General features: G+C 47.2%; 2 protein-coding genes and 1 long non-coding RNA gene across 3 annotated transcripts; 2 read left to right on the forward strand and 1 right to left on the reverse strand.

Moving 5' to 3' along the window:
• The first annotated feature begins 35,536 nt into the window (after positions 1-35,536).
• On the forward strand, positions 35,537-86,764 carry MMP20 (matrix metallopeptidase 20). Its single transcript, XM_060607770.3, has 10 exons — positions 35,537-35,763; positions 43,841-44,088; positions 48,103-48,251; positions 49,668-49,793; positions 50,560-50,721; positions 53,139-53,280; positions 64,338-64,474; positions 65,693-65,849; positions 85,038-85,141; positions 86,050-86,764. Exons 1-10 carry the CDS (start codon positions 35,638-35,640, stop codon positions 86,148-86,150), a joined length of 1,452 nt encoding a protein of 483 aa, XP_060463753.1. The 5' UTR covers positions 35,537-35,637; the 3' UTR covers positions 86,151-86,764.
• Positions 86,765-117,250: 30,486 nt separating this feature from the next.
• MMP7 (matrix metallopeptidase 7) lies at positions 117,251-125,842 on the forward strand. The gene is made up of 6 exons (XM_060604558.3): positions 117,251-117,358; positions 119,577-119,803; positions 119,890-120,038; positions 121,846-121,974; positions 124,009-124,170; positions 125,731-125,842. The coding sequence occupies exons 1-6, from the start codon at positions 117,251-117,253 to the stop codon at positions 125,757-125,759; spliced, it is 804 nt and encodes a 267-aa protein (XP_060460541.3). The 3' UTR covers positions 125,760-125,842.
• A 7,433-nt stretch (positions 125,843-133,275) lies between these two features.
• On the reverse strand, positions 133,276-135,791 carry LOC132660771 (uncharacterized). The gene is made up of 3 exons (XR_009601876.3): positions 135,713-135,791; positions 135,114-135,199; positions 133,276-134,864 (listed from the first exon to the last, which is right to left on the reverse strand). It is a non-coding gene; the product is annotated as an uncharacterized LOC132660771 (long non-coding RNA).
• Positions 135,792-139,331: the final 3,540 nt, after the last annotated feature.

The following is a 139,331-nucleotide window of genomic DNA, read 5'->3' on the forward strand; positions in this document are numbered from 1 at the left end:
AAAAAAATTTTTGTGGCCTTAGATTAGGCAGAGATTTTTGGATAGGGCACCAAAGGCATGAGCCATAAAAGAAAACATTGATGAATTAAATTTCATCAATATTTAAAACATTTGCTCTTCCAAAAAATATTAAAAGAATGAAAATTCAAGCCACACACTGGGAGAAAATATTTTCAAAACATGTTTCTGATAAAATACTTGTATCCTGAATATTGAAAGAATTCTTGTAATTCAAAAAGAAGAAGACAAACAGTTCAGTTTTTTAAATGAGCAACATATTTGCTTTATGAGTGGCAAATAAACACATAAAAAGATGTTCAGTATCTTAATCATTTAGGAAATACTAATTCAAACCACAGTGAGACATCACTACATACCCAACAGAATGGTTCAAATGAAAAAGGCTGAAAATACCAAGTTCTGACAAGAGATAGAGTGACTGGAACTCTCTTGGAGTTAGAATAAAAAGTTGTATAGCCACTTTGGAAACTAGCTGGGCTAATCCTTATAAAGTTAAACATTCACTTACCATGTGACCTAGAGACCCCACTCCTAAATATTTACCCAAGAAAAATGAAAACACAGTCATATAAATGGAAGTACATGAAGTTCATGATTGCTTTATTTATGAGAGCTAATACTGGAAACAACTCAAGTGTCTATCAATCGGTAAACGGGTAAAGAGTGGTACATCCAGAGAGTGTAAAACTCACATGCAACAACGTGGATGAATCTCAACAGCATTTGGAAAATGAAAGAACCCAGACACAAAAGATTACATATCATATGATTCCTTTTATATGAAAAATTACAAAAGGCAAAACTGAAATGATAGAAGCTGATTGCTGCCTGCAGAGGCTGGAAGTAGGGGAAGGGACTGAACACAAAGGACCATAAGTGACAGAGATGTTCCATGTCATGAATATGGTGATGGTGACACTATGGAGCATATTTTTAGACACTCGGCATAAAATTAGTGAATTTTATTATATGTTAATTCTGCTTCAGTATCACTGATTTAAAAGAGTGGTGCAGGGGCGAGGGGGCTGGCGCCTGGGTGGCTCAGTTGGTTAAGCTTGGTTAAGCATCCGACTTCAGCGCAGGTCATGATCTCATGGTTCACGAGTTCGAGGCCTGCATCAGGTTCTGTGCTGACAGCTGAAAGCCTGGAGACTGTTTCGAATTCTCCCTCTCTCTCTCTCTCTCCCTCTCTCTCTCTCTGCCTCTACCCCACTCATGCTCTATCTCTTCCTTTCTGAAAAATAAATAAAAGTTAAAAAAATTTAAGAATGGTGTGGCATACTGCTTAGTGGAATCTCAGATGTTGGTCAAGCTTGTTTTGTGTCCTTGCACCTATTCTCAGATCAGTGATATATTATTTGTTATATTATATGTGTTATATATGTTATATTATATATGTTATATATATGTTATATATAGTATAATATTATATATTATATATTAAATTATAGATCCCATGATATTATAATTTGGGAATCATCAGATTTGCCTGTAGGCAGTTACTTTCTCCTTGATTTTCAAGAAAAATATTGGTCCACAGGTGAGAACAAGACACAACTATAAAAATAATCCTGTTTTAAACCCAACGGAATATCTAAAAGTAGTTTTCCAAGGAATATATATGACTATTAGAATTATATTAAACATTTATAAGAATAACCCAGAGGTCAGATGATATCACTCAGTCTTTGAAATTGAAATAAACTTGACTTCCAAACTCCTATGGGGATTCTAAGACCATCCACCAAGCAACTGGGGAGAAACCATTCTAATTCTTACTGTCCCTTGGCCAAGCCACTTCTGGGCACCCAGCCCCTGCTCCTCTGCCTGACCCCTGCCCTGTTGTGCTCTATGAGGAACCCACAATTCTATTATTTTTTTCTTTTAAGATGTAAAGCAGTGAAGCTGTAACTTTGTTTTATTATCTCTTAAAGGTGCCATTAGGGGCTCCCCTTTCTTGGCAAAGCAATTTATCAAGGTATGTTTCTCTCCTAGAGAAGAGAACCAGAATACATGTTCACTTTACTCCATAAAGAAAGCATGTTAATTTCCCTTTGCTAGATTGGAGGCTGGACAAGATTCTGGGCTCTGGAGCCAGAGTGCTTAGGCTCGCGGCTAAGTTCCTCCACTTACCAGCTGTGGAACTTGGGGCCAGTTACTGAGCCCTCTGTTCCTCAGTCTCTCCATCTGTGAGATGAAGATAGTAAGAGATCCAGGCTCAGAGTTGTCAAGAGTGTCCACAATTGGTACAGCATGCGGCATCAGGAGTTGAGGCGAATCAAGAGCTTGGTCAGATACTCAGTGATTTGTTTTCCCACTGACTCGTGACTAATACTTTGAGTGAGCCATGGCACATGTGGGGTGTTTGGGAACAAACTGCCCAGAGCCCTTCGTGAACACCTGAGCCCGAAATCTGAAGGAGCTCAGTAAGCAAACCATGTCTCTGGAAAACAACGCTCCAGGAAGAATGGTTCAGTGCAAAGGCCCTGAGGCTGAGTTGAATAGTGAAGGGGCTCCTGTGACCCGGGAGAACCTGGGGTCAGAGAAGGAGATTGAGGGAAGGAGACGAAGTTGTAGAAGCAGCAGGGAGACAGATCTTATAAGGTCTCATAGCTCACTATAGACTTTTAGAGTCTACAGAGATTTAAGAGGAGAAGCAACATTACTATTATTTGACCTGCATTGGCTGCCCTGTTACAGTAAACTGTAGGAGCCAAAGAGGAGAAGCAGGAGGCAGACTAGGAAGCTCCTGCCTCAGTCGAGGAGCTTGGTGGCCGCGAGACATAAGCTGAGGGTGTGTGATTGGAGGGAGGTGATTGCATGGGAGGCGACTGGATGTGTGCTGTGCTATCAACACAGGAGTCACGTATAACCCAACTTTTATTTCCGAACATCTGGAAGAACGGAACGTCCCCTCACTGGGGCCACGAAACCCTTGACGAGAAAATCCAGATGTGCCGTCGGCAATCAGATGCTCGGTCTGAAGTTCGGAGGCAAATCAAATCCTGTCTCTGTGTGCAGGCACCGGGTTGGATTAGGTCCCCCGGGCAATGACCCACAGAGAGATGAGAAGAAATTGCAAACTGACCCCTGGTCATTAACAGATTAAAGAGAAATGGTGTGGGACATCCCAACCCCCATGGCAATTGCACTTAGCACGTGGGCACATCGGTCCTGCTGGGGGCTCATTCTCCAGGCGGTGTGCCCAGAGCCTGCCTCTCATCCTGCGTGACATACCACGGCTCTCGAGCCCACTGGTGGACTGTCCACGTTAGCATGGGGGCACGTCTGTAGAACAGGGATGAGGACCAGGGCAACACCAGCCCCCAGCTTCCCAGATTTAAACAAAGCAGAACTCTCCAAAGTACACGAAGTCATTTATGTCAACCACGTACATCTTGGTTTTATTTAGTAAATTTATGAAAAGATAAATACATTTTTCATTAATCTGGAAAAATCTGCAAAACGATCAAGCTTCCCTCGTGCCGTGTTGAGGAGAGAACTCTTGTCCGTGCAGTGCAGGACCTCTGTCCCGTGCGTCCTTGGTAAACGGTCTGAGAGCCCAAATTCTGGCCCTGGGAGATGACTGAGACTTTAATAACTATTGTAAACTTGACTGACACTTTTTCTTTTTCTGTAAGAATGGAATTTTTTTTAAGAAACAGCAAAAAGAATCAATTCAAGACTTTACAATTAGAGGCAACGTTTCTTGAAAAACAAGAAAGCAAAATGAACCTGACTCCGCCATTTTCCACCCCAGTCTCTGCATTCGAGATAGAGAAACCGCTGGTCTCAGACCCCTGTCCCGAACGGCAAGAACAGTGGGTTATGGGAGTCACACACCTGCCGTGCCTGGTCACTCACTCACTGACCACTATCTCTAGCCAGTTCTACAAAGACTAAGTGATCACAATAGTGACCGTTGACCAAACACAACATGCTATTTGCTTTATGGCGTCTCGCTCGTCCTCACAGTCCCGTGAGAGCAGATGTTGTTGTTGTGTTCTACAAATGAAGACAGAAGGCTGGGAGGGGTCACCTTTCCCACCCAAGGCCACATGATAAGCATCAGGGTCCAAATCCTGCCCCATCTACTGGCCATCTTCTCCCAGAGTATGAGTGTCCCGGCACCAGGCCTGCCCCGTTCCCCGAAACAACAGAGTCCCTTACGCACGCTCACCCGCGTCCCCTTCAGAACGGGAGTGTCCTCTTCGGCCCGCACTTAGCACAGCTCTCGCAATGGGTTTCCGGGCTTTTCTGCAACACGTTTCACCAAAGTCTGATTTCACGGTTGCTGTGGTTTCTTTTCTCAACGCGTGCAAAGGAAACAGAAGGGGGCACAGGACGTTCCCCATTGAGCAACCCACCAACACACAGGCGAGAAGCGCTAGAAAACTGGGCTCGGCCGCACGGGCCCCGAAGACCCGCCTCAGACTGTCAGGGACCGTGGGGACCCCGTCCGTGTCTCAGCCGGCCCGCCTCTCAGCCTGGGCCCCCTTCACAGCAATACAAGGATCTAACTATACTGGTTTGCAAGCTGTTTGCCTAGAACTCCGTAAGCAAAGGATGACCACAGCGACAATCACAAGTTTGTACTTCACTGCCCGCTGTCACGTCCGTGATCTTGTCTGGTTCTCTGGACAACCCCGAGAGGTCAGGGGGAGAGTAGGTCCCTTGTGTGAAGAAGGAAGCTGAGACACCATCGTGTGCTTTGAGGCTTCGCAGGTGGAGTCCCCGTCCAGACACCTGGCTGGCACTCCCGTGTTCTTCTCCCTGGAACCTTCTTCCTGGCCTTCGGCGCCAGGAGGAGGCCCCCCGCCCCCTGAGGTGCAGCCCCCCGGGGCTGGGCTGGAGGTGAATTCAGAAGGCTTGGCTCCCTTTCACTCCCCGTGTTGGTGTTCCGTTCCCGGTTAGCAGCTCCAGTCCCTTGAGGGCACCTGAAGTGCCAGTGGCTGATGGCACCGCGCACAACACCTGGCCACATCCCCGGGACCCACCCTCCCCACAGAGAGACGTGGCACCAGTCTGCCGAGGAACATCACCTATGCCTCTGACATCTGCGAGGAGGGCACCACCTCCCCTCCTGGAAAACACAGAATGCACTTCCCGATTTCCGGCTTCGACGGTAATTCCCAACCTTAGACGCTCGCCCCGCTAACGACGACGCTTGACGGACGGGGCGCGTGATCGGCAAACGTGGATGGTTCCCGGTTGTGGGGGCTGGGCGACCAGGGGCCCGCACGGCCGTGTCCCGCTGACAGTTCTCTTCCTGGTCCTGCCTTCGTGTGAGCTTTCGGTTTCTCCAAGGGCAGTAACCCCATCGTCAGGGCTCCTCCCCCATGACTGGTCTCATCCTAATTACCCCCCAAAGGCCCCACCTCCCAGTACTGTCACACGGGGGTTAGGAGTTCAACACACCAATTGGGGGTGAGGGACACACACATTCAGCCCATAGCAATGCACAACTAGAACCGCCCTGGGAGCTTTGAAAATCGCCAACCGCGAGGCCCCTTTATGCCAGACCGATCTGGAATCTCGGCCAAGGCGGCCTGCGATTCTGCGTTTCCAGCGAGCTCCCGGGTGACGCTGATCCAGACTGGTTGAGTAGCACTGACTCCCTGACTCAGCGGTTCTCGATGTCACTGCTATGGGAATTACCTGGAGGCTGCGTCACAGCACAGGTTGTGGGGTCCCCACCTCCGGACCTGCTGATGCAGCCTGTCCTGCACCGGCCCGACTTCATCATTTCTAACAAGTTCCCAGGCATTGGATGCACCTGGACACCACACTCTGGAAACCACTAGAGTGTGCGTAGGTGGCCCACCCACCCACCACCCCTCCCACGGCCTCCTGGGCCCTCCCTCCTGTGCTGTCCTGCTAACCCCATGCTGACCACGGCCCTGCCGCCTGACAGCAGAAAGCACAACCATGGGAGGCAGGCAGAGGACCCCCCAGGAGCGCTGGCTACCCGGGGGTCCGTTTTGGGCCTCCACCCTGCTTTTGCCCTGCAGTGACCTCGCAGGCCGGAGGTCAGCATAGGCCCCGACCGGGTGTGGGGAGGCCTGTCGTGATCATCCCTAAAGGGTGCACAGCTGGCCCCACTTTACATAACTCGTTGGCTGGCCCTTCACCTAACTGTCTGTGACCTCATCACCATGCTCCTCGCCCTATAAAAGCCAGGAAGTAGGAAACTGATTCGGCAGAGGAGAGGGCTGGGGGGTGTCGCGTTGGACTGCTCTCGTCCGGTCGTGTCATTTTTGGGTTTCGAAGGGCCTTCTCCATGTGGACAGTACTTTTCTGTTCCTCCTCCGCGTCCCAGCAGCTCCTCCCCTTGGTCTGTTCCTGAGTCTGGCTCCATCAGTGCCTCCTCGGGATGAGGGATGAAGGTCCGGGCAGACAGGGATCCTTTGTGCCCCCATGGTCCCTCTGTGGGTGCCCCCAAACAGGAGCCAGATTCGCATATACTGGCGCTTCCTAAAGAGACAGCGTTCTGGCCGGCCCTGGGTTTGGGACAAGGGAGCGAGGGAGGAAAGGTGGTTGTGAAGCGTCTTTCCGAGAAAGGACCAACACCCACCTGAACGCTGAGGGCTCAGAAATCTGTTTGGAGCGTCAGGACCCTCGTTCAGTCAATTTGACAACCTTCTTGGAAAGGAAACTTGCTCACAAAAATCGTCTGAGGATAGAGGCAGAACGTTCCTTTCCGACTGGGGCGGGGCAGGGGGGTGATTCCTGATTGATTCTCCTGGCCCAGGGAGCCTGCCAGCGGTCACCCCCTCTGATTTTGCACAGACACATCCCCCCCACCCCCCGCCTGGCTCTGAGTGACAGGGGGAGGGTTCCAGCCCAGCCCAGGGTAACCAGCCAGCAGCCGCTGGCCCTGGCTCGGACTGGGCCCGTGCTAGCGAGGGTGATCTTCTCACGTCTCTAGAGCTCGGCTGCAGCCGTCGGGTTCTCCTCCTGTCCACGGGGTCATCGGGAAGAAAAGAGCAGGTGCAGTCAGTGAGGGGAGAAAGCCAGGTGATGGGAACGGGCATCCTGGGACCACTCCTGGGAAGCACAGACCTGCTAGCTCTCTCTGGACCTCGCTCTACCCTCCCCGCTGAGTAACCAGCCCATCACCTTCTGCATTCAAATCTTTGAACCTTCAGCATTATTTGCAAATCCCCATGTGCCACCTAGTGAGAACTTCCGTGAGCTGAAAATGTGCTCTTTCCTCTACCCCCAGGGTTGGGCGCCGGCTGAGTTAAGGGAGAAATGCAAACATGTGTTTCTCCTATTTCAATCTTCGTGGGAACTACAAGGGGAATTTGATAAAATGTGGATTCTGCTGCAAGATGGCCAAGTGTGGGGCCTGCGATTCCTGGAAGAACGCTGCGTGAAAAGGGTCTGTTCTCCAGAACTGGTGTCGTGTGTGACCCTCACAAAGCACCAAGAGCGAACATGGGAGAAGTTTTAGAAACATTTTTTCCTCTCTACACAAGACACAAGCCCAGAAATCAAAACGGAAAATCTGAAAATGTGATGAAATACAAATTTAAATTTCTCCAGGGCAACAGGACTATAAACAGGAGACAACAGAAAAAAATTGCATATGTGAAGGGATTGTTTCCTTTATTTAATTCTGAAAGCTCTCTTAACATAAGTAAGACAAAGACCTCAAGGGGAAAATGGTCCCACGACCCCCCCCCCCCAATCCTTTCTGGCCAGTGGAAGGAGGGCTTATGTATGAGCCTTAGCTCAATCTCACTCATAATTAACGAAATAAGAAAAAAAGAGAAAAGCACTGACATACTTTTTTTTCTACCTCTCAGTCGAAATCCTTTGTTTGCTTGTAATACCTTAACATATAATGTTGACAAGAGTATGGGATAAAAGCTGTTCTCATGTCCTGCTAGTACAGATGTAAGCTGTCACAATGTGCTTGATGGGCAATTAAAATAACACATTTTTCTTGGGGTGCCTGGGTGGCTCCGTTGGTTAAGCATCCAACTTCGGCTCAGGTCATGAGTTCGAGCCCCGTTTGGCTCTGTGCTGACAGCTCAGAGCCTGGAGCCTGCTTCAAATTCTCTCTCTCCCTCTGTCTCTCTGCCCCTCCCCCACTCGTGCTCGCTCTCTCTCTCTCTCTCTCTCTCAAAAATAAATGATAAACATTAAAATTTTTAAAAAAATCTTTTCCTAAGTGTTGGTCAAGAAACTAATACCAGAGCTACCTCTGGGCAGGGGAGTTTGGGGGAAATCCAAGAGACAGACACTTTCAAACCAAAAAGAAGGCTCCAGGGACCGCAGGGGCAGAACTGGACAATCAGAGCTCGTGGTCACTAATAGCAAGGACTCAGTAAACGTCGGCTATTGCTGTTTTTTCCTCTTTATTTTTTTATCTTTGTGTGCAAAAAAAAAATGTTTATGGTAATGGGGGACTAAGTTATTTGTATTGGCCTTCATACTGGAAATGAATGGATAAACTAGTTTTAAAATGTTGTCAGCCCTTGGGGCGCCTGGGTGGCTCAGTCCATTAAGCATCCAACTACAGCTCAGGTCATGATCTCAGGGTTTGTGAGTTCGGGCCCCGTGTTGGGTTCTGTGCTGACAGTTCAGACCCTGGAGTCTGCTTCAGATTCTGTGTCCCCCTTTCTCTCTGCCCCTCCCTCCCCATGTGCATGCTCTCTCTCTCTCTCTCTCTCTCTCAAAACTAAACATTAAAGAAAAAAAATTTTTTAAATGTTGTTAGCCTGTCAAATACATGATAGGACATCTCTTAAAACACCTGTAAATTACTCCGTGGCCAACAAACCAAATGCTACAAGGCCAGGCAGGTAAGGTAGACATGTGGGTGGGGGCATGTGTATTATTTGGGACATGGGTGACATTGTGAGAAATTGGAAAGAATCCCGGACGAGGCAAACATTTACGAGACACAGCATGGGCTCCCAAAGGTAAACTTCGTTCTCCCTTCACAAAGGGATCGAGGTGTTGGCCACTTCTCCTAATTCATATTAAATTAAATAGAGAATTCTAAGTGCTCAGAGCTACCAGGCAGGCGACGTAGCTCAAGTTTGTCCTCAGACAAATGAGGGCTCCATGCAAACTCCCAGGTACAAGCTCCCAGACCTTGGAAAAGTGATTCAGTCTTTACGTGTCTTCATATTCACGGTGAAGATCATAAAAACACCCCGTCTGCTGAGCTGCTGCGAAGGTCAATGGTAGAAACCTGTGAAATGGGGCGCCTGGGTGGCGCAGTCGGTTGAGCGTCCGACTTCAGCCAGGTCACGATCTCGCGGTCCGTGAGTTCGAGCCCCGCGTCAGGCTCTGGGCTGATGGCTCGGAGCCTGGAGCCTGCTTCCGATTCTGTGTCTCCCTCTCTCTCTGCCCCTCCCCCGTTCATGCTCTGCCTCTCTCTGTCCCAAAAATAAATAAAAAACGTTGAAAAAAAAAAATTAAAAAAAAAAAAAAAAAAAAAGAAACCTGTGAAATGCCAATATATGGCAAAGAAATGGTATCTTCTGTCAGAAAACAATGGTAATAGAAGTTATTTGGGGCTACTTTTCATCGTCCTTCCATTTTTGTGACAGTGGAAAATGGGCAAGTCTTCAGAAGGAATTTTGTACCCCAGGAGCCAAGGTGTCGCCACCTGGCTTTCCATCCACCAGCTGTGTTTCCTCGCTTTGCCACCAGATGGCAGTGGCCTCCCAGAACGTTTGAGCTGGAAGGACGTGAAGTGGTGACTCTGGTGTTACAAATCCAGCCTAGAACCATGCCACATTAACAGGGTGGCACATCCAAGAGAAATCGTTGCCTTACTAGTTAAGAAATTCAGGGCCGCTTCCTGAAATTCAAGGCCTGAGGGGATGATGTCCAGAGCAGTTCATGACTTTTTCCATAGAAGTGCTCACTCAAGTGAAGTGAGCTTGCTCCTACCACAGGGCCTTTGCCCTTACAGTCTGTGTTCCCAGATCCTCTCACCCCAGGCGCCGGTGCAGGTATTCACTAACGGAAGTCCCAGGGGAGAGGGGTTGGCTCTGTCCCTACCACTTCCCCAACCCCAAGAGCTTTGCCTCTTATACAAGAAACGTCTCGATAAATCACCTTCAGATGAAAGTTACACAAATACCTGAGTTCTCAAAAGTTGCTCATCCCCCAGCTGAAAACACTTCTGCTTTTCCTCCAGAGAGCAAATCCAAGTGAAGAGAGACTGTCCACCAGCCTGGGGGGGGGGGGGGGGAGGGGTTGCTGCAATTGCTCCCCACCCCTTACCTGTGCGAACCACATCTCGCCTCCTACCATCCCTTGAGCCCCCAGTGACGATTGCAAGGCTAAACTAACGGGAGATAATGGGGTGAAGTCGGGACCCCTTTTTCTCCTTATCAGTAACATGGCCTTTAATGGACTCATCTTGGAGAGAAAGTGGTCACCGAAACCAGATGTCTCCTTCGTGGGGTCTTTTATCTACATCTGGATATCTTCCAGATGCTTCCAGCGCAGCTGACTTCACTGTCTTCTTCCAGAAACCGTGCCTGCCTTCAGCACCCCCATGACAGTCCCTCAGGTCACCTCCCTCTTGGGATCTGCTCACTCAGAGTCACCGCCCACCTCAAGCATGTGTCTGTCCTTGTCTCCGCTCTTACCGCCATCACACAGCCTCCTGGCCCCACCGTGTTTCATGTAGACTTCTCCCACAATGTCCAGTCCTCACCACAGTGAATTCTGAGCCAGCTCCAAGGACCAGAAGGTCCTTGAGGGCCGTACATATCTTACTCCTTTGTAGGGATCTTTTTTATGCCTGGCCCTGAAAAATGGATCTGGAGCATTTTGATGCCATAATTGGTCCCCATTACCTACCAACCAAGTAAATCCCAAGCCGACTTCCCTGTCCTCAAGGTCACCAGCATGTCCCTTAATTACTTGCCTACATGTCCCATCCACTCCCAGCCTGGCTGAACACCCTGGGTGTCTACCTCATGCCCCTGGAGAAAGGCCCTTGAATGATTAATGCATGAGGGTAGATTGTACTTAAAATGTTAGAGTATTAGTTAACAGGAAGGTTCTAGAGCCAGACTGCCTGGGTTCATATCTCCCTCCCTCCACTCTCTCCAAGGCTGTGTGACTTGGGAAAGCATTATTTTACCCTCTCTGTGCCTCAGTTTCCTCACTGGCAAAAAGACGCTAATAATGGCACCTTTCTCTTAGGTTTTCATTTATTTTTGGAGAATTAGGTTAACATGTTAAAGCTCTGGAACAGTCCTGACACACAGTAAGCGTTCAGTTGATTTCTAAGTATTACTGAGTGTGTGCTGTGTGTCAGCGTTGATGCTAGGAATGACGGGTGGTGCATCTCATCCTACAACACCGCGGGAGGGAAGCAGGCCACGTGTTCCCACCTCCCCATGGTCGGGAAGCACGGAGCACGGACTGGAGTCCAGGGCTGGCCCTTTCCGTGACGCTCCCACTTTCCAAACCGGTCCACGGCCACGCGTGAACCACCATCCTATAATTTGGCCCTTTTACCTTTAAGTAATAGCCACATAAATGTAAACCTCATTTGCCTGCCACAAATGAGATCGAAAAGTTGGCCAAGTCTCCTACTTTGTATTAAACTAAATAGAGAATTCTTAAACATTTGTTATCTACCCTCTAAAAATTCTGACCATTACACAGGACTTGGCAAGCAGTATGTGCCACACTGCTTAGCCTGTTTTTTCTTTTAATTTTTTTCAATGTTTATTTATTTTTGAGAGAGAGAGAGAATATGAGCAGGGGAGGGGCAGAGAGAGAGGGAGGCACAGAATCCGAAGCAGGCTCCAGGCTCCGAGCTGTCGGCACAGAGCCCGACGTGGGGCTCGAACCCGCGAACAGTGAGATCATGACCTGAGCCGAAGTCGGACGCTCAACCGACTGAGCCATCCAGGCGCCCTGGCCTGTTTTTATCCGTATGAGCTTGACCAGAGTAAAGTCGTTGGTCTGCTGTGTAACGACAGCGCTATAACAATGGCACGGTAGTTAACAATACTGGACACTTAAAAAGTGGTTACGAAGGTGGCTTTCATGTGATGAGATCTTTGCCACACCTAAAACAAGAGTGGCAAAGCAAAATGAAAAAGAATAAAAAGTGCAAAACAGTAAAAGTGGGGCAGGGGAGGAGGGCGCCAGAACGGTGTGGGTAGGGAACACGGGACTCGGCGCGTAGCACCTGCCTTCTAGGCTTCTGTAGCTTTGCGGATTCACCGAAATCCCTCACCTACGAATAAAGCCACGTGTTCCTCCTCTTCTCCCTCCACACTGGAGGAAGAATAAAATTATCAACTGTGGAGATAAATTGTGAGAAATGGACTCTACACATCAACACTTTAATTACTGTTTGAGGAAATTAATCCTAACTTGCATTCCTACCGGAATCTAATGGTAACAACGCCGGACCCCTCCGAGAAGGTCTGTTGTTCAATTCCAACCCGCTCACTCCTGCCCAGGGACACCGTGCTTCCTCGTAAAACTGCAATTTCCTGGACGGAGTTATTCTCCAGAGAGGCACAGGGTTCCTCGTTTGGTGGGCACATACTTCGGTGCAGAAGCAGTCCGGAAACTCTTCTAGGAATGAAAGGTCGAACGCTTCCTCCTGTGCAGACTAGAAACGAGGGGGGCTTGAGGGAAGGCCAGGCCTCCCCTTGCGGCTTGCAAAGTCCCACATGCTGAGAGTTTTGGGGTGTTCCCAGGGGTCAGCCTGGTCCCACACAAAAACAGGCGCTTGTGAGGTGCACGTTGACCGAGACTTCATGCGGGATCAGCGAACGGCCTGCACACAAATACAATCCAGGACCGCAGGCAACGGTTACGTCCGCTGTGAACTCAGGCATTGACCCACATCCGTGGCGTCTCCTTGCCGAGGAAGGGCGTTCGGCACCACTTCTGTCCAGCAAGCTCTGCTTCCCGCTTTGGGTAGCCAAGGTGATCTGGGATGTTTGCGGTGCAAATACCAGGAGGGTTTACAATCTCTGTCCACCTAAGGGAAAGTCAAGCACAGAATACGTTGTATGTTTTCTTTGGTCTCCACGTATTTCTCTGTCTCTTTGGTCGCTTCATGGACACTTTCGTTGTTTGGTATCATGCTGTTTAGACTCCACGTGTTTGTGTTTTTTCCAGTTCTTTTCTTGTGATTTATTTCTAGTTTCATACACTTGTGGCCAGAAGAGAGTCAAGACTCTGGAAAGGCCATTTGCTTCCAGGAAGAAGCCGGGGGAGCCAGGGTGGTCGTCTGGAATGCCCCTGCGGCAGGCCCAAGACAGGAGGCCGTGATGCTCTCTGCCAAGGGCGCAGGAGGCCGGGCCGGGGGACCGGTCACCTGTCTGCCAACCCTCTCAGCTCCTCGGAGCTCATTCCCTGCTAACTCGTCCTTCTCACCACCCTGGCTCCCTTCCGGGAGAACCCGGGCAGCCAGGCTGTCCCCAAGGAACAGAGGACAGAAAATGGAGCAATGGTACCGCAGGAGACACACAGGGGACCAGAGCCATTGGGAAGGCAGCTCGAAGGGCTGCGAGACGCTGTGCGTGTGGGGCGTTCAGGTGCAGAGAGAAAGGACCATCTTTTCTCTTTTTCAGAAAGTGCGTAAAGGACCTGCCGGGAGAGCATTAACATGGCAGCCTTAGAAAGCTGTGCAGCATGGCTGGCCGTCGGCTGGCTGGCTTCTAGAAACTTACATTTTGGAAGGATTCCCTCCATTAATGGATAAGAAAGCCCTCCGGGCTGGAACCGTGCGAACAGCCTGGCTTACGCGGAACACCCGCTTTCCTTCTGGGATTTGAAAGCACGCCTGGCAGAGGCAGGCAGAGGGGGCTCGTCACCCACTCTTCCAGGAGCTTCCCGGGTCGACAACACGGCACGCGTATTGCGAGGAGATTCCAGAGGGTATTATGGGACTCCACCGGGAAGTACCCTTGCAAACGTGCACCTGGCTCCCCCTGGACGTGGCCTTTCCACCTTCCCCTGTGCTGACTTTTCTCTGGAACAAATCACAGCCATGAGTACGACTCCGAGCAGAGCCCCGTCCCTTCCCTGCGACTCGTGGAGCCTGGGGGTGGACACGGGGGTCCTCCGACCGCCTTGCTGTGCTCTAGACACGCAGGGAGGTGCTCATGGCCGTAAAACCAAGTAGATCCGAGCTACGAATCTGCAGCTCAGGTAGAAGGCTTGGACTCCACACATCAGCCAGACAGTTCATCTATGTCCCGGGCATGTGAGGAAACAGGAGGAACGTTTGTAGCAATTGGAGAAGGGGTGTTTTGCCCTTGAAAAGCACCATGTAGTGTATGATCCAGTCTTAGCCTCAAGCAAAGAAAGTTGCTGCATAAGTTAAATGCTAGTTACCAGAAATGATTTTCCCGGAGGTAGAATCAAAACTAGAAATATAAGGTTCCTCCTTGCTTTTTCTTTTTCTTTTCTTTTTTTTTTTTTTTTTTTTTTTTTTTTTTTTAGTCCCTGCCTGCCTGTTAAAAGGCATTTAGTAAAACTTGGAGTTAAAAGGGTTCTCAGGGGCCATTAATCTCCTATCCCTATAGTAATACTCTAGAACATTCCTCCCTTACACTCAGGGCTTCTCACATTTTCCCTCAAAGCTCCCTAAGGAAATATTTCTAATTGACAAAGAAGTAGTTACAGATGTCGTACAAATGAGATTTGCGAATATAGATACCTCCAAACAGGCCTGGTTTTGCTTAAAAATTCCTCTGAGTTTGGCTTTTGATTGCATCGTGTGTCTGTTTTTCCTTAACGTAAAAACATTATAGATTCAGGCCTAACCTGGCGCATGTGTGTTGCTGTGGGGGTATTAATAAGCACAGTCTGAAGTAAGATACATTCTTGTAACATTTTTCCTAATTAAAAACTACATCAAAGTACAAAGGAAAAGGAAACAGTCCCACATAAACTCTCCCAGCTCTCGTGGTAACCGCATCTAATATCTAGGTGCCTGTCCTGGAAATTCTTTAAAGAAAAAAAAAAAACAATTATAATATATAGTGATACATTAGGGGCGCCTGGGTGGCTCAGTCGGTAAAGCGTCTGACTTCGCTCAGGTCGTGATCTCATGGTTTGTGAGCTCGAGCCCCACATGGGGCTCTGTGCTGACACCTCAGAGCTTGGAGCCTGCTTTGGATTCTGTGTCTCCCTCTCTCTCTGCCCCTCCCCTGCTCATTCTCTCAATCTCTCTCTCTCTCTCTCTCTCTCTCAATAATAAATAAATGTTAAAAAAAGTTTTAAATATATAGTGATACATTCTAGTTGTGAAAGAAAGAAAAAGAAAGAGAGGGAGGGAGGAAGGAAGGAGAATTACAATTTCGATGGAAGGAAGGACCTGGAAATCTAACTTTGGAAGACCTCAAGATGGGATAGACAGAAGATTAGATATAATAACCACGTTTCCATTGTAAAACACACCTTTCCAGTAAGGATCCCAGTTCTTTAGCTACAGCATGACAGAGTCTAGAACACTAAGAAGGGATGTCTGCACAGTTATCACCTCGATGCCTTGTTAATGTCAGGTTAGGCGTCCGTATGCTCTTTAGTTAGCCTTACTCAGCGGCTGTCAGCAGTCATCGCACAGGTGAAGAACACATTTGGAAATTTATTTTCCACTTCTACAAGCAGGTCTTTCCAAGGGACTCGTAAGAAAATAATTGTGCCTGTGAGACTATTCAACTCTGTGGTTGGCCACATAGAAGACCCTGGAGGGTTTCAAGGGCCAGAAAGAAGTGAGGGTTACACACGCACACACACGTGCACATGTGCGTGCATGCACACAGCGAGTAGAACCATGGGGAGGGCGAAAATCCTACTGGACAACAACCTTCCACCAGACATCTGGCTTATGGGCCAGAATTTACTCCAATGCTGGATGCCTGCAGGTAGCAACAGTGCTCAAAAGACACGGAATGTTTGCCACGGAGAGGTCCAAGCTGTACTCATGGTTCTGGTATTCAGCAACGGGTGAGCGTTTGCAAGCCACCGCTCTAAGCCTGCTTTCCTATCAGGAAACTAGGTATAACAATGCTCACCTAGAAAGACTAAAGTTATATTTTAAAATGCCTGGAACATAATAAATACTTAATATACGATCGCTCAGAGGGTTGTTATGCTGGTAAATAAAACAGTACACGTGAAAGCACTTTGTGATCTGCGTAGTTATCTGAGGCTGGGAAGAAGCCAAATCTTGCCAGAATGCTAATGTTTAGAACTAAGAATTACATTGGATAAGGTCCTCACTGACTCAGGAAGGCAAACAGATTTCTCCTGGACGAACAACTCCAGTCACTGAGGGGCTGTTTCCTGGAGTGCTGCCTTGTGGAAAAAAATCCTGAAGTCATGTCCAGACACACAAAGAAAGGGTTTTGTGAGAAATCAGTTATGTCTTCCAACAACACAGAAGGGAAGAGACTTACAGCATTCGCGTCCGGCCCTGCAGTGTCAGACCGTCTCGAGGAACATGTTGGACCTGAAGCCTACCGCTGGCGCCCACGGAAAGGCACCCGCCTGCACCCTGGCCCCTGATCTGCAGCTGCTCCACTTTGTGATGCAGAGAAAGTTTTCATGAACAGAAAATGGCAACCATAAACATCAGACCTGCAAGGTGCATATGCTGCACGAGAAACCCACGATATTGCAACCCTTTCAGGTTTTTCCAAGTGTGTAATCTCCACCCCTTCTTTTCACTCCCTCTCTACTCAGATCCTAATTTTTTTCATTAAATCAACAGTTTACATTTTTTATTATGTAATGATCATCTACTTCCAAGTCAAAATAGTTTAATGTGAGTAACTTTCCATTTACATACAACTTTTGTTCCTAAAAAGGTTTTTTTCTAAAAGTTAGTTGTTGCTTTACTTTTCATTGCTTAGTTTTCTATGTGCCCATTCCAAGTTTTTTCAAATGTGCCAGCCGATTCGATGTGTGCCTATTGACAATTATCCAACTCAAATCTTATCTAACCCTTTAATTTAGCTCTACTTTTCTTCCCTGAGGTTGAAACTGCCCATACTGACCTTAATGGTAGGTCTCTAGCCTTAATGCTCAGCTATTTTTCCCTTCATTTCTCTTCTGAGTTGGCTCCTCTACCTCACAGATACCATTTCTTTCTCTTCCTTTACTCTATCAATTCACTGAACCATATTCTCCTGTAACTTCCTGAGACAGGGAACTCCCTCCCTCTACCATCCTGTCCCTTTACCAGGCCTTCTCCTTCACGTGCTTTAGGGCACCAGACAGCCCCTCCTCCGGGAAGTTTCTTGATTCCCACAGCTAGGGTTTCCCCCCACGTTCCACTCCCTTGGCACAGTGACTGGTACTTGTATCATCACATTTATCAAAAGTCTTTCTCAAGACAGGAGGCCAGGAAGTCCACAACCAAGTGATCAGAGTTGGCACAATCTGTGTGCCTTGAGGTGACAACCAGCTCATACATGATGTTGACCTTCAGCATCCTTTGGCCTTGAAGAGTAGACAAAAAGGAACAGCCCTCCTCCACTGTGTCTGAGAAGAGGACAAAATGAGTAAGCATGAAAACCTAGAAACCAGGTGGGAAACAACAGAGCCTTAAAGACAAGAATGATCTGGCAGAGTTTGCAAATGGTGGTGTTGGGCAAATCCCAGGAACCGAGTCACCAGCCCTTCCAACCGCCCATGAACGCTACCATTGGGCCTTTTCTCATGCCCTGTCATCAGATCTGGGTCTACATCCAGATGGGGGATACTGACCTGAGCAGAGGACCAACCAGAGAGGAAACATGAGCATGTCATGGTTCTGGGAAGGAAGCACTATGTCGAAAGAGTGAAGGAGCAGATTCGTTTATATAGAAGAGTGCATGAAAAAGTAATGAGATGAAGAAAAACCTCGGTCGCCAAAATCCCTGTTAGGGAAAGCACTACATTCGTCCTGGAACAAACATCTTCAGCACAGCTGAGACTCACCCTCAACCTGTGGGCACACGTTCCAGAAACAAGAACTGATTGCTTGGTTGCTGTGTATGTAGAGAAGCTAGAGGTTTAAAGTTCCCTTCCAGGCACATGGGTGACTCGGTTAAACGTCCAACTTCAGCTCAGGTCATGATCTCACGGTGCGTGAGTTCGAGCCCCGCATTGGGCTCTGTGCCGGCAGCTCAGAGCCTGGAGCCTGCTTCGGATTCTGTGTCTCCCTCTCTCTCTGCCCCTCCCCTGCTCACGCTCTGTCTCTCTCTCAAAAAAATAAACATTAGAAAAATTTTTTTAAAAAGTCTCCTTCAAAAAAAGATTCAGAGAACTCCCAAAAGGGGCCAGAAAAGGAAGAACTGAGGAGAATCGTATATCAGAGGGTTACACCATAACCAAAAAAGACTTTGATAAAATACTATTTATTCACAACATTATAACTAGACATCTGTACCTCTTAATCCCAGACAGCATAGGGAATATAACCAATAATATTGTACTGATGCTGTTTGGTGACAGATGGGGATGACATTCGTCGCGATGAGCCCTGAGCAATGTATAGAATTGTTGGGTCCCTGTGCTGTGCACCCAAAACGAATATAGCATTATATGTTCATTGTACTTGAATTTTTAGAAAGGTGAAAGAAGTGGACCTCTATGTGTCCTCCCTTTTCCTGGGTATTTTAGAAGAAAACTGTAGGGTAAGCAGTTGTTTGCCAAAGTTTAAACTCCTGTCTCCTTAGAGACGTTCTGAGACCTTCTGAGTCCTGTGATCCTCGGCCTTTCGTGGGACCAGGCGCGTGATTACACCTCAAGAACTATAATAACAACAAGCGCGAGACATAATTATAAACCCAAAAGTGGCGGCTTCGTCTCTGCTGCTGGGGCTTATATTCTTCGCCCAAATTGCTTCAAACTGCAAGTTAGCGTTTTAAAAAAGATCCTGGGTTCTCCAGGGGGAAAAAGCAAATATTTCTGGGTTCAGAACACGATTCTGGTTCTAAGGCAATCTTTTGGCTGCTATAGTTGGATAGAATGAGTATTTGCTAAACTGCTCTCTGCATTCATCTTACAGGGGTGGGACAGCAAAGGTGAGTGAAACGTGATTTCTGCTTTCAGAGAACTCATAATCTAGTTTGGGGCTCAGAAATACAATCAATAACCCAAGCAGAATGGAGATAAACGTACTGAAACAGAGTTTTGTGGAAAGGCTACCTGATAAGACACATTTGGAAAGACACGTTCACTGCAAATCTGAAGCCTGTCTCCTGGGTGCTAGTCTATCCTGTTTTCTTCCTATCAAAACACGAGGACCATATCAGCAGGCTTGTGGAGAGAAACAACCTTGACAACAGATGATGACTCCCCAGAGAGGAAGAATAAGGCCGGGACTAAGAGGAGGAGTAGGACTCCATAGAGGCGACCAGCCTGGAGGTCAGATGAATTTGCAGTGGAAGCCAAAGTGTGGCCTCACCCCTGGAGAGGTCACAGGGGGTCGGAAGACACAGCAGACCCCAGAAAGTGTCCCTAAGGAGGCATCTCTCGCCCCCGCCGCCAACATTTCATGCGGGTGAAATCAGGTTCAGATGAACATCAGGGAAGAGAAAGATGTCATCAAGGGCAATTTGCCTCTTTCTCGGGCTGTGCGTTGGTGTGATGATGATGGTCCTGGGGACCAACCCGGCAGGGCGCTGTAAACGCAGCCTCCGAGGCCGGAGGTGAGGCGCACACGCCAACAACTTCTTTCCGTCCCCGAGGGCTCCAATTTCTCAGGAATGCACAGCTTCAACAGAGCCAAGGTTCTATTCTTGGTACTAGAAACACAACAATAGGTCAGTACAGGAAACGTCAAGAAACGAAACCCTCCATGTTTATCCCTCACCTCCAAGGTCAAGTTCAAGCGCTGCCTGGTGTGCTCAAGACTCCCGCCATCAGGCTGCTGGCCTCTTCTGCCTTGCGTCCCACTGCTCTGCTTGCCCTGTGGCCTCGTGAATTCTGGGTTGTCACGTTCTTGCACCACCTCATTCTGTCCTCTCCTTAGCCTGGTTCCTGCTGCCCATCCCAACACGCCCAGGAAGGCTTCCCTGACCTCTGCGACGATCCCACGACAATAACAGCCCGCATCCACCCTTGACTCCGGTTTCAATCGCCCTTTTGCAGGACCACCTGTTGGCCCAGCTCTTGAGCTGCTCCCCTGCAGAGCCAGGTCCTGTTTACCACCTGTGACTGGTGCAAGGCAGGTGGTAGTTAAGTGAATGAGCAACTGGGGTATTTGTAAACTTCAATCAAATATTCTCTCACCCTTCGTTTTGGCTGGCATGAACATCCCGAGCACCAGGGACTGTAGGGACACCCAAGAGAAAAGAAAAAAGAAAAAGTGAGCCCATATCCTCAAAGAGGATGCTTCTTAATTGTGCCGTGTGGGTGGGTGGAGGCAGGAGAGAGAAATTTAGAGTATGTTTGGGTTTTTTTTAATGTTTATCTTTATTTTTGAGACAGAGAGAGACAGAGCATGAGCGGAGGAGAGGCAGAGAGAGAGGGAGACACAGAATCTGAAGCAGGCTCCAGGCTGTGAGCTGTCCACAAGGAGTCTGACGCGGGGCTCGAACCCGTCAACTGTGAGATCATGACCTGAGCCGAAGCCGGACGCTCAACCGACCGAGCCACCCAGGTGCCAGAAATTTAGGGTATGTTTAAAAGACTGGGAAGGAAAAATGAAGGGGATAAGAGCAGAAAAACAGGGAGTATTCTTGTAAGCACTCATTACGCCCTGCTCGCGTCCTTAGCGGTTCTGAGCATGTGTGAAGGACCCCAGTCAAAAGGGGTGAAATTGGAAGACTTGTGCAGATAAATTAGATCTTATGATTATAGTAATTAGCATCTGTGATATTGAATTATAATTGTACCTTGTAGATGAACATAATGTGCAATGGTGCATAATATGTCCTATATAGTATATGTATCGCTGTGTAATGACAGCAAGCCCCACCCAGAGCTCTCTGCACACCGTCTACACACCCCGTCTCGTTCCGTTTGTACAACGTGGAGTGGACTCCAATATCCTCAGTCCGTGGTGAAGAAAGTAACGCTCAGAAAGACTAGCTTTCCCCAAACCAGACAGCTGTGGCACCTGCCTGTCTTGTGTGCATCCAAATAGCCAGAGAAATCAATACCTTCATTAACTGAAACGTGCCATCACTGTGCCTAAACGCACTTGCCCAAGAAGTAGGTGTTCTGGAAAGAGCTTGCGAGGACTACTGTTTTCTTACAAACACGTCGCCCGTGTCTCAGACCAACTAGTCCTTCCCAAAATGGAATGTTGCCCTCAGTTAGAACCTGGTTAATTGTAAGGGAATCAAAACTACTGAAGTGTTTCCTTTGAACCTGTCCCAGATTATTAGGGAAAGGGCTTATAAAACAAAATGAAGACTTTATGTAACCATTCTCTGGGTCTTGAGAAACCATTTACTGACAGAAGCACTCTGGGATTACCGAATGGAGAGAGTTAGGGATCTGTCCTCACAGAGAGTAAAATAAAATTATTTGAGAAGCTGGATGAACACAAAATACATTTGCAATTGCTGTGAACACTGCTCAGGAAAGTCTGAGGTCAGGAATCACTAAGATTATGCGGTTTAGGACAACGAGGCTTTATTTCCATGCACCTCCTTTAAATCACCACCACCCACATTGTGCCTTCTTCACCATTTCCCTTCTTTAAAAATGCAAACCTTCACATTCAGCTACTTGAATCCTATCTCTGGAGATTTTTAAATGACTGCATTTGTAGAATTTCGATATCTGATTTTGTCTATTCTTTGGGCAGAAGCACTAAGCATCATAAAGGCCCCTGGGAGCAGGAAGGGTGGGAGTTGAGGTATTTGGAGTCATTATTAGCAGATTCGGTTCACGCTGGGCCCACAGCGTGAGTTCCAGGGACTCTGGCCTCTGTCTGCATCCGACGACCCAGCTCTCCTTCTCCTCCCTGCAGGGCTCACTCAGAGGAGGAATTTTCCACCTGGCCCACAGCTCCCAGCCCGGTGCCTTCGTAGCAGGAAGGGGGGTTCTGTTCTGGCTCCCACGCTGAGGTCGGTGGGGGGCTGGGTGTGTGCCCCTGGCTGGCGGTCCTCCTGCACATACTCCTGCTGCGTCCACGGGAGCCTGGGGGTCATGACCACCCCACCCGCACCCCATACACTTGGTACTCATGGGGTCCAGACTCCCCAGATTGCAGAACTCATAGATGCAGCGCCCACGGGGGCATCTGGATGTCCCTCTGGGGATGTACTGATGTCCCCAGCTGTCATGGGTCCTACGGCAGATGGCCCTCAACGTGGGCTCTGATAGGAAGAGCTGTCCCCTTCCAGCCACCCAAGACTGGCCCGTGGGGAGGGCAGATATCGAGGCTCAATGACCACACCCCAACGCGGGTCAGCCCAGAGCTGCCCCCCGGTGCCACCGTGGTGAGACTGCATCACCCCAGCCTCTCTCTCCGCCCAGTCCTGTTCCTTCCCTGCCCTACCCCAGGCGGTGGTCCCACACAACCCCCGGTAACTTCTTGTCCCCTACTGCCCACCGTGGGGTCTACTCCCAGGGGAGCCTGGTCTGTGACAAGGGACAAATCACTCTGACGAGGGCACCACAAAAATCAAATACTTCGATTCAAACCTGATTATGTTTGAACACTTTCTCGAATCTCTAGAAACAATTATGCGATATTCTTCTTACAAACCAAGTCTTCCTGTTTCCCGTTGTCCCCAGTGATTCTGTTCATTCATTCACCAAATGTGTTTTGTTAATTTATTAGACGTCTGGCCATCAACAAACGTATTTCTGGGTGTCAGCCTTCTAAGGAGCAGAGCAGGGTGGAGGGGGACAGCCACCGACCCAGCAGCGTCAGTACTGTTGCAGACACACAGACAGGGGGGCATCCCTGGGCCGCATTAGAGCCCGTGACACAATTCAGGGGCCACACGGGGTTCGTCACGGGTGCAGCAAAGGCCACAGGGAGAGAGAACGGAAAGGCGGCTGGTGAGGCCAGGCAGGGCAGGAATGTCCCACAAACCACGGTGGGTGTTTTCTGAAAGGTCAGTGGAGCCCTTGGAACCTTTACGTACAGGGTGATGTGATTCTACCTTATTTTTTAAATGTTACCTTGGTAACAGGACAGAGTTTGAGTCAGAAAGTTGCAAGACTAATAATGCAGGGGGACGGGTCAGGAGGGTGTGTTAGTGACCCGAGGGCAAAACAATGACAGCCAGAAGCAGACCCCGGGAACATTGCAAACACTGGCTTCCAGGTTCTGGTACACCATTTAGAAATGAGGTTTGGGGGTGCCCGGGGGGGCTCAGTCAGTTCAGCATCCAACTTCGGCTCAGGTCATGATCTCACAGTTTCATGAGTTTGAGCCCGAATTTCCCTCTATCTCTCCCCCTGCTCGCTCTCTCTCTCTCTCTCTCTCTCTCTCTCTCTCTGTCTCTCTCTCATGCTGGCTTCTGCTTCATTTTCTCCTACAGCCCCCTGGCATTTCCACCCATGGGTGACATGGCCACCAGTGACCCCACAATCTCACATCTCCATTCCCAGAAAGAGCTCAGTCTCTAATCCCAAATCTAGTCATCCTGGAAAACCAGTCTAATCCTGGGAAATGGGTCCCCGATGGCACATTCCTGGACCAATTCGAGGTAACCAGGAAAATGAGAGCCTGTCCTCAGCCCAGCACAGCTCTATGGCTCACGAGGTTGCCTAAAGACCATGCACAGATGAGAATACGTAGGAGTGAACACTCACACAAGATGATTAAAGATGAACCCTGGAGTAAACGAACCAGCATTTCAAGGCCTGAACACAGGAAGGGCGATAGATTAAGGAGACTAAGAAGCAGCCCAGGGACTGGGTTCCACATGTGCACATGGTTAATAGGTTGGGGGTGAGGCCTCAGTAAGCCACCTGGTAAAGGTTCATCTCTGTACAAATGTGCTCATAATTTCTTGTTTTCACTATGCAACTTGATACAATTTTTGAGATACTTAGAGATTCAGAAAATAAAGAAATCCGTTATTAATAGGATGACTTCTTCCATGTACATTTCCAACCATTGTAATTTTTCCTGGGCATCTGCGAGATCGTATAAATCTCCTTCCCCAGTCAAGGCAAGACCAGGGCTATACTAATATTTATCCTGGTGACTTGAGATCCTTTCAAATCCATAATTGTTGAGTACTTCTCCAATTCTTATTAAAAGGAGATCAGAAGAAATGTTTTCTATGAATAAAGATCATATCTTTCATGTATAAAATGAGATTTATCACAGCACTTAAGGAATCACAAAATTCTAACTTATTTGGACATATTTGTAGGTTTTTCCCTTACATAATCAAGCTCAGCTGGAGTATGGTTTTACCGATTGTTTATAATTTTTAACAAGATTTTTTTGGCTCGAGGGTTGTCAAAGCAGCTCCCACTTTCCTTCTCTTTGGTTGATACAACAGTTGAAATTTATAAATAACTTTCTGACTGTCCAGTTAGCTCCTCAGAGCCGCCCTGTGAGGTATGCCCCACTGTGTGCGTCCGAGTTCTATTTTTCCAGCATAGGAAACTGAGTCTGAACTATTTAGATGACCGTTTTTTATGATTTTTGAAAAATATTTAATTTTCGAGCAGATTCAAACTTAGAGAGGTGGCACGAATAGTAGAAAGACACTCGTCCAAGACCTCATCCAAATTCTGTCACTTGTGCCTGTGACGTCCTTTCCAGCAAAGGATTCGTGTGGCACCAGGTTGTCCCGTTCCCTCTGTTTTCTCCAACCTGGGACAGCGCTCGGTCTTTCCTTCACTTTCAGGACCTTGACCTTTTAGTTAAATTACTGCAGTTATTTTACAGAAAGTCTCTCGGTTTGGGTTTGCCTGCTGTATTCTCATGAACGGGCTCAGGTTACGTATTTCTGGCCAGAGTGCTACAGAAACTCTGTTCTTTTCTTTGCAACCTATTGGGCGGCGCGTCATGTCCGTTTATGTCCTTATAGGTGACGGTAGCTTTCCCCCTTCGTAACTGACGCACGTTTTGTGGGACGACGCCTTGGAACTAGGTGAAAACCCCTTGCCTCACCCACTTTTACCCACTGCTCTTAGACTCCCTTGCTGTTTCTGGCTTCGATCGATCATCACTAAGATGGCTTCCAAATGATTATTTTTCTCAACCGTCATTCCCTTTGCATTTATTTATTAGTGGGCTTTCTACCAGAGGGAAGAGCTTTCTCTTCCCTCCACAGTTTGTTTGTGTGTTTATATCGGTATCGATCACGGGTTCCGATTTCACCCAATGGGCTGCAACCCAGTACTATCATCATGTATTTTGGTGCTGAGTGTCCCAGATTCGGCCAGAGGAGGCTCCAAGAAGCCGCCTTGGGTCCTTCTGACCCACCTCCACCACTGCCTGGGCACCTCCTTACTACCGGCACCACAACATGCTCCAGGCCCGTCCCTTCCTTTCCTTCCCTTCGCTCTAGACTCTTGCATTTCCCAGAAGCCCTGCTTCCTTTCTGTGGAGGTGGCTTTGGAAACAAAATCTGGGTGCAAGGTGTGCACGTCGTTACTGCTGTGTCCCTGCTCCCTTTCCATGGACACTGATGGGAGATGTACACGGGGGGGAGGGGTGTGTGCACCTGCGCCCTTGCACACTTAGCTCCACCTTCATTTCTATGTTGTCTGAGTTTACAAGAACACCTGCATTCCCACCCTCTCTGGCTTCATTGAAGTTTCCCTGCGTATCTGCGCCTCTCTTTTCTGACAGTGAGAAACCTGCCTCCTATTATCTTAGTCCTCCCTGTGAGGCCAGTCTTGACCCGGCCAGGCTGTGGCCTCTCACTGTCCCCCTTACGTGTGCCCTGACCCCCGCTCAGGCCTGTCTTTCCCAGCTTACCATCTCCATTTGGCCTTGCTTAATGGCTTTTGGGGAAGGAAGGAAGGAAGGAAGGAAGGAGGGAGGGAGGGAGGGAGGGAGGGAGGGAGGGAAGGAAGGAAGGAAGGAAGGAAGGAAGGAAGGAAGGAAGGGAGGGAAGGAAAGGAGGGAGGAAGGAGGGAGAGAGGAGGAAAGAAGAAGCCCAATAATTTTTTTAAGGCAGGGGAAGGGAAGCTCAAGATCCTTCTAGAAAGAGGCGAGTGGATGTCTTGTTTAATGTCAGGGTCAAGGCTGCCTTCCCTCCCTTCTCTGCCTGCTCCCCCCACAAGTGAACTCATCGACGGTTGTGGCTCTGACATCACCTACACCTCATGCCTCCCTCGTTCACGTCTCCAGCCTCGACCTCCCCAACTCTGGGTGTGCGTCCTGCTGTCCACCTGCACTTAGGCGGAGCCCCCAGCACGGAGCCCCCCGCCCCCGGCTCCCAGCCTCACGCCGTCTGCGTCACAGCCACGGTCAGTGCCCCACTCCTCCCCCTCAGCCTGCGTCGGAGGCTGCCTGGATTGGAGGTGGCAGGCAGTCCCCATGTCTTCCTGAGGGCAGTGCACACCTGGCAGGTATGTGACACAGTCACGTGTGACACGGTCCACATGCTCCGGAAGATGAATGTCTCAAGAGCAGCCTCGGGGGCCAATGGCTAAACAGCCCAGCTCGCTCGTCCTTCCCGGCACAGTTCTGAAGGACGCTGCATGCAGGGTCCCTGGGTCCTCGGTGGGGCTGAGTCCCAGATGCCCTCAGCGGTAACCTTGTCGTTCACGTACCCCTTTTCCCTGGGAAATGACACAGGAAGTCCCCCCCTCATGCTTGCAGGGTCACTGCACCCAGATTGAGGTCTTGGGGACACTGGGCCCGGTTCTGGGTGATGGAGTTAGAGTCTGCACCCAGGCCGATGCCCCAAACAGATGCAAAATCGCCGTGATTTACTGCATTCCCTTCACCCCTTGCTGGGACAGACTAGGATTCACGCTCACTCCTCCACAGCTCGTGCCACGTTTTTGCCATCAGCATGGCCCATAGACTCTGTGTGTCCCAGATCGGACAATGGCGCCCCGTTTTAAGCCAGTGGCCCTCATATTTAAGCGCGTGTCAGAATCTCCCGGGGTCGCTGGGCCCCGACCTCCAGGTTCCCGTTCAGTAGGTCGTTGAGGGGGACAGGAACTTACAAATTCCCAGGTGGTGCCGAGGCAGCTGGTCCAGGGGCCACCCGTCCACAACCACCGGTCTCACGACCACCGTCTCTGGCCTGGACACAGAACAGCCCGCCTGGAGTCCCAGCTACCCCTCGAGGCATGTTAGGTCCTGACGCATCTGCTAGGAAGCCCTCCAGTGTCGCTGCCAGGCGGAGAGCCCGCTGCCGGGGTCCGGGGTTCGAGGCCAGCCCAGACTGACCCCGTTCCGTAATCCCTCACTCACTGTGCCCCAGCTTCTGCCCCACTCCTGGCTCCTCCCCAGACACACCAGGCCTTTGCAGCCACCCTTCCCTACGCCTGGAACGTTCTTCCCCCTAAATAGTCACGACCCTGGCCTTTTCGGCACCTTCAGGTGTCTGTTCCAATGCCCTCTGCCCGCTTCCTTGCCCCACGCCCAGCCGTGCCCAGCACACGCGAAGGACGCTCAACAGACATTCTGGGACACGTGTGACAGGAAATCCAAGAGCGGGAAGTGGTGATGGGGTGGTAGTGCCTTCAAAATGGCCACATGTTTATGTGTAGACGAAAGCAGAGCGGGAAAAGGAGATGTTCAGAGGCACCATGGGCAGAAACAGCTGACGCGGGCGCTGACGTGCGTCTCTGATTCAGCACGCTGGCTCGAGGGCCCCCGGCAGGTGGAGTGCGTTCTCATGGGGCTCCTGCCACCCCACCCTTCACACGGGCCATAAACACGGCTCCTTCTCAACCTCAAACGCTGGCCTTGGTGGCCTGGGATTGCACAAGAGCACACAAAATGCTAACTCCACGGACACACGTGTCCTTCATGGTTCATGATCTAAGACGTACATGATGTCAGCCCCCTTGGCCGGACGTCCCACACCCTCCTCCTTGACCCCTCCCCCTCCATGCCCGCTCGCCTCCGATCTGGGCCGCACCTCCCCTCGGGACAGGCTTTCACTAAATGCAAACCCAGTCCTGTGTTCCCGGGCAGGAAGCCCTCCAGGGTTGCCCGTCACACACCCTTATGTGTGGGTGCCTCAGCCCAGCCACAGTGACCTGCCTGGCGCACCTTTCCCCAGGCCCTTCCAATGAACTCGGCGAGCCCTCAAAGCCTCGGCGGCCCCTGCTCCAGACTTGCTCTGTGACACTCTGCTCACACCTGCCAACCACGTTCCGGCTCTGAGTCCTGGAGCCTCGCTTCGGCCCTGCGCCTCGGACCTTCAGCATGGCTTGGACCCTGGCCTCTGCCTTCCGGCTTCATTGTCCCATCTCCCCCCAGTCACCTTGTGCGTAAAAACACCTTCAGCGTCCTAGACTAGGTGCTCCTAGACGTCTCCGCCTCCCATCATCCCTCCCCGTTGGCCTCCACCACCCCTCCCTGTCCCCCGACCCACTCCTTTGCCAGTCAGCACTTAACCCCACTCCGTGGACGGCCCACCCTGACCCCTCCCCGCACCCTCTCCCACTCTCAACAGCCCGGACGCAAACAGGTCCTCCCGTCTTCTGCTCTCATTGGACCGTCACGTACCCCTCTTATCCCCCTAATTACACGGTAGGATATTTTGAGCTTACACCCAAGTCTTTCTCTGGAGACTCTGAGACCCTGGCAGGCAAGAACAGGTTTCTGTTTACCTTCTGTGCCCCCAGCACGAAGCCTGGCCTGGGCATCGGATGGAACGTGCCCATGCCGGACGGGCAAACACATGCGTCCGTGAAACACCCAGTTCACCGCAGGTCTTCTCTTTCCGCAGATGCACACTAAAACGTACATTGATACAGTCATTCAAAATTCCACTGACTGTCTTCAAAAATGTGTGATGGCTTTAAAGGAAAACGTACGAGAATGGTTAAATGGAAGGTCTTAAGACCCTGACCCTCGGATTTTGGTACCGTCGGCTTCCTTCCCGCTGTTTGTCTACAACCACATGCTTTTCTTTAGCAAACTAGCCCCAAATTTGCCCAATTTTGTAGTTTGCTCTTTTGGTTAAAATTATTCTTTTAATGTTTTGCGCGCTGCTATTTTATTTCTAATGACTAAATTATATAATATTGAGTTGCCATAACTTCTGTAACCACTTCCGTATTTTTAGACACTGAGGCAGTTTCCACGTTTTTGCTCTATAACTAGGCATAAAATAGACATTTTTGTTTCTATTCTCGTAAATGGCTTTCTCAGTGGAAATTCTTACGGATGGAATGCGGCCCAAACAGCATAGCCCCCTTTATGGCTCCTAGTATATATACGGCATGGCTGCTTTCCGGAAGGATTCTGCCCACTGCAGCGTGAAGGCACGTGTTTCTCTCACAAAGTCTGTCCATGTTTACCTGGGGTTTGCTCCAAGGTCACCGTCCTAGTACAGCAGCCGATCTGGGCTCCTGCCGCATACGAACGGTGCCTCACATCCTTGTATTTCCAGTGCCTAAAAAAAGAGACTGATGGTCATGAATTGGGTATGAATTAAATGAAATAAATGGATGTGATTGAAAGAAATTGATGATGAATTTATTGAAAAACTTTATTGAATACATATATTGAACATAGTGAATTGACCTCTATTTTAAATATACTTTCTATTTATGTATATATATTTATAATTGTGTGTGTAAATACATACACACAAATTGAAAAAATCATCTAATCTAACTTCTCCACATACACCCAAGCGGCAGGCAGAACGCCACGTTAACTCAACCCATTGCTGTCCTCAAAGCCTCTCTGTCCTGTACTCCAAGACTCCTGGGGGCAAGTTCACAAACGTCTTCAATAGCTCCTTTGAATGCTAACAATTCCTAGACGTTTCCTTCTCTCCAACCAAACTCCTGTGCAGTTCTCGGCCTCTCCTCCCCTCGCTACCCTCTCCCCTCTCTTCCCTGCCTTTCTTCTCCTGTTCTTGGTGACCCCTCCTCCCTCCCCTCCCTTCCCCTCCCTTCCTCTGTCCTCCCCTCCTCTTCCTTCCCCTCCCCTCTCTCCCCTTCTTCTCTTCTTCTTGGTGAACCATCCCCCCTCCCCTCCGCTCCCCTCCCTTCTCTCCTCCCCCTCTCTCTGTTCTCCATGTAGACACATAGGTCAGCTCCCCAGGCCCTCTCTGAGATGTTCATTCTCACAAGTGATGTCAGATCATTTCCCTTATTTTCTGTATGGGATTCTGAGAGTAGTCTTTGATTTCAAATACACTTTCCTAAACACTAAATTTTGTTTTTTATTTTTATTTTTTGATGTTTATTTATTTTTGAGAGAGAGACTGAGCACGAGTTGGGGAGGGGCAGAGACAGGGAGGGAGACACAGCACCCAATACAGGCTCCAGGCTCTGAGCTGTCAGCAAAGAGCCCGATGTGGGGCTTGAACTCACAAACCATGAGATCATGACCTGAGCCGAAGTTGGTGGCTCAACCTACTGAGCCACCCAGGCACCCCTTCATTCTTTTTTAATGTGTATTCATTTTTGAGAGACAAAGACAGAGACAGAGCGTGAGTGGGGGAGGGGCAATGGGAGAGAGAGACCCAGAATCCGAAGCAGGCTCCAGGCTCTGAGCTGTCAGCACAGAGCCCAACGTGGGGCTCGACCTCAGGAACGGTGAGATCATGACCTGAGCCAAAGTTGGAGGCTCAACCGACTGAGCCACCCAGACACCCCTCAAATACACTTTTCTTTCTTCTATTTTTATTCCATCTGATTCTAGAATATTTGCTTGCTTAGAAATTCATAATAGCAGTTGTTTTTCTCCATTCTTAATAAAAACTTCTAAACTTCCAAAAGGCAAAATACAACTACAAAATAGACTATTGTGTGACTTACAAGTTAAATAAGTGAATATTTTGTATAAGTCGGCGTTCAAAGTGGCGTATGTTCACTGGAGAGGTCTGGAAGGAAGACCGTGTTGAGCTGGGTGTGGGCTGAGGGGAGGTGGAAGCCGGCCCCACTGGGGGGCATTCTTCCCGGTCGGGACTGAACTCCTTGGACATCCAGAAATTTAATCCAGTAAGCTACGTTACTAGAGATGGAAATACAGAAAGGAGGGTAACGGTGGATCGGTTGCAGGGACAAAGGCTATCGGCGGTCAGGGAGCTGGGCAGTCGGGCTGGCCGTGTTCTGTGAGGCCAGACCCAGGAGCGCCCGGGAGCCACGCGGCCTGCCTGCCAGCCCCAGAGTCCCATGTGCGCCCGGATGCTGCAGGGCCCAGGCACCAGGGCACGGACGTTCCTGTGACTATCAAGGGCACAGGCTCTGAGCTCGAGCAGGTCTCAGTTAAAATCTTGGAGACCACACTGCACTTGAAAAATGAGATGTCTTGGGCCTGGGGGGCTCAGCCGGGTAAGCGACCGACTCTTGATTTCTGCTCAGGTCATGATCTCAGTTCATGAGCTTCAGCCCTGCGTTGGGCTCCATGCTGACAGCGCTGAGCCTGGGATTCTACACAAACAAACAAACACACAAACATAAAAAAGGAAACTGAGATGTCTTGAAGTTGTGTGGAAAACGTACATCGGGCATGATACGGGTTTAGGAACAGTTCTGACACCCTGGGGAAGTGCTACACGCCTGTGTTTGATTTGAAAGTTACCCCTCCGAGGACCATCTTGATTTTCTTACTGGCTTTAGTCAGTCCCTCATCCGCGAGTTCGTACGTGCAGCAACTGTTCATGGCACCACTATTTTGTGCCAGACCCTGTTCTGGGTACCGGGGACACCGCTGTGGACAGAATGACATGATGCTTTATTTGTTCGCACAACTGGTGTTTTAATCAACGCTCCATCCAGTGAACAATGGTTGCTTCCAACTAAGAAAATATCTCACGTTCATTTTTTTTATTAACCCATCACAATACTTGCGGGAAATCGCTGTGATTCGTACCAAAAGTAGTTCTGGGGTCTCCCATTTGTGACCCGGCCTGCGCACTAAGCGTCCGTTAGCCGTTTGAATCTTCTCCTCGTCCTATGAGACGCGCCCATGTCACAAGGCAGGAGGCGGTGCCGACAGCCTCCCGGACTGCGGTGGGCATTTTCCGGGTTTGGTTCTGCTTTGTTCTTTGGCCACCTGGCACGAACTTCCTCTCTGGGAAGCGTTGCCCTGCACGTATGGCCGGTGGTCTCTCTGGAGCGCGTCCTGCAGCCCGGCCGGACGCCAAGCTATGGGGCCCTCCTGCTTCTTGACTCTGCACATGAGGGTGAGGGCATGTGACCCAGGCCCAACCTACTCACCCAACACTGGAAGACCGGGCGCTGAGGGAAAGAGACCGAGGCCATGAGAACCAGGAGCCCGGCAGCGGCCGCCTCCCTGCTCAGCTGACATATCGTCTGGTGACAGGAGCCAAGGGCCCCAGCAATGGGTCCCTCTTTGGCTTTGGTTTCTACGACCCTTTGTCCTGCTGGTTCTTGTGGCCTGGGGCCCCAGCCTTCCTGGAAATTCTGAGATACCAGCTATTTTTTCCTGGAGAAAAAAATTTCTCTTAAATTAGCCAGAACTGGATTTCACAGCTCAAGACACTGACGACTAACACACCCAGAAGGTGGGGAGTCGATGTTTGATTCGAGGTCTGTCTGATACCAAGTCTGTGCCTCTCAACAAGGCGGTCAGCTGTCTGGTCAACAATTATTCATCAACCCATCCCATCACACGCAGGACAGACACTGTCTCAGGATGGTGGGTTTGTAAACGTCCAGGATTTGCTAAAACTCCCGTGGAACTGAATTCAGCCGGGATCGGGCAAGAAGCATTCTCTGTAGTGAATTGATTCTGTGATTTAAACCCGTCTCCCTTTGCATCATTGGCACACAGAAACTCCCGTTTAAAGTGCCTGGGAAGTCTGCAGGATCCCCAAAACATGACCCCTGCTCGAAGGCTACCGACCTCCTGTTTCATGTGTATCTTTTTTCCACAGATACTGTGCTCTCCGAGGTTCTCTACGATACGGTCTCTCATTTCATTTCCTTTTACTTGTTGACTGGCTTCAGTATGATCTCTTTAGGTTGGAACAGCTTGGATTTAAATCGAGACTTAACACGAGAATGATAGAAAGGAAGCCGACTTTGCTCCCCTGTAATGAGGAGGAAAATTGGGAAAAGGACACACCTAGTGAGAAATTACCAGCCTGCTTGTCATGGTTTTTTGAAAGGTCAAGGATGTTGCCTCGCCCTGGCCTTGTGGTGAAACTTATTCACACTAATGTGTAAATGACTTATAAGAACATAAATTGCGAATCCTCAGCGGTGTTTGCACGTTACAACTGAAGACTCCCAGTGGGAACGTAGGGATTGATCGCATTCCTGCATTAGAAGAGAGGATGCTGGAACCTTCTAGAAATACGTAGGTCACCCCCTCTTCTTGATCTCAGTCTGCTTCCAAAAGTGGAGTTGAGCAACTCTCTGAGTTCTGTAGGTGAGAATAGCCTCTGTTGACTCATGTTTCTTTACTGTCTTCTGCTCCCTGGCTGCCTTTGCCTCAAGACCATCAGAAGGACTCAAGCAGTGACCTGGGGAGAACGCAAGCCAAGTGGAAAAGAGTTTCCTCTCTAATTTGGGCAGCTGCATGAAGATGTGGGAGAACAGGAAGCCGCAAATGCAAGTTTTGACCTCTTTTCCTCTCCTCAGACCAAAAGCGACCAGGAGTATGTGTGGCACATCCTTTCATTCATTTATAAAACGAACTTGATTGTGACTTTTGCATCATTCAGTCTTCGGGGAGCTTACAACTTGTAAGTCGAATGAGTCTCGTAGATCTCTGATTTGCCTTCTGTTACACAACAGAGTGCATTCTCAGGGTCCTCGACAGACAATGTTCACACGTGCGACGGACACTCGTCGAGGACCCGGCTTACTCACGAGACCCCACACACGGGCTGCTCCCTTCTGTGCAGGAGAGAATCTCGAAAGGCAACTGAATGACAGAGAGAAAGCAAAATCACTATGGGAATAACCTTGAATCTAGTGCAAGTGGAAGGCAAACCACTTACACATTTTCAGGGCTTAACAAGTATGAGTAATAAATTAGTTGCAACAAACTTAAAGAATGACGTTCAAATACGAGGTATGTCACCACTAAAAATCACTGCTCTGGATGGCAAGGGCAGTACTGAATACCTTCTGTGACGGGGATATTCTTGGCACTTTTCCTATATTTTTTTCATCCTGTCCCAGACCCCACAATGCTATTTGCTCAACGAATCCAGTGTTTTCCAACTGTAGCGTGCCTCAGAATCACCCAGGGGCTTGTGGAAACACAGACGGCCAGGCCCCGTTCCCAGACTCTCTGATTCAGCAAGGTGGCGTTTCCAGCAAGTTTCCGGGTGACATGGATGCTACTGGCCCAGGAGCCACACTTTGGGAATCACCGATGGAGTCATCCATTCATCCATTTGTTCAAAGCTTCCAGGTGCCTGGCCCCAAAGCAGAGAGATGAGTCAAACATTACTTTGTAGGACCTGATGTCCCCTGGGCACTCTGCAAAGGGCTTTCTCTTGACCTGGTTTACTCTTTTGTGACAATCTAACAAAGTAGATCTCACCCCCCCCCCCCCAATTAATAGCTGAAAATGCCACATAAAGAGATTGAGTAACTTGCTCCAAGTCATGTGGACAGGTGTCAGCCTGGGATTTGGGTCCACGCGTCCTGGATGCCAAGTGGCCATCAGACAGCACGCTGTGTGCTGTGCCTCTCCTAGAACACTGAGCTTACACCAGTACTGTCAATCTTCTGCAGATGGAAACAAACAAACCAAAGTTCAGAGAGGTTAGACAACATGCCCAAACTCACACAGCTAGGAAGTGTCTTAAGATTGCGTCTCACTTTGATGCCAAAGTGCTTTCTGCGCCAGGAAACCCATTTCTCCACGCCATCTCCAGACCAACATCTAAATCAGAGCCAGGAAAGAGAGTACGAGCCCAGGTAACCAGAGTGCACAGAGAACGGGTACTTCTGTCCAGTGTTCTGGTGAGCTAATATAGATCTCCTGCACCAACTTATTCAAGAGTTTTCAAACAGCTCAGTCTACTTTCCAGCCTACGTCAGCACAGTATAATGTAACGTTTCCTTGATGATTCAGGATCCTACATGCCCAGAACCGTCATCATGAACAGAGTTCGTTACTGAGAAATGTGGATGCAGAAGAGGCAGGTGACCAGGTCGAGTTTTGAGGGGCGGGGGGCAGAACTACTGAGGACAAATTAAACTGTGTCCGAATCACTGACTTCTTCTGTCATCAGAGTGGAAAAAGGCCCCCCTCGCTGAGGCCCATCAAATGTTTCCATTGAGTTGGGTTAAAATTAATCCAGTTTACCCCAATTTATGTAAGCAGCTGACAAACTTCATTCAATCCGACTGTCTTTCTCCTTTTGCGACTCGGTAAATCACAAAGAACGGAGCTTTCCCCGACTCCCGAGTCCCGGTGTGTTACCCCATCATCAGGGAGAGAAATGAGCTCTATAATTACCTTTTGAGACATGAGTCATCCTCGCTCCGAGGGCCCAGACCCGGTGGACGCTATAAAAGCCGCTCAAGGTCGAAGTGCAAAAGCGCAGTCTGCCTTCCCCGGGACTGATATAACTGCCGAGCCGCCCCAAGGAGATGAAGGTGCTCCCTGCGTCTGGCCTTGCTGTGCTCCTCGTCACGGCTCTGAAGTTCTCCACCGCAGCCCCCTCCCCACCTGCAGCCACCCCCAGGACCTCAAGAAACAACTACCACCTGGCACAGGTTTGTGAGTCTTTGCACGCTTTCCCCTTCCCGCCTCCACCCCGGGAAACCTGAAAGGGTGTAACGAGAAAACAAGGAAAAATCTGTTACTGTTCCGCAATCGTCTTGTGAGTCCAGTAGAGTCTAACGGATACCGCCTCCCATACGGCGAAGGTTGCTGTCTAGGGCGCGTTCGGGGTATGTGCTGCAGGGCTAAGCAAAGGGAGAGCTAGGTAGCTGGTGTCCCACAGAAATGAAGCGGCTCGCCAAAACGCATGCGATGCTGAAAGACACGGTGTTTGAGGGAAAACGTAGGAGGAAAACAGGGACAGAAAAATAAAAACCGAGGTGCAAGTTTTGTGCACTAGAGGTAGGTTGTGAACTTAGTGTTGGGTTTCCTGGCAGTCACCTCAAAAAGATTTCTTGTGTCCACATGCTAGAAAACGGCTCTTCCTTCAGGGAAAGCTGGATCAAAATCTAAAGTGAGCCGAGTTTTTCCTGGGCGTCTACTGCTCCTCGCTTGCGAGCCTTTCCTCTCTAAAGCGTACTCCCCGAGTACCTTATTTACACACGCTTTCTGTATTTTCTTCTTGGAAGACTTCTCTCAACTGGTTGGAGAGGATGTGATACAAATGATGCACGGTAGAATTTTTGCAATGATCATGTGACTCAAAGCGATTCATGTCTAGTTGCTTCCAAGTGGTTTTTGCATGTAACGGAAGGTGGTGATCTTCAACCTAAAGAAACATCCTAGGGGCACCTAGTCGGTGGGGCGTGCGACTCTTGAACTCGGGGCTGTGGGTTCGAGCCCCACGTTGTGGGTAGAGATTCCTTAAAGATAAAATCTTGGGGGGGAATAATCTGTAAGGATGGGACTCCCAACGTTAGTGACAGGTTTGCAAATAAGACGTGTCTGTGCGAAAGGCGCTCTTTCAACGGTCTGTCAAGTGATAGCACGTCCAGGATTCCCAGCCCTGCCTCCAGGTTGCTTTCCGACCCGCCAGGCTGCACCCCTACACCGTGCTGGTGGGGGCACTGAGGAAATGGTTTGCACACCCGCACCTGCGTGGCCTCACCGACTGTGTGGACCACTCGTGCCTTCTGATTAGTGAGCTAACTAGTCAATATTTTCACTCTCAGCCCTGCTTATGAACAGCATCGTGAATGCCAAGCACAGAGCAGTTACATTCAGCTTCGCGAGACGTGAACCCACCGTTACGTAAATTCATTTCAAGAGAACGTGTCTCAGAATTGCAGGGTCTATTTCAAATCATGTTTCACAAGTGCCGGCTGGCTTTGGGTCCCTTCTCCCCACATGTAATGTCCCCTCAGCACTCGTCATGCCACTTTGAGGAACCACAGAGTGTTTGTGGCCTCGGAAGGAGAGTCACGCAGAGGCCAGAATGGATCCGAGGGAGCCAAAGACCGTGATGGTAGCCCTGGTCCCGACAAACGAGGGTCATCAGGCCAAACAGTCCCTGGCCTTCTGTCTGCTTCTCGCCTACTGCTTCTGGACCACAATGGCGAGGTGTGGCAGAACCAAAAACGTTACCCATTGGCCCTTCGCAGAAGAAACCAGCTAACCCTGAGCCATGTATACAGGGAGAAGACCGGAAAGTCTCAGGAAAAGATATGCTTACAGTGGGTCTTGGGGAAGAGTGAAGTGGCCTTGGGATGCTGGGGATCCCTCACTTCTCCCTTTCAGAGGACCTTCAAACTAGGACGAGGGACCCAGTCAGCGCCTTCTTCTGCCTACATCAGGCCCCGTCACCAGCTAGGGGCAGAAACAAACCGTCACTCTTTAGCAGGCTAGAATGATCTGGGCAAGAGTCACCGGGGGGGCTCAGTCAAAGCAGCTGACTCTTGATGTCGGCTCAAGTCATGATCTCGTGGTTCGAGGGTTCAAGCCCTGCATCAAGCTCTTTGCTGATAGCACGGAGCCTGCTTGGGATTCTCTCTCTCTCTCTCTGCCCCTCCCCCGCTCACTCTCTGTATCTTTTTCAAATTAAATAGAAAGAAACTTTAAAAAAAAATGATCTGGGCAAACCTTTCAAGTGGATCCCAGTGACTAGAAAGAATTAATCCCCCCCCCCCCCCCACTTAGAGTTTATAGAAATAGAGCAGTCACTCCTTATTTCTTTGCACGGTTTCAGTTACCCACAGTCATTCATGGTGGGGAAATCGATGATCCTCCTTCTGACATATCAGAAGGTTCATCGGCAGCCTAACACCGCGTCACAGCGCCTACGTGGCTCACCGGCCATGTCACAGCGCCTACGCCATTCACCTCGCTGCATTTCGTCACCTTACATTATCACAAGAGTGTGAGTACAGATCAGTAAGATATTTAGAGAGAGAGAGAGCCCACACTCACATAATTTTTATGACACTATATCGTTGTAATTGTTCTTCGCTGTTATTAGTATCTGTTGTCAAGCTGTCACTGTGCCTAATTTATAAATCAAGCTTTCTCATAGGTATGCGCATGCAGGAAAACGTGTTTATATAGGGTTCAGATCTACCTGAAGCCTCGGGCCCCCACTGGGGGCTTGGGGACGTATCCCCTGTGGAGAGGGGGGACTTCTACACGTAACAGCTTCGGCAGCCTCACGATACAACAGATGAAATACTACAGAAGCATGCAGCGTAAGCTCATCTGTTCAACGATCACTTACTGACAGCTTACTGTGTGCTGTAGGCCAGGGTCTGTTCCGAGCACTCGAGAAACACCAGTGAACAAAACAAGTCAAATCCTTGGGCCTAGGGCACTTACGTGGGGACAGTGGGGATGGGGGAGGGGAGGGCGCTGGGAGATCAGCAAGTGGTCAGTCAACAAGCACCCAAGGTTATTTCAAAGTGATAGGTGATCCTGAGGGCGGAAGGAGTCTGGATGGTAGTGACTGGGGCAGCGGGGGACATTGTCGCTGAGTAGTCCCGGAAGGCTTCTGTGAGGAGGTGGCACTCAAGGTGAACCTGAACTCTAAGAAGGAGCCTGTCGCATGACTGTCTGGGGGTGAAGGAGCCTGGCCGCCACGCCAGGCTGGTGGCAGGAGCCGGGAGAGGGCACACAGCGGGACTGGCCTAGTCCCGTAGCCGTTGGCCAGCGGACCAGGGGGTGCCTGTGAACCGCGTCAGGATAATTAGCTTCCGCACGGCTCTCTTCTCCCCAGACCACTTGTTCAGAGACAACGGACGGTCTCTTGTGCCCGGAAACACCAGACCAGCAAAATTTCCAAATGCCAGATGCTTCCTGCAAACCCATGAGTCCGATAACCTGCACTTGAAAAAATGAACAAGGGTTTAGGTGACTTACTTGACACCCTCTCATAACTCTTTAAATTCTGCTTTGCTGATGAGCATAAAGGCTATGAAAATGATGGAACGATAAAATGCTTAGTCTCTTAAACCAAAGTTTTATTGTATTTTTGTTTGTCTTTTTAAAAATCAGTAATATCAATACAACACTTAAAACAACAACAGGTTGTTAAGTTGTCCTTAAAAATAATATGTTTCATTATCACATTATTATAAACTCATAATTAAAGAAAATAAAAAATTGAAATTGAAACCTTTCAAATACAGAATGTTAAATTCAGGTGATTTTAATACCACTTTACTTTCTGTGCATGAAGAGATACTCTAATTTTTATATTTGGTTCCTACCTTTATTACTGATTATTGTATCATAAGAAAATTTTTATTTTTATGCTGTTTTCCTAAACATCACCTTCAAGAGTTACACATATTCCAGAATATAAGTGAGTTATAACCTATTTAATTGGGCCCGTAGATTATATGCAACCTAGGAGTCCTCACACAGCATCAGAAGTCCTCACAATTCCTGTTCCATGGCTTAGCCACAACACAAGAAATGCTGAAGAAACCATATCTAGAACTTTTACCTTGTTTTGAAGCACACTTGACTCTGAGTTTTTTAAGTTCTTGATTCTCTAGAAGGATGCCAGGAAAGTGCACTGAACAAAGAGCTGGGGGCAGAGAGTGGACCTGGGCCACTGGCTTGCCAGGACTGACCCTCTAGGCCTCCATTATCTTATTCTTTCAAACACTGAAAGAGAAGCAGAGAGAGACCACCCAAGAGCCAACCTTAAAATTCTATAATTTTAACAACAGGGGAGGGGAAAAGGTGGGGAGCAAATAGGACACTTCCGGGGGTGCCGAAAATCCTTGACCAGGGCCAACCTCACCCAAGGGTTCGGATTAACACAAATGCAATTCTAAGTGCACATCTAAGTGCCTCCCCGAATGTTTTGACTCTGAAAAGATGTTAAACCTTGTCAATAACTTTGACAAGAAAGTTTCCAGAATGATTTAGGCCCTCGGGACATCTGATAATTCTTCAAAGAAGCAAATTTGCATATTTTACCTAGAGAAAAAGAGCCCAAATATTAACTGAACATCTCCTCTGAGCCTAGGACTGTGTTGAGTACTGTTTTAATACTGTTGTTTATGATCGGACTTAAACCTTTTGAGCTAAAGATCTAGCATCTTCTGCGTATTTATAAGAAAAAAAACATTGTATAAATTATATATGTTCACAGTAGAAAAATTATAAAACGGGGCCACTTGAGTGGCTCTGTTAAGTGTCCGACTCTTGGTTTTGGCTCAGGTCATGATCGCACGATTCGTGGGATCGAGCCCCATGTCAGGCTCTGCACTTACAGCACGGAGCCTGCTTAGGATTCTCTCTCTCCCTCTCCCCTGCTCCCTGGCTCTCTCTCTCTCAAAATGAAGAAACAATTTTTAAAAAGCAAAAACAAACAAGAAAAGAAATATTATACAACACAGATAATGAAAAAAGTCAATTCCATCACTAAGATAAAACCACTGCCCACCCCTTCATCTATATTTTTCAACACACTTTGCTGTGACTCAGGGCTGGGATTAGGATGAGCGAATGAGGCGGGATTGGACCTCGTCTTAGTTAAAATATTGATATTTTGTTCATCATGGAATTTTTGCATTAATTTTGGTTTTTAAATGTTGCACTCCGTATTATTTTTCTTGATGACTGAGTTTTTGGCCACCCCTCTCTTCCTCAGCCGAGTCCTGGCTTATGAGGATCTATCTGTGTGTGCATAAAATTCTGCACACATTTCTCTCCACAAACATGGCTTATCCTGTAAGAGTAGTTCTAAACCTCTTTCCAACTTTTTTTTTTAGTCTTTATTTATTTTTGAGAGAGAGACAGAGTGTGAGCAGGGGAGGAACAGAAAGAGAGAGGGAGACACAGAATCCGAACCAGGCCCCAGACTGCAAGCTGTCAGCACAGAGCCCGGTGCGGCACTCGAACCCACAAACCGTGAGATCATGACATGAGCCGAAGTCGGACGCTCCACCGACTGAGCCACCCAGGCGCCCCATCAACGTCTTTCCAACTTAATCCATCTTCCCTTCTATGACTGTATTTTGTAAACCAAAATTAGAACCCAGAGTGTAATACTCACACATAACCTAACATGGGAACAAAATATTTGAATTCAAAACTGTCTCAGAAAACATAGAGTGTCTGGTCTCCGGCACAGAGCTTACCCCTGGAAGAGCCTAATCTAGACTTAGCGTGAGCGTCGTGTTGTCACAGCATCAACCTGAGCCAAGAGGAATGGCTCGGAGAACCGTTATCTGCCAAAAAGATCAGAAAGAAGGACATAAAATACTTACTTATGATGGCCTACCCAGAGATGGAAATGAAACAAGATGGTCGCACCTTTGTTTCAGGGCTCGCCTGGGCTCCAGGGCTGGGGGCTCCAAGATAACCCCCTTCTTCTCCTCTTGGGTCTTTGCCTCATTAAGAATCTCACAAGGATGGGGCGCCTGGGTGGCTCCGACTGTTAAGCACCCGACTTCGGCTCAGGTCATGACAATCACAGTTTGTGAGTTCGAGCCCCGCGTCGGGCTCTGTGCTGACAGCTCAGAGCCTGGAGTCTGCTTCGGATTCTGTGTCTCCCTCTCTCTCTGCCCTTCCCCCGCTCATGCTCTGTCTCTCTCTGTCTCTCAAAAATAAATAAACATTAAAAAAAAGAAGAAGAAGAATCTCACAAGGAATCACCACCAGGAAAGACGGGGCGGGAGGTCTGGTCGACCCCACAGAGAGCAGACAGAGCATGTATCCCAAACAAGTGAGCGTGTCTTACTCGTTTTAATCTTCTCCTTAACAATTACAGTCTGGGGCGCCTGGGTGGCTCAGTTGGTTGAGTGTCCAACTTTGGCTCAGGTCATGATCTCACAGCGCGTGAGTTCGAGCCCCGTGTCAGGCTCTGTGCTGACAGCTCGGAGCCTGGAGCCTGTTTCAGATTCTGTGTCTCCCTCTCTCTCTCTGACCCTCCCCCACTCATGCTCTGTCTCTCTCTCTCTCAAAAATAAATAAACATTAAAAAAAAAAAAAAAACAAGTACAGTCTGCATTCACAGCAGGAAACCTTGGGATATAGGAAAGGATAAAAAATAAGTTGCCACCCTTGGTATTACAACCCAGGGGTAAACAAGATTGATATTCAGATATATTTCTTTCCGTTATTTATGTCACTCGTGCTCATTATAAGTTATATGCATGTAGTAACTATTAATATGTCAATCGATATCAATTTTCAAAGTTAATTTGCACATTAACCTTCTGTTACTATACATATATAACAAACATGAGTATAATATGTACACGTATATATGGTTTGGTTTGTTTTGGGAATTACGATTATAATCTGTATAAAGACTTCACCTAGGCTTTGCTCAGTATATTGTCATTATACTGAGTGCATTACTCCATGCCACTAAATATTTTTCAAAAATGTGATCTTAGAGAACTACTATTGCTTCACATGAATATATAAAAATATAGCCAACAAAACCCCTATTGTTAGACATTAAGGTTGCTTTCAGTGTTTTAGTATTCACATATATAAATGTGTAGATAAAGGAGAAATCATATACATAATTTACACGGAATCTAAAGTAACGCGATACGTAAATATTCATAGGCAGTAAATAAATACCTCATGCCTAAAATGTAAATATAAAATTTTGCATCTAATGCAACACACACTGAAATCTTCAGCTGCTCGGGGTCTCCCTGCAATAAGGTGGGTCGTTGAAATCCTGGACCAGCGTCCAACTCCGGTCCTGCATTTACATGATGCCATCTCACTCCACCCAGGAGTTCTAGAAGAGTTTTGAATGATAAATGTAGAGGTTTTAAGCTTTAATGTGCAAATAAAATACTTTAAGGCTAATTTTACTTGCGGGGGCGGGGGGGGGGGGGGGGGGGGGGTCGTTGGCGGTGTGGGAAACAGAGACAGTCCTGGAAGGCTGGCCCCGGAGAACAGGTTCACGGACCTAACAATGAAAAGCCACTGGAGAAACAGATTGTCTGACGTTGTGTAGGATGTCAGGTTGGACTGCAAGGCCTCTGTGTGTAGAAACACATTGATCGTGCATAATGTTTGATGAAAACATGACACCAATAGCCACCTCCCAGAGAATAGTCTTGGATTTTGCCAATTGGGTGGAGATTTCAATGACAAACGATCCCTGGGGAAAATGTTCACATTATTTCCTTCTATTGTTATTTCCTCTTGAAGTTTATTTATTTACCTTGAGAGAGAGAGCGTGAGTCCGGGAGGGGCAGAGACAGAGGGAGAGAGAGGAGAGAGAGAGAGAAAGAGAGAGAGAGAGAACCCCAAGCAGGTTCCACACTATTAGTGCAAAACCTAATGGGGGGCTCGAACTCAGGAACTGTGAGATCATGACCTGAGCCAAGATCAAGAGTCGGACGCTTAACGGACTGAGCCACCCAGGAGCCTCTATGTTTTCCTCTTAAAATAATTAGTCCTTATAGGAAAAGTATGAAAGATAAGTGGGTAAAAGGAGAAAATCTCCAATCCCAGCTACGCAAACGTAATTAATATTAGTAATGCGGCATACGTCCATCAAAGCTTTATCCATGAGAATGTACCTAATTCTTTTCAAGGCGGGAGCACGCCCTCCACACTGCATGTCGCTTGTGGAGAAACGGTCCCCTCCTAACCTGAGCACGAGTCTCTCCCGGAGACGGTGCACAGACGTGTCTGCCTGCCTGTCTGTTCCAGGCCTATCTTGACAAGTATTACACCAGGAAGGGAGGCCACCAGCTCGGTGAGATGGCCGCGCGAGGAGCCAGTTCCCTGGTCAAGAAGATCAAGGAGCTGCAAGCCTTCTTCGGCCTCCGAGTCACGGGCAAGTTGGACCGGTCCACGATGGACGTGATCAAGAGGCCCCGATGCGGAGTTCCCGACGTGGCAAACTACCGCCTCTTCCCAGGTGAACCCAAGTGGAAAAAAAATACTTTGACCTACAGGTAATGAGATGGAGTCCTTCCAGGTCAGAGAGAAGCACCCCTCTTCTCCTGTCTGTGCTTTCTGTCTTTTCTTTCCTTTCCTTTTCCTTTTCCTTTATTTTTTCTTTTCTTTCCTTTCCTTTTCTCTTGCCTTTTCCTTTCCTTTCCTTTTCCTTTTCTTTTTTTCTTTTCTTTTCCTTTATTTTTCTTTCCTTTTCTTTTCCTTTCTTTTCTTTTCTTTCCTTTTCTCTTTTCTTTCCTTTTTTCTTCCCTTTTCTTTTCTCTTTTCTTTCCTTTTCTCTTTTCTTTTCTTTCCTTTTATTTTTTTCATTCCTTTCCTTTCCCTTTTCTTTTCTTTTCCTTTCTTTCTTTTCCTTCTTTTCCTTTTCTTTCCTTTTCTTTTTTCTTTTCCTTTTCTTTCCCTTTTCTTTTCTTTCCTTTCTTTTATTTCCTTTTATTTTTTTCTTTTCCTTTTCTTTTCTCTTTTCTTCCCTTTCCTTTTCTCTTTTCTTTTTTCTTTTCTTTTCCTTTCCTTTTCTCTTTTCTTTTCCTTTTCCTTCCCTTCTCTTCCCTTCTCTTCTCTTCTCATTTTGAAACATCTTCCTTCTGATCTGTATAAAATCGTGGCTCATCACAATCCTAAGGAAGACTTTTTAGGGCTGATCTTAGTCACAGTGAAGGATTTACTATAAAATATGACCTCAGGATTATCGTGATGACTGGCCATTTTAGACATTACAATAATTTTATCGGTAAGAGACAACACACTTGTCTTTGAAGAAGAATAATCTAATCTAGGATTAATAACCTGATGGTACCAACCAGTTTTCTTAAAACAGTTTCCTCAATCAGAGGGAAGCAATAAAACTCACCTGTTAAAAAGTAACTTTTTATCAACTGCAAAAATAATTTATTGATGGTTTACTAAGTGCCTACTATAGGCATTCAGTTTTGGAGATACAGAGATGACTAGACCACCTTCCCAATCTCAGGGAACTCACAGTCCTTTGGGGGAGACACAAAAACAAACAGACCATTGTGGCTGCAGGTCTAGCAGAGAACTCTGGGAGCAGCTGCTGGGAGCACAGGGACCCAGGTCGGGGGGACAGCAGACCTCCTTCCTGGGGGGCCCCTCCACCCTAGGGTGGCTCAGAGGCAGGCAGATACCGCTGCCCACCTGGGCCCGCACCTGCCAGACAGAGGGGGGATCTGGGCCCTCACCTGCATTTTTGCCCAGGCCTCACCAACGGTGAGGATTTCCCAAGTGCGAGAGGAGTCGTGACAGACAGGGGCGCGCAGTGGGGCGGCCCGGTGGGCAGGTGCCCAGGGCAGCAGAGAGCCAGGCCCGGCTTGGAGCCAGACTTTGTTCTTAGGACCAGCACATTTAGTCGATGCCTGGGGATGGGGCAAGGCCGGACTGTTAAAACAGTCCCCACAGGGCTCACAGAAGCCCCTGACGCTCTGAGGAGTTTTACACCCTGTAAGCCAGGTGCTAAACACAGCGATTTTTTTTTAAGTTTATTTATTTATTTATTTTGAGAGAGAGAGAGAGAGAGAGAGAGAGAGAGAGAGAGAGAGAGAGAATCCCAAGCAAACTCCACACCATCGGTATGGAGCCCGATGTGGGACTCAAATTCATGGAACCATGAGATCATGACCTGAACCAAAATCAAGAGTCAGACACTTAACTGACTGAGCCACCCAGGTGACCCAAAACACAGCCATTACTAAAAAGTAAGCCCTACAGGGGCACCTGAGTAGCTCATTCAACTGAGTGACTTCGGCTCAGGTCATGATTTCACCAGTCATGGGTTCAAGCCCTGCGTCGGACTCTGTGCTGACGGCTCAAAGCCTGGAGCCTGCTTCACATTCTGTGTCTCCCTCCCTCCCTCTCTCTCTCTCTCTCTGTCTCTCAAAAATAAATAAACATTAAAAAAAAGTAAGCCCTACAAACCTGCAATTCAATTATATTTATGCACAAATTATTATATATTACTTTGTGTATGTTATATGGAAAAAGCCAAGGTGACCAAAACATTGGTTTCTGATCACGACACCTTCCTACTCTCTGTGCTCACGCAGGTCATTCACGTTTTTATCCGAAGGGCTGCTGCTCATCTCTCCCCAAGGACACGTGTGGGGGCGGCCAGTGGGTGGCTTGTAACTGCCACACCCAGTCCCCAGGTCCCTAGGGTCAAGGGAGGACCTGCACCCACGAGCACAGAGGCTCCTCCGGGCCACCTGTTGGCGGCTGGGAGACTGAGTCCATAAGGTGACACTCTGAACACAAACGTTCCCCTGCCACGGTCCAGGAAAGCCTCAAAATCCAAACGCGAGGGCAAGAACTCCCAAGTGTGTGGGGGGCGGCGGTGGGGGGGCGGGTACGGGGGGGCAAGATGGGAAAAATGTGCATAAACCCAGGAAGTCTTTCCAACATTTAGCTGCGTCACCGAACCGTGACTAAGCATGGCCAAGACACCGGGAATCAATGCTAACTGGAAGCTGCGAGACGTAGAATATTGTGATAATATTCCTCGGACAGCCCCCCCACCCCCCAAAGGAGAGCGAGAGAAGGAGGGAAGGAAGAGAAAGCATAGAGGCATCTCAGTACTCTACGTAGCCGCTGGATCTCAGAATAACTGCTAGTAACCCACGGGGTTAAAACAGGAAACGTAGCTTAGTGCCTATGTGTGTACGTCTTGCAGCCAGACTGGGCTCGGATCCCGACTGATCACACGATGTGGATCCTCATCCTTATCTCCGCAGGTTGTTGTGAAGGTCAGGTAGGCTCAGGGCCGTGGCCCGCACGAAGCAGGTGCTCGCAGAGTCTGACCGTGACCTCTACTGCCTCAGCGGTCTTCAGGTGCGGACTCTTGTCAGGGCACCTCTGTCCATCCCTGCGAGAGGGCTCCATGCTCCCGCCTCTCCAGGGCGGATGGCCACCTGCATGCGGGCTCCCTGTGGGACCCCGCCCCTTCCCTTCGGACCCCCAGGATGGGCCCCGCTGCTTTCTGGCTGGGACGGCCCCACCCGAGTCAGAACACCCAGGATACTTGTCGAAATGGGCGTTTATGCTCACAGCTGTGTATCTCTTGACCCAGCCTCTCAGGTGGTTATCACAGGTGCTAACATTTGACCACCACCCAGAAGCCCTTGAAAACCACTAGCTTTGACTCAGCACTTCCTGAGCTTACCAAGTATTTGTTGGGCTCCGACTGTGCACACGGGACTGGACGAGGAACCAGAGAATGGAAGCAGGGGTGAGGTCCGCTCCCCAGGGTGGCTGTCGCCGGGGCGTCTCCTCACTCTGTGCCCCTGGCTCCCTCCGAGGTCCCAGGGGGCACCTCCTTCCTCCTCCCCTTCCTCTGCTTGCTGTCGGAAGCCCCAGCCCCCGCGTCCCGGAGGCCCGCCAACGGCTCCACTGTTTGTCCCAAATGCCCTCCACTTCTCTGCCTCCAGAAGTCACTGTCGCAGCAGCACTTAATGAAAGACTGCAGCCTCTTTCAGTCTACGTGAGCACCCTTGCTTAAAGCTGGTGTTTCCTCTTTGAGATAGCGTATTATTTCAAGGGAAAAACCTTCCCCCCCAAAGGGGGAAATCCCAGTGGCCTTTGAATACGAATTTGCTCCATGTTTTTACTTGTTACTATTGAAAATGTTCAGTCCAGTTGGGGGAAAAAAGCCCTGCTCAACTAAAACCATTTTAGGGGAAAATGGGCTTCTGACTCCCTGTGAAATTGCACCGGGTTCTGATCTTTAAAATCAAGGGTGATGTGATCACAGTGAAAGCCAGCCTGTCTCAGCACCACAGGATCTCAACCCTCATCCCCCTTCAACTTTTCCTAATTGTCCACCCGTCCTAGTAATGTAACAAAGGTGGAAGCAAAGTAAGAATTGTTTGGGAGAAAAATTCCCAAATTGTAGATTCGTGTTCGGCCTCTCGATCCTCAGCCCCACCTCGACCTCAACATAATGGTCGCCCTTCTTCACCAGGAGCGTCTACTGAAAGGAAGGCCCGTTCCTTGTGTCTTCACAGGATATCCAAGTACACGCCATCCATGGCGGCCGCTGACGTGGACAAGGCAGTGGAGATGGCCTTGCAGGCCTGGGGCAGCGCTGTCCCCCTAACCTTCGTCAGGGTGACTTCAGGAGAAGCGGACATCATGATATCTTTTGAAAGCGGAGGTACCGTGGGGGTCCCTGGGCTCTGCCTGAGAAGCCAGCTGTTTCCTCCTACAACCCTCAGTGCAAGGGTGGGCACCGTCCTCTCTTGCACAGGGTGAGATGGGCGGAGGCCGAGGTCATGGCAGAGTGATGACGGCCATCAGGCAGAGACTAGAACCAGGGGGTCCCGGCGAGGGCTCGTCATCCTGGCCTGGACCGTTCGGCAAACTCGGCCCAACCGGCTTCCGCTGTGCTGTGGCCGCATCAGAGACAAAGTCTGTCCCATCTGGCTTCCCTGTTGGCCTGGGGGGGGCCACCTGACCTCACCCCACCCCCTGACGGTGTCTGCTACACACCAGGAATCTGCACCTTGAATCCTCACTGAAGGACACACACGCCCCGTGACCCTGACCGCTTCTTCCCTGCAGCAATGGTCGGGCATGGCGGGGGAGGGGGTTTGCTGCTGCCCCGTCCACACGTTATGGGGTCCCCAGGCCTCCACCCTGCTCACCCCAGTAAGGAGTGGACGCATAACCTTGCACGGGGAGCCCTGTCCAGAGCCACGTGTCTAGTGGGCAGATTAAGGAAAGGCCGCGAAATTCCTTCCCTTTGTTGGCTTCCAAGCAGCAGGGGGACCAAGTGTCCTGCCCTTTCTAAGGGCCCCTGAGACTTCAAGTCTCCATCTGAAGTTTAACCTGCTGTCCTGGGGTGGGCGCGCCCAGAAGCCAGGAGAGAGGAGGTCAGCAGGCCCCGGTGTGAGCCCTCCAAGGTGGCCCTGGGTGTGGCCGGGTGCGCGGTGGCTCCCATTCCTCCTGGACAGCAGGGCCACCGTGGCCACGTGGCTCAGGCCGCCTTTGGAGACCGCTTCTCTCTTGATCGTGCAAGACTGCGCTCTTTCCCGTGAAACACAGGCTGGGTGGGGGCCGTGCTGCCATGTAACAGGGTCCTCGGAGCTCACAGTCTGAGGTCCCCGCACTGTGCTGAGCCCCTCGAACCGCACACCAGAGCTTTGTTTTGTTGGATTTTAACAAAACAAGGTATTCCCGCTAAAATCCTCAAAACCCATGAACGTAGCTTTACAACATTGCCTCATTTTGTTCTTCCTCCTTTTTAAATTAAAAACTGTCAATGAGGGGCGCCTGGGCACCTCAGTTGGTTAAGTATCTGACTTCGGCTCAGGTCATGATGTCACGGCTCGTGAGTTTGAGCCCCACATCAGGCTCTGTGCTGACAGTTCAGAGCATGGAGCCTGCTTTGGATTCTCTGTCTCCCTCTCTCTCTGCCCCTCCCCTGCTCATGTTCTGTCTCTCTCTAAATAAATAAATAAACTTAAAAAAATCTGTAAAAACAGTATTGTCTGTTCCCTGTAATGTGAAATATGCTTCGAAAATCGTCCGCAAGACTAACTTCTGTTGACCTCTCTCCCCAACTGTCTAGACCACGGGGACTCCTATCCGTTCGATGGGCCTCGAGGGACCCTAGCCCATGCATTTGCACCTGGAGAAGGTCTGGGAGGGGACACGCATTTCGACAATGCCGAGAAGTGGACTATGGGAATGAATGGTATATATGCACAATTGACCATAACCTGGAAACTATTGTACCTTCTTCTGGGCCTCCACCATGAAACCTTGAGGTCAACGTCCCAGGCCACCCTTAAAGTAGGGGGGCTGGCTAGGAAAAACAAGTAAGCCAAAAATCCACAAGGGAACACCATAAGGGGAACGCCCCACCCCCAAGTGTGCCGTAGACTCTCCCGAGCCCTGCTCAAAGCGAGGGGTGTCGAGGACACTCAACCCTCCCTCCACAGCACTCTTTGCACAGCACTTACAGTCTCTCACTCGTGCTGGCAAGCAGGCTGTGCTCAGAAAGGACTTGAGGGTCGTACTCTCCTAACAAGTGTGCTGGGGATGGGTGGAAAGGTTCCAGAATGTGATGCCTGTCATTGGAAGTATTCCTCGGGAAGTGTGTGTGGATGACAAGGGGTGGAGGCTGTCACAGCAGGGAACTTACCCCAAAGTCGTGGCCAAATCTAGATCTCATTGTCGCCATGAGCTCTAACTGGGCCCTTCTCCACCCATCGACTGAGTGTCGCTGACAAGGAGCCAAATGGACCGAATCACATTTCCATCCTTTCCCAGTCCGAAGCCCCGTCCAGCTGAGGGGGAAACATAGGTAACGTCAGCAAAGCTCAGCACCAGAATAACCTGGTTATGAAAGGCAAATGGTTTCCTACTAGGATTTGGGTATAAATTCTCCTGTAAAGACAGAAGGCCCTAACAATAAATCCCCACATTGATGCTGTATTTTTCCGTCTCGCACTGTGTAGGTTTCAACTTATTCACCGTAGCTGCTCACGAATTTGGCCACGCGCTGGGCCTGGCGCATTCCACAGACCCATCGGCACTGATGTACCCAACCTATAAGTACCAGCACCCCTACGGATTCCACCTGCCCAAGGACGATGTGAAAGGGATCCAGGCACTGTATGGTACAGTCACTACACTTCTCTACTAACCCTGAGAGTCACAGGCTTTCAGCCTCCAACTTAGAGAAAGTGTATTTTGCCAGGAGTTACCTGCAGGGGTAAAGATCAAGCGGGGGACCACAGCCCCCACTGTGGCCTTTTATGAGGAGCTTATCTACCAGATAAGAACATGGCTTTCTTTTCTAAGATGTGTAATTAAATTCTACATCTTTCCCCCGGAGCACTTGGTCCCTCAACAGCCATAGAAAATATAATCAATTGTCTTTTGGCGGGGGAGGTTTGGGGAGGGTGAGGGTCAGAATTTAGATATTGGGAGAGGATGGGTATATTTTATAGTTTCCTATATATGGTTCTGACCCATCTGCAGATAATTGTTCTGATCTTCCTAAAAATGTCAGGGAGGATGACGACTGCATTCCTAGTGGTGTAGATAACCCACAGGCTCACGTCGCTCCTCCTATCACCCCATCCTCATGACCAGCCTGCTTAGAGTGTTAAGTGTTTTCCTCACTGGACAGCTGAGAAAGTGGAGGCTCAAGACAGTAGGTACCCCGAGATAATCAAAATTATCCCATGGCTTACCATTCTTTCAAAGGTAATAAGGAATTATTAAAAACTCTAGACCTAGTCTTCCTTAAGAGAAAGATCCACAAGGCCCTGAGAAGGAATCTTGGAAGTCTTAGACCTTGACACTTTTGCTTTCATGTTTTATCCCAGAAAACTCTGGGCCACTGACTGTCCCCTAAACCCGGAGGGTGGTTACTCCGCCGTAAATTGCCAAAGCCTGTCTGCATCCTCCCAGCCTAGAAAAGGGCCCGGAGAGCCCAGATCCCTCTTGCAAGGTGTTGGCCAAGCCACCCGGCAGTTCAGACAGGAGCACGCTCTTTCGCAGTCAGATGGCATCTGACTCTTGGGAGACCGATCTTCTCCAAAGAAGTGCTCAGTCCGCTCTGCCCGCTGCTCCTCCTGGGAGAGATAGGAACTAATAGCGTGAACGTCTCCACTGTACAAACTTGGCTGCAGAGCACTGAGTGCAGGGCTCCAAAGTGAAGCAACCCCCCTGGGCCACTGAGCCCAACGATTTGCCTGCCCTCTACAGATCCTTCCGTACTGGAAGGTCACCACCATTCTGATGGCCGTGGTCCCTGGGCCAGGGGCTGAGGCATGTATTTGGACATGGTCAGTCCTGCACAGGTGAACAAAATATAAAAGCATGGTTTTATATCTCTTGGCACATACACATCACCCAGCCCTGACTAGGTGATCACCTAGTCACCTCCCACCCCCAGCGTGCTTGGCTCACAGTACCTGTTTACTAGCTCATTTCTGACCTGACCACCTTCCAGTTTCTAATAGTTTCCCAAAGCCTCACCCAGCCCCGATCTTCACCCCATCGCTGACCCTACACCCTAGATCTTACCCATCTCTTTCTCTCATGGGTCCTCTGTCTCTGACCCTCACCTCTGTTGACCACGGGGCTCGATCAGGAGCAGGCACCTGCCAGGGCCAGTGAGTGGCCCAGGCAGCCCCTGCTCATTTCCTGTAGATAGCAGACAGCCCTCGGGAGCACAGAGGAGGAGTGAAAACTCACCAGCAGGCCTCCCAAGGAGCAGGATCCACCAGAAGCTGCCTTTAAGTAGTGCCCACCTCAGTGTAGTGTGTTGGCACTGGAATTCGGTCTTTCCTGGGTGCCTGCCAAAGGCTTATGCACAGCAAGATGCCCAGAAGCAGATGTGCACGACCTGAAAACACACAAGAAAATGACCATGTCTCTTAGAACAAAGAATTTAATTACAAAGAAATAATCAGGGACGCTTGGGGGGCTCAGTCAGTTAATTCAACTCTTGATTTCGGCTCAGGTCGTGATCTCGCGGTCCGTGAGTTCGAGCCCCGCGTCGGGCTCTGTGCTGACAGCTCGGAGCCTGGAGCCTGTTTCAGATTCTGTGTCTCCCTCTCTGTGACCCTCCCCCGTTCATGCTCTGTCTCTCTCTATCTCAAAAATAAATAAACATTAAAAATAAATAAATAAATAAATTAATTAATTAATTAAAAAAAAAAGAAAGAATCAGTGGCAACTTTTAAAAGACACCTCTAATCTGGGACTCCTGCAGCTGCGATCTCTCTAACACTTACTACGTGCCAATGTGTCAGGTGCTTTACAGATATTCCTTCTCACAAAACACTCTGCTCCCTCTCGTTTCACTAACGAAAGAACAGAGGCGTGGAGGGGTTAAGTGATAGGCACGATTTTCACACAACTCAGCAACTAGCACAGCCAGGATTCAAACCCGGGTCTGCCCGCCACCAGCAGCCACGCACCTCCTCACCTCGTCCTGTACCGACAAAGAGCGTCTCTGGAGTGCGAGTGGACAGACTCTAGATTCCTGGTACCGTGCTGACCAACTCACTTTGAATCCTAGGACCCCGGAAAACATTCCCGGGAAAGCCCACCGTGCCGCACGCCCCACCTCAAAGTCCATCCACCCCCGACCCCTGTGACTCCAGCTCGTCCTTTGATGCCGTGACGATGCTTGGGAAGGAGCTCCTGTTCTTCAGGGACCGGTAAGCCCCAGACGTGCCACCAAGTCCTCCCAGGCCTCAGCTCCACGCGTCAGTCACTCTAGAAGTGCTCGTTGCCGCCACGAGGGAGGACCGTGCAGAGATGCCGTCCTGTGTGGCGGTAGGGTGGGAGGCGGGGGTCTCCGGGGAGATTGAGAGCTGCCAAAGCACCATTTGTGCAGCACCCACCATGCTCTTGGTGCTGGGCGCAGAGTTTTCCGTATACGTAAGGTACTTCTGACCCTCTTCGTGGTGAAGTAGAGATTAGAAGCCCCAATTTACAGATGAAGAAAGAAACTCAAAGAGAACGAGTCACTTTTCTGAGCTAACAGTTTCACTAAGTGTCTGAATTAGAGCACTAGCCCAGATTGATCTGATGTCTCTTCTGTCTATCATGTATCCCTAGTGAGAGCGCATAGGATATGCTCAAAAAATATTCAGTAATGGGGGTGGATAGATAGCCAGGTGGACAGACAAGTGGATGGACAGACAGGTGGGTGTGTGGGTGGATGGAAGGATGATCAGAGGGATGGGTAGACGGGTGGGAAAACTGCAAAGACGGCCCTCTTGTGAAAACCCTCTTTCTCGGCGCCCCTTGACTTTTCCACTGTCAGCTAGAGGTCAGACAGTGTAGAGAAGGCAGGAATATTGATGGATTTTAGTTACACCACAGCTGTTGCTCCTGAAGAACACCCTGAGGTTTGAGTTTCTAGTACTGTTGCCTTAGGACTGTTTCGTTTGGACTTATTAGTAGAAGTGTTTGCAGTTCTGTGAGTTGTAAAGGATGGTGAGGCCGAGCTGGTATTTAAATGCGATGGCGTAGGAGTAATTTATGACATAATTTGTGATGCTGGAGAAGCTGGGATTGTTAGTGTGGACGCTGTAGGGATCGCTGCCTTTACAGCTGTGGGAGGTGATAGTGGGGGTTCTGGTTGGTCTTTATTTATTAGTGTTTTTATTGGCATGGACATCACTCAGGGAACTTAAATAGAGTAAATTTAAGATTTGTATAATAAGGAAAGAGGAAATAAAATTTGAAAACAATGATACTCAAAAATTCAAAGCTGTTGGGTTTGAAACTCATGTAGAAGTTTTACTAGAAGACAGGAAATGGTTGGTAGTAATATTTTTTCTACTTAAAGTACATCTAATAATATCGTTGTGAGTTTTCTGTTGGTTGAAAGAGTGATGAATGGTGAGAGGCAGTGGTTATCCTCGGGAAAAAACCGCAAGGAAGTTGGCAAACGTATGCAGGGTGAAGGAGAATTAAGTTTCCCATTTTGTGTTACAAGGTCATATTCAAGTGCCAGAATGAAAGCTGGGGCGGTTCTGCCAAGGACTGTCCATTCCAGTAGGCGTTGGTGGCGTTCACATAGGAGATGACAATTCTGGTCACCGGTTCTGATGCGGGGGGGTTTTCCCCACCACCCAGCAATTCTCTGACACCAGCTGTGTGTCCTACAATTCAACTCCATTCTGACACCATCTACCTGGAAATAACATCGGATGAGTCCACAGGTTGAGGGCTCTGTCCACTTCAGATGCCACTTCTGCCCCACCGGCTGTGAATCACGGGTTCCTGTGACCCTCCTTGAGTGTGGCTGCCGTACTAGAGCAGCTTTACTCTACTAGACTAAGTTTATTATAAAAGGATAGAACTCAGGAACGGCCGGAGGGAGAGGTGCCGAGACCAGTGTATGGGGAAAGAGTGCAGACCTTCCCTGCCCTCCCTGGATGCACCACTCTCCCCACAGCTGCACATCTACATGTTCAGCAGCCCAGAAAATCCCCAAAACCCCCTCCTTTGGGGGTTTTATGGAGGCTTTAATCACAGAGGCATGACTGATTAAATCGCTAGCCATTGGCCACAGATCCAAGGCCCATCCCTCCCCCCACCCCAAGATGGGGGTGAGGTGGGTGTTGGGATTGAAAGCTCTAATCCTCTAATTGCCTGGCCATTTCCTCAGGCAACTAGCCCCCATCCAGAGGTGAAGTCCAAAAGTCACTCATTAACATAACAAAAGACACCTTCATTGCTCTCCTCACCGGAAATTCCTAAGCAGCTCCGTGCCAGGAACCAGGAGGGAGACCAAATACATACTTGCTATTATAAATCACAAAATCACGGATGTATTAGTGGTTTTGATCATTCTTCTGTGGCCGAGAAGTCTGTAAGGAAAGGCATACCTGTGGGGTTAGTCTTCAAATAACAAGGAGGTTGTAGAAAGGGGTCAAGCTTCAAGCCACCTACTTTTTGGACATCCTTGTTCGTTGTTTAACTGATCAATAATAGACCCACAGCATATGAATAACATGCAGTTGAAAAATGCATGTGTGCAGATGTGAAGGAACATCTGTGAAGGCTGTGTCTGATGGTTAATATCAATAATGACCATGATTAAGCCTAACCGGCTTGAGGTAATTTGGGGTGTCATTTCTAATGTCATTTTGGGTGAAAGCCCAGATTGCCGTAAACAGCATAGTGATAGCAGCTAGACAGAGTGCTCATGTTTGAAGAGCTGTATCATTTTCTGCCGTTGGGTAGAAGCGAATTAATAAAGAGACACCCGTTCGAACGAAGTAAAGCTGAGACCGCGGTAGGTCTTTCGTGACTGAGGGAGGCCAGGGGTGGGGGCCAAACTGGACTCACCAGTTGCAGTCGAACAAAGTACGTTTAGTGGAATCCGATCATGACTAAGGTGAAATATACAAATTTGCTGGAAATTTCCTAAGTTTACGTTAGGTGGTCCCTTTTGTCTTGGGGCTCTGGCCTTGCAGGGAGCTGGGGGACTTGTGTCCGTGACGCTGATTACTGTGGTCGCTTCTTTTCTTGGAGGGAAAGAGAGACCCACCAACGCTCACCCCGCTCCCCGCTTTACCGGGGACAGAATCCATTCACAGCGGAACAGGCCGAGGTAGCTGAGGCATATGCATGTCTGAATACCTTTTTATTCCTTTTCTTCACTGAAAAAGTGTTCATGGAGCCCTTATGGGGGCCCAGGCACCACTGTAGTGGCTGGAGGTATGAAGAAAGATAAGTACTCGCCCTGCCTTTGCACACCTCGGTTCCATAAGGGAGAAAGACATTCACAAACACTGCCATCATCCTCCGTGCTCACACAACCTCTCTGTGCACGTTAGGAGAGACAGCAAGCTCTCTGGGGTCTAGTTTTATAAGGGTACCAGTCACGTCAGACTAGGGCTCCACCCTCAGGGGCTCGTCTAACCCGGTCACCCCCCAACGTGTCCCGTTGGGTGGTTATCACCGCACCATCACACTGGGGGCTATGCTTCAATATGTCACTTTGGGGGTAGGGAGCGGGACACATTCAGCCCATAACAGAGTAATCACATTTTTAAACATGTTGTATATCCTTCCAGATTTTTTTCCAGATAGAGAGAGAGAGATACTAAATATGGGAGGGAATCAGGGATGTCCACAAAGATGGGATTTTATTAGATGATCTAATCTATAAACCTTTTGTACTCAACAGTATCTCATTTTTCCATGCCACTGAGTTTTGTCATCTTTTTTATATATATACAAACATTATTCCAGTGAAGAGATACATCATCATGTATTTAACCAATCCCATACTTAGAAACATCTCAATTCTTTCTCACTTTTAAAAATTAGCAACCGCTTGAACTCAGTCTTCCACAGTGGGTGGGCGTCAGGGGCAGGTTGGAGCAGAGCCCAAGTTTCAGTGGCGGGCTGACTTGGTGTAGATTCTGGCAGTGTCTCTTACTGATCAGGTAACCTCAGTCAGAAAGAGCCCCAACGCCACGGGCAGTCAGTAATGACAGATGATATATTTCGGAAGGGGAATCTGAAAATCTGTGTTGTGGATTAAGGCTTAGGAACAACTTGAAGGCTTTTTATTATTATTAGCTTTTAATGATTTTTATCGATACTTATTGATTATAGACTTTTTATTATTACCAAAAAGTAAAGCAAAACAGAATTGGTGGGCTTTGAGCCAGGAGGGCCAGGCGTGTGGCGGGAGGGGCCTGGGTGTGGGGAGGGGTGGGGCTGTGCTGGTGGGGGTCAGACAAGGGCAGGTGGCCCTGGCCACCCCCCCCCCGCCCCCCCCCCCCCCCCCCCCCCCCCCGAGGAAGAGATGAGATGCTGGTTGTACGAGACAAGACGCTGAAGTCAAAGACATTACGCCCTTAGGTACAATTGTAAGTGTTTTCTTTAAAAAAGCAAAAACGTGTTTCAAAACCCTCAATTGATCAAACCATGAGTGTTTAGCAATTGCTAACAACTATTTGATAGGGTGTCGTCATAAATCCTGGGAGTGGTAACAGAATGCGAAGGGAGGCCTGGGTGCAGGAGACACTGAGAAATGGGTGGGTCAAGGGACAGGAATGCTCAGTCATCACCCCCCTCGTGTCCTCCCATTCCGCTGGGTTGGGGGGCGGGGCCAGCAAGCCCAAAGGTTGAGGAAGTACCCGAGGCAGGGAGTAGGAGTGGTCCCTTTCCAAGCTGTCTGGGGGCCCTGAACCTCTCCTCCTCCTCTTTGGGACGGGTCGCTCGGACATCACAGGACATCACAGGGACCCCCATGAGTGCGGCACTTACAGTGATGAGCACTCTGTTATCAGGTCCTTACGATGGCCAGTGAGGTATGAATGATGGTTCCCTTTTCACAAGACTCTGAAAAGCCACAAGAGCACAGAGCTGGGGACCGGCCACCTTGTGAGCAGCCAGAGCCCTCAACCCCACCGCTGACTCCCTGCCTCCCTAGGTGCCATCTGGAGCTCGAATCCCATGGCTGCAGCTCTGATCCCCTCCTGGTTGTCACCTAAAGTCCCTAAGTGCTTGCTAAGCTTGGACAAAGAACAGAGAATTCTTTCAAGGCACGGCAGGCCATTGTTCTCCCCCAGCCCAGGGTTCCCCAATAACCCATGGAGGAGACAATTCAAACCGTGGACGTCATAACCACACAGTGTGCAATGCAGAGCTTTTCACGGTCACCGTGAGACGGTTGCACACTCTCGCGGTGTCTACAGGTCCATTGGAACATTCCAGCGTTCTGTTTGAAGAGACTGGGCTTCGACTATACTAAGGTGAACGTCATAAATACATACGACTTACATACAAGTGTATGCCCATGTTTAATTCACACACGTTTATTCTTTATGGTGGACGGCAGAATATTAAGGCTTTTCCACATCTCCTCAGGCAATTAGGGAAGAGAAGGGGCCAAAATTGTAGTTGTGTCTCTCAGACTGTTGCAGGTTTTATCCAATTTAATGTTACCGATAAAACCAAGACTATCCCAGCCGGCAATAGACCTCACAAGAGGAATAGCATTTTGCTTATGGAATAAGCCTGAGGCTTGACTGTGTCCACATCCTTCGTGTTGGAGGTGAGAAAGGTGGGCCCCATCTGTCTGGCAGCCCAGCAGACCCTCCTGCCAGCCGGGTCTTCTCACTCCTGGTCCAGAGTCCATCTTGTCCCTCACACAGAAAACTGGCCATGCAGGGGACCTCCCAAGGGAAGCACTCGACGTGAATGCCGTCTAGCCTTCTGACGCAAATGCGCTGGAGTGTGCAGGGAAAGGGCATGAGGGCCTTCATCTACCACAAGGAGAAGAAAGTCCTTAGACCATGGAGGTATGTGGAAAATGTTTGAGGGGCTTGTCTGCATTCTGTTTTATTCTCAAAACACAATTCTTTATTAAGGATATCCGTCCCTCACTAATGGCTGCCTCCTGAACGATGTTACGCATCTTAGATCATCACGCAGAGGAAAACATTCCCATCAGGCTACACAAGGAAATGCAGAGGATGAATGAAGGGGCATCCTGAAGGCAGTCGCCTGCATGACCTGGCTCATTCAGTGAGGAGATAGTGGAAGAGAAGAGTCAAAGACAGCAGACAGGAAAACCACAATCTGTGAGAAACACTCGGTGTTAGATGTCCACAGTGATGGTGATGGTGATCTAGTTTTACAGAAGCTGGTGCTCAGGGGAGCACTCACAGTGGCCCCGTGGGTCCTCCCATGTGGACGAGGCAGCGGAGGATCTGAAAATGAACCCTAATAATAACATCTGACGTTCCATGATCACCTACACTGCGCTGTGCTAAGCATTTTCCAGACGCTTACTCATGTATGCACAGTGTTCTTTTCCCCAGCTGGAATTTTAAACCTACTGGACATCAGAGACAGAAACCCTTCATGGAACCTCAAATAAATGAAGGAAAAGAGGATTCCCCGCCACCCTGGCCCCCCACCAAACGTGATCAATGGTGGAAAAGGATGCCGAGCCCATCAGACTGAGGACTGAAGAAAAGAGATAGGCTGGCCAGGATGAGGGGTGTCATTTCAGCGGAGGAGTGAGGAAGGAATCCAGGTCCTGGGGAGCAAAAGAACAAAAGTTGGGGGGCATGTGGAAACGGTAGATACGGGTCGTTCACCTGAGAGTCTTGTTGGCAGCAGAGAGAGGTAAATTAATGGCTGGGTCAGGCAGCAGGGTCCAATGTGGGAAAATAACCAGACATGGTAGAAGGCATGACAAGGAGCCAGTGGAGAAACGTAAGTGCGAAGCTCCTGGGGAAGGAGGGACAATAAACTAGGACTTTCTATGTCTGGCATCCCCCAGGACTCCGTGGCTTTGAGCCCAGCCTGCACACCTGAAGGCTCCCTGGCAATGTGTTTTTTCTGGGTATGAGATTGCATCATGGAAAGGGAGCGGGAGGCAGTGTATTTACTTGGACTGATTCTCCATTGTGTATTCAAGAATTCCAACAAAGGGGCGGAAGGTAGAGTAGGAGCCCGGATTCCTTGTCCCTTCCAAATACCCTCCTGGCTGAGGATGAGCCTTGACAGCTTCACAGGTTCTGGCTGATAAATATGGACGCCCAGGCTCCTCAGAGGGGTATAAACAAGCTAAGGACCCCACGCTCTGCTCTGGCCGTTTTTAAGCACTGTCTACATACGGGTCTTCAATTTTATAAGCTGTGTCTTCCTTGGGCTCCAGGAGATGAGCGACGACTGTTTTATTTCTTGGCGTCTATCTGGTTAGTGGAACCCCCAAAATGAGTGGCCTGTCAGCCAATGATGTGATAGTTTGGACTTCAGAGCTTCCAATGACAAAAATTTCACAACGGCGAGACAGATTTAGAAAGAAACTTAGCTCTACTAACTTCAAGGTTACCTATCACCAATCAGTACGTTTGCAGGGTGGAAACATGTCTTCCTACGGTATCTACAAATCATTGTAAGAGTAGTTGAGAGCTTCTAAAACACTTCTCTGTGCATTATCTCAATCGATCCTCTGAAGTATCGGCACAGATAGCATGATATCTCACTTTTATTTGACAGGAAATTGAGTCTCAAAAAATTGAGTGACACACATGAGGTCACACATCTCCCCAAGCTCCCTTGCTCCTGTCACAAGGCCACACAGCCCCATCTCCATGGGACGTAAGCAGAAATTAGACCAAAAGCATCAAAAACATAGAAGAAAGATCCTTCTTCCCCCTGAAACTAGGGAGCAGGATTAGAGAGAAGAACGGTCAAGGAGGACAGAGGGTCGAAGTCAAGGAAAAGTAAAGGTCCCCATTCGGCTCATGCTGAGTTACTCTGACAGTCGGACAGTGAGGAGGTGGAGGCCTCTCCTGAGATGAGAGGTGAGAGACAGAGAGACGGACAGGCTCAGCCCACACTAGTGGGGAGTGAAGACGGTTGGTACAACCAAGAAAGAACAAAAGTTCAGCAAATGTGGAGCAAGTGCCCTGGTGTTCGGGGGCTAGAAAGATGGATAAGCCATGACCCGGCCCCAGGTGAACGCCAGGTGAAGGTTGTGGGTAAACGAATCTCAAACTTGGTGAATTAGCTGCTGTTCTTTAGGAAAAGGGAATAAAAATTTCAGAGACTATGAAAGTTGGTGATCTCTTTAGCGCCTCTCCATCCCTGGCACCGATTTATGAAGTCAGCAAATATTTACTGAGCCCTGACCACGTGCCAGGCACGGCACTGGCTCCAGGGAACCAAGAGATAAACAGTGCAGCTAAATGTATGATCAGCAGATCTATCCTGTCAATAAGTCCCATTGTCCTGCCCCTCTTATCAAAGATCAGATTACAGACTATCGATAGGGTGTTTACCTATTTCCACTGCCAGTTCCAATACATCCTCCAGCTGGCCTTGTCCAAGAAGTACGTGGATTGTCTTTCTTTTTGCTTAGATTTTAAACCCATTGACAGATGAATCAGGAGATTATTTGCTGTACTCGGTGGGAGAGCGTTGTCAATTTTCATTCATTTATTATTGTCATCAATAGCTCCAACTTTGTGGATCCTCTGAGTATGGGTTCTGTTGCTTCACTACCCACCATTAGCGTCCTGAAAATGTTCATGATTACAGATTATTCTGGAACTCGCGCTGTTTTACGTAAGTGATGGATAGTATTTATTTCTACCTTATGTGTCCAGTTTACGCATTACAATACGTTGTGACAGTGTTTCAACCAGGATTTCGTAACTTGGGCACTACTGATGTTTGACCAGGTAGCTCTTGGTTGGCTGGGCTGTTCATGGATGGTTGGATGTTTAGTGGCATCTGTGGTCTCCACCCATTACACCCAATAGTACTGACCATCCCCAGGTACAACAAGCAAACTTGTCCCCAGGCATTGCCAAATGTCTCTGGGGGCGCAAGATCGTTCTTGGTTTAGAATGCCGACTTTCCTTCGATCTGGTCCTCACAATACCTGCAGTATCTGAAGTCAAGGTGTTTTTACAAAGGAATTTTAGATTCTACCACGTGTGATAAGTTCTGACAGTACGTTTTCTCCTGATCACTGCATTTTCCTCCCTCTCCTCCTGAGTCATTCGGGACATCTGTGTCCCTACTGCGCCTGAGAATGAGGCTTAAGGTTGCGCAAAGTCACCTGTTGACTTTTAAATGAAAATTAATGGAAATATTTCCCAGCTTTATAGTGCCCAAGGAGAAAGAGGTAGGAATTTGTCTGAGCCTTGTCAGAGACCCGATGCAGGTGGTGACTCATCCCCAGAGGATATGTCTGCTCCTCTCTGACCGCTCTCCTCACCTCCTCTTCCCCAGCATTCTCATCCCTGCAGCGCATGCTCGCTCGGTGCCTCGGTCAGCATCTAGCACCGTGACATGAACAGTCAGCATTTCAGAACTACATATTGAATTAAGTGAAAAACACTTGATTTTTTGGATTTCTCATCAGGTTTTTATTAACAAAAGTCAGACGACAGACTATGAACTTGACCTTTTTGTTTTCATTACCCAAATCTTCTGGGTTCCCAAACCTGCCCTCCTGTCCTGGTGGTGGAGAGAGAGAAGGGAAGGGGGTCCCTCTTGCCTTCAGACAAGGATAGCTCTGATTGGACGAGGCACCAGGTTATGAACAGAGGAAACCTGAGATCTGGGGCTGGGAGTGATCATGTGGAGGAGATCAGTGTGAGATGAAAATCAAGACAGCTCTGTCTGCCGCTAACCACCAGATGATCTCTGGGCCCACCAGCCTTCCTGGGTCTTGGTGTTTCATCTGTTAATACATGTTCTAGGTAAGACTGTGATGTGAAGGGCGTGGACGGCGGGGGGCGGGGGGGGCCTACGTGGATGCCTGCCACCCTGGGATGCCCAATTGGTGGGTGGGTAGCAACTAGGCAAATAATAATTTTTAGGATGCACAGTATCTAGCTGTTTGGCACTTTACAGTTGGTAATACACTTTCCAATCACTATCTCGTTACCCTCGTAATGACCTCATGGGACAGGCCAGGTATCAGTAGTTGTATCTAAGAGATGATAGGACTGAGCTTAGAGATGCCTGTCAGAGTTAGAACCCAAGCCCATGTCTTCTAAAACACGATGTGCTTTTCCTTCTGCATCATGATGCTACTTAGGAAACATGAACACATGTCTCTTGTAATAAAGCTCTTTTAAATTTCAACATCAGCTTACACCACCTCCCCTGGGACACTTTCACCACAACGCTGAATGCGACGGAACTTCCGTCCTGTGGGGCACGCGCTGTGCTCCCAGGGCGTCCTGAACTTGACTCTGCAGCACAACTACCCGGTTGTAATTATGGTCATAACCGCCTAATCACCTACCTGTCTGAATTATACTTGCCTAGTTACATACCCGTCTGGAGAACTGTAGCTCCTTGGGGGCTAGGCCTGGGTCTGTTCAGTGCTTCATCATTGGTATCTGCCACAGTCCCTGCCGATAGGCGCTCGCTGTATCTGTTAAATTAACTGAACACGAAAACCCAACGTAAGATTGAGGAGTTCCTACCCTAACTACCCAGAAAATTAAATGTCAAAACTTTATCACAGTTTCACTCTCGGTAAATAATTTTATGTATAGATTCTAGTTTCTACAGAGTCAAGTAAGCTCTTCATATTTTGTAAAAATGACTTTCACCTCCAAAATTCAAAATGGACCACATTTATATTGACAGTTTCAGCCCAATGCCCTTGTGGTACTACCATGGTTTTATGGAAACAATATTGGAAGAGTTGTTAAACCTCGCATTAATTTGTGCGTGCCAGATTTTCTGTTAACAAGCCATCAGCTTCAAGGATATGAACACTTTGAATAGCTAAGTATATCAGCAGTATAATTGATCACGGTTAATGTTCTTGCTGGTTAATGGTTCTGGCGGGAATAATTCGCATCTCCTAACCACAAAGTTTTGGTTCGTTTGTAATATTCATAATGTTAACCTGGATTGAATTTTCTTTTTGTGAGATCTTCATTTTTAAAAGATCAGAGTAGGAAAGGGACATGTGTACCAAGAGATAGTTCCGACGGAAGGTGCACAGCTTAAATGTGTAAAATCACCAGTAAAAGGGGATTGCAGAGATGCTAAAAGAACAAAAGGGAACAAAAAAGAACAAAAAGGGAGAAGAGCTATTTACCAAGGTCAAAAAACGGATGTTCTCTTTGCAAACAAGGCAAGGGTGAGAGGCATTTAGAAATGGCCTCCGATGTGTGGCTGGCAGTACGTTTCAGTCCGAGTCCCATTTAAGATCAACCTCAACCTTGATGTCTTGTCCACTGGCCAACAGGATTTTCTGGCGTCGTCAGGTGCACATGATGGCAGGGATCCGGCCCAGCACCATTACCAGCTCCTTCCCCCAGCTTATGTCCAACGTGGACGCAGCTTATGAAGTGGCCGAGAGGGGCACCGCCTACTTCTTCAAAGGTACTCGACAGACCCCCGAAGGGAAGACACGGCAGGGGGCAGGGCCCAGAATGCTGGGATATCTGGTGTGGTCAGCCTCTGTCCCGTGATCATGGAGCGTGTTCCAGTCACACCTTCTCAGGTTGGGTGGGAGATGCCACTCTGCCATTACAACAATGGCAAGAATGGCAATGACTGTCAGAGCCAGGACTTTACCCGAGACAGGCACCGTGCTAAGTGACAGCACCCCCGGGGGCTACAGACCTGGCTCCTGCCCCGCAGAGTGGCACATCCCACTGAGATCCTCCAGTGAACAGAAGCCAACACAGAACCCCGTGTGAGGACAGCACCCTTGCTATGTGCCCTGCGGGAGGCAGCTGGGCATGGAAGGACCCCTGTGGTTTTAGGAGGTGGGCATGCACGGTGTCACTCCCTGGCTCCAGCCCTTTCCTGTTTGCGTGACTCTGGCCAATTCTCTTCATGATTCGCTTCGCACAGCGATTATAGGAACACCGACCTTGGAGATGCGACAATGGCTAGCCAGTGGACGTTACCCAGTTAGGGACAACTGTCACTTTTAGCTCCTTTTTCTTGATGCCGAGGTTAGGTAAAGACGGAAGGCTGGTGCCAGCCTAAGAATCACAGCACTGGCATGTCCCACACCCGTCCTCTCCCATGCACGCGTACGAGACCTAAATGAGATTTTACACATGGAAAGTGTCTTGAAAAAATTAATGTGTTAAATGTAAGACACAATTGTATCAATGTTATTGCTTTCTTAAGGTATCACTTGAGATTTTTGCCTCAAGAGTAGTTTTAATTGAACAAAATCTTCTATATTGGGTAATAGCCACAGTGACTATCCCATAAACCACTCCCGTCGTGACCGTGCATAGAAATCCTCATGAATGAAATGCCTTACTGAGTGGCACAGAATTTTTGTAAACTTTTTTCATATATAAATTTTTTAAGGTTTATTTTTGTCTTTGTTTTTTGTTTTTTTGTTTTTGTTTTTGTTTTTTTTTTTTTTTTTGATAGAGCGCACAAGCAGAGAGGGGCGGGCAGAGAAAAGGAGAGAGAATCCCAAACATGCTCTGCACCATCAGCACAGAGCCCCATTTGGGGGTCAGACTCACCAACTGTGAGATCACGACCTGAGCCAAGCTCAAGAGTCTGACGCTCAGTCGACTGTGCTGTTCAGGTGCCCAGAGTTTTTGTAAACTTAATTTCTGTTTTCAGGCCCCCACTACTGGGTAACAAGAGGATTCCAGATGCAAGGTCCTCCTCGCACTATTTATGACTTTGGCTTCCCAAGGTATGTACAGCGAATAGATGCTGCCGTCTACCTCAAGGATGTGCAGAAGACCCTTTTCTTTGTCGGAGACGAATACTACAGGTATGGCTCTTCTCCTTTTGATTTTCCAGATGCATTCAATGAGAAGGGAAAATCCTTCAGCAAAAAGAATGCAAAGCAAGTTAGCAAAAGGCCGTGGGCTCCTCTTGGCCCCTGGGGTGCCATTTACTCATGGTGGACACTGTCTCAAAGATAAAAACTATCCAAATGAGTGAAACATTCATTCAGTAATCCCATTACATGTTCTCTAGCACATGAAACACACTCATGTTTCAATGCACTGGATCTCCAGTGGGTGCATCTTCCCCAAATACATGGCTACCCGCAGGGAGTACCTGGGGGTAGAACTGATTCCCTGGATGTGGGTACCAGTGTATCCCAGAATACTCTGTGATTTTGTGCGGAATGGATGTGGCCATGACTGTGGGGCTCTTCGAAGGAAAGTTCCGCTGAAAGGAAAAGCACTATTGCTAAGTTCTTTCATGCAACCCAGACCATGAAGGCTCTTCCTATCCGTAGTGGATCACATAGGATAGCCCTGTCCCACCTGCAGGGGTCTTTATAAGCAGACTGAGCAAGGCGCCATCTGTCGACCAATCCCTGCACATGGGGCCACACCTCTTCCCACCTGCTGGGTTCCTGTCCTTAACTGACTGGAGTTGAAGGCAGAGCACACTCTGCCTCTACTCCCCACTCTCAGTTCCGAATTGCCTGTTCATCCAAACTTCAGAAGAGGGAACTGAGAAAACCAGATTCTAAGCAGTTGACTGTGCTGAATACATCAGGTCCATGAAGGATCTGTTGGTAAGTGGGAGAGTACCCAACTTGGGCCCAAGGGTTTTCATCTTTATGTCACTTAACTATTTTTAGGTTTTTATTTTAACTCCCGTTGGTTAACGTACAGTGTGATATTAGTTTCGTGTGTAGACTATAGTGATTCCACACGTCACCGGGGCTCATTACAACAGGTGCCCTCCTTAACCCCCATCATCTATTTCCCCCATTCCCCACCTACCTCCCCTCTGTAACCATCATTGTGTTCTCTAGTTAAGAGTCTGTTTCTTGCTTTGTCTCTATTTATTTTTCCCCTTTGACCCTATGTTTCTCAAATTATACATACAAATGAAATCATATGGTATTTGTTTTTCTCTGACTTATTTCACTTCATTTCTCTAGCTCCACCCACGTTCTTGCAAATGTCAAGATTTCATTCTTTTTGATGGTTGAGTAATATGCCATTCTATATATACACCAGCTTCTTGATCCATTTATCAGTCACTGGACATAAGGGCTCTCTCCACAGTTTGGGTGTTGATGATAATGCTGCTAGAGACATGGCGGGGGTGGGACCTGTATCCCTTCGAATTAGTATTTTTGTATCCTTTGGATAAATATCTAGTAGTGCAATTGCTGGGGCGTAGGGTGCTCTATTTTTAACTTTTTGAGGAACATCCATACTGTTTTTGCAGGGTGGCGGCCCCAGTTTGCATTCCCACCAGCAGCGCAAAAGGGATCCCTTTTCTACACATCCTCACCAACATCCATTGTGTCCCAAGCTGTTAATTTTAGCCATTCTGACAGGTGTGAGGTGGTATCTCATTGTAGTTTTGACTTACATTTCCCTGATTATCAGTGATGTTGAGTATCTTTTCATGTGTCTGTTGGCCATCTGTGTATCTTTTTGGAAAAAATGCCTATTCAAGTCTTCTGCCCATTTTTAATTGGATATCTGTTTTGGGGGTATTGAGTTTTATAAGTTATTTATAGATTTTGGAGACTAACCTTTTATCAGATATGTCATTGGCAAATATCTTCTCCCATTCTGTATGTTACCTTTTAGTTTTGTGGATTGTTTCCTTCACTGTGCAGAAGGCTTTCATCTTGGTGAGGTCCCAATAGTTCGTTTTTGCTTTTGTTTCCTTTGCCTTTGGCAACATGTCTAGTAAGAAGTTGCCATGGCAGAGGTCAAAGAAATTACTACCTGTGTTCTCCTCTAGGATTTTGGTGGTTTCTTGTCTTACACTTAGGTATTTCATCCATTTTGAATTTATTTTTGTGTATGGTGTAAGAAAGTGGTCCAGATTAATTCTTCTGCACATTGCTGCCCAGTTTTCCCAGTACAGCTTGTCGAAGAGACTTTTTTCCATTAGATATTCTTTTCTGCTTTGTTAAAGACTAGTTGAGCATATAGTTGTGGGTTCATTTCTGTGTTTTCTATTCTGTTCTATTGATCTATGTGTCTGGTTTTGTGCCAGTACCATACTGTCTTGATGACTGTAGCTTTGTAATATAGCTTGAAGTCCGGAATTATGATGCCTCTAGTTTTGCTTTAACTTTTTTCGAGGTTGCTTTGGCTATGCAGGATCTTTGTGGTTCCATACAAATTTAGGATAGTTTGTTCTACTTCTGTAAAACATGCTCTTGGTATTTGGATAGGGATTGCATTAAATGGGTAGATTTCTTTGGGCAGTATAGACATTTTAACAATATTTGTTCTTCTAATCCATGATCATGGAATGTCTTTCCATTTCTTTGTGGCCTCTTCAGTTTCTTTCATCAATGTTCATAGTTTGCAGAGGACAGATATTTCACCTTTTTGGTAAATTTCTTCCTAGGTATCTTATTGTTTTGGATGCTGTTGTAAATGGGATTGATGCCTTAATTTCTTTTTCTGCAGCTTTATGATGACTGTATAGAAACGTAACAGATTACTGTTGATTTTATATCCAGCTACTTTTCTGAATTCATTTATCATTTCTAGCAGTTTTTTGGTGGAGTCTTTCAGATTTTCTTTTTTTTTTTTTTTTAATTTAAATTCAAGTTAGTTGGCATACAGTATAGTCTTAGCTTCAGGAGTAGAACCCAGTGATTCATCTCTTACATATGATACCCAGTGCTCATCCCCAAAAGTGCCCTCCTTAATGCCCATCATTCATCTAACCCATCCCCCCACCAACCTCCCTCCATCAACCCTCAGTTTGTTCTCTGTACTTAAGTGACTCTTATGGTCTGCCTCCCTCTCTCTTTTCATCTTATTTTTCCTTCCCTTCCCCTATGTTCCTCTGTTGCATTTAACAAATTCTGCATGTGAGTGAAATCATATGATATTTATCTTTCTCTGACTTACTTTACTTAGCATGATACACTCTAGTTGCATCCACATTGTTGCAAATGGCAAGATTTCATTATTTTTCACCTCTCAGTAGTATTCCATTGTATATATATACCACATCTTCTTTATTCATTCATCAGTCCATGGGCATTTGGGCTCTTTCCATAATTTGGCTATTGTGGAAAGTGCTGCTATAAACATTGGGGTGTGTGTGCCCCTTCGAATGAGCATTTTTGTATCTTTTGGATACATTTGTCTTTTGGATAAATTCCTCATAATGCAATTTCTGGGTCATAGGGTGGTTCTATTTTTACTTTTTTGAGGAAACCTCCCTACTGTTTTCCACAGTGACAGGACCAGTTTGCATTCCCACCAACAGTGCCAAAGGGTTTCCCTTTCTCTGAAACCTCACCAACATCTGTTGTTTCCAGAGTTGTTAACTTTAGCCATTCTGATAGGTGAGAGGTAGTATCTCATTGTGGTTTTGATTTGTATTTAACTGATGATGAATGATGTTGAGCATCTTTTCACGTGTCTGTTAGCCATCTGGATGTCTTCTTTGGAAAAGTGTCTATTCATGTTTTCTGCCCATTTGTTCCTTGGCTTATTTGTTTTTTGAGTGTTGAGTTTGGTAAGTTCTTTATAGATTTTGGATACTAACCCTTTATCCAATAAGTCATTTGCAAATATCTATTCCCATTCTGTTGATTGCCTTTTAGTTTAGTTGATTGTTTCCTTTGCAGTGCAGAAGCTTTTTATCTTGACGAGGTCCCAATAGTTCATTTTTGCTTTTGTTTCCCTTGCCTCTGGAAACATATCAAGTAAGAAGCTGCTGCAGCCAAGGTCAAAGGGGTTGCTGCCTGTGTTCCCCTCTAGGATTTTGATGGTTTCCTGTCTCACATTTAGGTCGGGTTTTCTGTATAGAGTCTCAGATAATCTGCAAATAGTGAAAGTTTGACTTCTTCCTTGCCTATCTGGATGCCTTTTATTTTTTTGTTGATAAATTGCTGTGGCTAAGACGTCCAGTACTATGTTAAATAACAGTGGTAAGAGTGGACATCCCTATCTTTTTTTTAATGTATTCATTTATTGTTTCTGAGAAAGAGAGTCACAGAGAGTGAGCACATAGAAGTGGGGAGGTGCCAAGACAGACAGGGAGACACAGAATCAGAAGCAGACTCCAGGCTCTGAGCTGTCAACACAGAGCCCGACATGAGACTCAAACTCACAAACCATGAGATCATGACCTGAGCTGAAATTGGATGCTTAACCAACTGAGTCACCCAGGCATCCCATCTATCTTCCTGACTGTAGAGGAAAAGCTCTTAGTTTTTCCCCACTGAGGATGACATTAGCTGTGGGTTTTTTATATATGTCCTTTATTATGCTGAGCTCTGTTCCTTCTATATCTACTTTGTGGAAGGTTTTTATCGTGAATGAATGTTGTACTTTTTCAAGTGCTTTTTCTGCATCTATGGAAATGGTCATATTGTTCTTATCCTTTCTTTTATTAATGTGATGTATCACATTGATTGATTTGTGAATATTGAACCACTCTTACAACTTGGAAATAAATCCCATCTGATCATGGTGAATGATTTTTTTTAATGTATTATTGGATTCAATTTCCTAGTATCTTGTTGAGAATGTTTACATCCATGTTCATCAGGGATATTGGGCAGTAGTTCTCTTTTTTAGTGGAGTCTTGTCTGGTTTTGGTGTCAGGGTAATGCTGGCCACATAGAATTAATTTGGAAGTTTTCCTTCCTCTTCTACTTTTTGGAATAATTTGAGAAGAATAGGTATTAACTGTTCTTTAAATGTTTGGTAGAATTGGCCTGTAAAGCCATCTGATCCTGGACTTTTATTTGTTGAGACTGTTTTGATTACTCATTCAATTTCTTCACTGCTTTTTGGTCTTTTCAAGTTTTCTATTTCTTCCTGTTTTAGTTTTGTATGTTTCTAGGAATTTATCCATTTCTTCCAGGTTGTCCAATTTGTTGGCATATAGTTTTTCATAATATTCTAAAATTGTAATTGTTTGTATTTCTGTGGTGTTGGTTGTTAGTTTTCCTCTGTCATTTGTGATTTTATTTATTTATTCTTTCTCTCTCTCTCTCTCAGTAAGTGTGGCTAGGAGGTTTATCAAATTTCATTAATATTTTCAAAGAACCAGCTCCTGGTTTCATTGATCTGTTCTATTGTCATTTGTTTGTTTGTTTGTTTCTATCTGATTTATTTCTCCTCTAATTTTTATTATTTGCTTCCTTCTACTGGTTTTAGGTTTTGTTTATTGTTCTCTTTCTAGCTCCTTTAGGTGTAAGGTTAGGTTGTGTATTTGAGATTTTTCTTGCTTCTTGAGATGGGCCTGTAAACTTCCCTTTCACTTTTGCTGTATCCCAAAGGTTTTGGACCATTGTGTTTTCATTTTTATTTGTTTCCATGTATTTTTTTATTTCTTCTTTTGATTTCCTGGTTGACTTACTCATTGCTTAACAGTATGTTATTTAACCTCCATATATTTGTGGTGTTTGCAAATTTTTTTCTTGTGATTGACTTCTAGCTTCATAGCAGTGTTGTCAGAAAGGTGCATGGTATGACTTAAATCTTCTTGTATTTGTTGAAGTCTGTTTTGTGACTTAATATGTGATCTATTCTGGAGAATGCTCCATGTACACTCAAAAAGAATCTGTATTCTGCTGTTTCAGGATGGAATGTTCTGAATATATCTGTTAAGTCCATCTGGTCCAGTGTGTCATTCAAGGCCATTGTTTCCTTCTTGGTTTTCTGTTTAGATGATCTGTCCATTGGTGTAAGTGGGGTGTTGAAGTCCCCTACTATTGTGGTATTGTTATCAATGAGTTTCTTTATGTTTGTTACTGTTTTATATACGTGGGTTCTCCTATGTTGGGTGCATAAATATTTACAATTATTAGATCTTTTTGTTGGATAGACCCCTTAATAATGATATAATGCCCTTCTTCAACTCTTGTTCCAGTCTTTGTTTTAAAGTCTAATTTGTCTGATGTAAGTATTATGACCCTGACTTTCTTTTGGATCCATTAGCATGATCCATGATTCTCCATCTCCTCACTTTCAGTCTGCAGGTGCCTTTATGACTAAATGAGTTTGTTGTAGGCAGAAGGGTCTTGTTTTTTTTCTCCATTCTGACACCCAATGCCTTTTGATTGGAGCATTTAGTCCATTTACATTCAAGGTAATTATTGGTAAATATGACTTTATTGTCATTTTATTACTTGTTTTGTGCTTGTTTCTGGAGCTTTTCTCTGGTGTTTTCTTGTCTTTGTCACTTCCATGTGTTGCTGATTTTCTTTAACAATATATTTCAGTTTCATTCTCTGTCTTCTTATGTGCGTATTAGTGACTTTTGATCTATGGTTACTATTAGGTATGTATATAACATCCTCTGCAAATAGCATTTCTGTACTAGGTTGATGGTCACTTGAGTTTGAACCCATTCTTCACTCGTCTCCTCCCCATGGTTTAGATGTATGTTTTTGTATTTTCTACCCTTTCTTTGTGAGTTCCTTGGCTGATTTTTTAACAGAAATATTTTTAGTGCTTTTGTGTTTTCTGCCTTTATACTGTCACTTTTGGTGTCTCCTTTCCACCCAAAGTGTCCCCTTTAATATTTCTTACAGGGCAGGTGAAGTGGTCGTGAGCTCCTTTAGTTTTTGTTTGTCTGAGAAACTCTTCAACTCTCCTTCTATTCTGAATCATAGCTGTGCTGGCATATCACCTACTCTTAATAACCATTTCTAGGCATAAAGGAAATTTTTAAATACGTTTTTGGCTTCTTCCATCTGACTGATAGCTTCTCCAAATTGGAGCCAAGAAAGTAATATAACTGGAGAACAGATCTGTTTTGTGAGAAGGGAATTTTATTTTAGAAATGAGTGCCAAACAAATGTAGACCTGCTGACTCCAGGCCACTGAGAGCCCCGGGATCACTGCTCAGAGCATCATGCGTTGTCCTGACCCGTCACTTCCAGTCCAGTGATTAAACCAAGAAGCCAGAGATCTTTCTTTCGGAACTTCCTTTCTGAAATCCTGATCGTAATTCATTTATTAAGTCTCTGGTATCTTCTGAGCAGATTCCCCCAGGTCCTCATTTAAAATAAAGTGGCTGTAATCACAGTGCTGACCTACTGGAAGATAGATATTGAGAAACCCAACTCCCATTGCAGATTTTCCAAGAATGAGATTGGAAATGCATGTAGAAGCCTGTGTGTGGGAGTGTGAGGGCATTTGTGTTAATTCAGTTAATTTCTCAAAGATTGCTCACAGCCCGAATCTCACTTGGGAGATTGTCCACTCTTCCATTATTTCAATTCTCCATTCATTGCCTAGTCTTTGAACTAATCTACCATCTACCGGCAAAGCATGCACCTCCAGCCAGGCGGAACTGAGGTTTAACAGCTAACACAAGAGGCTTGCTGAGAGGTTTTTAATTCTCTGAGAATGTAAGGTTGGGGAGGAAGGGTGTCTCTGATTATAATGATGCCTGATTCCCCCCTGAGGAAAGCACAGTGCACCTTTCCAACTAGGCTTCTGTGAGTGTCTATTAAGGAAAAGTCTTAGTAATCTGGATAAAGCAGATTCGTTAAAAAGTTGGTCTAGGGGTTTAACTCAAATGTCAAAGACCCATTTTGGTATTATGGGAAGGAAACCCAGCAGGCACTTTTAAAATTAACTTTCCAAGGCTGGGGCACCTGGGTGGCTCAGTCGGTTAAGCGTCTGACTCGTGATTTCAGCTCAGGTCATGATCTCGCGGTTCCTGAGATCAAGATGCACAGTGGGCTGTGCGCTGACAGTGAGGAGCCTGGTTGGGATTCTCTCTCTCCCTCTCTCTTTGCCCCTCCCCTGCATGCAGTCTCTCCTCTCTCACAAAATAAATAGTTAAAAAATAATAATACAAGAAAATTACCCTTCCGAGTTTATTTAGAGTATCAAGTGAACAGTGCATGGAGACACCTAGACCGAGCCTGGCACATAGTAGCTGTTCAAATAGAATAACTTTTCAGTAACTGTAGGAACTTACGTGGTGCCTAACAACTGCTTAAAAACTTGTGATGATTAACAAATGATTGTTGAAACCTCAGCAGTTCTCTGAGCAGCACTCCAATCAGAGAGCTGGTCACAGGGAAGTTCCTTTCACCAATGAGAGTCTTCTGTGTCACATGCTCCAACACACCTGGTTTCTGCACCAAAGAACAAGACAAACAACCTGGACTTACAGCTCAGAAGTCGAGCAAAGGCTGTCGTTAGCTACTCCATTAACAAACTCTCCCACCCTGAACTCCGCACCCCTGGTTTAGCAGAGCCTCAGATGTATGACATCTTATAGTCATGTGAAGCCATGCGTTGGTTAGAAATTATGTTCAGCTGCGAGTGAGAGACACCTAGAAATAACTGTAGCTGAAACACGTAAAGGTCTGTTTTTCTCATGTACATAATGTGTCAGGAGTTTAAGAGACTTAGAATGAATCCATGGTCACCAGGGACCCAAGTTCCTTCTAACATTTTGCTCTGCTATTAACATGTAGACGCCACTCTTGTGGTTGCCCCAAGACTCAAGGAAGCCTCGGTCACTACGTCTTGTTCCAAACAGGAAAGGCAGGAGGGGCAGCTGGGTGGCTCAGTTGGTTAAGCCTCCAAATCTTGACTTTGGTTCAGGTCATGATATCATGGTTTGTGGGTTTGAGCCCCACATCAATGTGGAGCCTGCTTGGGATTCTCTCTCCCTCTCTCTGCTTCTCTCTCTCTCTCTCAAAATAAGTAAATAAACAAACTTAAAAAAAATAAACAGGAAAGGGGAGAAAGACCAAAGGAGACAAATGTTCTATCAGTAAAGCACATGACCATACTCAAAAACACAGAAGGCCGCAGCCTCAAGTTACAGACCAAGAATTTGTTTGATGTGTTACGACTTATTTTCTTTAGTCATTCATCAGGTTCTTCTTCGGTCGTCATGCTGGTTCAGTCTGTGACATAAATGATGTGCCAAGGGAAGAGAAGTCTCTGGATAGGCTTAATGTCAGGGAGATTCTCCATGACGTCCGAGGGCTGGGACCCGTTTCAGTGACTGATGTGCCATGAGACAACTATGGAAGAACATCCCCCACTGAGGATTGACGGTTAGCCTGGGGCCAGGTTGGTTTAGGCTCTAAGAGTGAGAGCCCACATGTCACTGTAGTAGTAATCCACAGGGAGCAGCTGCAGAGAACTACAAGTTGAAATCCAAAAGGGAGCTCTATCATGCTGACACCACCGCATACCCCACCCTGTGCTCACAACACCACAAGCTACATGATGTGTTGCTTAAACGTAACAACAAAGGCTTCCTCCCCATACATCCATTTGCTTTCACTCCTTCCTTTCCTCTTCCTGGCGGGCCCCAATGGTCCAGCCACTTTTTCTTCCTTTACGTTATTTCCGTCACCTTTGGCTAATTTCTCCCTGTAAATGTTCTCTTTTGCTTACCAACAGCAGAGGAGTGGCTACACCAGGGAGTTCCTGGGGACTGGGGGTGCCCTCAGATCCGTCATTCTTTGAGGTAGTCAAAGAATTTTGTGTACAGTAACCTGCACATCTGCAGGCCCCACCCCTTTCCATCCCTAGGGCACTCTTCTATGCAGACAGACTGGAGGCGTGATTGATGCAAAGTAGGACACATTCTCCCCTTCATGATGCCCCAAGTATACTGAAGTCACCATAGAGAAATAAGTGATAAAAACCAGAAAGATGGGTAGAGTTCACAATCTTGCTTTTTAATCTTAAATTTGTTAAACGGCATTACCCAGCTACCGCTTCCAGTCTACACATGTTGGGTACGTTTCTGCACCAGGCTCTGTACTAGGACCCTGACACTCAAGAGAGAGCTCAGAGTTTGTGGACTGAGAGTGCAGGCAGGACTAAGAGAGTGTTCATCTCAGCAGTCCTTGGGCAACAGGGATGGCCTTTCTGTTTTGGTTTCATCATCGTCCAAAGGGAGGCAGAAATAGTATCTGCTTCACAGGGCTGTGGGTGTGAGTGAGAAGGATGTGAAATGACTGTCCCATAATAAATCCTGAGCTCCTATGGGGCGCCGCCCGGGCCCTCAGCAAGGCACACAGTTGAGAGTACACGTATGGACAAAGATTTAAGAGCAATCCAAGTGTCACAGGTGCCCCCGTAGAAGACTGGATGGGGATCACTGGGGCAAAACAAATAGGAAATGGCCAGCTCTAGTTAAGGTGTCGAAGAAGGAACTCTTAGAGGAAGTTTAGGTGTCGAAGAAGGAACATCTTGAGAAGAAAGTAGGAGTTTCCCAGGAGGGAGGCGGGGTGGGGGGGGCGTGGCTTCCAGACAAAGCAGAGGCACTGATAAGGCAAAACAGCCTGTGCGCCTGGGGACAACTGCAGGCAGCTCCAAGGGTCATAATGCAGCTAGAACGAGAGACGGGGCCCAAGGAGAAGGAGGTGTAGGTGACAGGGGGCCTGCACCTTTCCAGAGAGACGAGTGTGAAGTTATAAAAAAAGAAGGATATCTTTAAGTGTCCTGAGTAAGGGAGTCACCCGGTAAGATTTATGTGGTAAAAATCTCAGTCTGGCAGCAGTGTGACTGGAGCAGAGCGGACAAGATGGCAGGTTGGCTGAACCAGGCAGGCCAGGATGTGCTGGGAAACGTCTTCAAAGAGCTCAAAGAAAAAAACTCTCGACCAAGAATCCTGCATTTGGCTAAACTATCTCAAAAATGGAGACCAAATACGACATTCCCAGATAAACAAAACTGAGAGAATGTGTTGCTAGCATATCTGCCTTACGAGAAATACTAGAGCAAGTTCTTCAGGCTGAAGGCAAGTCACGCTGGACAGTACTTTGAATCCACATTAAAACAACAAAGAGCACCAGTAAACGTAATTATGTAATTATGATGGAATAAAGGTATATTTCCTCCCTTTCCTTCTCTTAACTGATTTTATATTTTTTAACGTTTATTTATTTTTGAGAGAGAGAGGGAGAGATAGAGAGTGAGCAGGGGAGGGGCAGAGAGAGAGGGAGACAGAGAATCTGAAGCGGGCTCCAGGCTCTGAGCTGTCAGCACAGAGCCCAACGTGGGGCTCGAACTCATGAACCGTCAGCCAAAGATCATGACTGGAGCCAAAGTCAGACTCTTAACCAACTGAGCCACCACCCAGGCACCCCCAATTTTAAAATTAACTGTTTAAAACTGCATGTATATATGTTTATTATTTATATGTTTATATGTATATTATTTATATGTATAAAATCGTTGGGCCTATAATATTCAGAAACATGATATATTTGTCAACAAGAGCATCAAAGAAGTGGGTGTAAGGAAAATTGTATTAAGCTGGGGAAATGATATCAAATGATATCAAATCTGTAATGCAGATTCACAAGAACAACAAAAGAAAGAAGAAATGATAAAAAAAGGTTAATATATCAAAAACTGTAAACATATACTTTCTCTCCTCTCAGCTTCTCAAGAAGACATTAAATTATCTAAAATAGCAATTAGAACAATGTATTTTGGGGGTTCATAACATATACAGATGTAATAAGTATAACAATACCACCACCAAAAGGAAGACCAAAGAATGGATTTTATGGGAATAATGTTTCTGAATCTCAGTGAAATTAAGTTAGTATAAATCCAACGGTTTGTGGTAAAGTAAGGTATATATGATATGGTCTACAGCAACCACTAAGGAAATAACTTTTTTAAATGTACTGAAAAAGTCATGGAAGAAATTAAAATGGTACACTGGAAAATCTTCACTAATGCAAAAGAAAGCATTAAGGAGGAAAAAGGGAACCAAAAAGACATGAGACATGTACAAAGCAAAGTGGTGGAGTCAGATCCAATTACATCAATAATATTAAATGTAAATGGATTAAACAGTGTAATCAAATGACAGAGATTATTAGACTGGATGGAAAAAAAAAAGAACAAGACCCAGCTCTATGCTGAAGGAGACACACCTTCATATTCAAAGATACAAATAGACTAAAAGTAAAAGGACGGGGAAAATATCTATCATACAAACAGCAATCATAACAAAGCCAAAATGACTATGCTAATATCAGGCAAAACAGACTTTAAAATAAAAAGCATTACTAGGGATTCAGAGGGACATTTTTTAGTGATCAACCAAGGGTTGTTGATCAAAACAAGGGTTGATCAAAAGGGTCAATCAACCAAGAAGATAAAACAACCCAACAACAGACCCCCAAAATTCAGGAACCCCCCCAAAAAAAGACTTGACAAAAATGAAGGGAGGAAACAACTGAATAATTATAATTGAAGGCTTCATTACTTCACTTCAGTAATGAACGGAGCAAACACACAACAAGATCTATAAGGCACAGAAACTGTGAACAGCGCCACAAACCAATGAGCCCTAACAGTGATCTAAAAACTAAATCACGTTCTTTTCAAGTGCTTATTGCCCAGGATAGGTGACATGTTAGGACGCCACACACGTCTCAACTGAATCATACCAAAGATCTTTTCTGATCATAATGAAACTAAGCTAGAAATCAATATCAGAAGGAAAACTGGATAATTTACAAATATGTGAAAATGAACAACTGGTGTGTCAAAGAGGAAATCACAAGAGAAGTTAGAAAATACTTAAAAGAAGAATGAAAACAAAAACATCGCATTTGAAAACGTATGGATTCAGTGACAGCAGTACCCAAAGGGAAATTCACAGCTCTAAATGCCCTTTAAAAAAAGACCTCAGGTCCATAACCTGAACTTCCACCTAAGACCCTGGGTAAAAGTTGCAAATGAAACCTAAAGCCAGCAGAAAGAAGTAAATAATGAAGATTATGGTGGAAATAAATGAAGTAGAGAATACATAAGCAATTTGAGAAAAATCAACAAAACTAAATTTGGTTCTTTGAAAAGATCAACAAAATAGATACGTTTCTCACGAGTTTACCTAATTAAAAAGAGAAGATTCAGGGTGCCTGGATGCTCAGTCAGTTGAGCATCCAGCTCTTGATTTTGGCTCAGGTCATGACCTCAAGGCTCGTGGGAATAAGCCCCACATCACGCTCTATGCTGACAGCCTGCTTGGGATTCTCTTTCTCTCTCCCTCTCTCTCTGCCCCTCCCCCACTTGCACACACTCATTCTCTCTCTCAAAATAAATAAACTTTAAAAAAATGAAAAGAGAAGACTCAAATTACTAAAATCAGAAATGAAAACGGGAACACTACTACCAACCTTACGGAAATTAAATGGATTATAAAGGAGTGCTATGAATAACTGTATGTGAACAAATTTGATAAAAGACCTGAAATGGACAAATTCCTAGAAATAAATAAAAGAGTGAAGCTGATTCAAGAAGAAATAGCCTGAATCAACTTATAAAAAGTGAAGGCATTTAATTCATAACCAAAAATGATCCATGAAGAAAAACCCAGGACTACGTGCTTCAGTAATGAATTCTACCAAAACATTTAAAGAGGAATTAATGCCAGTTTTTCACAAACTCCTGTAAAAAATAGAAGAGGAGAGTCCATTTCCCAACTCATTATATGAGGGCAGTATTACCCTGATACCAAAACCAGACCAAGGCATCAGAAGAAAATAAAACTTCAGAGCAATAGCTTTTGTGAATATGGATGCAAAAATCACTCAAAAATACTTCTGAAAATCAACGTAATACACCATATTGATAGGTTAAGAAACAAAAGCCATGTGATCATCTCAAATGCAGAAAAAGCATTTGACAAAATCCCACACAGTTGCAAAATAAAAACTACTAAACAAACTAGGAACAGAAGGACATCTGGGAAAAGGCATCTATGAAAACCCACAGCTGACCTCATACTCAATGGTGAAAGCCTTGATGCTTTCCCCCTAAAATGAGGAACAAGACAAAAATTTTCACTATCACCACTTCTATTCATCACTGTAATGGAGGCTCTAGGCAAGGCAATTAAGCAAGAATGAATAAAATAAAAGGCATTCAGATTGGAAAAAAAGTAAAACTGTTTAGATCTCATGACCTTTTATATAGAAAAGCCTAAGGAATTCTCAAAAAAAAAAAAAAAAACCTGGTAGAACTGATAAGTAAGTTCAGCATATTTGCAGAATGTGAGTTCATTTTGCAAAAATCAATTGTATTTCTATACACTTCAACAAATAATCCAAAAATGAAGGTTAAAAAAAACAATTCCAGTTAAATAAACCAAAAAGAAAAATAATATTTAGAAATCAATTTAATAGAAGTGGAAAACTTGCAACCTGAAAATTACAAAACACTGTTGAGAGAAAGTAAACAAGACCTTAATGGAAAGATATCTTATGTTCATGGACTGGATGCCTTAATATTTTTTAAATGACAATACTCCCCAAATTGATCTACAGGACTCAGCACGATCCCTATCAGAATACCACTGGATTCCTTTGTAGAAATGGACAAGCTGATCTTAAAATTCATACGGAAAATCACAGGACCCAGGAAAACCAAAATATCTTGAACAAGAAGAACACAGTGGAGGACTCAGCCTTCCCAATTTTAAAACTTAACTACAAAGCAAGAGTAATCAAGACAGTGAGATAGGAACATGAGGGTAGACGTAGAGATCAATGGAATAAAATCAACAGTCCAGAAATACACCCATATGGTCAGCTGATTTCTGGCAAACATGCTAAGGCCATTCAGTGGGGGAAAGAATACAATTAAGTACAGCAGAAATAAAGGAATAAACAGGAGTTCCATTTTGTACATGTGGCGTTTGGCATCTTGGTGAAACCCAAGAATGGAAATGTCCATAAGACAGTTCTCTATACAGGTTTTGAGCTCAGAGAATTCAGGCTGGCAATGCCAATTTAAATGTCATCATACAATCAGGTGGAAATGGAGGCCATCAATATTTTTCCACATTGTTACAGAGTCTTTGTTCCAAAATCTTCCCACAGCCCTTTCCCTCAAAGGCAGGGCTCCTAACCCCGATGTGGGATTGTCTCCTCCCTTCTTCCCACTCCTGACCACTCTCCTCCTAGACCACTTGTAGAGAGTGGTCTACACTCTGCACAAGGCCCTTCCTCCCCAAAAAGCCATTAATTCCTAGCTTGAAGTAGATTATGAACTTCAAAGGGGATTCCAGGTTTTCATCTCACTAGAAAGGTCTCCTTGAAGAAACTTCCTGAAAACATGGAACTTAGATACCTTATCACTGAATTACCCATTTTGCCCTCCTTTCTCACATTTTCCTTAAGCAGACACAGCTCTCTTTCAGTGCTTCAAAGCAGGCAGAATGGGGTCAGTTTTTGCTACTGGCACATGCTAGAAATCATCATAATCGACACACCAGAATTCCTACCCAATCTAAATTCAAAGCATTAAGTTAAACCACATGCTGGCACTTTACCAAAATAGTCCCCCAAGCCCTTCGATCACCAAGGTGGAGAATAAGATAACATATCTGAAAAAAAGCACCAATGTGAGGTGCTTTTTACAGCGCTATGATATCGCCAGTAAAGTTTAACTGCCAGTCGTGATTTCTTTAATATCTATTTCCATTAACCAATATTAAATGATGAAACAGAAGCTCATAGAGGAAATAAACATGGTTACGGGTCAATCATTTTTAGTTGGCGTTCAGGTTTTACAAACAAGGTAAGACATTGCGGGCAGTGATTTTAGGAGGTACTTGGTACATGACAGATGCACAATAAAAATGCATTTCTTTCGTGAACATTCTCATTCAGCTAGTTTTTGGATGGCTTATGGGTTAGGAATCATGGTGAGTATTTCCTCATATTCTTTCATTTTCCCTCTGCCTTCTCAACAACCTTGAGAAGTAGGTGCTCCTATCTCCACTTAACAGCTAAAACATTGCCTCTCACAGAGCTTACATCACTAGTTCCAGGCCACCTCGCTAGAAAGTGGTCCATCTGAGGCTGGATTTCATGCCCTGTGAGTCCAAACCCAGAGGTCCTCGCCATCCTCCCCACAGTCATTCTTCGTGACCTTTTCCCCATTCATGTACCGTCGTCAAACCACGCACACCCGTGGCTCTCATCCTGTCTTACAACTTCCTTTTATCCTCAGCAGAATCCGAAACATAACAGTAGACCTTCTGAATCGTAATCGCATCTCCGCTGCGTTCTCTGGACTACCTCCACATTCTGTAGTCCTCCTTTCTCCACCTCTTCTCACCCTTGCCTCTACTGCAAAATGTTACCCGGATGAAGTGTGCTTGAAGATTAGGTAAAGATTAAGCTCCTGGATGACTTAAGGGCCCAGGTCAAATCACCAAGTTTACTCAACCCCATACTAGCAGGTCAGTTAATGGTTCTTGGTGTCTACATATGCCAGGAACGTGTGTGTGTGTGTGTGTGTGTGTGTGTGTGTGTAAATTGTCTCTCATCCTCATGACCACTCTTTTCCAAATAAGAAAACCAGAGCTCAGAGCTCTTTCCCCTGATCTTAGAGCCGGGAGGTGACAGAGTCAGCTCACACCCAGAGCCATCTGATAGTACACAGCATGCTTTTTGCTCTGTAGCAGAAATCCTCAAAATCTGCCCACAAACCAAGGACTAGATTATCACAGACTTTGCACCAACCCACAGCAAAATAGGAACAGAACAACTTTATAAATGTAGGGGCACAGTCCACGTCAGTATAAAGACACCTTGTTGGCAAGAACCGTCTTTTATGCTGAGATTATGTCCTTTCTGCCTTTTTGGTGTTAAGGTCTCTTTTCTTTCTGAAATGATCATGAAAATAAGTGGTAATTCTTTTCGATGGTTTGATGGTAATGCTCTTCCTGTTTCTCCCGAAACATTTTTATGTATGTTATTACCTCTGTTATCCTCTGAAGAGTTATGTATAAGATCTTAGGTATTACTGCCACCCCTCTTTGTGAATAAGCAGACAGATAAAAGAGAAAGATCTTTCCTCCATACCTTCCTATTGGGTTGATAATCAGTATTCTCTCTTTAAAATGTATTCCTGCCTTTAAACTGTTTTTCTGTTCTCAAGAACAACAGGTATTTGCTCTGTCCTTTCCCCAGCCCTCCCCATCCACTGTGATATAACACCCACCCACTGTAACATAACACCCATCCACTTTAATATAACACCCATCCACTGTAATGTAACACCCATTGACTGTAATATACCACCCACCCACTGTAATAAGAAGCATGCAATGCCTGTAACAAGCAGACCCCCACTTGTAAGTGGTTTCCCTGCAGGCGTTCTTTCATCAGTCACTTGTTTGGATGGAGAACACATTTTGCCGCAAAACAGTATAAATGGCGACTATGTTTTCAAGGTCCCTCCTAAATGTTTGGTTAACATGCACAAACCTGAGGCACAGCCTGGTGTACAAAGTGCAGCCTCGAGGGCTCCATTCTGAGCAGGCGAAAGAGAATACAGACACGAAAGTCCTTCTACCACTCCCTGAGCACGGGGCTGGCTTCAGACAAAGAATTTGAGGAAGGCAGGTGCACCACCCTCCCACCACCTCCCTCTCCGCCTGCAGACTCTCCCCTCGCCCTCCCCTCTGCACTCACTTCCCAAGTATTCTAGGCTTTAGATCTCTCTTCCTCAAAGCTTCCATTTCCTCCATACAACTGTGTCAGGGAAGCAAGAAGACACAGCCTAGTGAACAAAGATTAATAAGCAAAGGACTTTGAATGAACGACTGCAGATTTTTCACAGCCTGGAAGGGAGTGAACAAAAGAAATGTAGGAGCCAATGTGCCTAAGCCGTTCCTATTTTTTCCTCCAGCTTTGCCCTGACTGTTCTCCTGAGACATTGCAGTCGCTCCCAACACCCAGGTGCCCCGTCCCCACACACAGTATCGACACTTCTGGTGACACAGTAAATGCTTCCCACTTTTATCTGTGTGCAGTGACTCCCGAAAAGGGAGTTGGGGACACTCGGCATCCACTCCCGTCCACACCACTCCACCAAGCACCTCAACCCACTTGTCACTTTGGCCCACTACTTCTTTCCTGGTGTGGGGTCCCTCCCAGTGTCCAGACAGGTCTGTCCCCAGCCCACAGCCTGCACTCAGAGCCACCCGCCAGGCGCACTGGGCAGGCAGCTGTCGTCTGTGGCAGCAGGAAACTGCCCCACACTCCAGGCACCAGCAGGAACTGGCTGACCTCTCGGGGCAGGGGCAGGAGGGGGCGGGTGGTGTCCACTCTGGGAATGTGCCCACAGGGGGCTCCGTGCCGACAAAGAAGGAACTTTCTCACACTTGAGACCAAGTCTGCCTAACTGCCTACATGCCGAACCGTACGAGTCACGCTGATTCATACAAGTCAGTCTCTTTCACAAGGGGCAACGCAGATCACAAAGAGATGTATTAAACAGTCTTCTGAGTTATCACTGCGTGGTGGTTGCTGATCCAGAAAAAGAAAGTTAATCTACTATTCGGTCAGTCGTATAATCTTTCCAGGAAACAAAAGCGATTTAATTCAGTTCAACTGATTTAAAAGCAGAGGCTCAGTTATCCGAGATTTTCTTGTTTCTGATCTTTATCTATTGACTGTTCACATCTGTGTTTATTCGCTCTGCATTGTTTGTTTGATCCTTCCTCCACGGCTGCGAAGCAAGAAGCCCATGACTAAAAAGTCCCCGTGAAGGGCTTTCAACTGATTCTTGCATGAGAATCTAAGCCCACAGATTTATGCGTGGAGGGGGGCGGGGGATCATTGAAACAGTTAATAAAGCACCAAAAATATATGTAGAGTTTCTTTCAAGAGGCAGCGTGTCTTTTTTTTAATTATAGGAACATGTTGCTATAACGCATAGAATAACTCTAAGAATTAATGACTAATTAATAATTCCAAGAATAATTCTAAGAATATATCTGTTTAGACTGTTTGGAGCAAATGATTGCCAAATTAGTGGTCCTAGAATCCCAGGAACTTGGAAGAGAAGCGATAGAGTGTGTGTGTGCATGCGTGTGTGTGCACATGTGTGTGAAGAGACACACACACGTGCATGTAAAGCCACAAATCAGCCCTGGCTAAATATGCCGGCGTAGCACCGTGTCACCTGCAATCGATAAGAACCTCTTATTAACATCATTCATGAAATAACACTTCTTCCAGCTATGACGAACGAAAAGGGAAAATGGAAAAGGACTACCCAAAGAATACTGAAGAGGAATTTTCAGGAGTTAATGGCCAGATAGATGCTGCTGTGGAATTAAATGGTGAGTGTTGCCACCAAAAACTTTCTTTGTGGAAACTGTGGCAAGAAATCTGGGCTGTGCGTTCACATGGCAGAAAACAGGTTTCCAAATGGGAGTTCTTGTTCTTAATGTCAGTCCTGAGTCCCTTATAAATTTAGCAAACCACGTCGCTAGAAAGAGTATAAAATGTCTGCCATCCAGAATCTCTCTTTGCAAATAGAAAAGTTTTAAAAGTACAGCTTCAGTCCATCAGTCGGGTACATCTTAAAGCCCATCCAGTAAAAACTGCCCTTTTCATCTTGAAAATGTGCATATTCTTGGCCCTCCCAGGGCCTTTCCCTTTCCCATCACTCAACTCCTGAAATCTATCATGTAGCCGGGAAAGTTGAATTGAACTGAACCAAGTGGAATAAATGCGATTGGTTCTGGTCGACCAGTCTACACATTCTTCTTGAGTATATAGCACAGAACTGGACTCTGTTCAAAAATTCAGAGACCCTTCCTGATACGTTCTCTGCTCTTGGGGAGAGGCTAACAACAGTCAGAAATGCCCCTCCATCCAACATAGATAAGATTACTAGAAAACAAGACAGTCTGTAATTTCGTACTGAGTTGTGTGGCCATCTTCACAACAACTGCAGCAGGTGATCTAAGAAAGAAAAGATGAGAACCAACATTCCCAGTTGGAGACTTCACGGTGGGACTTCAGCTGAGGTTTACAGAATGGCCAGTGGTTTGCTAGGGAGAGACGGGGAGGGGATTTCCTGGAGGGTATACCCCAGCGGAAGGTGAGGGATGAGCGACAAGTCAGAGGTCCTGTGCTCCAGCTGACAAAACCCCAATTCGCCTCCAGGACGACCTCCAAATCCTCCATTTACGGATTTCTAGGTCATCTTCAGTAACCACATTTTCAACTTTGTCTCTTCTAGGCTACATTTACTTCTTTTCAGGACCCAAAGCATACAAGTATGACACAGAGAAGGAAGATGTGGTCAGTGTGCTGAAATCTAGCTCCTGGATTGGCTGCTAGACAGGAAGGTCTCGTGTTTTCTAGGGAACGAACGCGAGCGCAAGCAGCTGGTCCCTGGACGTAAGGACCAAGGCAGAATGTAGGATGGGGGTTCTTCCCGTGGCCTTCAATCCTAAGGGCAATTTCCAGTTCATCAAAAATAATTACACTTCTACATTTCTTCACGGTTGTGAATTCATAATTTTAATCAAAATGGGAAACTTCTATAGATGGTCAACTTCACATAAAATCAGAATCAACACAATGCTCTCCTCTGTGAGACACCCACTGCTGTTGTTTCTTACCCAACATACTGAAGCAAATTGAAAAATTTGGGTTTTTATTTCTGAGAAGAAGTCTATTTGTGGATTCCCTGACATGTATTATAATTCTTTTAAAAGGACATGTCATTGCCATGCAAATTTTAACTACTCTTCACAGTAGTGGCTTTTGCTGCCTTTACATGTGTTGTGACGAGTATAAATTTGTCCCTCTGTGCTTTGAACATCTCACAAACAAAATACCATATACGTTTTATTTCTCGTTTGTTTGTTTAACTGTGCTCACTGTCTTTGAAGCAGGTCGCGGTGGGCAAGCCCACTCAAATGAAATTTTGGACTAGGCAAGAGAGGGAAACTTTGCAACAGGAAAACTTTTAACAACAGCCAATAAAAATGCTGTATGAGAACCGTCGCTCATTTCTCTCCTCAGTCAGTATCTACTAGCTTCTATCACACATTCTTTGGCAACAGACTCCACGAACCTAGAGAAAACTCAAAACTGGAGATAGTTCATACGCAGACACAGGAGAAATGGCAGATATTCAGTCCATTTCCTGCCTCCTGACAATAAAACACCTACAGTGACACTGTCTCTAACCACGCATGTGAGTCTCTTCAGAGTAGTTTTCCATGTAGGGGAGTTGGTCTGTTTAGTTTTTCTTACTTCAAGTTAAACCTTTTCTCTTTCTTACCTGCTCATCAGTACAGAAAAAACACAGGGGTTTGTCATCCTTGTGATTTTTTTTTTAATCTGACCCTCTAGAATGTAAGGAGTCAAAAGATGAAGTGATCCTAACGTTAGATGATAAATACATTTAGTAGACTTCCCAGGCTGCCCAGGATGGCCACAGTGTCACCCTGTCAGCTGTTACTGTTGTGTCCTTTACTGAATTCCTTCCTAGTGTTGAGAAGGGACAGGGCCGGGTGCCTGGGTGGCTCAGTAGGTTGAGCATCTGACTCTCGATTTCATCTCAGGTCATGATCTCACAGTTCGTGAGTTTGAGCCCCAAGTCGGGCTCTGCGCTGACAGTGTGGAGCCTTCTTGGGATTCTCTCTCCCTCTCTCTCTCTCTCTCTCTCTCTCTCTCTGCCCCTCCCCACCTTGTTCTCACTCACTCTCTCAAAATAAATAAATAAACTTAAGGAAAAAAAGAAGGGCGGGGCCCTCACTGGAGGGTTGACTCTCAACCCTCCCCTTGGCTTCTGTTACTGAAAGTGGCTATTGATGGCCAACCAGATGTCGAATCTTTGACGGTTGAAGACACATTCGAGTATTTGTGCTTTCCAGAAGAAAAGTCACTTTTGCAGAAGCAGCTAGCTGAGGAGAACTACTTAATAGCAATGAGCAATGAGGAAAAGCGGTCTGGCGGGTCCTCGAGAAGCTAAAACCAGAGTTTCCATGTAACCATCCCACCACTTTCCAATGTCTGCCTGTGAGCCAGGAAGACACGTCCACACAAAAATGTGCACAAAACGTGCCCAAAAACCTTCATGGCAGCGTTATTCAGAATAGCCAAAAAGTGCCAATGTGCTCGTAAAATGACGAATGGAGTTTGTTTATTGTGGTAAATCCATACAATGGAATATTATTGGGCAATAAAAAAAAAAAAGAGCCACCGCGTGGAACAGCACAGATGGAGCTTGAAAACGGTGCACTGAGAGACCAGATACAAGAGGCCACAAAATCTAGGATTCTGTTTATGTGAAATGTTCAAATAAGAAAATCCAGAGGCGGAAGGCTGATGTGCACTTGCCAGGCGTCGTGGAGGGGCACTGGAAGGTGATGGCTAAGGGGTGGGGGCTTTCTTTGTGGGGCGATGGAAATGTTGCCCAAGTGATGACGGTGAGGGTTGCACAGCTCTGCGAATATACTACAAGCCATTGGACTGTACGTCTTAAGTGGATAAATTGTATGGTGTGTGAATTACATCTCAATAAATCTGTCATCTTCAAAAATGACAATAAACCAGGAGATCAAGGTGGTGTGACGATCTCTGCGGGCCGAGCGGTCTGGCCAGCTCGGACACGGAGCCCATGGCAATGAAGCTGTGGCCTGAAGACATCTGGAGCTGAGCACGACCAGCCAGATGTCCCCCAGGGCGCCCGCTGCTAGCCTAGGGGTGTGTGCATTATAGACCCTTCACTGGAAGCAAAACAGCTTGTGCTCTGAGGTCTGACGGGCTTAAACCCCAGATCTGTTATTTTTAGCTGTACGGTGTTGGTTGGTTCCTTATTCTCAGTCTCAGTTTCTTCCTTTATATATCAGAATAGGGAGAGTTCTTACCTCCCAGAGATACTTAGAGGCTTAAATATACAAGTCACAATACACAACGCTCTTAGACGGTCTATAATTGTCGTTGTGAGACATCTCAGAGAACGTGTCTGCCTCCTCTGGGATAGCTGAGGATATGACAGCTCTCCAGCACCCTGAGGGTTGATAACCAGTGACCTGAGATTTTCCTTTTCCAAACTGCAAATGAAATCAGTACGCGAGTAATATGCTGACTGTTGTTAACTCCCATCCCCCTGAAATAAATCTTACAAATTATTACTCCTTTGTTGAGTAAGAGAACTTCTGTCTCCTAGATAGAGTTGGACATATTTTGGAAAGACACAACAGTGTCTCTCAAGCACAAAAAACAGTAACCATGTTTGTGTCAAAACTCCATCGGCATATTTATCGGCTCCCCTGAGACAAGACTTTGTGCAGAAATAATTTATAACATGTATTCGTCACTCAGCTCCAGAGCGAGCGTGACAATGTTTTGTGAAATATTGTGTGGCTCGACCGTTCCTCTGAGAAAGGAAGGAGTAAGCAGAACAGTTTTCTTTCTGACGACCCGTGTGCATTGTCCTGCTGACCTCAGTGATCGTCACTTGACGGGTGGCCCAGGAGCTCTTGGAAAGCACCAGAGGGGCTGCTGAAGGACAGGTGGATCCACCCCGGTGGGGAGCTCCCCTACCAGCTCTGCACTGACTTTCCCGCAGTGAGGACCACGTAGCCTGGAGAGAAATGGAGACCCAGCTCGATCGTCGGGTCCTCTGTTCTTTTCCAGATGGTCATTCAGAAACACCTCAGACCTCCCTTTTACGTAGATGCCAAACTATGTGGTTTCTTTTTTTGGGGTTCTGTTTGACATATTTTTAAACCATCACCTTCAAGTGCTCTCGTTTATGAATTATCCACGTGTACTCTACTTAATCCTGCTTCTAGTCATTTCCTTCTATGATATTGCAGGGTTTTTTGCGAATATTCATCGCTAAAATTACCCAGTGAAGTGCCATTTGAGAAGAAATGCATAAAGCTGGTCAATGGCATGGAGATTTTGACTCCGTCACGGAGCATAGGAAAGTCAAAGCCACAGGTTTCCTGTATTTGTCCCCTGTAGGCGCCAGTAGAAGGGAGAAGGACTATCCTCTGATCGTGCCATCTGTGGAGCTGTCCTTGGTGCCACCACCCCCAAGGGGCGCACAACGTGACCAGACTAAAGCACATCCTGTTGTACCCCAAATGCCCCAATCCCTGCCCCACTCCCACCACCGGGGCTCCCGTAATCCCAATAAGAGCAGAACTGGGATCTGCTGGTAAATATGCTGTAGCAGGAAGTTCGTGAATGACTCTGGGTTCCAGAAGAGAATTCTTGTAAGGCACATGTCCTGACTCTCTCCTCCATTAACCTTAATCCATCATACTTTCCTTTAATTCGGTGTAGCATTTTAAATGGCGGGGGACAGAATCAAACTTTCGTTGTACGATGCAGCCTGCTGTCCTGACGAGAGTGTGAGGGGACACCAGAAGAGAGAAGGAGGGACGGACTCAATGAGAAAACATTTGCAAAGACAAGTTGAGAAATGAGCCATAGAAATTCATTTTAGATCATCTGCAGTGGGAAGGAAACGGAAAAAAGCATGTCTATGTGAGTAGCCAGAAAACGCCAGCCTGTACAGCAATGAAAAATAATGAGAGCTTTAGAGGTTGGGTCGTAGACATGTTTACGGCTGCCTCTGCAGAGGATGGCACAGAAGTCCTGCTAGGGCCTGGCCTCCAGAACCCCGGGTGCCCAGTGCTTGCAGGGTGCCCCTTCTCCGAACTCCAGACTTACATCCATGATGTGCTGGAAGTTTCCGGAAGTTGGTAATTTTATCAGCAGTTGCTTTTGAAACATTTCATCTCTTCGCTACACTATTGTGTCATCCCCATAAATACTCACTTCGGCCTGTTCGAGGGACCCAGCTACCCTGCCATCGCCCACCCACCCTCCGTGTTCATGGAGTCCACGCACAAATATTCACGAAGCACAGACCTTACGTTGACATGACCTAGGCTCAGCGGCTTTGCAGTGAAACTCTTGCGCCCGAGGAACATACATTCTGATGGGAGAGACATTCCACGTTCAAATGAACAAACAGATGCAGACGTAGTGAAAGACACTGAACATGCTTTGAAGACGGTCAGTAAGGTGGCGGAGAGGCTAATGCGTGTGCCGTGCCATTTTACAAAGGCATGTTGGGGGAGAGGACTTTCTGAGGTGGGGCCGTTTATGCAGAGATGTGAGTAAAGGGAGGTCCAAGGAAGCAGTAAGTGCCAGGCCTGGAGGCAGGAAGATCAGGGAGGCTGGAGGCAGGGAGGGAGAGACAAGGAGAAAGACTGAGATCAGAAAGGAAGGATCCCCTAACTGCGGGAGCCTTGCTGGCCACCAAGGAAGGGCAGCGTTGCACTGACTAGACAACAAGGTTCTGAGCAGGTGCATAAGGTGTTCTCAGTTATGTTCTGGAGAAGCACTGTGGCTGCTGGGTGGCCAACATGTGTAAGAGCAAGGGGAGGTGGGGACACCAGATCGTGGATTTCTTCCAGGGTAGAGACGGTGACACGCCAACCAAGGAAGCGGCAGTGAAGGCGCAAAGATTGGTCCGATGCAGGGAAATTCTCCAGCAAAAGCCGACGGGAATTGCTCCTACCGTGTGTGTGTGCTGGGATTAAGAAAAGGAGGAGAGTAGAGAATGAGTCCAGGTTTGGGGTGACGCGAGCCAGAGAACGGCGGGAAATCGGGAAGAGTCGGGGTTGAACCGCAGCTGCGATCGTAAATTAGTCGGGTTTGTCTGCCCCCTGGATGTGCCAGGGTCGAGGCCCAGCTGCGTAGGCAGATGTAGACGCCCGAGTCAAGAAGGAGGTGGGAGCCCCCATACCCACCGACCACCATGGAACTTGGGGCAGAAGTGCCTTCTACAGGAGTAGGAAGGCAGATAAAAATAGTCTCAAGTGTTTTTTAATCACATCCGGTGCCCAGTCTACTAAGCCACGCTCCCTCCCTTCTTCAGGAACATGGTTTAATTCTCAACCAGAGGCTTGGGTTTTCTTTTTTCTTCATTTTTATGTTTCCTGGTACAAATATCCAAGCACAAATCACAAAAAGAAAACACAAAATCTTGAGGATTGCTCTCCCAGGAGAAAGCTGTTGGTCGCCTAAGAACCTGAACTGAACAGAGTAAAAGAACGTTCAAGATTTTTTTTTTAATCCATCTTGTTCTTACAGTGAAAACACCTGTGTAATCTCACCAAGCCTTAGAAGGAGACGGGGAAGGTCTCCACCACATGCTCCCGTGTTTGCCTGAAAACCACAGTCTCTGTGTCTTTACCACATTCCCCGGTCCCGAAATCACTGTTTGATTCCACATTTTTCCCCGGAACTTCGGTCCAGCCATCCAGGGGGGCGTGTATGGAAAGGGCCAGTCTGGCTCGCCAGTGGGCCAGTGCACTGAGGTCCAGGGCGAATCCCAGACTCGAATCCCTTTCACCCCTTGGCTGGTGCCAGAATTACATTCAACACTATAGTTTTTCAAGCATCTCTGCATACCTAATCTGCTTTGAGACCCACAGTAACCCTGACAGTTGTGACTTCATGGTCACACAGGTAAGACTAGAAATGGCCATGAGCACGTACAGAGAGGAAAATCCATGCCAACTGCCAAGTGAGTGGCACGGACCAAACGCGCTACAGGAACCGCAATAAATTAAAAGTGGCAAGAGGGAAGGAAAGAGAAAAGATGGCTTGGATTTTCCTCCCTCCAAACGAACTGGAAGGTCAATTCTGTTGTTTTCAAAACAATACTCTAGTGGTTAGGCTTTGCTGACAGGACTTTGACCTTTTCAGAAGAGCTACAGCCACATTATCAAGCTCTCTCAATCTCTCTGTCTCTCTCCTCCTTTTTCTTTCTTCGTTAATCACAAGTTAGTCACAGAAATATCTGGATAAGTTTCCACCAGCTCAAATTTGTTTCGAGAGCTTAAAACCCACGTAGGTTATGTGCGTACGAAGGAATGGAAGTTTCACCCATTGAGAGCAGGTTGAGGACTTGTCTTCCATCATCAGGAGCAGGTGTGGAATTTTGTTGAGTGACTGTCTACATATTGAAATGGCGAAATAGGTTTCTTTAGTTTTTGTTTTTTATCGTAAGTAAAGCGATTTTTCAAATGTTCAACTGACCTTGCTCTATTTCTGGAATAAGCCCCCCTTAGTCATGACGTGTTATCCTCTTTCTATACTGCGGGATTGGATTTGCTGACACTTGTTTAAAATCCTTGCATCTGCGGACGTGAAGGATATCAGCCTCAGATTTTCTTCTCTTGTGTTTGTTTGGTTTTGATATTTGGTTTACGCTGTCTCACGAAATGAGTTGGCAAGTATATCTTCTCCACTGTTACACGAAAGAGTTTGTCTGTGGTAAGTATTTTTTTTTTCTTCAATGTTTACTAGAATTTATTGGTGAAGCCGCCAAGGCCTGGAGTTTTCTTTGTGGGAGGGTTTTAATTACAAATTCAATTTCTTTAATGTATCTAAGGCTATTCAAATTTTCCAGTTTCCCTGTGTCCATTTTAGAAAGTACGTGTTTCAAAGAAACTGTCCAAACAAGCCGCCGTCTGACTTCATACGTGGTCAAATGTGTATAAACGCTCCCCGTGTGCTCAGATACAGGTTTTCAGGGTGCGAACTGTTCTCGGACACCCTGCTCTCCTCAGATGTGTCACCCGCTTCCTCTGTGAGCTCGCGTTTCCGTGGGATTATCAGCTTCCCTGGCTAGGGGAAGGGGGAAGGCCCCCATCTGGGTTTTGGGCTCCTTGCTGGGTTTAGAACCTGGGAAGGAATTGAGGCACCTCGGGGCAGGTGCTCCGTGGTGGGAGTCTGGGCTCAACGACGCTCGTGTCTCATCCTCGTCAGCCCAGGGTCCCTGAGCGTCATCTCAGAAACCCAGCCTCAGGCTCTGCGGATCTCTCGGGTCTGCTGATCTGCCTGTACTGTGCATAGGGTCCGTTCCAGAGTGGAGGGACAGAGGAGATTTGTCAGGAGCTGGCCAGGCCGACTATACGTCCTGTCAGTGACTTCTCATCTCTGCCGCCAACCAGCATCAACGACATTTGTCGAGTATCTACGTGACGCAGGATTATGTCCACAAACCAAACGAAAACCGCTGTCCTTCGGGAGCCTCCCCCGGACCCGAGGAAGACAGGTGCCCAGTAGACATAACGAGTGGTTAAACTATGCGGTAGTTAGAAGGTGATGGGAAAAATAATTGAGGAGCCGGGTCAGTCGATTGTGACTGTGGGCTGGGGGCATAGTTCGCAATTTTGAGTCTGGGAAGCAGGAGAGCCCCCCTGAGAAGGTACAAATTAACTAGTATTTTCATGAGAAAACAAACGAATGTCTTATTTAAAAAACGCATAAAGTGTATTATACTTAACGGTGAAAAATCAGAGAAAAAACAGCTTTTTTCTTAAAACCAACATGATTAAGCCATTCTGATTGGTCCAAGACTTACAGTTATGATGTGAACATAAATTCTTAAGATGTTTCTGAGTAAACAGCCTCTGTTGAAAAAGGGTTTTTTACAAATTAGTGCATTTCCCACATTAAAACTTCACTTTTCTTATTTTCTGTGAATTACAGGAATCTGACAATTACATAAGGGCGTATTTACCGCTACAAAAAAGAAAAAAATCCAAACAGAGCCTCTTTAATTTAAAAGACATTATAATCCGACTCCTTAATGCCCTCCAGTGTTAACAGCTTCCAGAAGTTGTGCAGAACTGCCCACTCTCACAACTGAAGGTGCAGCCCCTTTTAGTTCAGACACGAACACGCACAGATCAGAACACACAGGGCTTGTGGCTTCCCTGTCACACTTCAGCCAGGGGTCAAGAAGAAACACAGAGACACAAAAACGCACTGGTTTAGATCTCAGGCTATGCTCCTTCCCCACGGGCACAACATTCTGAACTGATTCGAGCTCACAAGCTGATGAACAGACAGCCGAAAAAGACCCATCCACCGTTGTCTATGTTGTTTCTCACCCAACAGAGAATTCGCCTCCGCCGTCTCGTTCACCACATGGTTATGCTATAACCCAAATTCCCGGTCACCGGTGCAACCGACTGAAAATAAATTCTTGACCTGGGGCAAATCAGAAAGAAAAACAAAACACAAGACCAGGAGGGAGGGAGAGAGAGAGAGGAAAAAACCAGAGAATAAGAGAGTAAGCAAAGCTAAGAGCTCTATTGTCACTCAGAACTCTCGCTGGAAGCCAGACAGGGTGTGGCCCGTTCAGCCACCGGGACCCAAGGACTCAGGACAGCGTCCTTGCCCTTCTCGGTGGAGCCGCCAATGTTGCTAAAGTAGGATTTCCTGAAATTAGGTTAAAAACCGTGGCTCTCAAACAGACATAAAATGAAGATGTGTCAAAGAATTTGGAGATTTGGGAGACTGTGTATGTACACAATTAGAGCTGATGGGATTGTGCTAATAAATGCAAAACTGGTTAATATCCTGTAGCTCAGTAAAATACGAATGTTGCATCTTAGCGTTTTATCTCTGTGGTACAATATGCCTCTGCCTTCCTGTGGACAGGATTGTTTGTGTTACTGGGGTGCCTTGTGGCTCAGTTAAGTGTCCGACTTCGGCTCAGGTCGTAATCTCGCGGTCTATGGGTTCAAGCCCCACGTTGGGCTCTGTGCCGACAGCTCAGAACCTGCAGCCTGCTTCGGATTCTGTGTCTCCCTCTGTCTCTGCCCCGCCCCTGCTTATTCACTCCCTGTCTCTCTCTCTCAAAAATAAGCATTAAAAATTTTTTTCAAAAAGTAAGTGTTTAAAAAAAAGATGGTTTGTGTTACTATGAACAGGAAAAGCTTGCATGGTTACTAGCGTTCTGCAAGTGAGGGTTCATCCCTGCTGAGCTGTAAAGCAGCCTGGTTGGTCACAGACAGCAAAATAATGAAACAGAACCGAATCGTCCTGGAGATTCAGCAAGACCACACTCAGGGCAACTTCGCTGGAAGAACTCTCAGTACTCTCTCTTTTTCACCCACTTCAAAGTCTGATAACTGTTCCTAAAACGTACAATAAATAACAAAAATGAGATTTCCCACATTAGTTTACTCAGTCCTATGTAATTAGTTCTTTGTCCGGCAGGATCTTGGGCCAGCGGTCTGCTTCCCTAGGCCCATCTGGGCTGAGAAAAATCAGCACTAGTCTGTTATAAGCAAAGTTAATTCTAATATTCATTCTTAATATTATGGTGGACCTTTGTATTTTATTTTATTTTTTTTTTTCAACGTTTTTTATTTATTTTTGGGACAGAGAGAGACAGAGCATGAACGGGGGAGGGGCAGAGAGAGAGGGAGACACAGAATCGGAAACAGGCTCCAGGCTCCGAGCCATTGGCCCAGAGCCTGACGCGGGGCTCGAACTCACGGACCGCGAGATCGTGACCTGGCTGAAGTCGGACGCTTAACCGACTGCGCCACCCAGGCGCCCCTTTGTATTTTATTTTTATTTCTTTTTCTTTTAGTTTCTTAAATGTTTATTCTTGAGAGAGCGAGAGCATGAGCAGGGGAGGGGCAGAGAGAGAGGGAGAGACAGAATCTGAAGCAGGCTCCAGGCTCTGAGCTGTCAGCACAGAGCCGGACGTGGGGCTTGAACCCACGAACCGCAAGATCACGATCTGAGCTGAAGTCAGACTCTCAACCAGCTGAACCACCCAGGCGCCCCATTTTTATTTCTTTCTGAAGTTATTTTTCCAAGTAAAACCAACATATTTAAAGTGAAAATTTTAAAGAAGAAACAGCAGTTTCTTCTCCCATTGTTCCAGGCACAGTTCTTCGGAGGGTTGATCGGAGGGCAAGCTGCTGGAAGGTAGGACCCTGTCTGCCCCAGGGTCACGGGGGATGGCGGACGAGGTCACGAGGGCCATCTGAACACCTGACCCGGGGAAACGCAACAGGCCCACAGCCTCCAGGGAAGGACCAGCATTGACTCAGCTTTCAACCCCACACCTGACAGGTGACTGGAGAGAAGTCTGCACTGAGGCAGCTCGGTACAAAATAACAGGGTAAGTGAAAACTTTTCCATCAAGTATTTTTAGGTACAGCCAGTTTTGTCAAAAGGATAAGAAGCCCCACCGCGCCCCCACCTCCCCACCCCCGCATTTGAGGTTTTCACCCTCAAGGTTTCAGTTCTTTACAAGCACAGAACGTCCCAGGACTCGGGGTTGCCATTTTGTTAAAGCACTTGCCTCCCAGGGGTGGTGGGTGCAAAGGAACCCATGGGCCGCGGGTCCTGCTGGCCCCCGGACACCTGCACGGCAGCACGGCTGGCCAACACCCGTCACCGCTATTCAAACCACCTACCACGCACCCCATGCTGCCGGGAGCAGAAAACACAAACATCACGGGGGGAATCTTCCTTGCTGTCAAAGAACATTCATTTTCGTTAGAGAGAGAGCTCGCACGAATCAGATGACCAACAACAGCAGAGACACCATAGCCTGGAGCTGGAGGAAAAGCTAAGGGCCCATGAATAATTATGGAAGAGGGGTCATTTGAATCCCATCCTGAAAGAAATACAGGATCGGGGCCGACGGGAAAGCAAGAGTGGGCATTCCCAAAAAAAGGAAGAAAAATAATACCAGAACTAGTGTAGACAAGGAAGGAAAGAAAAGGACTCGTGCAGAATGTGCACAACGCAGAACGTGGCAAGGAACATCCCTTTGGTGGCCGGACCAGATTGAATAAAAAGCAAAAGTTTTCATAGGAGAAAACAGCAGAGTAACACTGAGTGTGTTATACATCATGCCGGGCATTTTTGCCCCATTATGCCACACAATCTTTGAAGAAAAACAAGCCTTTGTGAGGAAAAGGCCACTATCATCCCATTTCACAGACAAGGACACAGTGAGACTCCAGAAGTAAAGCGAGATTTGCACCCAAATCTTCCGACTCTGCCGACAGCAGTTGTGCAGGGGACATGGGGACACAGATGGACTGCCAGGAACACGGAGGCAGGGACAGACCACGAAGGACACAGGGACAGGGACAAACCACAGGGGACACGGGGACAGGGACAAGCCAGAGGGGACATGGGGGCAGGGACAGACCACCAGGGACATGGGGACAGGGATGGACCACAGGGGACACAGGGACAGGGACAAACCACAGGGGACATGGGGACAGGGACAAACCACAGGGGACACGGGGACAGGGACAAGCCACAGGGGACATGGGGGCAGGGACAGACCACCGGGGACACGGGGACAGGGATGGACCACAGGGGACACAGGGACAGGGACAGGCCACAGGGGATATGGGGGCAGGGACAGACCACAGGGGAGACAGGTACAGGGACGGACCACAGGGTACACAGGGGCAAGGATGGACCACAGGGAACACAGAAGCAGGGACAGACCATGGAGGACACAGGGACAAAGACAGACCACACAGGACATGGGGACAAAGATGGACTACAGGGAACATGGAGGCCGGGATAGACCACGGAGGACACAGGGATAGGGACGAACCACTGGGCACACAGGGACAGGGATGGACCACAGACGACATGGAGACAGGGACAGACCACCAGGGACAAAGGGACAGGGACAAACCACAGGGGACATGAGGGCGGGGACAGACCACAGGGGACACGGGGACAGCGATGGACCACAGGGGACATGGGGCAGGGACAGACCACAGGGGACACAGGGGCAAGGGTGGATCACAGGGAACACGGAGGCAAGGATAGACCACGGAGGCCACGGGGGCAGGGACGGACCACAGGCAGAGGCAGCTGCCCCAGGCCTGCAGGCTGCGGTTCACAAGGACACTCACTGGCAGGCTTGTCCTGGGTGCTGCACGGCCGGCCTGTGCGCACCTGCTGGCAGGATCTTGGGCTCGGTCCTGTGTCCTATACAGGTGGTCTCAGCTCCACGCGCTCAAGGCTCTGGGCTTGCACATGGCTCAGCAGGGGGGATGGTGGGATGGACCCCTCCTGGTGGGGCAGGGGTGAGGAGCCTCAGAGTGCCCGGGAGGAGCTTGGGGGTCAGTGGGGGTCACGTCCTCTCCATGACCCTTCCCACAATGGTTTAAACTATGTTACCATTGCCTTAACAGAGAGCAACAAAAATGCCAGCTTCTGGTGTGGAAACAGCTGGCTTCTGCATCCAGAGGAGGAGGGGGAGGGGGAGGAGGGGAGGGGGAGGAGGGGAGGAGGAGGGGGAGAAGGAGCAGAAGGATGGGGGAGGAGGATGGTTAGGAGGAGGAGAAGAGAAGAGAAGGAGAAGAGGGAGAAGGAGGGGGGAGGAGGAGGAGAAGGAGGAGAGGGAGGAGGAGGGGGGAGGGGGAGGGGGAGAAGGAGCAGAAGGATGGGGGAGGAGGACGGGGAGGAGGAGGAGAAGAGAAGAGAAGGAGAAGAGGGAGAAGGAGGGAGGAGGGGGAGGGGGAGAGGAAACATGGCAAATCCCTTGCTTCTCTTCAGAAGACATTGTTGCAGATTCAACAGAGCAAACTTACTCTGAGAAGTTGCTTCTGAAAGAGTGTAAACGCCCACCCTCGAGTTCTGTAGCTGGCGCCAACACGGCCGAGGAGCCCGCAGGGTCCAGCTGGTGCTCCGTGGACCAGAGTTTGGGTCGCCCTGGCCCACGGGACACAGCCGTTCATGCGCACGATGTGCCTCGGGTTCAAACTTGTTATCCTGTGAACAGAATCATTCGCCAGGTTTCCGAACTAAAGGTTGCGTGACTAATATATAATAGATACACTGTAACGTGTGTGTATATTATACTCACATCTGTGCATTCATCCCACATACATTTATGTGCGTATTTGCACCTCTCTTGTTTACCTTCATATGTTACATACTCATATACAGTGTCTAAAAACAGATGATGGGCAAGATCATCTTACACGCACATGACATACCTAAAAACAGGGGCGATATGAAGAAAGAAGGGGAGGAAGAAGTGACACTGGCCGACAACTTCATAATTACACCAAAAACTATTTCAACAAGGCCTTACTCCTTAAACACTGAAATCACCAGTAAAAAGTCTACCAAGGGGAGAATAAAAGACCGTTGAGTTCAATTTCACCAAAGAGCGGGTTAATTGTGACACAGGTGAAGAATGTCCTTGACGATGCAAAGTGGTAAAGAATTTTAGAGTCGTCCCCGTCATACCCAGAAACCGTGCCTGGTGGCTGGTGTCATGGGACCCGCCCTCGGCCACTCGGGGATCTCAGCCAACTCCCCGCCAAGATTTTATTACCCTTCTAATGGCACAGCCCCCAATTTCAAAACAGGACTGCATGACTAAGCTGACCACGCTGTGGCAAGGACCATACAGCAGCAAAGCTCCAGAATGTGAGCACCAGACCACAGAATTCTTAAAGTGTGGTACCGACAGCCCCAAGTTACAAGCGGGGTGCGTTTCCAAGCTTTGTCAGCTGGCTCTTCAGAACTCAGAACCTACTTCCCACGGTGGGGACCTCACCAAGTAGCAGCGCCTGGGGTGCTGTGCCCCCACGAGTACAGCTGTGGGGTCAGCGACCGTGCACGCCTCCGGCTCGGACCCACCACACGCCGGACCCCGACGGCCACTGGGCCCCGAGGAGCGTGGGAGGCAGTGCGGGGATTTGCAAGGAGGGGAGGATGGCACGGGGGGGGGGGGGGGGGGGGGGGGGGGCAGGTGGGCGGCTCGCCCGTGAGGCCCGGAGCTGGGATTTGGCGAGGGCGAGTTGGCTGGGGTTCTGGCGCCCTGCCCGGGGTGCCGTGGCCCCGGGGCCACGAGGGCAGGCGCAGATCCACACGGCCCGGCCTTTCCCTGGGGAGACGACTGGACTCCGCCCGTGGCTCCGTGGCTCCGTGGCTCCATCTGCAGTTTCTTCCTCATCCCCTCGCCGCCCGGGTGGGGCTCGCTCTCTGCTGCCCAGCCTGCGGCGTGAACCCGGGCAGGGCGCCCCGAGCCTCCCCCAGCCTGCAGTTGGAGGTGTCTGCGGACGTCATCCAGTCCCTCCCGCGGCTCCTGCGTCCCCGGAGGGGCACAGCCTGGGACGCTGCCTGCCTCCTGGAGACCCTGCCCGGCCCCGCTCTCTGTGTGGGCGATCCCCGAGCTGTGACCTAGCTCAGGTGTCTCCAAACTCCCAACCGTGAGGTAACACTGATTTCTAACTCCGAATACAAAAATGCCAGCCCCGTTCTGCATCCCTGTCCCCCCGCACCTGCCCAAACGTGCCACCACTCGGGGCCCTCTCCTACTTGTCCCGGTATCTCTCCTCCACGCTCCTTCTCCAGCTCCCCAGGGGTGTGCCTGCCCTGTCACCCTCCAGGCCGCCGTCCCGTCCAGCAGGGACGCAGCTCTGGGGAATCACGGCCGCAGGGCTGGTGTGAGGGGCACAGGCCCGTATGGCAAGGTTAGAGGGAGGATAGGAGCTTGGCTTCACCAAGCCCCTCCACCCCCTCCCATGCCAGCATCCTCTCCCGCTGCCTCTCTTCTTGGGCCCCAGCCTCCTGGCTGCCATGACCTCTCCTGCCCCTTTGTCCGCTTCCCCAAGTTCACAGGCCCTTGAACACGTTTGGGGAACCCCCGGGAAAACCAGGAATCTCGGATCACTTCATCACACAGAACAGTTTAGCCTCCTTTCCCTCTCTTCCCGTTTCCTGGACCTTGACTTGCACCATCAAAATGTCATACGTGATATTCTCCCAGGAAAACCATCTACACCAGGCATCTGTCCTCAGCAGTAGCTCTGATCTCCTAAGTCTCCCGTTCAGGTTTTATTAGTTCTGGGGGAGTCTAGAAGGAGTCTGCGGGCCTGAGGGCACAATCTGGTCCCCACTCACCGGGTCACCTGTAAGAGCTGCAGGGGGTGGGGGGCGGTTCATCCTCTTTCACGGGTCAACATACTCCTCACAGATGCCATGTCCTGGACAGGAATCACGTCTCCTGCATCAGGCAAGAGCTGGGTTTAAGGGCTGGACGTAGCAGAGAATGCAGAAGGTTCCTCTCCCTTCTTCCCCCCAGGAAAAAACAAGACACCCCTGGTTGATGATGGGGTCAACACAACAGGCAGCAAACACACCCAGTTAAACACAAAAGAATATTCCAGATCTCACACATTTCTAACTTCACGATGCATGATGTTTACACAAGAGATGTTGGGGTCCTGCCTCCTGTGGTGAAAGAAGAAAGAAGCTGTTTCTTCTCCTCCTCCAGGACTTTACTTCCCCAAATATCAGTCCTAAATACTTTGTTTCCGTGTGTTCTAAACAGACGCCTAGGTTAGAGTTGAATCATGCACCTGCAGGCTTCCAGTTAGCAGGTTTTCATTATCTACCTTTAACGAACACGGTGTCCCGCATCAGAGTGAATTTGGAGATGTTCTAGCTGAACAGTGAGCCCTGGACGAGGGCTCAGCTGCCGTCGAGACTCCTACCTCGTGCGCACATGGGCGAAACTCGTTTCTCCCATGTCCGTGGTCCTACCCCTGCCTGCGTTTGAACGCAAGATTCAGAGTAAGTAGCGGGAAGATGGGATTCTAAAGACAGGAAAACAGGACCTGAGCTCCGTCGTTAGGGTCATGCCCTGTGACCACGCGGAGGTTTGATTTGTACATAAATGTTTTTCAACTGTAGACATGTAGGAAAGATGCTCAAATTGATCCCAAAGAAACAGACATAGATAATTTCTGGAATTGTTGTGAAATTGGGATTTTTTTACGGCTCTGACAGATGTATTCGTAAGCTCAAGACTTTTCCTAAGCATGTGTATATTGCTTGTTCCGTGTGAAAGAAATTTCTCGACATTAAAATTGGCAAAAAGTGTTCTTCAGTTAACTGAGTGGAGACAGGTTGACAGATGTTCACACGGGTCAGAAACAAAACCTGTAACATTATTCATTACTGATAGGTTATTACAGGGTTTTTTTTTTCCTTTTTTCAACATTAATATAATTTTCCCTTTCAACCTTGAATTTTTGTGTTTTTTTAAGATATCTGGAAAATCCCCAAATATTTTATAAAGATTTTATTATTTTTAAGTAATCTCTACACCCAACGTGGGACCCAAACCCATGACAGGCTCTACTGACTGCCGGACAGGCGCTCCCGTGTTTTATTTTTGTATTTGTTTTCCTGGCATGGTTATATATAAACTGTTCAGGAACTGAAACTTTCACTTTCTGCCTTTCTCTTCCAGTCAGTATTCTTACTCGTTTCATTTCCTGATTGGGACTGAAAATGACTTGGTCATATCGAGAAAGACGGTGTTAAAACATGAATCACTCGGTGAACCGTACACGCAAGGCTGGCTCCTATCACCGGCCACTAGAGGTGAGGGCTGGGCTGGTTTCTGAGCTGGAAACGGGGGTTCCGGGGCTGAAATCAGACCCCAGGAGGTGTTCTGTCTGAACTGCATGGTGTTGGGCCACATGATATCGCCGTTCATTCATTCATTCATTCATTCAAGTTAGCTGAGACTTTAAAAATCAGGACTTTCAGTGTAGTGTTAAATAAACATTTCTGGGATCTCTGGGAAAACCTGAAAATCTGGGAACCGTTGGCGACGGCTGCCCAGAACACTGGCTGGGCGGTGACTCTCCAGTGCGGCCGCCAGTTCTTCCTGTCACCGCCCTGGCCCTGAGGCTGGGCTGTGGCTGCAAATTAGCACTGGTTTGCAATGACCTGCATGTTGAAAGTGCCCTCAACCAGTATAATCTGCAATATATGCTGCCTCTTCACTTGAGGATCAGAGACACTAAGTGACCCCCCCCTCCCCCGGTTACGGAACAAGGGCATCAGTGCGCTTCTCCTGATCACATTCTGGGCCATGTGCCCCGTCTCCTTTCCTCAGCCACGCTTTACGTCTGTAGCCGCACTCACTGAGCACCTGTGATTTACCAGGCACTGCCCGCTCACTATTATTCATCCCCCCAGATCTCTGCACTCAAACTGTCTCAACCCCATGGTTCCCAAACTTCACGCCGACATACCTCAAAGCGCACAGGTGAACTCATGAGACGGAAATACAATTCTAGACACTCGTTGGACACTGCACAAGTCGGCAGCTCAAGGTTGTCCATGTTTTCAATACTAGATTCCTTTAAATGTCGTCAAACTGCAAAACTGGATTTTCCACTGTTGCTATAATGAAAAGCAAATACTGTACGAAAACCAATGTAGGTTGATCTTATTCCAAGAATCAGATCCCATTAGTAAGAAATTGTGGTTGAGAATGAAATGAAAATAATTTTTCTTTCATTTACGTATATTCTTTGTTCGAATAGTTTCTAAGTTTTTAGAACAAAAATAATTTTTAAGTTGATTTGGACCTACTTCATAAACAGGACTCTTGGACATTTCTTTTGGCCTAAAGGCACTTCAAAAAAAAAAATCGCTAAGATCCAGGAAACCAGAAACAAGAAAGTTTTAAAACTTTTATATTAACCCATTTTAGAGATGAGAAAACAGGCCCAGAGAAGTTGAGTAACCTGTCTAAGAGGATAAAACTGAGATTTGAATCAATGAGTATCTGACTCCAAAGTCCATGTTCCTTTTACAGACCAGCTCTGTCCACCCAAATGAACCCAGGATCAGACGTGGCCTCTGCCTCAATGGACTCAGAACCGTAACCATTCTGTGGTGAGTGCTTTACTAACCCTTCCAGCATTGCGTTACGCGCCCCCAGTATTTATAACTTTCCAGGAACTTCCATTCTGTTTCCCAGTTGATAGTCTCTGTCTGGCTCACAGCATACACCAAACTCAGGTCCCTAGGGGAAGGGATGATTTCCCCTTGTATCCAGTAACCCTGCTCGTAACATATGACATCATGTCAACTCGGGCCGGTCTGTGACCATACGTGGGATGTGGGAAATGCAGAACGAGAGGGCCCCGTGAATCTGAATTTGAAGCCCACGGTCGGGTTACCCAGTAACCGAGGGAATCTTTCTGGTTTGGGAGATTCTCAGACTGGAACGACCAGCATAAGGCACGATGTTAGAAGTACTTCCAAGGGAGATGGTAAACATCAGACAAGTCTTTCCTTCACCACAAACGAATGCAACGTCTTCAAAACAAACACAGAGCCAGAAGAAAATCATGACAACAAAAACAGTGAACATATTACCAAATGCCACACACACACACAAGTAGTGCTATGGTGTATGATTGAATCAAGATTTACATGGCCAAAAATAATGAAATGCAAATTATCAAAAAACACCACCTTTTCACCTTGAGGGAAGATTGGGGACTTTCACACGCCTTGCTGTATTCCCCAAGGCTTTCTCGTCTGTAGGTGCTTAACAACTGTGAGTGGGTTACATTGAATCAAATTATTGGACACTAAGAGTGAATCTGAGAATTCTACCATGAGGTAAAACAAAACTCTCTAAAACTCTTCTTTAAAAAGAAAAAAAAAAAGGACGCCTGGGTGGCTCAGTCGGTTAAGCGTCCAACTTCAGCTCCGGTCGTGATCTCACGGTTTGTGAGTTTGAGCCCTACGTCAGGCTCTGTGCTAACAGCTCAGAGCCTGGAGCCTGCTTCAGATTCTGTGTCTCCCTCTCTCTCTGCCCCTCCCCTGTTCGTGCTCTGTCTCTCTCTGTCTCAAAACTAAATAAACATTAAAAAAATTAAAAAAAAAAAAAAGACCACCATTGACAGGTACATTTTATGGTATGTAAATTATAGCTCAATAAAGCTGTTTAAAAAACAACAACAACACTCTACAAGGCTTTCTTAAAAATCACACAGATGATAGTTAAAATTTCTCCATCACGTAGAAAATAACTTACTTTCCATTCACATTTCTTATGACAGTTTTAAGTTTCTCCAAGACTTGTGAGTGACGTGTTCATTCGTAAGCAGGCTCGCAAAACCCTCAATACTGCAGGAGAAGTGAGAAGACACAGCTTTGGTGTCAGGCTGGGTCTAAAGCTTGGCCCTATCACTTACTCACGAGTCACATACAACCTTTGGGCCTCACTTTCCTCATCTGTAAAATGGAATGGTGAGGACCCTAACAATAAGAGCGGTTTCATCAGGGTCAAGGGCTGTTCTAATGAGCCATGTGAGGGCAGGGGAGGCGTTGTCCCTTGTCCGCAGGGGAGGCGTTCTGAGACCCCCAGTGCCTGCCTGAGACCACAGACAGTACCGAACCCTATGTGTACCGAGTTTCTCTGTGCATACTTGCCCTCAATAACATTTACTCTGTAAGTTAGGCACAGGAGATTAACAACAATAAGTAATAATAAAATAGGGCGACGATAACACACTGGCTGAGGCCACTGTTGACTCTCTGCCCACATGGCGGGGGAAGGTCACCCACTTCTGGACTGCGGTTGACCACACATGACAAGCCATGGAGAGCTTAGCCACAGTTAAGGGGACTACTGTGTATCTCATTTAACTCTTGCAAAAACCCCACTACTTAGGGACCACTTTTATTTACATTTTGCAGATGAGGAAACTGAGGCACAGAGGATTTAAGTAACGAGTTTTACAGTGACAGTCACACAGCTGGCCTGTTTGTCAGCTGAGGTTTGAACTCTGGAATCTCAAAGCTTTAGAACAGGGCCTGAAACAGGCAATCAGTGTGAGCTTTTATTATTATGAGGCAAAGGGTGAAAATTTCCCTTTATCTGTGTCCCACTGCCCTCCCCTCCCTGAAAGAAACCACCATTACACACATATTTTATATTTGAACATATATTTATTTATGTAAATGGAACGTCTGTAAATATTAACCATATTGTACAGCCACATGCTTTTAACTTGCATATTTGGAGACATTTATATGACAGGGCATAAAGATGATTTAATTTAGGGTAAAGATGATGGTTTGATTCAGTGGGAGAGGGGGGTTACTTAATTAAAGGTGTTAGTACAACAGATTACCTTTTCTACCCTATGGCTCTGTTCACCGTAGGTTGGGTATGGTGTCCTGGGTCACACAAAACACCCTCTCGGGTGATGGACAAGCTGCTGAGTCTTCTGCCCCCGATACTAAGACGTAAGAACAACAATCTTTACATTTTTGAGATAGCAGGTATCGTTCTGACCTATTTATTGGAAGGATAACAATGTTACCAGATTTAAATAGGGCCAGATTTAAATAGAGGGATGATTTCATTACAGGTTCGAGCTGTGAGACCTAACAAGCCCCCAGAAAGACAGTCACAGTGCAGAGCCCGGGATCTGGGGGCAAGAGTAGCAGATACCTGTTCCCTGCGGGGAAAACGCGTTGTGACGGCCCAGCCTGGCCTGGGACACGGACAGCCAGCCAGAACTCCTACAGCCCGTGCAGCCTTTAAACCAACGCCTTTCCCCAGCTCGTACTCCTAACCTTGTGGGCTTCTCTGTGACAACCGCAGAGGCAGAAAGAAATCTTCCTGTGTCCTCTGGGTTCTGCCGCCGGGGGCCTGTAAATTAGAGTAACAAAAGACAGATTAATGAGAAAAAAACAGAAGTTTATTGACGTGTGCATGAAGCATACACATGGGCACCCCGACTGATGAGTCAGGAGTGGTTAGAACTTGGGCTAATATGACACCGTAACAAAAACATACCTTTTCAGAGAAGGAACAGGAGAAGGAAAAGAAATCTGAGTGTGCGGGGACAGCACATTGTGGGGAAGTAAGGATACACAGGAACCAGTGGAGGACAGGATCTAGTTAGTAGAGTTTAGTCCTCTGGTGCCGCTCTGGGTAGGTGAGGGTCTAGATTTGTCCCAGTGTCTCCCTCTCCCTTTGCCCCTCTCCCACTCGCACTCCGTCTCTGTCTCTCTCTCTCTCAAAATAAACATTTAATTTTTTTTTTTTCAACGTTTTTTATTTATTTTTGGGACAGAGAGAGACAGAGCATGAACGGGGGAGGGGCAGAGAGAGAGGGAGACACAGAATCAGAAGCAGGCTCCAGGCTCCGAGCCATCAGCCCAGAGCCCGACGCGGGGCTCGAACTCACGGACCGCAAGATCGTGACCTGGCTGAAGTCGGACGCTTAACCGACTGCGCCACCCAGGCGCCCCAAAATAAACATTTAAAAAAGAAAGAAAAATGCATCCACAAAGAAAGAGTTACCACAACGTTTGAGGAAGCAATCCTAGCTGGTTTGGGAAAAGTCCCCTCCCTGTTGCCCCTTGCCCTCACCGATATTCACCTAGTCTGGGTGACACTCCTTTTTAAAGCAAATCATGGAAGCTGTGGCCCCAGGTCAACGAGAGCAGGTGCATTCCGTTGGCAAAGCAGTGGTCTAGACCAGGTGCAGTGACCCGGCAACTCTGGACCATGCCGTAATTCTGGGCGCGGTTCTGTATCCCTGCCAAGTCACCACATCGTGGGAGCAGCAAAACGATAGTTCGACTGAGACAGCGTCCAAAATAATGAAGCAAATAGCAATATACTGAGGACATGTTTGAGAAGAACTTAATGACTTCAGAAGAAAGAAAAAATGAAGGAAACCTGCTGAGCAAGAAAAGGGGGTGCGTGACCCCACTCCCACGGCGGGGGCGGGGGCGCTCATCTTGTGAACGTCTAGAAGAGAAATAGCGGTGGTCAGCGGGACACTTTCCCCCTTCCCGTCTTCCACAGAACCTCACGGCTCAGGCATGCCTAATTAATTACAAGGAAATCCTTGGTCAGATACGTTGGGGAAATACAAAAAAGGAATCTAAAATCACAGATGCAGATACAGATTTGCATGTTGGAGTCGCCAGGGAACCCTCCAGTAAGCAAAACGCTGATGTCTTCTTTCCCAGAGTGCCTTTGCCACACTGTGTTTCCTGGTCACATCAGTGCGAGTCCTGCACTTTCCTGTTCTTGGAAAAACCGCTAAATACAGTTCCTACGTCTGCGTAGACTATGGAGGCTCGGGGAGCGTGTAACCAAACCATTGGGTATGAAAGGAAACATAAAGCTTCAGAGAAACGGCCCTTCCTGTGGGCCACTTCAGACCGCCCCCTGAGAGCCCCCGGGGGAACTTGAACAGAGAGGTTTGGGAAGCCCAGGTGGAGGCAGTAAGGAGCTAGGTACAAACCTCTTCTCAGGTGACGGAGGCCCAGAAGCAAGGAGGCACGAGTGAAGGAGGCAGGACCGGCAGGCGGGGCCCCTCGCTATCCACTCACGTCCGTGATTTCTCCAAAAGGGAATGACCCTCCTCAGTGAGAGACCAGGACTGAAATGCAAGTAACCCGGGGCACCCGGGGGGCTCAGTCGATTTAGCGTCAGCTCTTGATTTCGGTTCAGGTCACGATCTCGCCGTTCATGAGTTCAAGCCCCATGTCGAGCTCAGTGCTGACAGTGTGGAGCCTGCTTGGGATTCTCTCTCTCTCTCTCTCTCTCTCTCTCTCTCTCCCTCTCTCCCTCTCTCCCTCTCTCCCTCTCCCTCTCTCTCTCTGTCTCTCTCTCTGTCCCTCTGTCTCTCTGTCCCTCCCCTGCTCTCTTTCCCTCTCCCAAAATAAATAAATAAAAACTTAAAAAAGAATGAAAAGAAAATGCAAGTAACCTGAGGCCACGAATGGAGGTGAAGACGGCACTGATGGCCCCGGGAACCCCCTGAGAGCTAGTGAACGAGGGAGGAGGGGCAGCAGAGGTGGGGAGACCCAAAGGCAGGAACAGTCGGCTGGAGGGAAGGGAGAGACATGGCCGTGGCCCGTCGTGGAAGCGGCTCCAATCTGGATTTAAACCAGCCAGTTGTCTCAGCTGCCACCACAGAAGAGGCCGAGTGAAGACGCCCCTGGCCAACCCAGGCTCAGTGTCCACTCGGGCAGGGGCACAGCCCAGCAGGTGCAGCCCAGCCAGGAGCTACCCTGGGGCCGGCCCCCCGACACAGGCAGGTCAGAGGGCACAGCCCCGGCCGGGACACTCGGCTTCTTCGGAAACTAGTGCTAGTGTTAGTTGTACAAACACGTCAAGGTCCAGACGTGAAACGACCCAGGAGGAAGTCCCAGTTGCCGTTCGGGCTCTAAGCCTCCATCTAATGGATTTTCCAGGTCGACCTGAACATGCAGAAGAGGGACGGAGGAGGGCATATACTCCCAGAGGAACTGACTGAAGCCCGAAGGAACCCCCCGCCCCCCGCCCACGACATCCAGGGCCATTCTAGGCACAACCTGGGGTAAGTCACTTGCTACTATTTCTGAAAGTCACAGAAGCAACAGAAGTGCAGGCAGGGTCTCCCCACGGACACACAGACACTCTCGGGTGGCTCCCATCACCTGCTGAGGCCGGGGGGCAGCTGGACACAAGTAACTGTGCTCAGAGAAACACCACGACGAGCGAGTCCATGAGGGGAGAGAGGCCCCAAGCCCTTGATGGACAGAAGACAGCGTGGATGTTACTGGAAGGTGCCTAATTTGGAACACAGAATAAGGCAAAACCCCAGTGTCAGGTCGGAAGCCAGGAGACTCAGCAGCAGGACAGGAGGCAGAAGGCGTGGCTGGTGAGGGTTTCTGTAAGAACAAGAAGGTCAGCGCTGAGTTCTACGTGACCTGCAGGGCCACACTGGGCGCTGACGGTCCTCCCATCGCTGTGCAGACCCGGGGCCCTCGAGGAGGTCAGGTGCGTGGCTCCGTCCTCCCGCAGGGCTGGGCTGGATGACGACAAGTGTCACTTGTGAAGATGGGCCCTGATGGGGACCACCTTGCACAAGCAGGGAGCCGGGCTTGGTCAGGCCGGGTCCCCATCTCTGCGGGCTCCGGTCTGAGATGAAAGGAAGGGGTAGAGAGGAAGGGCACAGGCTGCAGTCACTCAGCACCTCCTGCCTCTCCTGTTTCCCAGTTCTAGAACTTTCTGTCAGCCAATGCGTGGGCCTCCGGGCCCGGCGACCTCACAGAGAGGCGGTGCTCCCACAGCAGTACACATTGCACTCAGAACAGGCTTGCATGGCCCCTCGTGCGGTCACTTGTCACCCAGGCACAGCAGGAGCCGCGCGTCCACAGCTGCACCCACTAAGGTGCCACAGTGCCTTCCTGCTCTGCAGAACCCCAGCACGCCCTGCACACGAGTGTTTCCTGAAGCTGAAATTAAACTTGTGTCCCTTGTCCTGGCATCTGATTTACTCTCTATCTCTGTGGCTGTTTCTTCTGGATGTTTCGTTGTTCAGACCGTGCACCTAGAGATTTCATTGACAAATAACACAAATGCTTTCCTTATTTAAAGTCAATACCATCTATGATAAGACGATGTCTTTTGTTTTTAATGTTTATTTTTGAGAAAGAGAGAGAGACAGAGACAGAGACAGAGCAAAAGCAGGGTAAGGGCAGACAGAGAGGGAGACAGAATCTGAAGCAGGCTCCAGGCTCTGAGCTGTCAGCACAAAGTCCAACGTGGGGCTAGAACTCATGAACTGTGAGATCATGACCTGAGCTGAAATTAGACGCTTAACCTACTGAGCCACCCAGGCACCCCAAGACAATTTCCTTAGTTGGTTATTATAACTCACCACACTGTAATATTTAAAATAGTTACTTTCTTGTGTCTCAGAAAACATTGGCGTTTCCAGCATCAAATTTTTTAACAAAACCACTTAAACCTATTTCTTTTTTAAACCTAATTATCTGATGATCCTGCTGAGTTCATAGAGGTGGAGGAAAAAGGCTGTAACAGGACATAAAAACCCCCAGTAGGTAAGGACGGTGACAATGATCCTACCTAGCAATTATAAAGCTCTTCCCACGCTCGTACACTTAATCCCCTCACTCTGTCCCCACTACAACCACATGAGGAACATGTGGAACCACATGAGCACATCCCTGCTTTTTAGGTAACAAGTCTGAGGCACAGACACGAGGAAACTGAGGAAACTGACCAGGACTGAATGACCACCTGTAATCTGAGAAGTCAGTCTGGTCGGAGCATCAAAGCAGAAAATCACACCACAGCAGGAGGACAGCAGGGGTGTGAAAAGGAAAGCCCATGCACACCGGTCAGGGTCAGAACGGCTAAAATCAACCACTCAGGAAACAATGGATGTCGGCAAGGATGCAGAGAAAGGGGGAACCCTCATGCACTGCTGGTGGCAATGCAAACTGGTGCAGCCACTCTGGAAAACAGGATGGAGGTTCCTCAAAAAATTAAAAATAGAACTACCCTACGACCCAGCAATTGCACTACTAGGTATTTACCCAAAGGATACAAAAATACTGATTCAAAGGGGTACCTGCACCCCTCTGTTTGTCCAAGATAAATCTGGATCCACAATCCAAGATCTGGAAGCCGCCCAAAAGTCCATCAATAGATAAACAGATAAAGAAGATGTGGGATATATACACAATGGAGTATTACTCAGCCACCCAAAGAATGAGATCTTGGCATTTGCAACAACTTAGATGAAGCTAGATAAGCTAGAAAGTAAGTGAAATGAGTCAGTCAGAGAAAGACAAATACCGTAGGTTTTCACTCATAGGTAGAACTTAAGGAACAAAACAGATGAACATAGCAGGGGGAAAAGAAAGAGACAAACCAAGAAACAGACTTTTCCTAAGTAGGCTCCACCCCCTTCCTGGAGCCTAATGCGGGGCTTGAACTCACAAACCTGAAATCAAGACCCGAGCTGAGATCAGGAGTCCAACGCCTAACCGACTGAGCCAACCAGGTGCCTCTTAAATAGACTCTGAACTACAGAGAACACACTGATGGTCACCAGACTGGTGGGTGGGGAGATGGGTGAAACAGATGATGGGGATTAAGGGGGTACTCCCTGTGAGGAACACGGGGTGATGTGTGGAAGGGTTGAATCCCTACATTGTACACCAGAAACAAATATGGTAATTATATGCATGTTAACTAACTAGAATTAAAATAAAAACTTAAAAAAAATTTTTTTTGAATTAATTTATTATTGACAGAGAAACAGACCATGAGCAGGGGAGGGGCAGAGAGAGGGAGAGACACAGAATCTGAAGCAGGCTCCAGGCTCTGAGCTGTCAGCACAGAGCCCGATGTGGGGCTCGAACTCACAAACCGCAAGATCGTGACCTGAGCCGAAGTCGGACACTTAACCAACTGAGCCACCCAGGCACCCCTAAAATAAAAACTTTAAGAAAAGAAAAAAATTGTAAAGCATGTGGATCAATGACCTACATATTAGAGCTAAAACCATAAAACTCGTAAAACATAGGCAGGAATCTTCACAACTTTGGACGTGGTGGTGGATTTTTGGATACAAGGGCATCAAAGGACATTATCAAGAATGTAAAAAGACAACCTACAGAGAGGAGGAAAATACTTGCAAATCACACATCTAATAATGGCGTAACATCCACAATATACAAAGAACTCCTACAGCTCAACAACAAAAAGACAAACAACCCAATTAAAAATATGGTCAAAAAGCTTGAATAGATAACCATCTAAGGAAGACTTACAAATGGACCGCAAGCACATAAAAAGATGCTCCACATCATTCATCAGTCATTAGAAATACAAATCAAAACCCTAACGAGATACCAGTTTGTGGTTTTCAAAAAGACAAGTTTGTAAACCCAGAAAATAACAAATGCTGGCGAGGACGCGGAGAGCTGGGAATGCAAAATGTGCCGTCTCTGTAGAAAATGGTTTGGTGTTGGCTCCGCGGTCCCTCTCACAGGGACATGCCTGAACTGATTGAAAGCAGGGATTCAAACAGATACGTGTATGCTGAAGATCATTGCACAATTGTTTATAACAGCCAAGCAGGAAGCAACCGAAGATGTTGACAGATACATTGATAAATAAAATGTGATACATTCACAGGATGGGATATTATTCAGCCATAAAAAGGAAGCTCTGACACCAGCTACAACGTGGATGAACCTAGAAGACATTGTGCTGAAGGAAATAACGCAAATGCGAGTGGACAACCGCGACTCAGCGGGCAGAGCATCTGACTCGATTTCGGCTCAGGCCATGATCCCAAGGTCGTGGGATCGAGCCCCGTGCTGGGCTCCACGCTGAGCATGGAGTCTGCTTGGGATTCTCTCTCTCTCTTTCTCCCTCTCTCTCTGTCCCTCTCTCTCTTGTTCATGCTCTCTTTCTATATATATATAAAATAAAAAATAAATTTAAAAAATAGGACCACCATGAGATGAACACACTTGTACGAGTTGCCTGGGATAGTCATATTCAGAGATCACCAGGGGCTAGGAAGATGGGGAAGCAGAGACTTATCATGTGAATGGTATAGAATTTCTGCTTGGGATGACGAAGAGGTTCCGGAAGTAGATATTGGTGATGATTGTAAAATATAGTGAATGGACTTAGTGCAGTGAACTGCACCCTTAAAATGGTTAAGATGGCCAATCAGCAAAACTAAAAGGCAACTGACAGAACGGGAGAAGAGATTTGCAAGTGCCATATCAGATAAAGGGTAAGTATCCAAAATCTATAAAGAACTGATCAAACTCAACACCTAAAAAAACAAATAATCCCGTGAAGAAATGGGCCAAAGACATGAATAGACACGTCTCCAAAGAAGACATCCAGATGGCCCACCGACACATGAAAAAATGCTCCACATCACTCATCATCAGGGAAATACAAATCAAAACCACAAGGAGATACCGCCTCACACCTGTCAGAATGGCTCACATTAACAACTCAGGCAACAACAGACGTTGGCGAGGATGTGGAGAAAGAGGATCTCTTTTGCATTGTTGTTGGGAATGCAAGCTGCTGCAGCCACTCTGGAAAACAGTACGGAGGTTTCCCAAAAAACTAAAAATAGAGTTACCCTACGACCCAGCAATTGCACTAGTAGGCATTTATCCACGGGATACAGGTGTGCTGTTTCGAAGGGACACATGCACCCCCATGTTTATAGCAGCGCTATCGACAATAGCCAAAGTATAGAAAAAGCCCAAATGTCCATCGACGGATGAATGGATAAAGAAGATGTGGTATATAAACAATGGAGTATTACCCGGCAATCAAAACGAATGAAATCTTGCCATTTGCAACTACATGGATGGAACTGGAGGGTATTAATGCAAGCGAAATTAGTCAGAAAAAGACAAATATCATATGACTTCACTCATATGAGGACTTTAAGAGACAAAACAGATGGACATAAGGGAAGGGAAGCAAAAAGAATATAAAAACAGGGAGGGGGGCAAAACAGAAGAGACTCAGAAATATGGAGAACAAACTGAGGGTTACTGGAGGGGTTGTGGGAAGGGGGATGGGCTCAATGGGGAAGGGGCATTAAGGAATCTACTCCTGAAATCGTTGCTGCACTATATGCTAATTTAGATGTAAATTTTAAAAAATAAAGAATAAAATGTTTAAAAATGTTTAAGATGGCAAATTTTATATTACGCAAATTTTACTACACTAAAAAGTGCATGGTTTTCCTTCCTTTGAAATAAGTCACTCACAACCTGTATCTGCAAGACCAGATCACCCCCATGAGCTCCAGATCTGATGTTCCCACTGAACACACCCAAACTCAACATCCAAAACTGATGTCATTGCTTCACCACAACCAAGTCCCTGCTTCCCTTGAAAAATTTACTTCTTGTTCTTTCTCCCGAAAGCCTTGTCCTGTAATGACAGCACTGCCCTCCACTAAATCCATCAGTCTTTAATTCTCTCTTCCTCACTCCTGCCACCAGTCAGCAACTCGGCTTTTGATTGGCTTTCTCTTCATCGGTCCCACCTTCCGGATGGATCTGGAACCGCCTTCCTCCTTCTCCTCCCAGCAGTCGGTCCTGGTTCAGGACTTCTTCTTTCCTCTCTCACCTGGATTATTGGATAACTTCTTCTTGACCTTTCTGCCTCTCTCATATCCCTCTACGGAGAATCATCTGTCGTCCCCGGCCCATCCTCAGAACAACCACCAACATTTGCTCGCAACATCGCAAATCTGAGAATGCCACTTTCTTCCTCTGAAATGTTCCTTGACACCATTTAGGAAAAAGTCAGAAGCCCCTAGCACACAAGACTGGCCCTTCACAACTGGACCCCCCTCCCTTCCCAGCCACTCACCTTCCAGCAACACTGACGGCTTGCTCTTCGTGCTGTCTTCTTCCTTCGATGTGCTCTTCCTATAATGGCTACCCTCCCAAATCCAGCTCAAAGGCATGGATCAATCCTCAGTCCCCATGGGAAGGATTAGCCGCTCCCTCTGGCTGGTAGCATTGCCTACTGCAAGCGTTTGTCCCACTGTTTTAAGAGTACTTCCCTCCCTGCACCCCTACCCTAGAGCATAAACTCTGGGCAGGGACTGGGACTTGATCCCACTTGTTCATTTTTTCACAAATTATAATTCAAAGGAACAAGAGAAGAAAAGACGTCTTTCTCGCAACCCAAAAGTGAGTATTCAAGGGAGTTACTAAAATTTGTTTAAAATATTTGTAACCTCAAATGCTCTTTGAATTACTAAAAATAAACAGAAATAGAAAATATAATATATAGGGAATGCTTTGAACTTTAATTCCAAGCAAAGATCACAGAAAACCTCATATTACCATACTAGCTGATCCAAATCCACACGCAAATATTGATCTTTATAACCACATATTATGCACCCGTTACATGCCACACACTGACTAAAGACACCAGGTTCTCAAGTATAGTTGAACTGTGATGACACAGAATTAACGCATCTACATAAAGAGAGCGTATTTAATTTATTTTTTTTTTAAGTAGGCTTCATGCCCAGTGCAGAGCCCAGCATGGGGCTTGAACTCACGACCCTGAGATCAAGACCTGAGCTGAGAGCAAGAGTCAGACCCTTAGCCAACTGAGCCACCCAGGTGCCCTGAAAACAATTTATTCATCTGGAAAGTTTACCTTTGCTGACTCACCACACCCAACCTCCAGATGATTTGGGGGATGTTTGAAGAATTAAATTTTTCAGCTCCAGCATATCTGAGGGGTTTTCCATGATGTATTCTAGTCAAAAGCCATGGGGCTCTCCCAAGAAATGTTGACTATAATGACAAAACGAGCTGATGATTGGTGTGATAGAAACAGCTCTGGGCTGGCTGTCAGGACCACTAGCAAGTAACCCTGTGACCTTGGGGAAGTGAGTCATTTTGGCTACTGTCATTTTGGCTTCCATTTCATCTTTGATAAAAATAAAGAAGTTGGACTCAAACCTTGACTTTGGTGTTTATTAAAGAACGTTTGCTTAATAATTAGTTGATTAGTTGTATGTTTTTTGGTAATTTTCCTTGCATTTCACACTCTTAAAAAATTCTTTTAAGATGCATCCTGCTACGGTAAGTCCTAAATGATGCTCCCCAACATTTTAAGTTGAAAAGACGAGTCTAAGTAGCAATTTCATTTTGGCAAATAAAGTATGTTTTCTCATGGTTAAATTTATACACCAAAGGCGGGGGGGATCCTTTGAAAAAAGGAAAATACATTGTGGGCTTCCTGCCAATAAGGACATAAAACTTCCTTGTGGCCATTAATGAAAACTCACACATGCTTCCAAAGTTCTGTAGACACCGAAAAGAAAGAAAACACTCAAATGAGTCACCGGTTTCCACATGCAGGGCTGACAACTATATAAATCTCTGCAGCGGCCGGCAGAGAATGCGGAGCGACCATGCGGCTCGCGGTGCTGTGTGTCCTGTGTCTGCTGCCCCAAAGCCCAGCCCTGCCGCTCCCCCGGGAGGCGGGCGGCCACAGTGAGTCACAGTGGAAGCAGGCTCAGGTATGTCCCTGCCGCTCGGAAGCGCGTTTTTCAGTTGGGGTAGTTTTTCTGATTATGTAGAATATGGGTTTCGATCGGGGAGCACTGCCCAAACTGGGCTCCCGCTCCCGCCCCTCCTCCCTCACCACACAGACGACATGAGAAGGTTAGTGCCCTTCTGTGAGCTCTGGTATTCCCCGTGCAAACCGGGGACAACGGTGCAGTCGACCCACGGGGGTGCCCCCTCAACAAATTGAAGTTGTTGATATCACTTCTTGTGGCTGGAGATTCTTTCCATAGAGAGCTGAGTGTCACTCTTAAGGACTCCTGGTGGTGGCTTGAAATCAGAAAACAAGGGTAGAGTTGGCAGCTGTCCGCTTACAAGCCGACGGGGACGGCGGGCGGGCACGCACTGGTGACTTCGCCCAAGGGGGACACAGATACTCAGCTCATGGGATTGTTGTAGTGAAGAAGCGAGTGATAACAATGCCAACTATCGTGCAGGCCATTTCTGATCATACGGGCTGCACTGTGCTGTGTGTCAAGGAACCTGCAGCTCTATCCCAGGACACGGACGGAAAGTCACGTGGATTCCCGTACTTGGTCATGGTAGCGACAGGAGTCAAGGGCAAGTCTTGCTGGTTCAAAAACCATGGTCTTTCCAGTATACGACTTCACAAGCAAACTAATAAGTATAAGTAGTTAATTTTCGGTACTGTTTCCTCCCGAGCACTGTTCATAAACTTAAGCCTTAAGCATAAGAAAAGTCTACTTGTGTCTCACGTTAACTCTGACTTTGAGAAACTCCCCGTACCGTGCGAAATTCCTAACATTTGACTGTTTTTTACCTGCAAAGCAGTGATTTCACAAGGTTAATATAACTGGTTCCCCCGAAGCAGTACATTTGCAAGAACACTGAGCCCCTGTACTTAGTGCGCCGGTTTCTAATAAACCAGAGAAAGCAGGAAAATTGATATCAAGGATGCAAAAAGATCTCTTCCAAAAGAGTGTAGTGTAAGGCCTGTAGTTCAGGAGGGGATAAAAAGACTTCTTTGCAGAGCACCTGAGGGGCTTAGTCAGTTAAGTGTCCGACTTCGGCTCAGGTTATGATCTCAGGGTTCATGGGTTCAAGCCCCATGTCGGGCTGTCTGCTGTCAGCACGGAGCCCGCTTCAGACCCTCTGTCCCCCGCCCCTCCCCTGCTCACTCTCTCTCTCTCTCTCTCTCTCCCCATCAAAATAAATAAATACACTTTAAAAAAAGAAAAAGAAAAAAGAAAACAAAATGTGTCTCCTTTGGTTCCTCATGGGGTGACCCTGTGCTGATTTCCTTCTCTGAGCCATGACTCATCATGACAAAGCCGTCCCTACTTCCCGGGGTGGCTCGAGTTTAAATGTATGTGAGGATCCTGGTCTTGTCCCTGCCAGTGACAGGTGCTCAGTACAAGCTCTCATGAAGCCGCTGGCGCTGTTGCATTCACTGTTTACTTTTTGCTACTCAGGCTGCTGAACTGCCATGCTCCTATCCAGACACTCGGGTCCCTTAAGAAAGTGCCAAGGCCCCAGCTGTACATGGAATACACCTGGCAGACCTGCCCTGTCCTGCAGCCTCGAGGTGTGGGCTCTGCTGGAGCTTTAGCAATGAAAAGAACCCAGCACGGGCAGTGAGGGGACAGGGCCAGTTCCGGTACTAATGTGATAGGTGGCCCCGAGCACATCATTCAGCTGTTAGGAGCTTTGTTATCTTCCCCCAGAGAATATGCACGTTCAACAAAATACTTTCACAATATCCTTCCCCGGACTAAAACTTAAAGACCCTTTAACCTCCACGAGGGCCAGACCTCTCGAGAATCTCAGGCGTGGCTGCTGACTTCGGACCTCCCCACAGCGTCTCTGCTGTGCCCTGCGGGGACACACGGGGTGCTCTTCCTGACGGGCCAGTACAAGCCAGCCTGTGGTTTCTAAAGGGCACAGTGGGTCTCTCCTCAAAACATCTAATGGGGTAAAAGGAAAATGGACGGACTCTTTTGCTCACGAAATGGAATGACTATGTGTCATTATCGATACTAAATTTTTATCTCATTAATGCACACTTATTTCACTTAATGACCGTGTAAGGACTCTGTCTTCAAACCACCGTTGGAGTCCACAGGAGCCAGAGGCAAAGATGATGCATAGACCTCAGAGACATAAGAAAAAGACAGTAAATACGATGAGAGAACAATTTCTTCTTTCCGACAGGAGTATCTCAAGAGATTTTACCCATCTGACGCCAAATCGAGGGATGCCGACAGCTTCGGAGCCCAGCTCAAGGAAATGCAGAAGTTCTTCCGCCTGCCCGTGACTGGAATGCTGGACTCCCGCGTGATAGTGGTAATGCGACAGCCCAGATGCGGGCTTCCGGACACCGGAGAAGACTTGCCATCCAGAAACAGGCCAAAGTGGACTTCCAGAGTGGTCACCTACAGGTTAGTTTTCCTTCGGTTCATTCGGGCAGAGACCAGTAAAACCCTCTTCCTAGGAGGTCAAACGTTGTCTTCTTGTTTGCTACCAGGATCATATCGTACACTCGAGACTTACCACGTGTCACAGTGGATCATTTAGTGGCAAAGGCCTTGAATATGTGGAGCAAAGAGATCCCACTATCCTTCAGGAGAGTTGTGCTGGGAATTCCCGATATCGTGATTGGCTTTGCAAGAGGAGGTAAGGAGGGTTCCCGCAGGCTAGTCCTGGGTGCTGTTTTGCTTGTTATTTATAGCAGCACCTTCCTCTTTTCAGGATTTAAGATCTTTTCTATACATACGATCTTTCAATATGATATACGTATGACATATATAATAGATAATGATCTATATATAGACATATATAATGATGTATATATGTCACTATACTTTTTCTAGTTTGTTAATGTAGAGCCACTATTTTTTAATAAGTTTAATAAGTTTAATAAGTTTATTTTGAGAGAGAGAATGAGTGGGGGAGGGGGGACAGAGAGAGAAGGAGAGAGAATCCCAAGCAGGCTCAGAACTGTCAGCACAGAGTCCCACACAGAGCTCAATCCCATGAACCCTGAGATCATGACCTGAGATGAAATCACGAGTTGGACGCTTAACAGATTAAACCACCCAGGTGCCTCTAGAGCCACCAGAGGGGTGCCAAATCATCGCCCATGTGCTGAACCTGGCCTGCCATCCATTTTTGTAAATACATTTTTATCCTTTTTTCTCTGTTGGGCAGTTCCAGGATTTTATAAATAAATATTTATTAGAACACAGTGACAGGGCACCTGGGTGGCTCAGCTGGTTAAGCGTCTGGCTTGCTCAGGTCATGATCTCACAGTTCACGGGTTCAAGTCCCACGTCAGGCTCTGTGCTGACAGCTCAGAGCCTGGAGCCTGCTTCAGATTCTGTGTCTCCCTCTCTCTCTGCCCCTCCCCACTTGCAAGCGCTCTCTCTCTCTCTCTCTCTCTCTCAAAAATAAATAAACATTAAAATTAAAAAAAAAATAGAACCTAGTGATGGTCCTTCATTTTCCTGTTATCAGTGACTGCTTTGGGGCTACAGTGGGAGGGCTTAGCAATTGTGATAGGTGCTACCAAGCTCACTAATACTAAATTCCTTATTATCTGGCCCTTTACAGAAAATGTTTACCAACCCCTGTTTTGTAGCATAAATCCTGATAGATGTGTAAATGCATATGTGTGTATCTATGGGACAGGTTACAACGTACGTAACATCAACACTAAACCAAGAGAAGGGGTTATAACTTCCAAAGGCCCAGTGGTCTTCCCGATGACCTGTTACCAACAGTGGAGTAGAAAAGCAGAAAATGAGAGCATTCAGATTATAGGGCTTCCAGAGATACAACCCATATACACAAACGGCTATTAATGGCTAGTGTTTTATGATGCCAATTTAGAGAAAGATACTGTTCTTTCCAGTCTGTCCTAATGTTGAAACTGCCCGGGAGCTGTGACTGTAGCTGAAATTTGAATTCCGGCACGGTACTGACAACGTCAAAGAGAACATTGCAGAAAGAAGTCATTGCTCATGGTGCTCCCGGGTTTCAGGAAATGGATAAACTGGATACAGCCTCATACCAGTTCAAAAACAAACATCCCTACATCACAAATAAAAGCGCTTGGCAAAATTCATTTTGACACTTGGTGCACGGTTCTCCTAGAGACCATCTGTTCTGCCCGCAGAGAACTAGCTAGGCTTTCAAGGAAAAGCTCCTAAAAGGTACACACGTTAAGTTCCCAAACGTGATACCCCACCCATTCTCCATCCTGCCCAGGACCAAATGTGACACCCACATGCCAAGCTTTCAGTCTCGGATGGTTATCGGGGCTGAGCAGTGGTTTTCTGAAACAGAATGTTCCTGAGACCCATAAACACGCACACCGCCCTGCTGGTAACCCCATGTGGACTTTGTGGACGGGGCCGAGCTTCATAGCTGCTGTCACTGTATCAGCCACAGTCACTAAAGGCAACCGCCCTCTTTGTTTCAGCTCACGGGGACTTCTACCCATTTGACGGACCAGGAGGCACACTGGCCCATGCCTACGAACCTGGGCCGGGCCTGGGAGGAGACGCCCACTTCGATGAGGACGAGCGCTGGGCCGACGGCAGGGGTCTAGGTCAGCACCTCATCACTCTTCCCCTGCACGTACTTGCAAACGTCTGAACTTGATCACTGCTCTAAGCAGTAATAAGTATTGACCCATCGTTAGCTGCCGATGACTGTACCCTGTGCTCTAAACGCATTATTTCATTTCACATGCTTATAATGCTGTGTGGATGGGAGCTGGAAGGGAGTGCAAACCACACCTGGTTCACCCTGCTGGGCCTCTACCAGCCACTCCCTGTGTGTCTCTAGCCAAGTTATTTGACTTCTCTGAGTCTCAGTTTCCACCTATGAAATGGTACTATAAATAATTCCCACCTCGTGGGATTGTTGTTTAAATTAAATGAGATAGGGGCTCCTGGGTGGCTTAGTCGGTTAAGCGTCCGACTTCAGCTCAGGTCACCATCTCGCGGTCTGTGAGTTCGAGCCCCACGTCGGGCTCTGGGCTGATGGCTCGGAGCCTGGAGCCTGCTTCCGATTCTGTGTCTCCCTCTCTCTCTGCCCCTCCCCCGTTCATGCTCTGTCTCTCTCTGTCTCAAAAATAAATAAACGTTAAAAAAAATTTTTTTTAATAAATTAAATGAGATAATGTTTATGCAGCGCTTAGCATAGTGTTTGGGATACCTTAATAATTTGATAAATTAGAGTTCTTTATATTTCCCAAAAGTAAGGTGTTTTTCAGGGGTTTTTTTTTAAGTTTATTTATTTACTTTGAGAGACAGAGAGAGAGACAGAGTGGGGAGGGGCAGAGAGAGAGACAGAGACAGAGAATCCCAAGCAGGTTCCATGCAGTCAGTGCAGAGCCTGATGTGGAGGCTCAAACTGAGGAACCATGAGATCATGACCTGAGCCGAAATCAAGAGTCTGACGCTTAACTGACTTGAGTCACCCAGGTGCCCCACAAAAAGAAAGCATTTAAAAGGACTCTGAGTCTCTCTCTCTCTCTCTTTTTCAGTTTTATTTATTTATTTTGAGAGAAAGAGAAGGAGAGAGAGAGAATCTGTAGCAGGCTCCATGCTGTCAGCACAGAGCCCTACGTGGGGCTTGATCCCACGAACCATGAGCCTATGACCTGAGCTAAAATCAAGAGACATACACTCAGCTGCCTGAGCCTCCCAGGCACTGCAGTAAGTTTGTTTTCCTGGAGGAGAAAGGGAAGAAGAGACTATGATACTTGGGAGTTGTAGACCATTCTGAGATCGTTCACTGTTCACTATGATACTTGGGAGTTGTAGACCATTCGAAGATCATTCACTGTCCAAGAGGAGCCCACGCCACGGCCCAGCCCGTCATGGGAGACCACAGACCCCCCAGAGCACTAATGAAGAAAATCTCTGGGGTAAATAATATGAAGTGGAGATGATTCCATAAGTAAATATGTTACACGAAATCACACGGCTGCCGAGCATCCTGGAGAGGGAGGTCGGGGCCTGTGCGAAGGGAGATCACAGCATGGAGGTGCCTGATGCGGGGACACTGGCCGCCGCGTCCCCTTTGCGAATGACCCGCAGCTTCCCCTCTGTGAGTCTGAGGAAGGAAGGACAGACAGGAGGACAAGGAAGTCAATGGAACACAGCTGATGCCGCCTGGATATGCTGCCCTTAGTGTGGGCGTCCTCATAGCGGCCTCCCTCTCCTGACACTCCGCACCCCCGTCTGTGAGCGACTAGCCCCTGTCCCCAGGTACCGGGGGGTTCACACCCGTGACAGCCCCACACAGCAGAAGCAATTGCCTCTGAGCAGCAGGGGAGGAACTGACATGTTTGTCCGTCTGTCCGCGTCTCCGGGGGGCTCAAGCCCGCGTCCACATGCCTCTGCGTTCCCTCCAGAAAACTGCCAAGTGACCTAGGGCGGGGGGCCGCAGGGACAGAACTGTCATTTCTCCAATGGCAGCAAGGGGGTGACACTGAAGCTCCTGTGACTGTCCTCAGCCGTCCCCGCCCGTGAGTCCTCCCCAGATGGTGTTTTCTGTTTCCTGTTACAAATCTTTTATGTCTCTATTTACATGGCTGCTTCCGTCATTACCATGTGCCGCTCTTCTGTCGTAGGAATTAACTTCCTGGCTGTTGCAACCCATGAACTTGGCCATTCTCTGGGCCTGAGACATTCGTCCGATCCCGACTCTGTCATGTACCCCACCTACGGAGCCAGGGACTCTGAGAATTTCAAGCTCTCGCCGGGCGATATCAGAGAAATCCAGGAATTGTATGGTAATATTTATGATCTCCCATAAGGGGGCTTTCACATTGTCTGCTCGGGGAGGACTTGAACAGGAAACCCTGGGAAACGGAAAAACACCCTGCACCTCACCTCTCAAGCCCACTGAGGAAAGAAATTGGAGAACTTAGACACTCCGAGGGTAACCAGGCTATTTCATACGATGAGATCATTGATTTCAAGTTTTCAGTAACATGGTATCGTTTAGTAAAATCCTGAAAATGACACCAGGAAGGTGTTTTGCCCCCCCCCCCCCCCCCAAGCTGCCACTCGCTGTTCTTTCTAGCTCAGTTCAGATACTTTCATAGAGTGTCCCCCTGAGGGGACGCCCTGAGGAATAGAGCATCTTCCTCCCTGGCTGCCTAAGGGTCTGAACGATCAGAGAAGCCATAAAAATGCTTCCAGCAGATGGGGTGATGTCCTCAGGAGAAAATTACCCCTAGAATAAAGTGCATTTAAGCTCTCAGTGGCACCTACAACGTACTATCAATCGGCATTTCCTAAACTGTGTTCCCAGAACACTGAGTAGTCCTACAAGACAATTCCCTATGGAAAAACCAGTTCAGGAAACACAACCTACTGTATTTCAGGTGCACAGGATATTCAGGAGTCCCTCCCGTGCTTGTTAAACTCCTTCCTAAGGGAGAATCCTTTCAACGCAATGCCCGAGTGAGCCCTCACAGAACGGTGCTGCAGAGAGCTCATTTTGGAAAATACCATGTAACTGTACCTTAAAGTTCTGGCTCACATTGCTGCTGCTGTCAGAAAAATTCATAAACCACTGACAACTGTCGATAAAGTTATCACCAATAAAACAGAAAATGGTGCCTCCCCTTATATACCTGTGAGATTCATGGAGCGCTCAATGGCATGGGTTATTGTGTTAGAACCTTAAGAAAAGTAGAAAGGGAACAAAAAAGGGACAGATTAGATTTCAGAAGAAGACAGACCAAGGCATTAAATTCTTACATGTTAGACACTGAGGTGCCCCCGAGTCAAAATTGGAAAGAGGTCACTTTTGGACAAATGAAAGCAAGACTTAATTATACAGGTTTTAAATGGAGTGAGTTCATTAATCCAAGAAGTCATACGCACAGAAAATATAAATTCAAAAGAATATGATTAACCTCATGGATGTGAAATTCTCGATGTTCTTTTCAGAATAATAAAAATAAATCTAGCATTTAGCCTACCCAGCATTTCACGAGCATTAGTTCATTTGAGGCAACAATCCGATGAGCGGCTGGGGTCCTCCTTGTGCACTTGATCTAGCACTGAGAGAGATTAAGTGGAATCTTATCCAAGACCACACGGTGGTGACACCAGCAGAGACAGGGAGGGGACACATCGGCCCCCAGGGCCTGCCCCTCAGCCCAGCACCACCTTCTTAGCCTTCTGAGATTGTTCTTCAGAACCTTTGTTGCAGACACAGAAAACCAGCCACATGAATGATACGCTGTACTTTCTGCAACACGTCTTCTGTTCTTAGGGTCCTAGGATGGGTTTTATGTGTTTTACACCAGGTGAGATGTTCCTATTTTCTCTCTGAACAGGAAAGAGAAGTAAATCAAGAAAGAAGTAGGAACTTCGGGGAGAGCACACGTTCATTCATGGGATTCCTTGTAGCTCTTCTCCAACCAGAACTAATGCACACAGTCCTTGAATGTCTCTGAGCACTGACTTGGCTCTTGCCTGTATCGTGGTTGGTTTTCACGTGTCTCTCTCTCTCTCCCTCTCTCTCCTTCTGGGGATAAGCCCCCTTGTGGCCTGAGTGTCTCATTCATTGATGACTTTCCTCGAGCAACTTGCACTTGGTAGATATTAATAAATGCTAAATACACAGATAAATAAAGTTTGTATTCCATGGTAAAAGATTTCTCCCAGGAAGTACTCTGTACAGCGAGATCAAAGACTGAAACAAGCAAACAGACCAACAGGAATCCCACCACATCATTCTGGGTCTTCAGCTGCACTCACCCCATCACTGTGTGGGCAAGGAGGGAGGTCCAGCTCCTCTCATTCGCTCGTGTGGCCCCGAAGGCACACTGAGTTTCCCTTATTGTCTTGGCCTATTCTCACTCTGAGTCTTCTGGTGAGCCCAGGTCTTCCCGCAAAACATGTGAATTCCCAAGGATTTCCACTCCCATAGTCACTTGTGGCTGAGTTCCTACCCCCAACCCAATTTCCCTGCATCTCTCCTGATACAACTGCTCCTCAGGGCCCACCCGACATCAGTCCCATCCTCTTCTCTTCACCTGACTCCCAGCAGCACCTCCGTGAGTCTCCAGAGATGCTGAAGATGCATCAACAGTGGGGTTCACTCCCCACCAGGACAGCGACATCAAACACACCCAAAATTGGACATGATCCCCCTCCCTCAATCCTTCACCTGCCCCAGCATCAGTAGCTTCTCACCGGCCGCCCACCTCCCCAGACCCCAACTTCTTATCCTCAGGTCTATACCCCATTCCTTCTGACTTCTCCCAGAAACTCATTTTCCCAATGTCCACACAGCTCATTCTGCAGCACAGAGACCGCGAAACAGTCTCACGCAGAAATGTGTTTCTGTGGGAGAAGCACTCTCCGAGAAGAAAGGATCAGTAAACTTGGTAATAGGGCAATGGAAATGATCAAATCTGAGGAAGAAAAGGAAAAAGGGTCAAATAAAAGTGAGAGTAGCTTAACATACCCATGGGGCACCATCGAGTCCCCACGATGGGGTTGCTGATAACGGGGTTGCTCTCTGCATGTGAGAAAAGGGGGTGGTCTGTGGAAAATGGCCATACCTTCCACTTGATTTTGGTGTGAACTTAAAACTGTCCTAAAAAATAAAGTCTTCAGTTTAGAAAAACAACCTTATAGATTAAAAATTAAATTACAATCTGGATTTTTTTTAAATCAACAAAATTCACAAACTTTTACCTGGATAGACTGAGGAAAAAAAGAGAGAAGGCTCAAATTACTAAACATCGGCTATGAACGTGGGGACATTGCTACTGATTTTACAGAAATAAAATTTAAAAATAAGAGAACACTGTAAGCAATTAGATGCCAAGAAATTGGATAACGTAGACTAAATGGACAAATTCTTAGAAACACAAAACCTACCAAGATTAAATCATGAAGAAATAGAAAATCTAAGTAGACCTATAATTAGTAAGGAGATTAAATCAGTAATCAAAAGTCTCCTGACAAAGGAAAGCCCAGGACTGAAAGCTTCACCAGTGAATCCAACAAACATTTAAAGGAGAACTGAAGTCACCTCTTCTCAAACTTTTCCAAAAGTTTAAAGAGAAAGGAACACTCCTTTACTCATTCTATAAAGCCAACATTACCCTTGTATCAAAGCTAGACAAAAACAGGACAAGAAAACTACAGACCAACAGTCCTTATGAAGTGGATGCAGGAAGTCTCAACCAAATTCAACCAAATTAGCAAACCAAATTCGGCAGCATAGGAAAAAGATTATACGCCAAGCAGGTAGGACTTATTCCTGGGATGCAAACATGATACAGTGATATGCAAATCGATCAGTGTCATACACCACATTAACAGAACAAGGGGGAAAAGCCCATAATCGTCTCAATTGATGTGGACAGGCATTTGACAAAACTCAAACCTTTTTATCTTAAAAACACTCAACACACTAGGAATCGAAGGAAGCGCCTACAACATGATAAAAATATGAAGTACCCACAATAAACATCATACTCGGTGGTGAAAGACTTAAGTCTTTCCCCCTAAGATCAGGAACATGACAGGGATGCCTTCTTTTGCTGCTGCTACCCAACATTGCCCCGGAAGTCCTAAGCCAGCAGGTAGACAACAGAAAGAAATAGAAGACAACCAAAATGAAAAGAAAGAAGTAAAACTATCTCTGTTCACAGATGATAAGATCTTACACGTAAAAAACCCTAAAGATTACACGTGTGCACGTGCACACACATACACACTCGATAATTAATAATAATAATAAACTAATAAATCCAGCAAGGTAGCAGGATACAAAGTCAACAAGCAAAAGTCGGTTGCATTTCAGCACATGAACAAAAAGCAACCTGAAAAGGAAATGAAGGCAACAATTCCGTTAACAATTCGATCAAAAAGAAAAACATACTTGGGAATTAACAAAGGAGGCGAAAGACTCGTACGATAAAAACCATAAAACATTTCTGAAAGACGTCAAAGAAGACAAATTAGTGGGGAGATCCCATGTTCATGGACTGGAGGACTTAAGATTGTCCACCCAAAGTGATCTACAGATTTAATGCAGAAAGAGGAAACCTTATGCTAAAATTCATATGGAATTTCAAGGGACCCTGAATAGCCAAAACAATCCTGAGAAAGAAGAACAGAGTTGGAAAATTCACACTTCCTGATTTCAAAATCACTACAAAGCTACAGTAATCAAAACCAGATGCTACTGGCATAAGGAGAGACATAGAGACTAGTGGAATAGAAGAGAGAGTCCAGAATGAGCCCTCACATACATAGTCAAAGGATTATGACTGCATAATCCTTTCTGTGACTACACCGAAAACATACTGTGATCAGTAGTCTCAGTTAGCCATTCAACAAACATTCACTGAGTCAGGAACTTAGGGATGAAGAAGCCTACAGAGGTGAAAGACACACACACATACCGTCCAGAATCTCCACGTCTGGTGAACACAGCAGACATTCAGGAAATGATTATACATACCATGTTAAGTGCCACCATAAAGGGCTGTGTGATGTGTAATGTGTTTCTGAGCTACATCTACAAACTCTAGCATACCACAACTCACATGCAAGTCCAAAACTCCAGTGTGACTGTAAAATAGTCTGGACAAGTAGGACGTCTCTAACAGGCTTGGGAGTCCCCACCAGCCTGGTCAAGACTGTCTCACAACGATGATGTAACCAAGACTTCACAGACTCCAGACCCGCAACCTGGTCTGAAGGCTCCCCACCTCCTCCACCCCCACCACTCTGCTGTGTCCCCTTTATCCCTCCTAGATGCAGGAAGGATACCCAGCGATAAATCTTGCATGTCTAATGTCGTCCTGGCGTCTGCTCTTTGGAGGACCTCAACTAACACAAGGGGTGTCTCAGTAACCTATCACTGCACTAAAACACTACCCTAAACAGTCACTTTATTACATTTCATGATCTTGTGGATCAGGAATTTGGGTGAGTCTCCACAGGGTAATTCTTTGGTTTCATGGGGCAGATGGGCTGTTTGTGAGGGTCCGAGATGGCTTCACTCACACGTCTGGCACCTTGTTGCAGGCGGCTGGAGATCAGGGCTCAGCAGAGATGGTCAGCCCTATTGCATACACGTGATCTCTCCACCATGAGATGGGAAGGTGACAGGACTTCACACACTGTGGTTCAGGGCTCGAAGGGCAGGTGTTCCCACAAGCAAGGAGGTGGATAGCCTCGGAAGTCACGGGTGCTGGAGTCCACTGGTCGAAGCAACCACAAGCCCGCCCAGAGTAAAGACAGGGGACACGCATGCCACCTTGATACACCAAGCGCCAAAAAAAATTGAGGTTATGCTTTAAAACTGCCACATGGGGTCATCCTTCCTCTTATGAAACCATCTACCGCTCACACTGGAGATTTCTTCATTCTAACACAAGTGCGCTTGCTGCAATTAAATGTCGTAAGGATCAGCAAAGGTAAGTCCTAGTTTGTACCCTTTTTGCCACCACAGCCCAGTCATCAGTGCCCCAACCAACAAACACCTCTCTTTCAGTGTTAGTGCTTTAGTGTTCTGGAGACAGATGAATCTATAACTGTGGTGACCATGGCTGTGTCTGGGGACAGATGTTGTATTTTCTTCAGGTATGGAAGGCTGTCGTGCAACATGACCCTGGACACTTATTCACTGATCTTCCTACGTGTGTGAAAGAGTAACTCTGAATACCAGCAAGCGGGGAGAGGACGGTGAACCGCCCTTTGGCCCGAGCTCCAGCTAAGGGACAGCTGTGATCTGTGGCAACGTCAGTGGGTGAGGAGAAACACGGTGTCATGATTACCAAAGGGTGATAGGTCCAAGTTGAGGGAACAGCACAGGGTTTTATCCCTGCTCTCTTTCGCTGAGGCATTTTCCTGCGGATTCTAGACTTTGGAACCCAGGACCAGAGACTGTCTCTGATTACAAAGTAAGGGTGGACTTGCTGTCTCTGACTTGGATGATGATGACTGTTGAGTTCGTTCTGTATGCAGGTGTATGGGTTACACATTTGCCTGGAAGAGACCTTGAGAACAACCTCAGCTTATTCAGATGCATTTGACAGGCTTCTTTCTCTTGCCTCTCAGATTAGCAAACTCGCCTAGCCCCGAATAAAAACAAGCAACTCTATAGAAAAGTTGACAACCTTACATAATGGGTTGAAGTTCTGTTTGAACTTAACACCTACTCTACTTCCTCAGTTTACCTGTAACTAGATCACACACAGGGAAGAATCCGCCTCAAAGTACCTAGACCACAACTTCTTAACCTATGGAATCATTCTAGTACAGACACCATGCTCAATCTAATACTTCTTTAAGCTTCCATGACATTGGTAGGAACGGTGGAGTTCTGAGCAGAAAAGACAGTGTCTATGTCTGAATTGTTCAGAATTAGAAACTTAGTGATTAGCATGATCACTGGCACATAGAAGTCATCCAAAGATATTTGTCGAATGGTTGAATGCATTAATGAATATTAATTTGAGTTAACTTGCTCAATTAAAATTTTCATTTTAAATATCTTTCAGGAGATGATGATATAAATTGAAAATGATAGGCAGAATACAGAGTACTTTAAATTGGAAATAGCTAAATGGTTTCCATTCAGTTTAAGTATTAATACTTAGAAAGATATTCATTATAATTTACTAGGATAAATTTCCTTTGAACGTCATTTCTTACACATCCAGGTCAGACAAATATAGCCTTTTTAGCTAAACCCTATTATTCTGATTATCTAAATAACTGTCACATCGCCAACAAAGACTAAAGGGTATCGTGTTAATTACTTTCAGACAGGGAATTTATCTGTTTTGTTCAGTATCTAAAAGAGCATATGGCATAGAGTAGGCACCCATTTAACATTTGTTGAAAGAAGAAATTAACTGATACATAAATGAGTGGTCCAGAAAAGCAATGACTATAAATAGACTTTTTCCTGAATGATACCCCTTTTCCTGGGCTCACTGGCAAAACTGCCACCATGTGAAAGCTTGGAATAATGATTTGGGATATTCCATATTCCAAGCACTCTGGTGCTTAATAGTTGCTTAATTTTCCTCTTGGTTGTCCATGGCTATCTAGCAAATAAACCCCAAACCTAATGTCTTGAAACTACTACAACCATTTATTCTCACTCATAAATCTGTGGATGGACTCGATGGTCCTGGGGGCCTTGATCAGGGTCTCCTCAGGAAGTGGCTGGGCTCGAATGTCCAAGATTGCTTCATTCACAGGTCTGGTGCCTTGGCACAGGTGGCTGGAGGGATGGTACCTCTTTCTCTCTCCAAATGGCCTCTTTACACCGTGGCCGATGCCCAAACCTACAGGTTCCAAGAAGCAGAATGCAGAAGCATCACTTCTGCCTTGTCGCATCATGCCAGGCAGCCCGGATTCAATGTGAGGCAAAACAAAGCCCACTTCTCAACAGGAGGGCATGACAAAGACTGTGTAACCATCTCTGTCCACTTTACCTGCTTACGTTCCAGGAATCACGGCAACCCTGAAATGAGGGTAGTATTTCACCCATTTCATAGAAGAGGGAACCCTCATAGCTTCTCTGTGATGACACTTGGGGTTGAAGCCATGGCTGTGTGTTTCCAGTCTTTGTTATTGCCTCTCTAGTAAGATAACGGTAAGGATCTACTTTCTGTCTTGCTTGTCCCTTTCTTGGGCCTGAAAGCCATATTATTTATAGAATTATCGGAGCCTTGGATTGCTTTTGGTTCCAAATACTGTCCCTTCAGGGTTGGCCATCATTGTTGTCCACACAAAAAGCACCCATTCCTTATGCAGCCTGGCCTTCCTTTCTTTCCACAGCCCAGTGAATGGTTTACTTCCTGTGTTCTGGTCTTTGAATAAGGCTGTGCTCACCTGAGTTAACCCCACGGATTTCAGCTCAAGGTTAACTTGCCCTAATAAAACAACCACTTTCTCTGCTGATGTGTCCGCTGAGAACGCAAAATAGTTTAATAGTGGCCTAGCAATCATAATCCTCCTGTACCCCGAAGTCCTGAAGATATTTCATATTTTCTTCTAGCAATTTTATTCTACTGTATTTAGCTTATTTTTATTTATGTACATGTGTATGTATGTATGTACGTACTTATTTATTTTATTTTGTTTTATTTTATTTTACTTTATTTTGAGAGAGAGGGAGCATGAACCGGAGAGGGGCAAAGAGGGAGAAAGAACCCCAAGCAGGCTCTGTGCTGTCAGTGCTGAGGCTGACACAGGGTTCAGTCCCACAAACTGTGAGATCATGACCTGAGCTAAAATCAAGAGTCAGACACAACCGACTGAGCCACCCAGGTGCCCTGCTTTGTACCTACATTTTGAGCTTATTTTTATATTTTTCTTGAAGTAGGGACCTAATTTATCTTTTTCCATATAGTGAACCAATTTTTCCTACAAAATGTTTAAGTAACCCAAACTCTCATAGGCCTGTTTCTGGGTTCTGTTCTGTTCCGTGAGCTGTTTGTATGTTTCCATACCGTTACCGCATTATTTTTCCTATGGCTGGGTGATGTGTCTGACTGGTTAGTAGGGTGAGCCTGTCTCTTTTCTTTTTCAGGACTTTTTTATTTTTTTAATTTATTTTTATTTAGAAATTTTTTTAAACAATTTATTCATTTTTGAGAGACAGAGCACGAATGGGAGAGGGCAGAGAGAGAGGGAGACACAGAATCCAAAGCAGGCTCCAGGCTCTGACCTGTCAGCACAGAGCCCAACGTGGGGTTCGAACCCATGAACCGCAAGATCATGACCTAAGTTGAAGTTGGATGCTTAACCAACTGAGCCACCCAGGTACCTCTTCATGACTGTCTTAATCAGATATTAGGGAACTACACCCCCTGGGCCAAACTCTGCCCACCAACTATTTGTAATTAAAGTTTTATTGGAACACAACCATGCCCATTTGCTTACATACTGCAATGGCTCCTTTTGAGCCCCACGACAGTAGGGTTGAGTAGCTGCATCCAGCCACCAAAGCTTAAATGGTTAGTATTTGTTACAGAAAAAGTTTGCCGACTCCTGGTCTTAGTTATTCACAGACTTGAATTCTTCCACATGAAGATCAGAAATATTTTGGCAAGGTTCCCAGCTCCAGGTTCTTGATTACAAGCAACAGAATCTGGTTCTATCTGATGTAATGTAGAAATGAATTTACTGCAGAAGACATCGGAGTTCACCGGAGCTCTTGGGAAAAAGCCCAGCGAAACAAGCTCAAAATCTGCGCGTGAACCAAGGAAGAGCAGGCGGCAGCAGGACAGACAGACAGAAGGGAGCACTGCTGGGACACCAACATGGAAGCTGCCACAGTGAAAAGTCCTCTGAACCCTCCCCGCATCACTGCATCACTCAGGATTCACAACCCTGAGAAAGAGAATTTCATGTCTGAGCTCAGATCACGTACTCATATGCTAGTTTCCAAAGAGCAAGAAGGGGTGTCTGGCCCTTCTTCCACTTCCACAGAGGGGTTCCTGCCTTCTACCAAGACTCACTCAGTGGAGGACTCATTCCAAATATGAGCAGGGCAGGATCTCCCCAAAGGTGACCGTGACTTTGCTTGAAACTGCATTAAATTAGGGAAAAATTGTTATCTTTAAATATTGAAGACGATTCATCTCACTATTAATTCAACTCTTTCTTTATGCCCTTTGCTGGAGTTTTAAATTTTCTTCTGTAATGATCCTGTGAATTTTTGTCTCTTAAGTCCTTGATATTTTGCGGTTTGGTTGTTGTTGTTTTGGTATTTTATTGTCTACTATCTTCTTGACTTTATTACGGCTGATATTGAGGGGTGCTACTGATTTTGGGGCATTGGCCTTATAATATTGACCTTTCTTATTATTTCCAAAAGTCTGTTGGTTTTTAGTCTTCGTGTAAATGATCACAATAGTTATGACTGTGATGATCTCATCTCTTTCCATCCAATCCTTGTATTTCTTAGTATTCTTTCCTGTCTTATTACATTGCCCTGAACCTCCAGTGTTATGTAGAACATTACGACAGCATGTGTCTTGCATTGTTCCAGATCTTAAAGGGAATGCTTTTCAAGTGTTTCCAGGTACAAAGATAAATACTTTTCTATCCCATTGAGGAAGTTTCTTTTTGTTTCTAGTTTTCTACTAACTTACATAGTAAATAAGATGCTTTTTGTGCATCTGTTGAAATGTTCCTAAGTATTTCCTTCTTTAGCTTGTTAGTATATGAAATTACATTAATAGTTTTTTTCTAATGTAGTATTTTTCTCCTTACACTCCTAAACGTTAACCATAATTTATCACAATATAGTATATTCTTGTAGTCATTGAATTCCGTGAGCTAGTACACATTAGGATCTTTGCATCGGCATTCACCAGTGAGACTGGACTGTAATCTACTTCTAGTGTACTGTTTTTCATCAAGTTTTCATATGAGAGTTAAATTGGCTTCACGAAAGGCAATGGCAATCTTATCCTTCCTAAAGAAAAGAAATAATAAAACTAAGGTTACAAATCAGTAAGATGGAGAATTTTTGAAAGTAAAAACGATTACCCAAATTCCAATTCGTTCTTTTAAAAAGAGACAGATAACCAGTTGCCCACACTCCTCTCCTGGTAGTTATTAACAGCAGCCCCCGTCACCCACAAGGCCTTACCCACGGGGTGAGCCTGCCACTACGGACGTGGGTTTGATGCTGTGCATGAGCCGAATCACAGGGTAAACTTACCTGGTCTGTCTGGGTTGTAGGCTTCTCACTGGCAGTGTAGAAATCGTAACGTTCACCTCACTGGGAAGCTGGAAGTGCAAAGTAAACTCTTAACATCTACACAAAAGTAAGTTGACTCCAGCACCAGTGACTGCCGTCCCTGCGATCCACGAAGCGGAGCCAGGATCCCCGCCCCCAGACTGCACAGAAGAATCCCAAAGCCATCTTGACCAGAGGCAGGGGACCCCGTGTGTGAGGCCACACCACCACGAAGTGACAGAAAAGATACGTGTTGGTCTCCTCCCCCCAGTTCCTGGCACAGGCCTCCTGACTGATACCCTGGTAATGTCCTGGCTGATCGGAGTGTCTTTTACTTGTATGAGGTGACCCCAGGGGGGGTCTCCTTTCACCACAAAGACCAAGCCAGGATTAGGAGCTTGAAATTTCAGCACCCTCCCCCTCCATTCTCTCGGGAAGGGAGAGGGGCTATAAATGGACTGATCATGCCTAAAGCAAGGGGCTCAGAGGGCTCCCATGTCGGTGAACACATCCACATTCAGGGAGGGTGACACCCCAACTCCAGAAGCTCCTGTTCTGGGGCCTCCCAGAACTCACCCCACGCGACTCTTCGTCTGGCTGTTCCTCTGCACCTTTGTCGTGTCCTTTAATAAGCGGGTAAACGTGTTTCCCTGAGTTCTGAGAGCTGCCCTAGCAAATGCTTTACTCTGACGAGGGCGAGCGTGCGATCGCGAGATGTCCAGCCAAGGGGGACAGAAGTCGCGAGGACCCTGGGGACCCACCCCTCATGACCCACAACTGAAATGGGGGTTGAGGAACAGAGTCCCGGGACTGAGCCCTGACCGGGTGGGACCTGAGGCCTCCTCAGGGACACAGCGTGGGGCTGAGTGAAAACGTGGGACACGCAGCTGGACGTTGGGGAGAACCGGTGTCAGAAACGCGTGTGGGCATGCGCACACGTGGGCGGGCGGGAGCTGACGGCGGCAGGCGGGCGGGGAGAGGTGCGCATGCGCACGGGCCAGCGGGACCCAGGACGCTGCAGGCCTCCAGACGCAACGCGAGGGGTTCCCCTGGGACCAGCTCCTTCAGCGCCGGGGTTTCAGAGCTTGGGCCAATATTCCAGCGTCCTAAATGTGTCAGGGAAACTGCCAGAAGCGGCGGAGCCGACAGCACGGTGCCGACGAGGACCACAGGCAGGTGAGGCCACGTGGGCCCGAGCGGCCCCAGGGCGTGACTGGAAGGGGTGCGAGCTGCTGGGGCGGCGGACGCTGGCCCTCTTGGCCCGAGGTGCCGCCAGTTTGGAGGCCACGTGACGCTGCCCCACGGGTGAGGGCCACGAAGAGAGGTCATGATTCTCGCGTCCCCAGGTCTCCGGTCTTAGCTGCAAACCTGCAGCGGATCCCGGCTCGGGGCTCAGGCTTGTATCTGCGGGTCTCTCGGGGGTGGCCCTTCCGCACCGGTTTTCCCCGCCCTTCCACCTGCCGCGGGCCCCGACCCCGCACCGCTCACCGGTGACCGGGCCGGCCGGGAGGTGCCTTCTCTCCCATCTCGTCTTGATGCGCTTTATCTCGGGAAGGAGACCCTTGCGGCACGGAAGGGAGTCCCCTCTTCCGTCTTACTCTCCAGGGGTGCCGGTGGGACACGGACGGCATTGCTCACGCGTGTGCGAGGACCTCGGGGTCACCGCAGGGCCACCAGCCAGGCCGCGGTACCTGTGCCCCTGCCCCTGCCCCGGCCCCGAGAGGGTTAGCGCCGGCTCCGGCTCCGTGGGGACAGGTCTAGTATTCTCCGCCCCCTTCCTCTGGACAGGCTGACCCCGCCGCCTCCCTCCGGGATTCGCCCTCCTTCAGTCCTTCCTCCACTTCAAGGCTCAACCCCAAGGTCAGCTCTGCTGTGAACTTTGCCTCCGCTCTCCCCTGTCCTCTCCCATCTTCCCTCCTCACTAGTATCTGTGGTTGCCAGTCTCAACGTCCTTATCCAAATGTCTGTCACAACACCGGTGACACTTTATTCTCTCTAGCTGATTGTGGCTGTGTCCCTCCAATGGACTGGAGCCTCCTTGAGGGCAAGGACTTGGTCAAAGTTCTTCTGTAACCCAGTCAACATAATAAAGTAGCCAGCACATAATAGGTCACACTTGGTTTCTTTTATCCCCTCCGCAGCCAAATGTAGAGGAAAGTCAAAACCTTTTTTCAGAACAATTAGAGATCCCGCCGTTTCCACCCTATTTACCACTTCCTCTCTTCACCAGATGTCTCAGGAAAGAATAAACAAAGTCAGGCAGAAACTCAATTTTTTGGGTACAGACATGTATATGTTTCAAAAGGGTAAGCAATTACATCTTCCTTACAAAAGGAATTCTGTCTTAAGGCGACAGAATAAAATAGGTAAAAAGGGGATTGTGAGAGTTACTTTGCATTTAGTTCAACATCTACTTGTGAATAAGTCAGTTTGCAGATAATCCAGTTGAATTGCTGGTTTTCAAACCCATTTTCCTAAAATGGATCTGCTTCTTTGTAACTGGGAACTTCCTGGAATGTGGACCATAAACACATAACTTATTTTCACGTTAATGACAAACTTATTTGTCAGCCATCTGCACCCATTACTTTGGACAGAATCTTCCTTTGTGAACATGCCCCTCAGAGAGTGGTCATTTAAACCAGGAACAGGCACAGTGCAGCCCAGGGTCAGAACCACACCAGAGTATTTCCAGAAAGCTCTAGACTTTATCCTGGGAACACGGCTAACTACAATAGGTCTTTCCTTCCTGTAAACATCCCCACCTTTGATAACCTTCACCAACCTCACCGGTTTTCCGAGTATGGCCTGGCCCTGGCGTCATCAGCAACGCCTGGGCCTGGTGACTGGTTAGAAATGCAGACTCTTGAGTTCCAGCCCAGGCCTGCGGGGGCACAAACCCTGCATGTGAGCGACTCCCCACATCCGGTTCCTTTACCTTCAAATGTTTTTAACCTTTTACAGCCCACGTGTCCCCTCACAGCCGTGGGAAAGAGAAAGTCACCCTGCCTCTGGGAGCTGGCCTGGCCCTCACCGCTAGTGAGTGCACAGTTTCGCAGAACATCCTGAGACCGGGCGGCTCCGTGAGCTTGTCTGAACACAGACAAAAACAGGAACATGTCCAAGCCACAAAAATAATCAAAATGTTTTCCATCCTAGCGGAAATGACTGGCCGTTGTCTCTGGGCCAGTGAAAGCTTTAGGTTCTGTTTATCCCTGTCCTCGTCCTGTACCCACTCATAGAATTGCCCCTGCTTGAGGACAGCATCCAACCATGTCTCAGTATGACCTAACAGAAGCCGAAATCCTCCCCAAAAAGTCCTTTTCAGTCACTTCCTGCTAACGTGTTGCAGGGTGCACTGTCTCCCTGGATACACTGAGCAATAACCCTGCTTGCTCAGGAGCAGGCGCGTGCCTGGTGGTCTTTGACGGCGCCGACACGGGCGTTATTGCACAACCTTGCTGCTAGTTCCCCTCCCTGAAAAGGTGATTCCCAGTCCAACCCAAGGCAAGGAGGAAACGGAGATACTCTTTAGAAACATTTACAGTAATGTGAGAGAGTGATTTTATTGAATCTAAAAGTAGGGCATCGGGCTGCGTTTTGTATACCAGTTACTCAAATTTTATTTTCCTGCTCCTCATAATAGTGTCTTACAAGTGATCAGCATTCAGTTTTTAAAAGAGAAAAGCAGTTGGTTCTTCATCACCAGTTGTTTGAGAAGCACGGTCCCAAAACGTTCTCTGATACTTTTCTTTTTCAGCACTGCTCTCATATTAATCTTCTTAAAATTCTTAAGTCACCTTAAAGTTATACCCTTTCTCAGTCATCTTTAGCATTACAATCTCCTCTGTTTTCCAGTTGGAGAGGAAACTAACGTAGTTTGAATATCTATCATATGTTACTAATTATACAAATTTAAATACACTCAATACCCAGGAAAGAATTTTTATTTTATTCTATTGTTTTTAATTTTTATTTATTTTTAAGTAATCTCTACACCCAACGTGGGGCTTAAAGTCACAACCCCAAGATTAAGAGTCGCATGCTTCACCGATTGAGCCAGCTAGGCGCCCCCCCCCCCCCCCGGCCAGGAAAGAATTTTAAATAAGTATCAGCATCCTTTTCCAAAACCTAGTTCCCAATGTTTTTATGGGTGAATTTTTTTTTTTTTAAACATCAAGGAACATATATATCGAATGT

This window comes from Panthera onca, chromosome D1 (genome assembly GCF_046562875.1).
Source record: "Panthera onca isolate mPanOnc1 chromosome D1, mPanOnc1 haplotype 2, whole genome shotgun sequence".
NCBI lineage: Eukaryota > Metazoa > Chordata > Mammalia > Carnivora > Felidae > Panthera > Panthera onca.

Coding starts and splice junctions, on each gene's coding strand:
- MMP20 (XM_060607770.3), top strand. CDS start 35,638: ATGAAGGTGCTCCCTGCGTCTGGCCTTGCTGTGCTCCTCGTCACGGCT. Junction 35,764..43,840: donor ACAACTACCACCTGGCACAG/GTTTGTGAGTCT, acceptor TGTCTGTTCCAG/GCCTATCTTGACAAGTATTA. Junction 44,089..48,102: donor AAAAATACTTTGACCTACAG/GTAATGAGATGG, acceptor GTGTCTTCACAG/GATATCCAAGTACACGCCAT.
- MMP7 (XM_060604558.3), top strand. CDS start 117,251: ATGCGGCTCGCGGTGCTGTGTGTCCTGTGTCTGCTGCCCCAAAGCCCA. Junction 119,804..119,889: donor TCCAGAGTGGTCACCTACAG/GTTAGTTTTCCT, acceptor GTTTGCTACCAG/GATCATATCGTACACTCGAG. Junction 121,975..124,008: donor GGCCGACGGCAGGGGTCTAG/GTCAGCACCTCA, acceptor CTTCTGTCGTAG/GAATTAACTTCCTGGCTGTT.